Consider the following 144,179-nt stretch of genomic DNA (forward strand, 5'->3'; position numbering starts at 1 on the left):
AGAACAAAAGCAATATGTCCTGCAAGTTGTAAGCAAATGCCGAGCATTATATTCTGACGTTTCAAAAACTACTTTAACAAAAGCTCTAGAATAGATTAGATAACTATGTAAAATTATCAACTCATGTAGGTTAGCGTGCTCTGATGGTTCATCTGTGCTACTGAGCAATTTATTAGCCATTAACAACTTTTCATTGTCTGTAATGGTGGGATCAAAAAACGATAATCCCACCAACTCTGCATTCAAATACCACAAATGGTTCGAAAATTTGGTCAGGGCTATTTCTGCAATGTTGTTGTCACATTCTTTATAGTCTAACAGACTATGCAAAATACCTAAATCTTAAAATACCTCAATTTGGATTTTTTCAAACTTTGAGCGACGAGCGGCACGGGTTAACGTCGTTTGATCGAGCTCAAATTTTGGCTCTCTCAATATCTGGAAAGAGGAATCGTTTTGTGGGGTCCAGACGAACGAGATTCTGACATTTTTTCCCCTCCATATGAGATCCGGTCACCATAGTGCTCACTCTTGGTTTTACTCAAACCTCAACAAAGGACTACCTCAGACCTGAAGTTCTGCTTCAGCACCAGGGACACTGCAAGAAATCCCGGCTGGGAGCGGTGTCCAGCACTTGTAAAAATTATTGTTGTTTTACCGTGGAGTCTTTTATATTGTGCCTTATAAAAATGTTGGTGGCAATGTTTAGGTATCTGATTAGGAGTGAATATCTTGCAGAATCTAGCTTAGGGGCAATGCTTAATAAAAAATAAAAATGTGAAGTTTTATATAAAAATTTGAATTCAGGTGACGAACTAGGAGTTAATGGTTGTCACCAAGGCAGCACTTCTGATTGTAGTAGTAAATATACAGTTATCTTAGGGTTACGTTTAAAGAAATATGCCTCTCTTAAGAGAAGTTTATTTAAAGATATAAGTAATGTTTACTGCTGACAGTATTGTTAAAATAAAATTTTGTATGTTCCTTATGTAACATCCCTTGTTTCACTTGCCGCCCGTGGATGTGCTGTGTTTAACGGGGGGGTATGTGGCGCCCCTGAGGGTTCAGTCACCACAGAGGTACTGCACCTCCTCCTGAGGTGTGGTCTCCCACTATCCAGGTAAGGTGGAGACACCTGACCACACTCCAACACCTGCACCCAGCATTGACACTTCTGAATAGCAGAGCACCCTGTAAGTCAGCTGCTTTGGTTCACGAAGGGTGCTGGGGAAGCGGGTGGAGCTTAGACTGCACAGAGAGCGGAAGAAGATTAGGAAAGAGTCAGTTAGAGGGAGAAGATCCCTGGAGAGGGATGGAGTGGAAGGAAGTGCAGCAGCAGACTGTTGTGAGTCGGAGCTGTTGGCACGGGTAGGAGCAAGAGAATTCCTGATTCTTCAGAATGGAGATAGATTAGTACGGAACGTGGGGAGAAGAGAACTGAGGACAAGGGTGAGAACAGAGCCCTTCCTTAAGTTAAAGCGCATGGTTTGGAGTCCGGTATCCGAAGTTGTAGGGATGCTGATGGTCCTGCAGCAGAAACCGGAGAAATAGAAGTTGTCACCACTTTATTCCCAACTAAGACTCGGGGGCACAATAGCAATATGTGTGAGCCGGGACCTGATAGTAGGTGGTCCCCAAAGCGGGCTACAGCTGTCTGCCATACGAGTGGAGATCCAAGTAACATCTGGAAGGAGGAACTTGAGTTTAGTTCACAACTACAAGTACTTCAGTTTAGGCGCTAGTGAGGAGACGTTCAGGAAAGGCATATGTTAGAGGAGTGCTGGAAAGGTGTACTCTATCTTGCCTGGGAGTTGACTGAGCCCCTGACCTGGAGGACACGACACCGAAGCGGGCATCTGTGTGCACCAGACTGTGAGTAAAGCCTTGGAACTACAAGCCCTTGTGTCCTCCACTTATTCCTGCGCCACTCATTCCAGCACTGCTACGTCTCTGTGCCTAACTCTACACCATCTACCTCAACACCTTTTCCTACTGCCCTGGGACTACAGCTCCACCTGTGGGGAGCTTCAACATCATTGCTGCACCACACCATCTGTCCCAGAGAAGCAACCCTGCAGCGCTGGTCAAACTGACCAGAAACCACAGGTGGCTTCACGAATCATCTCAATAACTTTATCCCCATCACTCTACCCCTTTTACATTGACTGCCTGAGGCCACGGACCGGGTCACTGCCACTGTGACATCTCCCATTGAAATCAACAGGCCCGGCACCGAGAACCCCACGGCCTCTGGGGGCGAGTCACAATGCTTTATACCTGTCAGTGCTGCATGGACAGAAGCTTCTTAGACCATGCTCTGGGAATGGTTTTAGTTACTTCCATAACTTGGTGACCCCAGATCACCATGGCAATGATCAAGGCCCCATGATGATGTTGCAGGGTTCCGATCTCAAAGGATTATCAATCACGGCATTTAGGGGGCTAAGCAGCAAGTGGCGGTGCTGGCACCATCCCTAGCTGTTACTGCAGGAGCTCAGCCAATAGCAGCGCCAAGCTGCTGCAGTGATCAGGCAAGGGGTTCTGATATTTCAGCACCTCCTGCGCAATCATGCTGTGGTCGGTCAGTCAGAATGACTGATGGATCACAGCATTGAGTCTGCAGAGCGTGTTTACACTCAGTGAAAGTTTAAATGAATGATTGAAATAGCACATTATGATGAGGGAACTGACACCAGCCCTTGTCATGCTATGTCCGTCACTGGTTTTTAAAGGCAGCACATCGGTTAATATCAGAGTACATTGTGTGTTCTAGGGAAATGAAAGGTTTCATCGCATCACTGGGGGTCTGGAGCAGTGACGGGGCTAATACTAGCGATCCTGATGGGATGATGAAGTCAACGGGTTAATATCAGCGATCCAGGAGGAACAGGGCAGCAAAGGACTTATTGTCAGCATCGATGATGGTCTAATGAAGTGGAGGAGTTAACAACGTCCCTGGTGGACTAGGGCAGTGAAGGAATATGAACAATCCTATGTCCATGGCAGTCTTTCATAGAAAATTTAGCCCCAAAGTTAGATATGGTATATTACATCAAAGTACGCCTAAAGGGTATGAAAAAGTACCCCCCTATACATGATAAGCACTCCAAGGGGTACACATGACACAGTGTGAGAATCAAGGGGCTGCAATGAGATTAATGTCAGCATTGCTGGTGGTCTAGGGAAGTTAAAGGGTAATGGCTGCATCCTTGGTGGTCAGGTGAGAGCATGACTTTTTGTCAGTATCTCTGTTAGTTTATGGCAGTGAAGAGGTTAATATCAGTGCAATAATAGTAATTAAGGCTGGTTTCACATTTGCGTTTTTTAGCGCTGGAAAAAAACGCTAACCTGCGCATGCGTTTTTTCCCCTATATTTAACATGGGTGCGCATACCTGCGCGCTGCCATGCGCATGTATGCGATTTTCATGCGCTGCGTTTTTTTGGGGTATGCGTTGGTATTTTCCAGACGCAGCATGTTGCATTTTTTGGCCCTGCAAAAAAGCGCATGCGCACATATGCGCACGTTTTGCGCTAAAAATGGCCATTATAGCCTATGGGTGCGCATATGTGCGCATTGGCATGCTTATGTATGCGTTTTTTTGCACAAGCGTTTTTTTTTTTTAACCATGGAATTTAGGGGTTTGGGTTAGAGTTAGGGTTAGTTAAAGGGGTTTAGGGTTAGGGTTAGGGTCAGGGTCAGGGTTAGGGTTGGGGTTAGGGTTAGGGTTAGTTAGGGTTAGGGTTAGTTAGGGTTAGGGTTAGGGTTAGGGTCAGGGTTAGGGTTAAGTATGGTTTGGTTAAGGGTTAGGGTCAGGGTTAGGGTTAGGGTTAGGGTTAGGGTCAGGGTTAGGGTTAAGTATGGTTTGGTTAAGGGTCAGGGTTAGGGTTAGGGTTAGGGTTAGGGTTATGGTTTGGTTAAGGGTTAGGGTCAGGTTTAGGGTTAGGGTTAGTTAGGGTTAGGGTTAGGGTTAGGGTCAGGGTCAGGGTTAGGGTTAGTAAAGTCTTGGTTTGGGTTAGTGTGAGGGGCCACCTAATGTTGGAAAAAAACGCAAACGCGGTAAAAACGCACTAAAAACGCTTACAAACGCATAAAAACGCTGCGTTTTTTTCATGCATGCTCATAAAAATGCTTGAAAAAAACGCAGCAGTTGTATGCTTTTGTATGCGTTTTTTTAATGCGTTTTTTTGCGGGAAAAACGCGCTGCAAAAAAAAGCAAGTGTGAAACTAGCCTAATATCAGTATCCCTGGTGGTCTAGGAGAGAGATGGTTAATATCAGCATCTCTGGAGGGCTAAAGCACAGAAAGGATTTAGGGCAGCATCCCTGGTTTGGGTTTATATAAGCAATATAGGACAAAGAAGAGGATGATATCAGTAATCCTGGTGGCCTAGTGGTAGTTATAAGGCAAAACCAGCTCCCCAACACCCAGTCTGTCACGAACATCAAGGTTTCCATAAAGTCACATATTCAACACTCCATACATCAGCAATGTAATCGATAATGGATAGGAAAGTCGCTGCAGTCCAGTTTTAGGAGGGATCACAACACAATAAATAATAAACCTCAAAAGGGTTAAATCAGTGTGGTTAAATAAATTCTCTTTAAGACATTTCCCCATATACCCGTCATTTCAGACCAACATACATCGCGCTTCAGGAATGCATAAAATCTGTCTGCAGAGACTCTAATAATTGAGTATGCACACATGAACCAAACTGTTTCAGGAGAGAGAAAAACTAGAGACGTCCCATTAATCAAAACATGGATGTCAAAAAATAAAAATAAAGGACCTGGATTGTCAGATATATTAGTATGTGAATAGTGCCACCTAGTGCTGGAGAAGAGCAACACATACACGGCAAAATAATGACAATGACATTTCCCCAGAATCCAGCAAAATAAAGTATCACAAACCCTTTAGATCAAATTTGACCGGAGCAGACAACAGCCTGATATGTACGAGGACCTTACAACTCCCCCAATATATGATGACAGATTGCAGAAGGGTCGAACACCTTGAATTCAAATGCCCCATATTTTGATTTTCAAGGGAAATATGCTGCAGACAGGCCTGGCTTATCAGCATACTCTCCTCTCTCCATTAAAACATATGAACTTGGAAAACTGAGTGTTCATGTGTATGAGGGAGTTAGAAGAGATCGCTGCTCATTCAACATCTATTAAAAGGGAATGTCAGCAGGATTTCACCCAACAAACTGTTTATATGCACATGTAGCTCTTTCAAAGACAAGTCCAGCGATCCCTTTACATGGCTGAACTAGTTCTCTCATACTGAGAAATCAGCTGTTTAATTGATATGCAAATGAGGCTGAAGAGCTATGGTAGATCTGAAGCCTCTGTCACTCCAGCTCGATTCCCTCCCTAGCGTAGCCTCCTCCTGCTTTACTGAATTTTTTTCTCAGTTCGATTTCAGCTGAGAAAAAAAAATTGCAGATAAGCAGGGACTCATAGATTAACATTGGTCAGAGAGCAATGTCCTCTCAGATGAGTATGAGCCCTAACAGAGGAACTCATTGGCCATGTAAATGCATTGCTGGACTTGACTTTGAAAGAGCTACATGTGCATTAAATTAAGATTGGGAGGGGGAGGTGAAATCATGCTGACCCTTTAAGGTTAGCGAACCCTAACACTTTAAGTAAAGAGTTTTGCTACTATCTCTGAGTTTAAATTGAATTTGGGGGTTATGGCTAGATGTAGTTTATTGAAAAAAATTTATAACATTTTTCTTCCTCTGCTTGTTCAGAAATAGAGAAATGATCTTTGCTGAGCAGCAGTTGAAAGCAGCTTCTAAAGGAGCATAAACTAGTCATGTAAAACAGAATGCAGCATAAAGTTTCGGAGAAAAGGAATGAAAATAATATCTGAAGAATAACTAAATAATTAAAAAAGAATAAAGAACACCAGCACTAAAGTAACATGAACCCATATAAATGGCAAATGGCAACTCAAAAACAAATACAACAAAGGAGAAACAAAGAGTCCAAAAATTGACAGAATATATACACAAAAAATATTGTTTATTGAAAAGTAGCCTAACAGCAAATTACAAAAGCTATTATAATACTCATTGCTTATAAACATATACAGGCGCCCCCTGAGGAAGGAGCCTCGTGCTCCGAAACGCGCGTCGGGGAGGGCTGACAGGCCGGTTTCTCTGCAACATCCTTCTGCCACTAGGTAATGTTGACTTTGGTGCATGGCTGCCGATTTATAATTGCATTCTCTCTGGTGCTGTATTGAGCATGTGCTCTAGGTATTGTAGGATACCCCACTTTATTAGTTTTGTGTATACTGTGTGACCACCTGTTGTGTACAATTTTCTCTGCCCCCATCATTGTAATGGATCTATTTTAACCATTTGTACCTAATAAAGTGATTATTCTTAATGGGACTTTATGACTGCTTTCAGTTTTCTTTTAGCATGCTTTCTGCAGTTTTCCCTATATCTGTCCGTTGAGATACACATGATTGAGTGGTAGGTGGCAATCGGCCTTGGTATTTTTGTGATCTTTCCCTATCCACATGTGTTATGTTTACCACTATCTGTTCATATCACCATAAGTGCCATTATACACAGGAGCTCTGTATATAGTGTCAGTGTACAGGTAATACAGTGATCACCGGTGACATTATGCACAGGACTTTTGTATATAGTGCCAGTGTTCAGGTAATACAGTGATCACTGGTGAAATTGTACACAGGAGCTCTGTATATAGTGTATAGTGTCAGTGTACAGGTAATACAGTGATCACTGGTGACATTGTACAAAGGCACTCTGTATATAGTGTATAGTGTCAGTGTACAGGTAACACACTGACTCACCAGTGACATCTTTAGGTGAAGTCCTTCAGCTTCGCTTTTCATCTTTCATCCAGCACAGACCGCCATCACGTCTTCCAGCCAGGGCTCGTCTCTGCAGTAAATAACACCATTATCTAGAGCTCCACTTGCAGAACACATTACTTAATTTTTCCCAACTTCTATAATACACCAGATGAAGAAAAAAAGGCGACATAGTGTCGCTCTGCACAGTAACAGGACCTTCCCCCATTTAAAACAGTATTCTGAAAAAAATAAAATAAATACATCACTGCAGTAATAATATCCCTTAATTAGGCCCTATGCGGAGCCGACGTTAGGGGCAGGCAGACCAGGAAGCTGCCTAGGGCCCCGGCTCCTCTAGGGGCCCCCAGCCAGCGGCACATCACACAGCCGCTATGGGGCCCCTGTGAGGCAGGGGGGCCCGCCTGCCCCTAGCGCCGACTCCCGCCACAGCACTAAAGGAGGCAGTGATGGAGGAGAGAGCGTCAGCTGATGCTCACGCTCCCATCATTCCCCGATCTGCCTCTGACACAGCGGGGGCGCGATGATTTCATCGCGCTCTCACTATGTGCCAGACAGAGCAGGAGGAGTCAGGAGCAGCCAGCAGCGCAGGCACGAGGAGAAGGTGAGGAATGTTTTTTTTTTTAAATCACAGTGAGTACTGGACTGTGGGGCCACTCTGGGGGGACTATATACCATGCTCGGCTGTATCATACCATGCTGGGGGGACTATATACCATGCTGGGCTGTATTACACCACTCTGGGGGCTATATACCATGCTGGGCTGTATTACACCATTCTGGGGGGGCTATATACCATGTTGGGCTGTATTATACCATGCTGGGCTGTATTACACCATTCAGGGGGGGCTATATACCATGCTGGGCTGTATTATACCATGCTGGGCTGTATTATACCATTCTGGGGGGGCTATATACCATGCTGAGCTGTATTATACCGTGCTGGGCTGTATTATACCTTATACCTCTCTGGGGGGCTATATACCATGCTGGGCTGTATAATACCGTGCTGGGCTGTATTATACCATTTTGGGGGGCTATATACCATGCTGGGCTGTATTATACCATGCTGGGCTGTATTATACCATTCTAGGGGGGCTATATACCATGCTGGGCTGTATTGTACCATTCTGGGTTGTATTATACCATTCTGGGGGGCTATATACAATGCTGGGCTGTATTATACCATACTGGGCTGTATTAGACCATTCTGAGGGGGGCTATATACCATGCTGGGCTGTATTATACCATGCTGGGGGGCTATATACCATGCTGGGCTGTATTATAACATACATACTGGGCTGCATTATTCCATTCTGGGGGGCTATATACCATGCTGGGCTGTATTATACCATGCTGGGCTGTATTATACCATTCTGGGGGGCTTTATACCATGCTGGACTGTATTATACCATGCTGTGCTGTATTATACCATGGTGGCTATATACCATGCTGTGCTGTATACCATGGTGGGCTGTGCTGTATACCATGTGGTGCTGGGCTGTATACCATGTGGTGCTGGGGTATATACCATGTGGTGCTGGGCTATATACTATGCGGCTGTGTTATACCATGGGGGGTACATTTTACATTATATTCTATAGGGGGAGGCTGTGTTATATAATATGGGGGGCTACATTATATTCTATGGGGAGGTGGGCTGTATTATATTCTATTTGGGGCTACATTATATTCTATGGGGGGCTGTATAATATTTATTATATTCAATGGGGGCTGCATAATACTATATGATGAGCGATACATTGTATTCTATGGAGGAGCTACATTATACTATATAAGGGGCTGCATTATATCCTATGAGGGGGTTGCCATATATTCTATGGAGGGGCTGCATTATACTATATGGGGGGTGGGGCTGCATTATATTCTATGGGGGGGTTACATTATATTCTATGGAGTGGCTGCATTATACTCTGGGGCAGCTGCATTATTCTCTAAGGGGTGGCTGCATTATACTATAAGAGGGGGGCTGCATTATAATCTATGGAGGTTACATTATATTGTATGGCGGGGCTGCATTATACTCTGTGGGGTGGCTGCATTATGCTCTATGTGGTGGCTGCATTATACTATATGTGGGCTGCATTATACTGTAGCGAGGACTATGGGGAATACATTATATGAAGAACTATGGGGTGCATTATGCTATGGGAAGTAAATTGTATTACATGGGTGACTGGCGGTGCATTATACTATATGTAGAACTATGAGGAGTGTATTATACTATATGGAGGACTGAGGAGTGTATTATACTATATGGAGGACTATGGGGCAGATTATATTATATAGAGGACTATGGGGTGTAAACTGTAGATGTGCTGCTGATAACATGATACTGTATGGTGATCTGTTAGGGTGTGTGCACACGTTGCGGATTAGTCTGCTGCTTTTTCTGCAGAGAATCCATATCTCTTAGCAGAAACCGCAGGGTAAAACACATGCATTTTTCCTGCGGATTCCTAGCATGTGTACAGCGGATTTGATATAGGTTCTAGTGCGGGTTGGCAGTGCAGATGAGAGAGAGAGATTGATTGATTTGTTTGTCCCGGAACGTACACTGCAGCTGCGGTTCCGCAAAAAAGAAGTAACATGCTGCGGAAAATAAACCGCAGCAAATCTGCGTGGAATTTTCCGCAGCATGTGCACGGCGGATTTGGTTTTCCATAGGTTTACATGGTACTGTAAACCGCATAGAAACTGCTGCGGATCCACAGGACCAAATCCGCTGTGGATCCGCAGCAAAAACCGAAACATGTGCACACACCCTTAGTGATCCATTAGTGATTGTTCTGTCCTCATCATTCTTTCTCAGACGGTGGAAAGAGGCCGGGAAACAAGTGTTGAACAACTTCTTCAATTTTGTCGATCACACTCATTTTTTCGGCCTGAACTCAGCGCATGTAAATACAATCGAAATGCTTCTGTGTGATGTGCAATATGTTAGCATTTGGGGCCCCACTTTGCCTAAAACCGGCCCTGCCCCTATGGTAATAACAAACCTCATCCTGGCCCCCGTGTGTCTCATTCCTGGCTCCAGCCATATATTCTCTCATCCTGGCCTCATGAGTATCCATTCTGCCCCCATATGATCTCCCCATCCTGACCCATCTGTCTACATCGTATCCATCCTGCCCCATGATCCTGCACCATGTGTCTCCCATCCTGCCCCCTCCTGTGTCTCACATTCTGCCCCCTCCTGTGTCTGTCACATTCTGCCCCCTCCTGTGTCTGTCACATTCTGCCCTCTCCTGTGTCTTAATGTCACATTCTGCCCCCGTGCCTCACATTCTGCCCCCTCCTGTGTCTCACTGTCACATTCTGGCCTCGTGTCCATTCTGCCCTCTCCTGTGTCTCACTGTCACATTCTGCCCTTCCTGTGTCTTACTGTCACATTCTGCCCCGTGCCTCACATTCTGCCCCCTCCTGTGTCTCACTGTCACATTCTTCCCCCGTGTCCATTCTGCCCCCTCCTGTGTCTCACTGTCACATTCTGCCCCCATGTCTCACATTCTGCCCCTGTGTCTCGCATTCTGCCCTGTCTCTCACATTCTGCCCCATGTCCATTCTGCCCCTTGTCTCACATTCTACCCCCATGTCATGCATTCTGCCCCCATGTCCAGCATTCTGCCCCGATGTCTTGCTTTCTGCCCCCATGTCTCGCATTCTGCCCCCGTGTCTCACATTCTGCCCCCATGTCTCGCATTCTACCCCCGTGTCTCTCATTCTGTCCCCATGTCCATTCTGCCCCCATGTCTCGCATTCTGCCCCATGTCCATTCTGCTCCCGTGTCTCGCATTCTGCCCCCATGTCTCACATTCTGCCCCATGTCCATTCTGCCCCGTGTCTCACATTCTGCCCCGATGTCTTGCATTCTGCCCCCATGTTTTGCATTCTGCCCCATGTCCATTCTGCTCCCGTGTCTCGCATTCTGCCCCTGTGTCTCACATTCTGCCCCATGTCCATTCTGCCCCGTGTAATGTATAATAATTAGATCTGTCTCTTTAAGCAAGCCAGACTTATGGGACTTGGGGGGTGGAGACAAGAGGGATGAGAAGGGAAGTTTCAGTTTCACTTCTGTGTAGCATGGGAATGCAACTGTTATGCTGTGTGCTGGAGGATGAAGAATAAAACATATCTAAAGTTTAATACCTTGAATTCTTCATAACGTGTGGATATTACAATTGGCGACGAGGATGGGATATAATCACCTACTGCTGTGAGTACGGACTCTATTTTACCGCTTCACACGCCAGCACCACTGAGAGACTCTATCATGGCTGACTACTTGCACACATTCCCACAGTTTGATATGACTGATGTCATTAATCTCTCCCATAACTGGAGAAAATGGCTAAACAGATTTGAGAATTTCCTAGAAGCCATGGACATAAAGGAGGAGAAAAGAAAGAGAGCTTTGCTCCTGCATTGTGCAGGCACAGGAGTCTATGACATATACAGTACGTTACCTGCAGCAGAAACAGACACATACAGCAACTGCACTAAAGCTCTCACTGGCTACTTCAACCCCAAACAGAACATCAGATATGAAAGATATAAATTCAGGATTGCCAAGCAGCTTCCAGAAGAGTCCATAGACACTTATATCACACGGCTGAAAGAGTTAGCACATGGATGTGCCTTTACAGATGTAGATGATGAAATCCTAACTCAAATAATTGTCACCTGCTCGTCTAATAACCTAAGGCGTAAGGCTCTGCAACAGGATATCTCTCTACATGATTTGCTCAAAATGGCCCGTGCTATAGAAATAGCAGATCATCAGGCTACCGTAATGGAGAATGGGGATAAATTACATGTGCATAATCTCAAACAGAAAAATTTACCAGACAAACAATCCCAGAAACAGAAGAAATGTTATAGATGTGGACAGGATTTCCCTCACCACCAGAACAAATGTCCAGCTATGGGACAAACCTGCAGTAAATGTGGAAAAGGGAATCATTTTGCAGCTGTTTGCAAATCAGCGCACTACAAGCCTCCGCTGCCTATGACAAAATCTGCAGATGTAAAAGTGATAAATCAGGACACAGAAGAAATGTCTGCGACTGAGAACTATGTGTTCACTACCTCTGTCACTGGTTCAGTACAGTCTCCCTGTGTTACACTCTCAATCTGCAACACTGACATTACCTTTACAATAGATACAGGAGCTTCAGTGGATATCATAGATGGCACTACATATGAACAATTGAAAACAAGGCCAGTCTTACAACAAGTGCAGACTAAAATCTTTCCTTATGGATCTAAAACACCTCTAGCTATAATGGGACAATTTGATGCTGAAATTAGATATAAAGAAAACAGGCAGAAAACCACTTTCCACACATTACAAGGATCGGGAGGCTGTCTTCTCAGCTATCACACTGCCTTGGAGCTAGTGCTCATCCAGATTATTCATACCATAACTGACCCTGCGGATATGGATGTACAAACTATGGTGAACAGCTTTCCCTCCCTATTTAGTGGTTTGGGAAAACTAAAGGACTCTCAAGTACACCTTCATGTGGATGACAATGTTCGTCCAGTAGCCCAGCCTCACAGGCGTATTCCATTTCACCTGAGACAGAAGGTAGGAAAGGAACTCCAATTGCTCATGGATGAGGACGTTATTGAAACTGTTACTGGTCCCACTCTGTGGGTCTCTCCACTTGTGGTAGTTCCAAAACCAAAGACTCCTGATCAAGTGAGACTGTGTGTTGACATGCGCCTGCCCAACACCGCTATCCAGAGGGAAAGACATATCTCACCTACGATTGATGACATTATTCATTTATTAAATGGAGCCACCGTCTTCTCAAAGCTCGACCTCAATAAGGGATATCATCAATTAGAACTTAGTCCAGAGTCCCGATACTTGACCACATTTTCCACCCATGTGGGCCTCAGAAGATACAAAAGATTGACTTTTGGAGTCTGCTCAGCAGCAGAAATTTTTCAGGATGCAATAAGGAGTGTCATTCAACACATCCCAAATGCCTTTAATTACAGTGATGACATATTGGTTTTTGGTAAAACTCAAGCTGAGCATAATCGTGCTCTATATGCTATCTTCGAATGTCTGCTTTCTGCTGGACTCACTTTAAACAAAGAGAAGTGCGAGTTTGACAAGGGTTCATTAGAATTCTATGGTCACATCTTCTCGGCAAAAGAAGTACAACCAGACCCCAAGAAAGTAGAAGCTATCAGAACAGCCTCAATTCCACAGGATGCCAGTGAAGTGCGTTCTTTCCTTGGAATGGCAAGTTACTGTGCTAGATATATTCCGAATTTTTCAACAATCAGCAATCCACTACGGGAACTTACAAAACAAAGTTGTATTTTTCAATGGTCTCAAGACTGTCAGGCCTCTTTTGAAACAATTAAAAATGAACTCTTCTCGACAACCACTATGGCTTATTTTGATCCAGCTCTTCGAACTGAACTGATTGTGGACGCCAGTCCCGTGGGACTGGGTGCTATTCTAGCGCAGTACAAGGATAACAATCAAAATCCTCACATCATTTCTTATGCAAGTAAGAGCTTAACAAACACTGAAAGAAAATATTCTCAACCTGAAAAAGAAAGCTTGGCAGTTGTCTGGGGATGTGAACACTTTCACTTATTTCTCTATGGAGCTCCCTTCACCATTGTCACAGATCATCAAGCACTTCTTACAATTTTTGGAAATCCCAGAGCTAAAATGCCTGCACGAATTGAACGATGGGGCCTACGTCTACAGGACTACAACTATAAAATTGTCCACAAACCTGGAAAATACAGCAATCCGGCTGGTTATCTTTCAAGACATCCTACTAATGATGATATACCTGTGCATTCCTCCATTGAAGAATACCTACGTTTTGTTACAGATCATGCCGTGCCAAAAGCACTTTCTCTTGATCAATTTATAAATGAAACAACAAAAGACAAGACACTCTGTGCCCTAATACAAATCATCCAAAATCGAAGGTGGCATGAAATTCAAAAGGAAAAATTTCCTGATTCTGAGATTGATCTGAAAGAGTTAAAACTATTCTCAAACGTACGTGAGGAATTATCAGTCACTGAAGAACACCTCATTCTTCGAGGTACCAAACTAGTTGTACCTAAGACTTTGCGTAACTTAGTCATACAGATAGCACATGAAGGTCATTTAGGAATTGTTGGCACAAAGAAGTTACTCAGAGAAAAAGTGTGGTTCCCAAATATGGATCACTTGGTGGAAGAAAAGATTAGACGCTGTTCTACTTGTCAATTAATCACTCCATCATCAACCTTAGAGCCATTACAAATGTCTCCGTTACCCACTGCTGTCTGGGAGGAAGTGGCAGTCGATATATATGGACCATTGCCAAATAGCCAATACATTCTCGTAACAATTGATGAATATTCTCGATACCCTGTCATTTCATTTATCTCTTCAACATCTGCTAATAATGTTATACCAGAGCTGGACGACATTTTCTCGGCATATGGTATTCCAAGAGTGGTCAAAACAGACAATGGGCCTCCATTTAATGGACATGTGTTTACACAATTTTCTGAATACTTGGGATTCACTCACAGGAAAATCACACCTTGCTGGCCGCAAGCCAATGGAATTGTGGAACGTTTTATGCGCACTCTGGGGAAACGTATCAAGGCAGCGAGTCTGGAGCACATCCCACTGAAACAGTCATTATACAAATTCATGCGTAATTACCGCAATACGCCACACTCCACTACTAATGCTGCTCCAGCTCATTTAATGTTCAGCAGAACCCTGCGTATACGTCTCCCTGATGTGACCAGCCATCCCCGACCGAGTGACTCCTCAGTGAGATCCACAGATTTCTCCAACAAACAAGCCATGAAACGTTATGCAGACAGAAGGCGAAGGACACAGTCAAGTGCCATCGAAAGAGGGGATGTCGTGGTGGTACGTCAAAGACCAACCAACAAGACCTCACCTGTATATGGTCCTGCAAAATATTATGTTACTAAAAGGAAAGGCAGCATGATCACAGCTGAACGAGATGGACACTCCATAACGCGAAATTCTTCATATTTTAAAGTCATACCGCAGAATGATGACAATGAACTCTCTTTGGTGGAAGATTTGGTATCCGATGGTGGAGAGGACCAACAAGAGGTAGCTGGTCCATCAATAATGAACCCTCTCAATGAGCCCAGACGTTATCCTACACGAGAGAGAAGAGCTCCATCGAGGCTTATTGAAGAAGTGTAATTACAGTTTTGTTTTGTTTGTTTTTTTGTTTGTTTCTCTGATTTTGGAATTGAACAAATAAGACAAAACGGACATATGATTTCTTTGGACGTTTTCATGTTGTTGCATTTATCAGTAATATGGATTATTTATAGGAAAAAAAAAAAAAAGGGGGATGATGTAATGTATAATAATTAGATCTGTCTCTTTAAGCAAGCCAGACTTATGGGACTTGGGGTGTGGAGACAAGAGGGATGAGAAGGGAAGTTTCAGTTTCACTTCTGTGTAGCATGGGAATGCAACTGTTATGCTGTGTGCTGGAGGACAAAGAATAAAACATATCTAAAGTTTAATACCTTGAATTCTTCATAACGTGTGGATATTACACCCCGTGTCTCACATTCTGCCCCGATGTCTTGCATTCTGCCCCCATGTACAGCATTCTGCCCTCATGTTTTGCATTCTGCCCCCATGTGTCGCATTCTGCCCCATGTCCATTCTGCTCCCGTGTCTCGCATTCTGCCCCTGTGTCTCACATTCTGCCCCATGTCCATTCTGCCCCGTGTCTCACATTCTGCCCCGATGTCTTGCATTCTGCCCCCATGTACAGCATTCTGCCCCCATGTACAGCATTCTGCCCTCATGTCTCGCATTCTGCCCCCATGTCTCGCATTCTGCCCCCGTGTCTCACATTCTGCCCCCGTGTCTCGCAATTTGCCCGGGCCCCCGGATTGCCGCTTTCAATAAAAATAAAAAAACAAGTTCTTCTTACCTGGCTGCGCTCCTGTGGCGAAGCTCCCTCCACGAATCTGAAGCGCGCACTCGCCGGCAACTGACAATGATGTCAGACGCCAGCGACGTGCGTGCTGCGGCTGACATCAGCTGCCAGCCTCCGATTGACTGGTGGCTGATAACTATTGACGTGCAGGTCCGTGAGTCAATAGCGTTGAACTGCCACAGCACCGCTAAGGGACCGGCTTAGCCTGCCGGTAGGGGACTGGTGAGCAGATGAGACGGGGCCCAATGCGGGCCCCCTCTGCCCACTGGACCTCATACGCCAGTCAGGGCAGTAATGCCCTGATGGCGGCCCTGGCTATGACATACCACCCTGAGGAAGAAAACGCGAAACGCGCATTAGGGGTGTGTGGCGTGTATCCTGTTACTTCGCAGCATGGGTAAGAACTTATTGGACATGGGGAGGCATAGGTGTTATGGACATTTTGTTTACTGACACATCTGTCTCCCCATACTGGTCATTTCTGCCTCCTGATACCAGTCATGTCTACCACCCCATAGCAGTCATGTCTGCTGATACTGGGCTACCACTGAGCAAAGAGGAACGGGCAAACATGTCACCTCTAGATGTGCAAACCTGGTAGAGACAGAGCCCAAAGGACGGCAGCAGTGATTTCAGTAAAAACTTGTCGTACAGCGAGTCAGGGGTCTGAATACAAAGGCACAACACAACTTCCAGATTTAGATTAGTAAAATACTTATAAACCCAGGCATCATTTCCTTTAACCATCACTAACACCTGCTACATTGTGCTGATATATCAGATAAAATCCCAATAAAAGACATTTGTTTGTGGGAGTAAAGTGAAAAATTTTGGAAACGTTCTCAGGGTATGAACACTCTTTCAAGGCACTGTAACACTCCATGTCTCTATCAATCTCTTTCTCATCTCTATAAAGGTTGTAACTGACAGCCACCACAGGACTTGCTGGGACTTTTGGTACATCGCATAGAATAAACTATTTTTTTTTCTTTTTCTCTCTTTTTTTTCAATCAACTTTATTGGTCGCGTCATGCACAAACACTCTATGAACTTGTAGCATGACGGACATGCGCTGTACGCAGTGACGTCGAACGTAGTACGTCTCAACGGGGGTCGAAGGGGAAGGAAGGACTCTCGGGCCTCTTGTTCAACGTGAAGGAGGGGATGTCAAAGTAGGAAGATTATAGAGGAGCTGGCAGCAGCGGGTGAGTGTCCGGCGGAGGCGGCCATAGATAGTGTGTGAGCGGGTGGTCGTCGGGCGGCTCCAGTACTGTATGTCACGGACGGCACAGAGGTACAGGCAGCTGTTGCCCGTAGATACCAATCAGATCGCCTCTTTCATGTTTCTAAGGCAGGTTTGAAAATGAAAGAAGGGTTCTGATTGGTTGTTGTGCTCCTGTAGTGTTCAGTTCTGCATGGTCACACCTGAGAGATGCTCCTGGCCCTGACAGTCCTCCCTGCATCTGTTGTGGGCTGAATGCAGTCTATTGTTCTATGGTATCTGCCTTTTCAGAAGTGGAAGTAGGCAGTGTATAGTGCTCCTGATGGTCTGATGTGTTCTGCATATTAGCAGCTTGTCATCTGTTCTGTAGTTCTAGAACATGTCACATTTAGGGTCACTACCCCCTTGATGCCCATCCTGTTTGGGCTGTTGATGTGGCTGTATAAGACTTTTTTGTTTTACAAAGGAGGATTTGTAGTATCTATTGTGCTGCTATTTGAGGGAACATTAAAGGGAACCTGCCATCAGAAAAAATGTCATTAACCAGCACATATGAGGTTAATCTGTAGGTTAATAGCATTACTAAACCGGCCCTGCACTTAGCCGAACGCTGTGGGGAGAAAATGAACTTTATTCCCCGTGCAGCATTCTGGTTTTAAGCACTGGCGCTGGTTCAGTCACCGCTCTGACTATAGAGAGCATTGCCATAACCGTGCCCCCGGCCCTGACTGACAGCACACTGTACTGGGACCGGCTGACAGTCGAGGGCTGAATCTGTATTCTCAGAGCGGTGACTGAACCAGCATCGGCACAGCCTCTGTGACTGAAACCAAAATGCTGCTGGGGGAATAAAGTACATTTTCACCCTGCATCGTTCGACTATGTGCAGGCGCCGGGCTGCTTCACAACACTATTCTCCTTCAGATTAACCCCATATCTACAGGTTAATAGCATTTTTTCTGCATTTTTTTATTATAAATAAAGGATCGGCTTTGAGTTGGTGTGATTATTTGCCACATCCATTCATCTTGCCTCCCGGCATCCGCTGCTCTTGTTTCAATTAACTGATTTGGTGCAACATTGCTGCGGCGTGAAGCACATGTGTTGTCACGACAGGCCAGGTAGTCAAAAGAGGAACTCGGGATGCAGTCAGGTAGGAAGTGGTTCTCAAAGCGCTTGCCCAACAGCCACAGATTACTGATGGAATAAGCACTGCAAATCAACTAGAGCCAACTCTGGTGTCTTTCCAATAATGTCTATGGAACTGTTCTCTACTATAGTGTCATAGAAGTAGATGCCAAAGTTCACATTTAAACCTCCCTCTTTTTATCGCAGCTGGGGTCTTAAAAGCTGTGTAGGTAGCCTCCCTCCATCATCCATCATGACCACATTGCTTTCACACAGCGATTATCCCGTCAGGGCTTGCAAGTTGCATCCAAATCCCCCTGCAAAACAGGTTTTGGACGTATGTGCCGACTGGGCAAAAGACCATAATGATGCCGGCAGAGCGAATGTGGAATCTGATGTTCATCGTTTTAGGGTGTGTACACCTAATAGAGACAGACACTCAGATGCAGCCTACTATGTCTGAGTGTCCGCCTGCAGTACCTTCCTACTAAGACCTGCATCTGCCAAGGCAAAAGTGTGAACCTTGTAAAACTTAGAAAATGTATGCACCGATGCCCGAGTAGCTGCTATACAGAGCTGCCGATGCCCGATAACAAACCTCTCACATAGAGTGCGCCCTAATCCTAAATGGGGCCACCATGGCCTCAGCCCTTTATGCCTTGCCTTGATCTAGTGGGCAGTGGTCGCTTTAGAAGCAGCCTGACCAGAGGCGTAGCTAGGGTTTCGGTTCAGGGCGGGCAAAACTTCTGAGTGGGCTCCTGACTAGGTAACTTTGATTACAACTCGGTGATGCTCCCTAATAGTGGATGTAGGAGATGACTGCGCTGTTACTGAGAATAATCCCTATATAAAGACCAACATGAATATTACCGCCATATGGTCAGTGGTAAATACCAGTCCTACAGAACATATAAGTGATTACTGCACAGTTATAGTTGGTGTCTTACCGCTGACGTTCTTTCTGATGGAATCGTTCACTTTTCACGTCTTTTCCTTCTGGCCCAGACCGACATGACATCTCCTCCAGCCAGGACTCGGCTACAGAGAATACAACGACACATTTCACTTCTCATATTCCAGCCCCATCACCATGCATCTCCAACCTGCACAAACCCCTAATCCTGTTGATATCCCAATGCTGAGCCGCTGCTGCCGTATGTGTCCCTATTACTGCACTTGATACCCCAATACTGAGCTGCTGCTGCCGTATGTGTCCTTATTACTGCACCTGATACCCCAATGCTGAGCCGCTGCTGCCGTATGTGTCCCTATTACTGCACTTGATACCCCAATACTGAGCCGCTGCTGCCGTATGTGTCCCTATTACTGCACCTGATACCCTAATACTGAGCCTCTGCTGCCGTATGTGTCCCTATTACTGCACTTGATACACCAATACTGAGCCTCTTCTGCCGTATGGGTCCCTATTACTGCACCTGATGCCCCAATGCTGAGCCGCTACTGCCGTATGTGTCCCTATTACTGCACCTGATACCCCAATGCTGAGCCGCTGCTGCTGCCGTATGTGTCCCTATTACTGCACCTGATACCCCAATGCTGAGCCGCTGCTGCTGCCGTATGTGTCCCTATTACTGCACCTGATACCCCAATACTGAGCCGCTGCTGCCGTATGTGTCCCTATTACTGCACTTGATACCCCAATACTGAGCCGCTGCTGCCGTATGTGTCCCTATTACTGCACTTGATACCCCAATACTGAGCCGCTGCTGCCGTATGTGTCCTTATTACTGCACCTGATACCCCAATGCTGAGCCGCTGCTGCCGTATGTGTCCCTATTACTGCACTTGATACCCCAATACTGAGCCGCTGCTGCCGTATGTGTCCCTATTACTGCACCTGATACCCTAATACTGAGCCTCTGCTGCCGTATGTGTCCCTATTACTGCACTTGATACACCAATACTGAGCCTCTTCTGCCGTATGGGTCCCTATTACTGCACCTGATGCCCCAATGCTGAGCCGCTACTGCCGTATGTGTCCCTATTACTGCACCTGATACCCCAATGCTGAGCCGCTGCTGCTGCCGTATGTGTCCCTATTACTGCACCTGATACCCCAATGCTGAGCCGCTGCTGCTGCCGTATGTGTCCCTATTACTGCACCTGATACCCCAATACTGAGCCGCTGCTGCCGTATGTGTCCCTATTACTGCACTTGATACCCCAATACTGAGCCGCTGCTGCCGTATGTGTCCCTATTACTGCACTTGATACCCCAATACTGAGCCGCTGCTGCCGTATGTGTCCCTATTACTGCACCTGATACCCTAATACTGAGCCTCTGCTGCCGTATGTGTCCCTATTACTGCACTTGATACACCAATACTGAGCCTCTTCTGCCGTATGGGTCCCTATTACTGCACCTGATGCCCCAATGCTGAGCCTCTTCTGCCGTATGGGTCCCTATTACTGCACCTGATGCCCCAATGCTGAGCCGCTACTGCCGTATGTGTCCCTATTACTGCACCTGATACCCCAATGCTGAGCCGCTGCTGCCGTATGTGTCCCTATTACTGCTCCTGATACCCCAATACTGAGCCGCTGCTGCCGTATGTGTCCCTATTACTGCACTTGATACCCCATTATTGAGCCGCTGCTGCCGTATGTGTCCCTATTACTGCACCTGATACCCCAATGCTGAGCTGCTACTGCCGTATGTGTCCCTATTACTGCACCTGATACCCCAATGCTGAGCTGCTGCTGCCGTATGTGGCCCTATTACTGAACCTGATACCCCAATACTGAGCCGCTGCTGCCGTATGTGTCCCTATTACTGCACCTGATACCCCTTATACACACACGGCTCTGCTCCACACCCCCTATACACACACGACTCTGCTCCACACCCCCTATACACACACGACTCTGTTCCGTACACCTTGTACACATGCGGCTCTGTTCCGTGCACCTTGTACACATGCGGCTCTGTTCCGTGCACCTTGTACACATGCGGCTCTGTTCCGTGCACCTTGTACACATGCGGCTCTGTTCCGTGCACCTTGTACACATGCGGCTCTGTTCCGTGCACCTTGTACACATGCGGCTCTGTTCCGTGCACCTTGTACACATGCGGCTCTGTTCCGTGCACCTTGTACACATGCGGCTCTGTTCCGTGCACCTTGTACACATGCGGCTCTGTTCCGTGCACCTTGTACACATGCGGCTCTGTTCCGTGCACCTTGTACACATGCGGCTCTGTTCCGTGCACCTTGTACACATGCGGCTCTGTTCCGTGCACCTTGTACACATGCGGCTCTGTTCCGTGCACCTTGTACACATGCGGCTCTGTTCCGTGCACCTTGTACACATGCGGCTCTGTTCCGTGCACCTTGTACACATGCGGCTCTGTTCCGTGCACCTTGTACACATGCGGCTCTGTTCCGTGCACCTTGTACACATGCGGCTCTGTTCCGTGCACCTTGTACACATGCGGCTCTGTTCCGTGCACCTTGTACACATGCGGCTCTGTTCCGTGCACCTTGTACACATGCGGCTCTGTTCCGTGCACCTTGTACACATGCGGCTCTGTTCCGTGCACCTTGTACACATGCGGCTCTGTTCCGTGCACCTTGTACACATGCGGCTCTGTTCCGTGCACCTTGTACACATGCGGCTCTGTTCCGTGCACCTTGTACACATGCGGCTCTGTTCCGTGCACCTTGTACACATGCGGCTCTGTTCCGTGCACCTTGTACACATGCGGCTCTGTTCCGTGCACCTTGTACACATGCGGCTCTGTTCCGTGCACCTTGTACACATGCGGCTCTGTTCCGTGCACCTTGTACACATGCGGCTCTGTTCCGTGCACCTTGTACACAAGCGGCTCTGTTCCGTGCACCTTGTACACACGCGGCTCTGTTCCGTGCACCTTGTACACACGCGGCTCTGTTCCGTGCACCTTGTACACACGCGGCTCTGTTCCGTGCACCTTGTACACACGCGGCTCTGTTCCGTGCACCTTGTACACACGCGGCTCTGTTCCGTGCACCTTGTACACACGCGGCTCTGTTCCGTGCACCTTGTACACACGCGGCTCTGTTCCGTGCACCTTGTACACACGCGGCTCTGTTCCGTGCACCTTGTACACACGCGGCTCTGTTCCGTGCACCTTGTACACACGCGGCTCTGTTCCGTGCACCTTGTACACACGCGGCTCTGTTCCGTGCACCTTGTACACACGCGGCTCTGTTCCGTGCACCTTGTACACACGCGGCTCTGTTCCGTGCACCTTGTACACACGCGGCTCTGTTCCGTGCACCTTGTACACACGCGGCTCTGTTCCGTGCACCTTGTACACACGCGGCTCTGTTCCGTGCACCTTGTACACACGCGGCTCTGTTCCGTGCACCTTGTACACACGCGGCTCTGTTCCGTGCACCTTGTACACACGCGGCTCTGTTCCGTGCACCTTGTACACACGCGGCTCTGTTCCGTGCACCTTGTACACACGCGGCTCTGTTCCGTGCACCTTGTACACACGCGGCTCTGTTCCGTGCACCTTGTACACACGCGGCTCTGTTCCGTGCACCTTGTACACACGCGGCTCTGTTCCGTGCACCTTGTACACACGCGGCTCTGTTCCGTGCACCTTGTACACACGCGGCTCTGTTACGTTCCCGCTGTACACACGCGGCTCTGCTACGTACAAACGCGGCTCCGCTACTTACACACCTGGCTCCGCTCCGTACACCTTGTACACATGCTGCTCTGCTCCGTGCACCTTGTACACACGCAGCTCTGCTCCCTACACCCCGTACACACGCGGCTCCGCTCCGTACACACGCGGCTCCGCTCCGTACACATGCGGCTCCGCTCCGTACACCTTGTACACACATGGCTCCGCTCTGTACCCCTTGTACACACACGGCTCTGCTCCGCACACCCCGTACACACACTGCTCCGCACCATACACCTCGTACACATACGGCTCCAATCCGTACACCTTGCACACATGGCTCCAATCCGTACTCCTTGCACACACGGCTCCACTCCGTACACCCCGCACACACACGGCTCTGCTCTGTACACCCCGTACACACACGGCTCCGCTCCTCTGTACCCCTCATACATGCACATCTCCGCTCTGTACACCTCATACACACACAGCTCTGCTACATCCACCCTGTAAACCCCTCCTGACCCCATACAGAAACTTACTTCACCTCATCCAGCACCATGACAACCAGCACAGCAGAGCACTGCAGCCGCTGAAGCCCCTGATCATGTGACCCCCTGACTCTGCCCCTCCCGTGACCTCATCACAGGTCCTGTGCACACAGAATAGCCCAGGACAACATTGCTGGCTGTGAGGTGGGGCCCCCCCACCGCTTTCTCAGGGGCCCATAGCGGCTGGGCGGCAGAGTAGGGAGATTGGTTCTCCCTGCTCTGCCGCAGAATGTAACTGTATTGGTGCGCTGTGCACGCCGATACAGTTACAGTAGCGTAGCTGGGTGAGCGCCCTCAGAGCTCGGGGCCCTCTGCCCCCCCTGGTAGCTACACTACTGAGCCTGACCCTTACGAGTGCCTTCTGGTATAATAAACAAGGAATTAGAATGCCTGAATGAGGCAGTGGCCGATAAATAGTAACTTACAGCTCTAACAACGTCCTAGCTATGCAGAGCCTTCTCAATATAATGAGGTGCTGCCAGACAAAAGGGAAGGTATAATAGTGTTTTCATTAAGGTGAAAACTAGAGACCACCTTCGGGAGAAAAGAAGCAACTGGCATCAACACTACCTTAACCGATAAAGAATAAGGTAAGGAGCGCTACTAGACGGAGCTACAAGCTCCGAGACCCTCCTAATAGAAGTGATGGCTATAAGGAAAGCTACTTTATAAGAGAGAGAAAGTGTAGTTACCTGTCTGGTAGGCTTAAAAGGTGGAGACTGAAGAGCCTCCAACACAAGATTCAGATCCCAAGGATCTAGGGGAGTCCGATATGGTGGCCTAATGAGCACCACCACACCTATCTTTGGGTTTAGATACCCAATCCCTCTGAAACGCAATGACCAGGGCAGACACTTGACCCTTGAGGGAGTTAAGCACCAGCCCTGCCTCCAATCCGGACTGTAAGGGCAAAGACAGACTGCCGTATTTCTCGTGCGAGAATCTCATCATAAACCTCGTACTGGCTGTCGACTCTCCTGACCTTAGCTTGACAGCTGCATAGTAATCCATCATGCTGTCTTGCTCAGGTCAGGAGAGGTGCCGGCCAGTCCGTTCAGTGGGATGCGATTCTCGCACTAGTTATACGGCCTTCTGACTCAGCCCTAAGAAGGAGAGCAGCGCTGGAAAACAAAAAGACACTGGCGAAGTACTGGTAGACTCTCACCAACAAAAATAAACCCTCCAAGTTCGATGGTAGACTCACTATGAAAATGGTTTTTGAGCTCTAATCATAGTCTGGATGACTGATTCAGACAGACTTGCCGACTTCAAAATCATGGCTTCAACAGACACGCTATCAAATTGAGCGCCCCTAAATTCAGATGGAAGAACGGTCCCTGGAACACCAAACTGCCCGCCATCTCCCTCAGCTTTCTCACCTAATATGGATACAGAATAGACTCAGGAGAGGAGTCTGCGCTGAGGAGAGAGAATTTCTTGAGGTGGTGACAAGGACCTAGGTGCCTCCTGTGAAGGTGCCTGAATGAGGAGGTAACACGATGCCATCTGGACCAACTTTGTGGCCGGCCATATTGGTTCGGTGTGGCTTGATGATCCGATTCACTGTCAGCAGCGGAGTTCTTGGAGCGCTAGTAGTCACTGGCAATCGTTCCACAACTGTAACCGGCGTTTTGGACATTCGTGTTAATTCAGCCACAGACTGAGCTAAATCACGAGCCCAGTCAGCAGGGGCCATATTTTTCTCAGATGTCGTAGAGGTCTCCTGGATGGCTACCAGCAAAGAAGCAGGATGGGTACAGGTGGCACATTAGGCCACAGACTGACGGGTGGAAAACTTTGTATGATAAGGCACACACTGCGCTAATGGACGTGCACGATCCTCTCTAGATTCAGACATTATAAGTGATAAAGAAAAGACAGAAAATAGAAGACTTCATAAAAATGAGTGTTTATTATCAGCCCCCAGTAGCAACACAAATAAAAGACCAACTGAGAATGGTGAGAAAAACTGGAAGGAGCCGTAAATATGAATAAAAGTAACAGATAAAATTACTTGATAAAATAGCCTTTATTATAAAATTTGGCTCAACAGCAAAAATTGTGAGATTAGTGCATAAAAGAGGCAATTAAACAGCTGTAGTATATTGAGCATATATAAAAAATATATAGAACCATGAATAAAATACAAATAATAGATCAGACAAAGATATATGCTCATGTATCATATATACCCAAACCAACCGCGTCTGTGGCAAATTATGGAACCCAATATAAATATATGTAGCCAAAAGTTTAGCAGAAAATTAGCAGAAAAATATATTAAATATGTACATAAAGTGCAAAAATAGTGCAAAAAATAATTACTCCCTCAGGAGTTGTGTATAATAGTAGAGAATGTGCAAAAAAATGCAAGGGTGCAAAAAAGTATGCAGAATGCAGCAGTGCAATAAATATGCAGAAGTGTAAACAATGGTGCAAAGATAAATGACACTGCACCGAAGGTGCGCTAAACCATGGGTCAGAAGTATAGTCCAAACATGTGGGCCACAGAAGGCAGTGGTATATTAATTAAACTAATAATATCTGCAAATCCAGGGACAATGGGTAACGCGGTGTGCCTGTATAACGCGTCCCGACGTACACACTGTATAACGTGCCCCGGCTGACGAAGGAGTCTTCCAAAACGCGCGTCAGGGCGCGTTAAATGTCACCTGCATAACCCAGCAGGAAGTACGGCGGCGTCTAAAAATCACTAAAATTGACAAATCCCCGGGCCGGATGGGATACACCCGCGAGTACTGTAGGAATTATGTACAGTCATAGACCATTATTTTTAATCTTTAAAGATTCCATAATAACAGCGTCTGTGCCACAGGACTGGCGTATGGCAAATGCGGTGCCAATATTCAAAAAGGGGACAAAAACTGAACTTGGAAATTATAGGCCAATGAGCTTAACCTCTACTGTGGGTAAAATCCTGGAGGGTTTTCTAAGAGATACTATATTGGAGTATCTGAAGAAGAATAACCTCATGACCCAATATCAACATGGGTTTACAAGGGACCGTTCCTGTCAGACTAATCTGATAAGCTTTTATGAAGAGGTAAGTTCCGGACTGGACCAAGGGAATGCAGTGGACGTGGTGTACATGGACTTTTCAAATGCTTTTGATACGGTGCCACACAAAAGGTTGATACATAAAATGAGAACATTGGGGAGAGGGGAAAATATGTGTAAGTGGGTTAAGAGCTGGCTCAGGGATAGGAAACAAAGGGTGGTTATTAATGGAACACACTCGGACTGGGTCACGGTTAGCAGTGGGGTACCACAGGGGTTAGTATTGGGCCCGCTTCTTTTTAACATATTTATTAATGGCCTTGTAGGGGGCATAGACAGTAGAATTTCAATATTTGCAGATGACACTAAACTCTGCAGGGTAATCAATACAGAGGAGGACAATTTTATATTACAGGAGGATTTATGTAAACTCGAAGCTTGGGCTGATAAATGGCAAATGAGCTTTAATGGAGATAAATGTAAGGTCATGCACTTGGGTAGAACAAACAAGATGTATAATTATGTGCTTAATTGTAAAACACTGGGCAAAAGTGTCACTGAAAAAGACCTGGGTGTATGGGTGGACAACAAACTCACATTTAGTGGCCAGTGTCAGGCAGCTGCTGCAAAGGCAAATAAAATAATGGGATGCATTAATTTTACCTCTATATAAGTCACTAGTGCGACCACACATAGAATACTGTGTACAGTTCTGGTCTCCGGTGTATAAGAAAGACATAGCTGAACTGGAGCGGGTGCAGAGGAGAGCGACCAAGGCTATTTGGGAACTGGGGGGTCTGCAATACCAAGACAGGTTATTACACTTGGGGCTATTTTAGCTTGGAAAATCGAAGGCTTAGGGGTGATCTTATTACAATGTATAAATATATGCGGGGACAATAAAAAGACCTTTCTCATGATCTTTTTACTCTTAGACCTGTGACGGGGACAAGGGGGCATTCTCTGCGTCTGGAGGAAAGAAGGTTTAAGCATAATCACAGATGCGGATTCTTTACTGTAAGAGCAGTGAGACTATGGAACTCTCTGCCATATGATGTTGTAATGAGTGATTCCCTACTAAAATTTAAGAAGGGACTCGATGCCTTTCTTGAAAAGTATAATATTACAGGGTATAAACACTAGTTTCCTTAATATTGCATTGATCCAGGTAGCTAGTCTGATTGCTGTATGTGGAGTCGGGAAGGAATTTTTTTCCCCAATATGAATCTTACTGTTTGCTACATGGGTTTTTTTTGCCTTCCTCTGGATCAACATGTTAGGGCAAGTTAAGATAGGATATGGGTTGAACTAGATGGACTTAAAGTCTTCCTTCAACCTTAATAACTATGTTACTATATTACCTGGCCCACAGAGAGAGACAGACGCCCACCAATGCACAGGTAGCCACGAGGCACGGTCCCTCAAGGGGAGCTCACATAGGCAAGTAGAACAGTCAGCAAGCAGCACTTAGCCCCCTGCACAGTGACAGTCCCCTTCTCTACCCTGGATTCGTACAGCCTTTGGTAACTATCACCCCCGAAAACATGAATAGAGGGGGATAGGAGTGGAGATCCAAGGAGGGGGTGAAGAAAGGGCCCATGACAGTTATACTTAGGCCTCTTTCACACTTCAGTTTTTTGCATCAGTTATAATCCGCCAAAAAGGCGGATAAGCGGATCCGTTCTCAACTGATGTGAACGGATGGGGCAGGATCCGTTTTCAGACGGATCCTGAAAATGAACAAATTTAAAGGAATCGCTGGCGAGAGAGAGAGAGAGAATGAATTTTTTTTTTAATTTTGTCCAGCACCCAGAAAGAATTTCGGGTTAAATGAGTGTCTGGAGGATCCGCCAGAGAAAAAAACGTTACAAGCTCTGTTTTGAAATCTTTGAGGATGGTGACGGACAGCAACTTTTGGCGGATCCTCACAAAAAACGGATGCAACGGACAGCAATCCGTCACAATCTGCCATTAATGCAAGTCAATGGGAAAAAAACGGATCCTCAAAAAAAAATTGAGGATCCGTTTTTTTTTTAAAAACCTGGCGGATTGTGACTGATTGTAAAAAACGGAAGTGTGAAAGAGGCCTTGCCCGTCCTGAAGATCTGCATCCCTTTACCTTCTGCTCCATGCATGCATGCTATGTGGGGCGGTGGTGAAGATCTAGTTGTCTTACGGACCTCCTCCATAGCACCTTACTACCGGCAGTGTTGGTCTGGCCACACCGATGCAAGAGTATACAGACTCAAAAATTACAGCCTGTACTCTCCATTTCTATGTGGGTGAAACAGACTGCACAATTACACTCTGTTACCCAGAGACCTCCATCTGAGAAGCAAAAAACTAAAGGATTAGCACTTAACCTAAGACGTATCTGAGACAGACCTTGCTTCCAACTTACACTACTAAACTGAGGAAGCCAGACTCCAGCAGGCGAGGTATAGTCTGCGGAGGAGGAGAAAATTTTATTTCTATGCAATAATAGTGTCAGTCTCCAGGTGGCAGCAGACTATCCCAAAGGTTCTGTGTCCCCCAATGAGACAAATGAGAAATGGGTTGTGTGAATGAGGCCTTATTCATCCTGCTACTTGTGTGTATATATATATATATATATATATATATATATATATATATATATATATATATTTTTTTTTTTTTTTTTTTAAATGCTGCTACAGAAATCTTATACTTTTTTTTCCCTGTTTTATAGGTTCTCCTATCCCGTAATACCTTGGCGCAGGATATTCTTTTACATGATGGAGCTGCCTAACTACAGCAGACAGCTCCTACAGCAGGTTTACACCTTGTGCAAAGAGCAGCAGTTTTGTGATTGTACAATATTTGTCGGCTCCTTGCATTTCCGCGCTCACAAACTTGTTCTTTCCGCTGCGAGTTTGCTCTTTAAATCCCTACTGGAAACTACTGAAACGATCTCTATAGATGCCTCAGTCGTCACCACCGATGAGTTCTCCCTGCTCCTAGAGATGATGTACTCAGGAAAGTTACCACCAGGGAAGCACAACTTGACCAAAATTATCTCCGTGGCCGACAGCCTTCAGATGTTTGACGTGGCTGTAAGCTGTAAAAACCTCCTGACCGAACTGATGAATCACTCTACCCAAAGCCAGAAGAAAGAAGTCCCAGTCCAGCCATTAACCTTGGTTAAGACCGATATTAAACCCGCTGTCCCCAGGAGTGATGTAGTGAGTGAAACCATTGCTATTGAAAAGAAGTTGTCTCCCATGAGTGTGGCAAGTTCCTCCGTCCTGTTAGCTCACGCACAGCAACAAGTGAGCAATACTCCAAGTCCCACTTTGCTTACCAAAAAGTTGGACACCAACAGCAATCTGCAGCCTGCGTACCTGACCTTACCCGATGGCTCCACAGAACAAGATTTGCACGATCACACAGTGGAGGAGAGTTTTACGGAGTCTTCTAGTGCAGAGAGGACTCTATCCCCAACACAGATAAATCCGGCACCTTTATTCATGAAATCCGATGATGTGTCAAGTCCCGAAAAACTTGCAAGCAGAACAAGTGTCCACTCTGTAGATGAAATCTGTCAGCAGCAATCGTCAGAGGAAGAAGCTGCTGATCAAGAGCTGGATGCCGACCCTGGAGCTACAAATGCCGAAGCCACGTCCTGCAGCTCAGCACAAGATGATAAAGCAGCTACTGAGGAGACTACAGAGCCCGCTTCCAAGAAAAGAAGACTTGATGATACCGGTAATCTTATGACCTATTTACACATTCAGGGTGTATTCACATGTGACGGTCATCTAACAGAATGACGGTTTATGTGTGCGTAGGACAGTGTTTATATCTCCAATAGTTGGTTTAATTGTCTTTTAATGGTGCTTCCATCTCATAGAATGCGTCATATCATCTGATCCTGAGAATGACGGGGACACAGATCTGATATAGCACTGTGTTCCGCTATAACATTTCTTTGCACCGCAGTCCTCCCAGACTCCTGATTGTGCAGAGAAACGGTTGCAAATAAATGAGGCCGGACACAGGTCCCTGCACAGCACGCTGCTCGTGAGTGCTTCTGTGCAGTGATATACTGCAAATGGGGTGTAGCGCTCTACCTTCTTCATTTCCAAGATTTTGGAGACCACAGAGATGTAATCCCCAGGGACCATTAACCCCTTCATGACCCCGCCTATTTTGACCTTAATGACCTGGCCATTTTTTTGCAAATCTGACCAGTGTCCCTTTATGAGGTAATAACTCAGGAACGCTTCAACGGATCCTAGCGATTCTGAGATGTTTTTTCGTGACATATTGGGCTTCATGTTAGTGGTAAATTTAGGTCAATAATTTTTGCATTTATTTGTGGAAAAAAGCGGAAATTTGGCGAAAATTTCGCAATTTTCACATTTTGAACTTTTATTCTGTTAAAAGTTATGTGACACAAAATAGTTAATAAATAACATTTCCCACATATCTACTTTACATCAGCACAATTTCGGAAACAAAATTTTTTTGTTATGAAGTTATTAGGGTTAAAAGTTGACCAGCGATTTCTCATTTTTACAACAAAATTTACAAAACCATTTTTTTTTTAGGGACGACCTCACATTTGAAGTCACTTTGAGGGGTCTATATGGCAGAAAATACCCAAAAGTGACACCAGTTCTAAAAGCTGCACCCCTCAAGCTACTCGAAACTACATTCAAGAAGACTATTAACCCTTCAGGTGCTTCACAGCAGCTAAAGCAATGTGGAAGGAAAAAATGGACATTTTAATTTTTCCAACAAAAATTTTCTTTTAGCATCAATTTTTTTTATTTTCACATGGGTAACAGGATAAAATGGATCCTAAAATTTGTTGGGCAATTTCTCCTGAGTACACTGATACCTCATGTGGTTATAAACCACTGTTTGGGCGCACAGCAGGGCCCGGAAGGGAAGGAGCACCATTTGATTTTATGAATGGAAAATATGCTGGAATATTTAGCGGTTGCCATGTCGAGTTTGGAGAGTCCCTGTGTGCCTAAACATTGGCGCTCCCCCACAAGTGACCCCATTTTGGAAACTAGACCCTCCAACAAACGTATCTAGATGCATAATGAGCACTTTGAACCCCCAGGTGCTTCACAAATTGATCCGTAAAAAAAAGGACTTTTTTCTTCACAAAAATTTCTTTTTTAGCCTCAGTTTTTTCATTTTCACATGGGCAACAGGATAAAATGGATCCTAAAATTTGTTGGTCAATTTCTCCTGAGTAGACCGATACCTCATATGTGGTCATAAACCACTGTTTGGGCGCACGGCAGGGCCCGAAAGGGAAGGAGCACCATTTGACTTTTTGAATGGAAAATTAGCTCCAATCGTTAGCGGACACCATGTCGTGCTTGGAAGAGGCCCTGTCTGCCTACACTTTGGAGCTCCCCCACAAATGACCCCATTTTGGAAACTAGACACCCCAAGGAGCTTATCTAGATGTGTAGTGAGCACTTTGAACCCCCAAGTGCTTCACAGAAGTTTAAAACGCAGAGCCATGAAAATAATTTTTTTTCCTCAAAAATGATTTTTTTAGCCCGCTATTTTTTATTTTCACAAGGCCAACAGGAGAAATTGGACCACAAAAGTTGTGCAATTTGTCCTGAGTACACCAATACCCCATATGTGGGGGGAACCACTGTTTGGGCGCATGGGAGAGCTCAGAAGGGAAGGAGCGTGATTTTGGAATGCAGACTGATGGAATGTTCTGCGGGCATCATATTGCGTTTGCAGAGCCCCTGATGTGCCTAAACAGTGGAAATCCCCCACAAGTGACCCCATTTTGGAAACTAGACCCCCCCCAAAGAGCTTATCTAGATGTTTAGTGAGCACTTTGAACCCCCAAGTGCTTCACAGAAGTTTATAACGCTGAACCGTGAAAATAAAAATCTTTTTTTTTCCTCAAAAAATGATTTTTTTTTTTAGCCCGCAATTTTTTATTTTCACAAGGGTAACAGGATAAATTCGACCCCAAAGGTTGTTGTCCAGTTTGTCCTGAGTACGCTGGTACCCCATATGTGGGGGTGGGGCACTGTTTGGGCACACGTCGGGGCTCGGAAGGGAAGTAGTGACGTTTTGAAATACCGACTTGATGGAATGGTCTGCGGGCGTCATGTTAAGTTTGCAGAGCCCCTGATGTGCCTAAACAGTGGAACCCCCCCCCCCACAAGTGACCCCATTTTGGAAACTAAACACGCCAAAGAACTTATCTAGATGTGTGCTGAGCGCTTTGAACCCCCAAGTGCTTCACAGAAGTTTATAACGCATAACCGTGAAAATAAAAATCATTTTTTTAGCCCCAATATTTCATTTTCCCAAGGGTAACAGGAGAAATTAGACCTCCAAAGTTGCTGTGCAATTTTTCCTGAGTACGCTGATACCCCATATATGGGGGTAAACCACTGTTTGGGCACACGTCGGGGCTCGGAATGGAGGGAGCGCTGTTTGACTTTTTGAACGCAAAATTGGCTGGAATAAATCATGGTGCCATATCGTGTTCTGAGACCCCGTGATGTGCCTAAACAGTCAAAACCCCTCAATTCCAACTCTAACCCCAACACACCACTACAACCCTAACCCCCAGCACACCCCTAAACCTAATCCCAACTCTAACCCTAACCACAAGCCTAACCCTAATCCCAACGCACCCCTAACCCTAATCTTAACCCTAATTCCAACCCTAATCCTAATTCTAACCCTAATTCCAACCCTAACCCTATTTCCTACCCTAATTCCAACCCTAACCCTATTTCTTACCCTAATTCCACCCTAACCCTAATTCTAACCCTAAATGGAAAAAATATATATTTTTTTTATTTTATTGTTTGTTCCTGGCTATGGGGGTGATAAACGGGGGGTGCATTTACTTTTTTTTTTTTCATTTTGATCACTGTGAGAGTTTATCACAGTGATCAAAATGAATGGGCGGCCGGCAAATTCATGGGCGCCGCCATCTTGGACAATGGCAGGCGCACGGCGCATGCGCCCGCCATTTTGCAAGATGGCGGCGCCCATGATCCGGACGGCGGGACACCGGGAGCCACAGCAGGAGATCGGAGGTACTGGGGGGGGGGAATCGGAAGGTGGGGGGGAGCGATAGTAAGGGGAGGGGGAGCAGATGATGCAGCATCGGCCATGGCTGTATTGTAATATATCACCAAATTTCAATGGTGAAATATTACAAATCGCTCTGATTGGCTGTTTCACTTTTAACAGCCAATCAGAGCGATCGTAGGCACGTGGGGGCTAAGCCATTCCCCCTGGGATTAACCATAGAGTGTCCTCTGTGTGCGAGTCGGGTGACCTCGGTCACCCGACCCGCAGGAGGGCGATTTATAGCATGACGCCTACGTAGGCTTCATGGGTCATTTGGGCACGACGTTTCATGATGCCTATGTAGGCCTCATGGGTCGTGAAGGGGTTAATTGATTGCACTTTATAAGATGGAAATGCTTTATCATGACATTTGCTGAGCCCACCAGCCTTCAGCAATAAGCTAATACCGCCAGTGTGAAGTTGAGTTGTGGCTGGTCAATAAGAGCAGCATTGCTTGTCAGCCATTCATATGAATGAATATTAATGTAATATTTTCAAGTGGTTCTCTAGGTCCTGAGTTAAGCCTCCCCACCTCTGTGATGGTGATGTCTATATGCAATTTGTGTATCTAGTGTACATATTATAAGAACTTATTAAAGGGAATCTGTCACCTTTTTATGCTCTATCAGCGGCAGGCACCGACATCAGGGGCTTATCTACAGCATTCTGTAATGCTGTAGATAAGCCCCCGATGTAACTTGAAAGATAAGAAAAACACGTTAGATTATGCTCACCGAAGTGGGAGGGCCGGTCCAATGGGTGTCACGATCCGGTCCAGCGCCTCCCATCTTCATACGATGACGTCCTCTTCTTTTCTTCCTGTAGTAGCTCCGGTGCATGCGCACTGCTCTGCCCTGTTGAGGGCAGAGCAGAATACAGCAGTGCGCAGACGCCAGACCTCTCACGGGGCCTGCGCACTGCAGGACTCTGCGCTGCCCTCAACAGGGCAGAGCAGTGCGCATGCGCCGGAGCCACGACAGGCAGCAAAGAAAAGGACGTCATCGTATGAAGATGGGAGGTGCCGGACCGCCCCCTCCGGTGAGTATAATCTAACGTGTTTTTCTTATCTTTCAGATTACATTGGGGGCTTATCTACAGCATTACAAAATGCTGTAGATAAGCCCCTGGTGCCGGCCGCTGATGGGGCATACAAAGTGTGACAGATTCCCTTTAAGTTAGCCTCCTCGCCAACTAAGTGCTTCCTGATCGTAAAAGGGGTTTTCACTGATTTTAACATTGATGGCCTAGTGACAGCGGCAAATGGAACTGCTTAGTTATGGAGCTGCACAGCACAGTGGCCGCAGCCAAGTACTGCATGTCCATCCCCTACTGATTTGAATTTGACGGGTGTGCAGTACCCTTCCGCGGCCACTATACAGTCAACGCTTCTCCATAGCTGAGCAATTCAGACCCACACCAGGAACAGCTGATCAGCAGAGGAGCCGGTTATCGGACCCCAACCGATCAGACATTGGTGACCAATGTTAAGAATAGGCCATCGATTATAAAGTCCCGGAAAACCCCTTTCCTTTTGAGCTTTTCACTGCTAAAGCTTGAGTTCATAAATGAGGAGCAGGGTGGGTGGTGAGCTTTTTCTTAAAAAAAAAAAAATTGAGACCGACTTACACAAGTATTGCTACATTAAAATGTGTCTCGCACTCCAATGCAGCCCGGTCCTTGGACAGTCTTTAATTACAGCAGCAATGTCCTGGCTCAGAGACACTGTATATAGCAGCAATTGACTGCAGCTGTCACACGTCCCTGAGATCAGGACATTACTACTGCAGCCTTAAGTAGAGCGGTCAGATAAACTGTGAAAATATATATTTTAAAAAAAAAAACCCTTTGAGCAAGGGAATTTCTCCTTCGCCTCATTGGGGGACACAGATACTGTGGGTGTATGCTTCTGCCGCTTGGAGGCTGACCCCAAGTGGAAAAAAGAGGTTAGCTCCTCCTCCGCAGTATACACCCTCGCCCCTATTGCGGGCAGAAATCAGTTTTTTGCTTAGTGTCTTTGGAGGCACACGTGTCTGGGTTTCTCCAGACTTCTTTTTTCCATGAAGATAAGACAGGGGCGACGGATCCTATTGAAAGGGTCCGATCTCCACAAACCATCAACGGGCGAGCACGTGTTGAGTATCGTTTCCACGTATCCTTTCCCGCACCGAGGGACATATCTGGGCTTTTTTCCCCAGACTTCTATTTTTGTTTTTTATTTTATGAAGATAAGACAGGGGCAACGGATCCTATTGAAAGGGTCCGATTTCCCCAAACCAACAACAGGCGAGCACATGCGAGTGGCCCTCCACGTATCCTCTCCCGCGACGTGGGACATGATGCGGGACTTAGCCCTGTCCACCCCTAGGTATAGAATCAATGGGCTTGTACAGAGGCACAAGACTAGTCCGTGCGGCCCCCACTGCTCCACCAACGCTAGACGGCGGTGCTGCAAGGCGGCGGACGGTCCCTCTCCTCACCTCCTGAAGGGGTTAGATGGAGCTAGGGTGCCTGCACCGTTCAGAAATTAACCCCATCCCCTCTACCTGGTGTGCTAGATCCGGTGAGCGAAACAGCTCAAACCTCCAGGTATGGAGAGCTGGGGAGGGCCCTGCGGCAGCGTTCCGAGGAATCCACTGAAGCTCCAGGCATCTTAGGGAGTGGTAAGGCAATCCTCCTTCCCTCTCCTCCCGCCAGGCGGGGACGCTGGGTTCCGGCAGTGGGAAAAGGCAAGGCCGCCAGCGTGCAACCACCCCCCCGCGGCGGGCATGCAAAATTTAGCCCGCGGCTTCAGGCCGTGACTGGACCGCGGGCAGAAGTCCCGCCCCCGGTGTGACGTCATTTTTGGCGGCGCCCCCCCGGGCTAGGGCGGACGCGGCACAAATTGAGCCCCCGGCTTCATCGTGGGGTAGGGCGCGACCGGGAGAGGAAAGTCCCGGTCTACCCAGAGGAAAGGAACGCTAGGCAGCGCAGAGGCAGGAACACGTGGGGGGCATAGGGCGGGGTAAGTGTGACTCCCGACCCTAGAGGCGCGCTGCGGGCGATTAAAGGTGTTTGTTTTCCTCCTCCCTTCCTCTCAACCCTCATATAAATTAGGCCTGGCAGCAATATGACCGAGAAAGGGTAAATCGCACACGTTCCTTTATGCATTTCTTGTGGGGTTAGGTTTCCACGAGCACAAAGCCGGCCACCGGCCGTTCTAGGCTGAGCGTGAGTGCATTTGTCATGTGTTGGCCGTGAAGCAGATTGAGCCTGGGCTGTGACCCAAATGGGAGACCAGCCCGCGCCCGCAGGTCCAGGGTCATGCATTAAAAAAAAAAAAAATTATGCGAAGCCTGTGACTCCGAACGCGCCCGGGAGCCCACCTCTGCGTGCGACTGTGGCCAATGTGTCCCCGGAGTGGGCCCTATCTTTGTCACAGTCCATGGTGTCGCTTACGAGAGCAATAAAGTCCCTTCAAGCCCCAGATAGGGGCAGGGACAATGGCTCGCCGGCCTTAGAGGGAACCTCCACCTCACAAAAGCCTCCGGCCTGCAGGGGCCGCTCTCACTCCAGGCAGACCCGGAGGAAACGAATCCACACGGTGTCGCCCAGTCCATCCGGTGCCTTGGCATCCGTAAGCTCTGCTTTTCGCCCCCCATCACCAGTGGTTGAGAGCGAGCAGACCTCAGATTGCGACTCAGATGAGCCCCTTGACCTGGGCACTCCAGGGTCACGTGAAACAGTGGACAGCCTCATAGAAGCAGTCAATCAGACCCTGGGGATTGAGGATGATCCTGCAGCGGCTACGGGGCATAAATTGGCATTTAAGCAAGTGAAGTGCCCGCACAGAATTTTTTCCTCTCATCCGGAGTTTGAGGACATAGTACAGCGGCACAGAGAACGTCCAGACATTCGTTTCTCGGGTCAAGAGGCACTCGAAACAAGGTATCCGTTTGCTCCGGACCTCTGTAAAAAATGGATGGAATCCCCGTTGGGGATCCTCCGGTTTCGCGCCTAGCCACTAAGACCCTGCTATCCATCCCTAGTGTTTCCTCAATTAAGGATCCCACGGATCGCATTATAGGGAGCTTAGCTCGCTCAGTATATGAGGCGTCAGGGTCAGCGCTTGCTCCCTCATTCGCAGCAACTGGGGTAGCCAAGGCTATGATGATAAGGTCAGAAACATTAAACAAGGTCGCGCAGGAGCAGGATCTACCTGCAGAGATTTCGGAGGTCGCAGGTCAGATGGCGATGGCCGGAGACTATGTAATCAATGCGTTTTGGGATGCGGACAATTGCTCGGCACTTACTGCCGCTAATGCAATTTCTATCAGAAAAGCCCTATGGTTAAGGACATGGCGAGCCGATTCTAGAAGTCCTTGACTTCCCTGCCTTATCAGTGCGGCCACCTATTTGGGGAGAAGTTGGTTCAGCTTATCTCCGACTCCACAGGAGGAAAGAACGGGTTACTCCCTCAACAAAAGGGCTAAACGCTTTTTCGTCACCCGTTTTCAGGCATGTTTTCGGGCCTTTCACAACCTCGGGAGGACTACAGCGGCCAATTCCGCCGCCTCAGGCCCCCCCCCAACCAGGATAGGGAGCGGCAGGCTCATATAGAGCCAACCCATTGGGGAGAATGCATACTCAGCAGCCCAGATCAAGGGGATCCAGTTCCCAAAGATCGTCGGCCAAATGACTCGAGGCCTTTACCAGACGACACTGGCAAGGTGGGCGGCCGCCTACTCTGGTTTTTCTGCATCTGGGTCAATGTCGCTCACGACGCATGGGGAAAGGAATTGGTGGCCTCGGGTTACAGAATAGAATTTGTCAGATATCCTCCAAGACTGTTTTTTTCTTCCCGTCTTCCCAGGGTGGATAACCAGGCAAGGGCTCTATTGGGAGCCATCAAAACGCTCCAGCACAACGGAGTCATTGTTCCAGTGCCGGAACACGAAAGAGCTCTCTGGTTCTATTCCAACCTTTTTGCGGTTCCCGAAAAGGACGGGTCTGTCAGGCCTGTTTTGGACCTGAAGCTTCTGAACAAATTCATCAGGATCAGACATTTCCGGATGGAGTCTCTCCATTCAGTCATATCGGCCATGGAGCAGTGAGAATACTCGGCCTCAATAGACATCCAGGATGCATATCTGCATATTCCTATTTTTTTCCTCCTCATCAGAGGGTTCTACGCCTCACCATCGGCGATCAACATTTTCAGTTCATAGTGCTACCCTTCGGGCTAGCCACGGCCCCCAGAGTGTTCATAAAGGTTATGGCAGTTGTCAGGGCCACACCGCATTCTCGAGGCATACTCGTCTTGCCTTATCTGGACGACCTCTTGGTCAAGGGCCCGTCAATACGGGCATGCGAGGAAAAGGTCAACATCACGCTAGATATTTTTACCCGCTTAGGTTGGCAAGGCAAAGAAGTCATCCCTTGTGCCAGCTCAGAGGATCTCCTTCCTAGGAATGATCTTCGACACTTGCCGAGGGTTGATAATTCTCCCTCAGGAAAAGGCGCTAGCTCTCCGGCAGGGAGTCCGGACATTTCGCCAACCAGTCCCTCATACTATCTGATCCGGGATGAGGATTCTTGGGGAAATGGTGGCAGCAATGGAATCGATACCTGTCGCCCAGTTCCACCTTCGCCCCCTGCAGTACGCCGGTGGATGACCAGTTCCTCTCTGGCCCAGGGGAAACCTTTCCCCCCAGATCATTGGCTGGTCACGACAATCGATGCCAGTCTCCTCGGTAGGGGAGCGGTGTTTCGCCACCACACAGCCCAGGAACGGTGGTCGCCACAGGAAGCACGCCTCCCGATCAACTTATTGGAGATACGAGCAATTCAGCTGGCTCTGCAGAAGTTTCTTCGCTTTCCAGCAGGCCGTCCCGTCTGGATTCAATCAGACAACGCCACAGCGGTGGCTTACATGAATCATCAAGGGGCACCCGCAGCAGAGCAACCAGAGGTGGAGCTCGTTCTTCAGTGGGCCGAAGCGAACCACTGGGTGTTTTCGGCTGTCCACATTCCGGGGCGTGGAAAATTGGGCGGCAGACTTTCTCAGCCGGCAGGGCTTTGCATCTGGAGAGTGGTCTCTACATCCCGAAGTTTTTCAGCAGATTTGTCAACTGTGGGAAGCTCCGGATGTGGACCTGGTGGCTTCCAGAGTGAATGCCAAAGTGCCCACATAGGTCGCTCAGGCCAGGGACCCGCAGGCATTCACGGTAGGTCGCATGGGTTCTGCCTTGGAACCAGTTTCGCCTCCCATATCTATTTCCCCCACTGCCACTACTTCCGAGAGTCATCAAAAAGATCAAGACGGAAGGGGTGCCGGCGATCCTGCTGGCCCCGTCGAGCGTGGGTTGTAGCTCTAATGCATCTGCTCGCCGACGTTCCTTGGCGCCTGCCATAGCGCCCAGATCTACTGTCTCAAGGGCCGATTTGCCACCCGAACTCAGGGACCCTGTGTTTGACGGCATGGCCGTTGAATCTTGGATTCTATCCCAGGCAGGGCTCGGGAGCAAGGTGGTCGCTACAATCATTGGCGCCCAGAAGCCTGCTTCAGCATGAATATACCACCACACCTGAAAGGTGTTCTTTGCTTGGTGTTTCCCCGCTGGGATTCTCGATCCCCAACACCTTGGCTTTTCTCCAGTCGGGCTTAGAGAGCCCGGATAGCTCAGTCGGTAGAGCATTAGACTGGGGCTTTGCCCCAGGTTCCCTCAGGAGACAAATATCAGCCTTATCCGTCCTGTTCCAGCGCAGAATTGCTACCAATTTGCAGGTGAAGACTTTTCATTCAGGGAGTCTCCCACTTGGTACCTCCCTATAAGGCACCTATGGTCTCCAGGGACCTTAACATGGTCCTTGGTGTTCTGCAGGAAGCTCCATTTGAATCGCTTCAGAATATCTCTTTGAGGTACCTTACCTGGAAAGTGGTGTTCCTAGTGGCCATCACTTCCATCAGGCAGGTTTCAGAGCTGGCGGCCCTATCCTGCCGAGCTCCGTTCCTCACTTTCCATAGGGATAAGGTGGTGCTCAGACCAGCCCCTCCTTTTCTGCCAAAAGTCGTGTCCTCTTTTCACATTAATGAAGATATTGTTTTGCCTTCATTTTGTCCAGCACCGGTGCGCCATGTGGAGAAGGCTCTTCACACGTTAGACCTGGTAAAAGCCCTCCGGAGGTACGTGTCGCAGACGGCACCCTTTCGTCAGACGGACACGCTGTTCATGCTCCCCGAAGGGCGCAGGAAGGGACTCGCTGCCTCAAAATCGACCATAGCCAGATGGATTCGTTGGACGATTCATAGTCCTACCGCATTAGAGGCATGCCGATTCCAGCAGGGATCGGAGCGCACTCTACCAAGGCAGGGGGCGCCTTTTTGGGCGCTTCGGCACCAGGCTTCGACGGAACAGGTTTTCAAGGCAGCAACCTGGTCCAGCCTGCACACATTTGCCAAACATTATAATATCCATGCTCAGGCCTCGGCGGATGCGAGCCTGGGTAGAAGGATTCTCCAAGCAGCGGTGGCGTACCTGTTAAACAAGAGGTGCATGTAGCTTGATTCGGTGAGTCAATCTCCCACCCAGGGACTGCTTTAGGACATCCCACAGTATGTGTGTCCCCCATTGAGGCGAAGGAGAAACATGGATTTTTGTGAGAACTCACCGTAAAATCCTTTCTCCCTAGACGCTCATTGGGGGACACAGCACCCACCCTATTAGCCAGTTGGCTCTTGTTCTGTTTAAATTTATATGCATTTACTAATTTGATATAAGGGTGGTGTTTTGGACATGTTGTACCTGTATTAAGGCTGATTTTGTTGTCCTCCTACTGCTTTGGCACCAAACTGATTTTCGCCTGCAATAGGGGCGAGGGTGTATACTGCGGAGGAGGAGCTAACCTCTTTTTTTCACTTGGTGTCAGCCTCCAAGCGGCAGAAGCATACACCCACAGTTTGTGTCCCCCAATGAGCGTCTTGGAGAAAAGGATTTTACAGTGAGTTCTCACAAAAATCCATGTTTCTATCTCTGGGACAAGTCCTGTAATACTTGACAAATAGTTCATGTCAACCTGTTGCAAAATTCCCTTTAAAATATAAGCACGTTACATCTCATTGAAACAAAATGTTGATATAGACAAAACTGGTGCTAGGAGGAATCTGAGTGTTACCGTGCTGTTAATTTGCAGGTTAACTCCCACTGCTCCACTTTTTGGACTTTGAGGGGGCAATCAGACGTCCATGCAAATTGGTCCAAGATCGTAGCACAGTGCACGGACTGGCCACGGATCTCCCGACCCAAACGTGACAGCTTGATTTTTTTTTTTTTTTTTTTTTTTAGCTGTCACTCTCTGGTCGAGAGACCCGCAGTCAGTCGGTGCATTGCGGTCTGATATCGGACCGATTTGCGCAAACGTCTGAATGCACCCTTAGTCCATGAGCCGGGCCAGATATCGGTACTACCCGGAGTGACTAATTCTCTTTGGTGTTTTTAGGTAGATGCATGTCTGTAGTTTATGTTTTGATATGATAGCCCTTGCACATCAGTAGCTTAACCCCTTCAGGCCTATTTGTACACAAATGCCTAGGCCATTTTTTGTAAATCTGACCTGTCACTTCATGCGGTAATAACTTTGGGACGCTATCACCTACCCACGCCATTCTGAGATTGTTTTCTCGTGACATATTGTACTTCATGGTAATGCTAATTGTGAGTCAATAGATTTTACCTTTCTGCATAAAAAATTACAAAATACACGAAAATTTGGGAAAAATTCGCTATTTTTGAACTTTGAAATTCTCTACTTTTTACAAAAATGCTGATACCCCCCATAAGTTATTAGTTTACATTCTCCACATGTCTACTTCACATTGGCATCATTTTGGAAATGAAATTTTATATTTTTCGGATGTGATAAGGCTCATAGTTTTATACGCAATTTTTAAAGTTTACGACTAAATTTCCAAAACCCATTTTTCCAAGGACCAAGTCAGTTCGGACGTCACTTTATGGGTCTTGTATAACAGAACCCACCCATACATTACCCCATTTTGCAAACTACACCCCTCAAGGTGTCCAAAACGGATTTTCAAAACTTTGTTAACCCCTTAGGTGTTGCACAGGAATTCAAGCAAAATGACAGTGAAATATCAAAATTTTAATTTTTTGGCAGATATTCCATTGTAATCCAATTTTACCTGCAACCCAGCAAGGGTTAACAGCAAACCCAAAATTGGTTACCCCAATTCCGCAGTTTATAGAAACACCCCACATGTACACGTAAACTAAATTATGGGCGCGCAAGAGGGCTCAGCACAGAAGGAGAGCTAGGCGGTTTTTGGGATAATAGATTACACTGGAAGAAATCCAGTGGGCCATGTCGTATTGGAGAGACCCTGAGGTACCCCCAGAGTGGAAACCCCCAAAAGGTTACCGCATTTTGGAAACTACACCCCCTAAGGAATGTTTTAGGGGGTATAGTAACCACTTTGACCCAACAAGCGCTCCATTGGAGTTTCATGCACTTGGTTGAGGAAATTGAAAAGTACGTTTTTTACCGAAAAATGTCGCTTTAGGCCCACATTTTTCATTTTGAAAAGGGGGACCAGGAAAAAGTACACCCCACTTTTTATTCCCCATTGTCTCCCGAACACGGCAATACCACAAGTGTTGTCTAAAACCACAGTATTTGCGCACGGCAGGCTTCGTAAGCGAATCTGAGGCAAAATTCACTGTCAGAAATCTATGGGGCCATGTCACATTTGGAGACACCCTGAGGTCCCGCACAGTGGAAACCCCAAAAAAGTGACCCCATTTTTGAAACTACACCCCCTAAGGAATGTTTTAGGAGGTACAGTAACCACTTTGCACCGGGAACCGGCTCCCGACCCGCGGCGATCGCCCGGCATATGATCCGGGTACGATTCGCCGTACCGCTACGGCGGCCGGCGCGAAGGGGTTAATGGTATTTTTCACCTTTTTGAATAGATCCTACCTATATTTCCAAAAAATAATGATTAAAGGTCAATTTAGGGGAAATGCCAAAATGTCAATACAATGCATGTAGTATTTGTAACAAAATTTAATCCAAGTTATGTAAATACACACTGAACATGTCATGGGCTTGTCCATACTAATGTGTGTGTGTGTATATATATATATATATATATATATATATATATATATATATATATATATATATATATTTTGTGTGTATGTATAATTATATAACGTTACTCCATAATATCTTCAACATCAGACTCTGAATCTGACTGTTGTTCTACTGGCTCGTCTTCAATACCCTTGTTCTGGCATGTCTGTAACCTGCACATGTCCGTGCACTTCAGGCCATTGCTGAGGCAAGTACACTGAGGAAGTTCGCATGACCGCACACACTTGCAGGACAGTAGCTGGATAATAGCTTCTGGTGCTGGTGCCCCTCGCATCCACTTGACAACAAGCTTTCCGTCATTATCTATCATCCAACCGCAGTCTGTTGGGTTTGCAATAAATGGCTGGCTCTGCAGACTTCTCCTCCAGATCGCAGCCTGGTAGTTTGCACGCAGTGCATGCATGAAAAGGCAGTCTTGGCAAGGAGGGAGTTGACTTGACTCTACCACTCCACGTTTGGCACAGAACAGCTGATACCGGAGCCTGTTTACCTCAGTTGTTTGGGTAGTTGGCAGGTACATGTGGCAGGTGATTTCCTGTAACTTCTCAAAGAGTTCGGGAGACACTTCCCATGAACGACCAACTTCCTGAAAGGCGTCCTGGTATGTCTTGTTCATCTTCAACTGCTTGAGTGTCGTCATCTTCCCACGGCCAGCGAATGCACTGACTGTGTCACAGCCTGTAAATGCATGTATACCAATCAATGAATCACACACGCTGCCTCCCAATGTTCTGCTCAGAGTGGTGATATCCAGGAATCTTGTCCGGTTCTGTGTACCGCATTTCTGGAACAGGTGGGATGGGATTTTGTGGCACATGCCCAGACACCGGACCATGACATCAGTATCCTCTGAAGTGATGATGACAGACTTGTAACCAGATTCTGCTGCATGAAGAGCATGGAGAAGGAGGCGTGTGTCTGCTTCTTCTTGACTTGACTTAAGGTCAGCAGCCTCTTCCCACTGTTCTTTGGTGATCTTAAAGCAGAGCTGCTCACATGTGACATACATCTCCTTCTCCTCAAGCTTCTCCCTGTGGTGTTTCGCCTTCCATTCTTCTACCAGAAACTTTGAGACTTGCCTTGTTGGAGGAATTACTTAGTAGCTTTCTCCACTGCTGGATGTTGTGCCCATGTTGAATGTTCTTGAAATGGATCCCTGTGCCTTCATATCTGTTGACTCTTTCTGTATCTTTGATGGATGTCTCCTTGTAGACGTCAAAGACAATATCAATGCGCTTGCTCTTAGCACCCTCATGGATAGCGCGACTCATTGCTGTGCCTGCTAGCTGGGCAAATGTTGCATCGTTTCCCTTCAGTTTCTGAACCAGGCTCATCCCATCAATGATGTTTGCAGAGGGCTCAGGGATCACCTCTGCAGGAGGAGCATTCCTCTCCAACTCCCTTGCTAGGGCAGCCTTGTTGGTCTTGCGGATAGACCCATCACCGTTGGCAAGTGCCCATGGCAATGGCCCCAGGGGATGAGTCAAGACATCACTCATTTGTAGCTTTCTGTTCTCAGCTACAAGTATCATCTGGCCAAATAGGTTCCTGTCAGCCTTCAAAATTACCTCCTTGCCAAGGCCTTGTCTGTGTGTCTTCATTCTGATGTTAGAGAACGTTTTAAGATTGTTCTTCGTCATCTTGTCATGAAACAGTGTAGTTGGCGTATCGGTACCCAAACGCTCATCCTTGAATGTGTGATATGCATCCTCTCCTATACTGTATGCCCCTAGAAGGTCTTTGGCTACATCTGGTGGTGCTGCAGTCGCTGTTGATGAACTGATAAGTTCACCATTATGCTCTTTGTTGAAGGGGTTCAACCAACCAGTCTCCAGCAGTTCAACAAAAGATCGGACATCGGCTTCATCTCTTCTAATCCTAGACACCTGTAGGTCTGAATGACTGAAGTCAGTATATTGTTGGCCTACTAGGGCCCTCAGCTGCCTCAAGTACATGCTGCGGTACTCCGATGTCAGGTAGAATCTGGCGACAGCTCCAACTTTGAGGATGAAGCCTTTTGTGCCCCCTGGTGTCTGGGTGTCTTTGTTGATTGTTTCTTCGATGGTCTGGTCCACAGGAATCCGTCCAAAAGGATTCTTGCTACCGATCTGGACCGAAAAGCCACCTTTCATGAAGTATTCATGGACCTCTGGGTGGTCTATGGGCAGCCGAGACATCGTAGCATAGTAATAGGTTAGGTATCGGGCATAGTTGACCTTGTCATAGGCAAAACACCATGGTATCATCTGTCGGATTGCTCCTAGGTGAAGCATCCAGTTGCCTTCTCTTGAAGCTCGAACCAGGTCCAGCATGGTCTCGACCATGTCCAAGTATGACATTTAGAATGCTGAGAGTTGTTCATTTCTGAAGGTCTCAAGATAAACTTGAAAGAGCTTCAGGGTAAGTGTGCAAGATTCATTATCCAAGAACTTTTCGAAGGATCCCTGCGACACACTGATGCGAAAGTTTGTGATGTTCTTCAGTGTTTCATCCAGATGGTGAAGGTCCCTTGCATGGTTTTCTTCTAGCCATGGAAGGAAGTTTTTCCATGCAAGCCTCATAAGTGCTTCATAGACCAGCTTGTGTAGTCTCACTGCTCTGTTGTACCTCCGGCCGCCCATCACTCCAGACACTGATCCTTCAGCGATGACACCGGATTCAACACACAGATCTCTAAGGCCTGCATCCTGAAATCTCTTACCTATGATGGAGAGGAGATTAAACATTGTGTGGAAGACACCCATTCTAATTATAATGTTCTTGAACTTCTCCTGTTTCCAGATAACCTCGGCAGCTTTGGCAAAGAGTGCTTGATCAAACACGCACACAATTCTGTTAAGCTTCAAGGTCTGCATGATGGCATGTGTTTGCTCCAAGACTTCATTCACAGTGGACATGGCTGTTGCAGGAGCATTGATAGTGGGCAGGTAGCTTACAGTGTCCTGGGCCACTACAATGTCGCTGCGGATTTGGATGTTGAACCCAGTCCAACTGCTAATGGTCTGATCCTCATGGTGACATTCTAGCCAGAAGCCAGATATGGTTCTTGGTTTTTGAATCCTGGACCTCCTCGGTAGTGTTAACATTCGCAGTCTCAATCCTGGGTGGCCCTCCCCGCCGCCCAACATTGTATATTGGTAGCATTAATTCTGTCGGAATTATGCTTCTTTTCTTCGACTTGGTTACATCTGGCAGGACTTTTGTCACAGAGCATGCAACATTGGACTGAACAGCTATGCCATTGACTCTATGAGATGTACCTGCTCCACTTAGTGTCTCCTCAAGTCTGTCAATGTTATCCCAGGCCAAGGTTGTGAACACACCAGGGTAGATATTTGCTGGCATTGGGATGTCATCCGTTGAACATTCCAACTTCTGGATACAAAGGGCTGTATCGATCTCCTCAGCCGTTGAATATGACACACAGTGGCCAAGACGATTCAGAGTTCGAACCAGTTCTGTATTGCCGGTCAAAGACTTAATTGCAAAGGACAGCAGTACGTGCTTGGGTGGCTTTGTCTTTCCATTGGTAACAGCAAAAACCAAGTCCCTGCCGAAGGATGTGGCAAGACGTTGAGCTCTTTCAGAGGGAGTTTGGCACTCACAATCTCCTGTAAGCAGGGTTTGCAAGAATTGAGTGACTAATGCAGGAACGACATTCTGATCTGTATCGGGAGGCCATGGCTGACTCACATCTTCTTGATCTCATTCCTCAGCTGCATTGCTGCTTTGGTTACGACATCTCCAGAGTTAGTGGCTCTTGCTTCTTGCAGATCTTTTGTCATGCTGTGTGCTTGCCGGGCAAGGTCGTCCATTGATAGGCTATATGGATAGACTAGAAGCTTACCTTTCTCATCGGAGAGAAAGCGGAGTGATTCACCAAACTCTGTTTCCTCTGTTTCAAGTTTTCGGCGAACATGTTTCTTTGTCGATGGTTTCAGTTTGATGATACCACGGGACATCATGCATCTCTGAAGCCTAGATGTGAGGTTTATCATAGGCAGTACTTCTGGGTTTGGGAACAATTCAGTCCTTATATACAAGAAGAGTTCCTCAAGGGCTTCTCTCTCTGCCTCTCCGTAGCGTACTTCCTTGCTTTCTTTCTGATTTTCTGCTGCACCAGACCTACAGGCCACTTGGGAATCCTCTTTTGTGAATAGTTTGTAGCATGACTTGTGGTAGTGCCCCTCTGAAGCAACAAGGTCTCTGCTAAGTAAACCAAGGATTCTCTGTGTGCCTTTCCTTATCGCTGCTCTGCGGATCGTCTCATCTGCTCGTAGCTCGACACACTGGACGATTGGCTCCCTTGTTTTTTCTCCTTTGAGATACTTGCTTGACTTCTCGCAGAACATACATACTTTGGCATACACCCTGCTATCACTGGGGGTACCCCTCGGTAGCCTCCTCCTGGGGATTTCGCTTGCTGTTTCGACATTGACACCCTTGGCAAGGATAGAATCCAGTGACTTCTTCATTGTAAAGAGACTACGACATTTACGGTGATATTGTATGTGGTATTTCTCGTTCTTCAAGGCCCTTAGCTGCTTCCAGGACGGATTCATGCTGTCTGATCTCTGCAGCCCTAAGCAATGTTTTCCAGGAGTCCAAATCCTGTAGGGACGCCAGATCATCACTGTCATCATTAGAGCAGTGTATGATACAGTCGATCCGTGATTTCTTCCTCGCTGGTACTTCCATCATGCCATTAGATATGTCAGTAAGCACCTGCAAACACAAAGAAAAACATTAAAACCCTTGGCGCGCACACACACACCTACACACACACACACACACACACACACACACACACACACACACACACACACACACACACATTAGTATGGACAAACCCACGACATGTTCAGTGTGTATTTACATAACTTGGATTAAATTTTGTTACAAATACTACATGCATTGTATTGACATTTTGGCATTTCCCCTAAATCGACCTTTAATCATTATTTTTTGGAAATATAGGTAGGATCTATTCAAAAGGTGAAAAATACCATTAACCCCTTCACGCCGGCCGCCGTAGCGGTACGGCGAATCGTACCCGGATCATATGCCGGGCGATCGCCGCGGGTCGGGAGCCGGTTCCCGGTGCAAAGTGGTTACTGTACCTCCTAAAACATTCCTTAGGGGGTGTAGTTTCAAAAATGGGGTCACTTTTTGGGGGTTTCCACTGTGCGGGACCTCAGGGTGTCTCCAAATGTGACATGGCCCCATAGATTTCTTACAGTGAATTTTGCCGCAGCTTCGCTTACGAAGCCTGCCGTGCGCCAATACTGTGGTTTTAGACAACACTTGTGGTATTGCCGTGTTCGGGAGACAATGGGGAATAAAAAGTGGGGTGTACTTTTTCCTGGTCCCCCTTTTCAAAATGAAAAATGTGGGCCTAAAGCGAAATTTTTCGGTAAAAAACGTACTTTTCAATTTCCTCAACAAAGTGCATGAAACTCCAATGGAGCGCTTGTTGGGTCAAAGTGGTTACTATACCCCCTAAAACATTCCTTAGGGGGTGTAGTTTCCAAAATGCGGTAACCTTTTGGGGGTTTCCACTCTGGGGGTACCTCAGGGTCTCTCCAATACGACATGGCCCACTGGATTTCTTCCAGTGTAATCTATTATCCCAAAAACCGCCTAGCTCTCCTTCTGTGCTGAGCCCTCTTGCGCGCCCATAATTTAGTTTACGTGTACATGTGGGGTGTTTCTATAAACTGCGGAATTGGGGTAACCAATTTTGGGTTTGCTGTTAACCCTTGCTGGGTTGCAGGTAAAATTGGATTACAATGGAATATCTGCCAAAAAATTGAAATTTTGATATTTCACTGTCATTTTGCTTGAATTCCTGTGCAACACCTAAGGGGTTAACAAAGTTTTGAAAATCCGTTCTGGACACCTTGAGGGGTGTAGTTTGCAAAATGGGGTAATGTATGGGTGGGTTCTGTTATACAAGACCCATAAAGTGACGTCCGAACTGACTTGGTCCTTGGAAAAATGGGTTTTGGAAATTTAGTCGTAAACTTTAAAAATTGCGTATAAAACTATGAGCCTTATCACATCCGAAAAATATAAAATTTCATTTCCAAAATGATGCCAATGTGAAGTAGACATGTGGAGAATGTAAACTAATAACTGTTATGGGGGGTATCAGCATTTTTGTAAAAAGTAGAGAATTTCAAAGTTCAAAAATAGCGAATTTTTCCCAAATTTTCGTGTATTTTGTAATTTTTTATGCAGAAAGGTAAAATCTATTGACTCACAATTAGCACTACCATGAAGTACAATATGTCACGAGAAAACAACCTCAGAATGGCGTGGGTAGGTGATAGCGTCCCAAAGTTGTTACCGCATGAAGTGACAGGTCAGATTTACAAAAAATGGCCTAGGCATTTGGGTACAAATAGGCCTGAAGGGGTTAAGCTACTGATGTGCAAGGGCTATCATATCAAAACATAAACTACAGACATGTATCTACCTAATAACACCAAAGAGAATTAGTCACTCCGGGTGGTATCGATATCGTCAAAATTGGCTCTTGGCTCATGGACTACCTGACCTGGAGTTTAGGGTGCCCCTTGAAGGAGGAAGAGGTCTGTTAGTACCTGCATAACATTTCTTGGGGTTTAAGGCTAAAGAAAGATGTAACAATAACTGCTCATAAATGATTTAACAAGCCGGAAACCACTTTTCTGATTGTTGTTTCTTGTTAATTAATCTGGACAACATGTGCTTTGCATTTAGAAACTGAGAAAACTGCCGGTGAGTTGGATTTTCTTATCCGTTATGAAAGTATCTTCAGCGAGGCGCTGTCGGACCCACAGAGTGTCCTAGAAAATCTAAGCAGGTGTAAAGAAATCAATGAGGCAGAGAAACAGGTAAGAGCCCCTATAGTCCACGTGCCGACACCCCCTAAGAGTTGTGTGCACTTGTACATGATAGTAAAAAAAAAACCACAGCTGAGATAAGTACAATCCTTACAGGTTCTGATTTCTACCTTGTTAATATTTGCAGCATTATTTCTTTGCTGCCAAAGGAAAACCTTGCTGGATGATGTGTGCAAATACCTGTTCATCCCTTCCACACTTACCGTATTTTTCGCTTTATAAGACGCACCTGATTATAAGACGCACCCCCACATGTGGTGAAGGAATAGAGAATTTTTTAATAAATGGGGTCCGTCTTATAATGCCAGTGTCCGTCTAACAAATCATATAGGGTATATGTCCCTCATAGCCCCCCATCCTAAAATTAGCCCCCTTAATCTGGATATGGCCACCTTATATTGAATATAGCCCCCTTGTGCTGGCACACGGGCCCCCTGTGGCTGGCACCCTGGCCCCCTGTGGCTGGCACCCTGGCCCCCTGTGGCTGGCACCCTGGCCCCCTGTGGCTGGCACCCTGGCCCCCTGTGGCTGGCACCCTGGCCCCCTGTGGCTGGCACCCTGGCCCCCTGTGGCTGGCACCCTGGCCCCCTGTGGCTGGCACACTGGCCCCCTGTGGCTGGCACACTGGCCCCCTGTGGCTGGCACACTGGCCCCCTGTGGCTGACACACGGCCCCCTGTGGCTGGCACACAGCCCCCTGTGGCTGGCACACGGCCCCCTGTGGCTGAAACACGGCCCCCTGTGGCTGACACACGGCCCCCTGTGGCTGGCACACTGGCCCCCTGTGGCTGACACACTGGCCCCCTGTGGCTGGCACACTGGCCCCCTGTGGCTGACACACGGCCCCCTGTGGCTGGCACACTGGCCCCCTGTGGCTGGCACACTGGCCCCCTGTGGCTGACACACGGCCCCCTGTGGCTGACACACGGCCCCCTGTGTTAGATATCGCCTCCATGCTGCTGCTTTTAGTAAAATAAACTCTTTCCTTACCTTCTCAGCGCTGTCCCTCCTCGTGTCTCCCTCAGTGTGGTTGAGCTCCTCCTCCACTTCCTGGTTCTCAGTGCCGGTCATGTGATCAGCACAGCAGAGTGATATCATCTCTGCGTGCCTGATGACAGCGGCAGCCGAGACACCGGGAGATCAGCGCAGGAGGAGGTAAGGAAAGAGTTTTTTATTTTACTATGGGCAGCAGCATGGGGGCGATATCTAACACAGGGGATCATGTGCGATCAAAGGAGGGCGCAGGCAGCTATAATATGCGCCGCTCCCCCAGCCAGTCACCGTGGTGCGGTTTCAGCACCATGGTCATGGACAGCGGCAGTGCATATTATATGAGCGGGAGCAGGAGATCAAAGGCTCCCTCCGGCAGCTTTTACCAGCTCACAGCACGGCTCCAAAGCTGCCCCCACCTCCCCTGGACCCTGCAGTGTGTATATATATATATATATATATATATATATATATATATACCCCCCCCCCCTCCCCCGTATATTCGGATTATAAGACACACCCCCTACTTTCCCCCAAAATTTGGGGGAACAAAAGTGCGTCTTATAAAGCGAAAAATATGGTATGCCTCTTTTCTCCCTTGTTGCACAATACAGTCTTGTACACTATATGGGGTCATGTCATTAAGACTGCTGTTTTTTGCATGAACGACTTGATACTTTCCCTCTCTAAACTGTGGTTTACACATGCTGTGATAGAGGTGGTCAGTCTTCAGGGCCTGCACAGCGTAGGTGTATTCTCAGCAGTCCCTGAAGTTTTGCCTTCTGCTCATGTGTTTTGTACTAAAGGCTGTGATGGAGTGCTGTCAAGCTGAAGAAGGAAGCTCGACGTTTGCAAAACTGCTGGAGAAGGTTAAAGACGGCCAGAGCATTGTTGTGGGGACCGTTCTGGCTTTACTGAAGTTGTGCCGAGACACCAATCCGAGCGTAAATGAAGCGTTGCGTGAGAAAGAGCCACAAGAAAAAGATTCAGAGGAAGAACAGTCAGAGGACACTGGTAAGAAAACCATTGCCAAAAAAGAATATAGAAATTCTCATTCCAGTGTCTTTTTAAATTCACTGTCGGTTAGGTATCAGTAGTGTGATGTGTGTTTCGTGAATGTAGTAAAATATGTAACGGTTGCTGTCTTCTGCCGTTTCCAACGCTGCTGCAGTCCCTCTCGGATATCTTGTGACTGCAGCTTTGATTTTCCAGCTCACACTGAAGATTGTTGCTCTCTTAAGGGGGTTTTACACATAGCGATATCGGAGGAGAGAGAGAGAATTTTTTTTCAGACGCCAGAACTGAGTTAGGGTTACATTTCTGACACATGCATTTCTCCCGGGCATGCGCAATAGAAAATGTGAATCAGTTTCATTGTCCGTCCTGTCCGCTCAGCGGACAGCAAAATCTTGGCGGATCCGTAAAAAAACGGATCGAACGGATGACCATCCGTCAAGATCCGCCGTTAATACAAGTCAATGGGGCAAAAAACGGATCCGCCAAGAAAAATGGCGGATCCGTTTTTTTTTTTTGCAAAACGGCGGATTTTGACTGGGGAAAAACAGATGTGTGAAACAGGCCTAAGCAAAATACGTACAGACTAAACAAATCCACATAGCAAATCTCTTGTCATAAGGGCTTGTTATCAGCGGATGTCAGTTGTATCCATATGAACCTCAGCCTGTTTATCTGACAGAGGTTTGCCAAGGTGGGAAACGGCTGTAGCAAAGCCTCAGCTATATTCCAGTGGCTAAATGTAAATTGTGATCTTTCCAGTAGGTGAAAGGAAGCAGAGATCTTGCAATTAAAATCAGTGATATTGAAAATTATTTTAGAAAGTTGCTGAACATTATACAACAATGAAAGTTTACTTTCCTGAAACTGAAACCCCCATCCCAATTTAATAGTTTTGAGTGCCAGAAGACAACTTTTCTTGCTACAGTCTCCATTAGTATCCTGCATATGGGTCTAGTATGATTTGTCTTCATATCTACAGAACTGGTGGAAAGAGAGAAAACCTTGTTTGATCTCCTAATGGAGCGCAGAGAAGAGCTGATACAGTGCATTACTGAGCTCAGCCCCATCATCGAGTGTCTGGATACGGCAGAGGAGGACTTCCTAACCAATATTGAGAAAAAGGTAATTGCTCCCTCACAATGCAACGGCTTTGTCTTTTGTGGTTTTGCCATTCCCAATTATATGCTTCCCTTGTACTGACAGGTGATCACGGACTGTTGTGAAAGCGGATCACACAAGGAGGCCATGGATAAACTCTTGAGAAAAGCGTCAGAGACCAAAACTTTGAGCCCTGATAGTCTGATCAAACTTCTTCAAGCAGTGAGAGAAGCCTTCCCAGATCTACACGCTCTGCTTGATATTCTGGAGCCGCACAGTAAAAAATCAACCTTTAAAGGTATAAAACCTTCTTATTGAGTTTTCCAGCCATAAACACTCAGTGCATCCTTATAACCGCACACTGCAAAGACATGCTGAGAGTCGCTGTTGCAGGTTCCAGACTGCGGCTTTTAAATGACAGACTTTTTATAGTATCCAAACAATTACAACTTCATTAAACCTCCATATAAAATTATCCAAAATGTTAGACATGAGCAGCAGATTGCAAGGCACATTGACTGATTGGAAATATTCAGCTTTGGTATTAACCACTGTGTGCATGTGTCACCTGTCCTTTCTGATCCAGGGTTATAGCTGAGCCCTGTTGCTACAGGGCATGTAGCACGCTACGTTACACAGCTAGGACCAGCCTCTAACAGCAGCAATCGCCGCTAGATCGAAATGCCAGTTAGATTGACAGCAAAATGTAAGTGATGCGGTCACGTGATGCGACTGTCCCGGCTGTCAACATTTATTTGAACACCATAAAAACAACCCCCCTCTCGCCCAACAAAAATAGCAAATATTTTTTTCTCCTTCGTCTCATTGGGGGACACAGACTGTGGGTGTATGCTACTGCCATCTGGAGGCTGACACTAGGCATACAAAAAACAAGTTAGCTCCTGCTCCGCCGCATACACCCTCGCCCCGATAGCGGGCGGAAACCAGTTTTTGCTTAGTGTCTTATGGAGGCACACGCAGTCTGGATCTCTCCAGACTATTTTTCTCTAGTTTACCATGAAGATGAGACAGGGGCGACGGATCCTTTAGAAAGGGTCCGATCTCCCCAAACCAACAACGGGCGAGCACGTGTTGAGTATCGCCTCCGCGTATCCTTTCCCGCACCGAGGGACATATCTGGGACTTTTCCCCAGACATCTATTTTTTTCTTTGTTTTTTGTTTTATGAAGATAAGACAGGGGCAACGCATCCTATTGAAAGGATCCGATTTCCCCAAACCAGCAACGGGCGACCACGTGCGAGTGTCCCTCCACGTTTCCTCTCCCGCGACGTGGGACATTAGGCCAGACTTAGCCCTGTCCACCCCTAGGTATTGAAACCATGGGCTTGCACAGAGGCACAAGACTAGTCTGTGCGGCCCCCATGACTCCACCAACGCATGACGGCGGTGCTGCAGGGCGGCAGACGGTCCCTCTCCTCGCCCCGGCAAGGCGGTCGGAGCTAGGGTGCCTGCACCGTCTTAAACAGAGTGCCTCAGGTATGTGCTGGAGCGAGTGGAGGGCCCTGGGCCCTTTCCCTCCGCTCCTCTAACCTGGTTCGCCTCCCTTTGGGTATTGGCGCGGTCCGGGAGACTGTGGGGAGCTGCAGCCGGATGACGGGCGGACCGGCTCTAATTTAGCCCGCGGCTTCGGCCTGGGCCGCGGGCGGAGGCGCCGCACTGGGCGCATGTCATCTCCGGCGCCGCCCCCCGTTGTCAGCCGGGCGGACCGCTTCTAAATTTAGCCCGTGGCTTCGGCCTGGGCCGCGGGCGGAAGCGCCGCCCTGGGCGCACGTCATTTCCGGCGCCGCCCCCCGTCAGCCGGGCATGGGGAGGCAGGCGGCCGGGGTAGCGGGCGGGCGGACCGCTTCTAAATTTAGCCCGCGGCTTCGGCCTGGGCCGCGGGCGGAAGCGCCGCCCTGGGCGCACGTCATTTCCGGCGCCGCCCCCCGTCGTCAGCCGGGCATGGGGAGGCGGGCGGCCGGGGTAGCGGTCGGGCGGACCGCTTCTAAATTTAGCCCGCGGCTTCGGCCTGGGCCGCGGGCGGAAGCGCCGCCCTGCGTGTGACGTCATTTCCGGCGGGCGCAGGATTAAATTGAGGCCCCGGCGGCAAGGCAGGGTAGGCCGCGATCACAGAGGAATCGCAGCCTACCAGGAGTGAGGCGCGAACTGAAGCACGGGGAGAGACGCGCAGGAGCGGGTAAGTGCGACCCCGTCCCGGAGCCACACTAGGGCACTACACAGTACCCTCCACCTACCCCTTCCCCAAACCTTTAAGGGATTTTTTGTGTGTTGGCCGACGCCAGCAGTATGTCTGGGAAAGGGAAAACGCACACGTTCCTTTATCCTGCATGCGTTTCCTGTGGGGTGATGTTCCCACGAGCGCAAACTATTAAGTTATGTGGAGCCTGCGACTCCGAACGCGCCCAGGAGCCCTCCCCTGCGACAGAGCCCAGGGGTCTGGATCCCCCAGAATGGGCATTATCACTCTCTCGGTCCATGGTTTCGCTCACGAAGGCGATTGAGACCCTTCAGGCCCCGGATAGGGGTAGAGATTACGGCTCGCCTGTTTGGGAGGGGTCATCCACCTCACAAGAGCCTCCGGCCTGCAGGGGCCGCACACTCTCTAGGCAGATGCACAGGAAAAGAGCCCGTACTGCGTCTCCTGGCCCCTCCGGTGTCTCAGCCATCCGTGAGTGCGGCATCTCGCTCACCGTCACCATTTTCTGGGAGCGAGCAGAGTTCAGGTGATGACTGGGAATAGTCCTTGGACCTGGATACCCCGGGGTACCGGGAGACGGTAGACAGTCTTATTGAAGCAGTCAATCAGACTCTGGGTATTGACGATGATGTCTCCCTAACCGCAGGTCATAAGGTATCCTTTAAGAAGACCAGGAGACCACATAGAGTATTTAGCACTCATCCTGAGTTAGAGGATATAGTGCAGCGGCATAGGGAACGTCCAGACAAACGTTTTTCAGGACAAAAAACGCTGGAAACGAGATATCCGTTCGCATCGGAACTTTGTAAAAAATGGGCGGAATCTCCGGTAGTGGATCCCCCAGGGTCACGCCTAGCTTCAAGGTCCTTGTTGTCAGTACCTAGCAGTTCTTCCATTAAGGACCCCACAGATCGACTCATAGAAGGTTTAGCTCGCTCGGTGTATGAAGCATCGGGATCAGCGCTCTTTCCTTCTTTTGCGGCAACATGGGTAGCCAAAGCCATGATGTCATGGTCAGATTCTTTAAACAAGGTCCTACAGGATAAAGATTTGCCGACGGAAGTGGCGGAGATAGCAAGTCAGATCGCGATGGCGGGTGACTAATTAATGCATCCTTGGATGCGGCTAATGGCGCGGCCCCTGGGTGGATGGCAGCGGCCAGTACCTCCATCCCAGCTCGCTATAACCAAGACAAGGAGCGTCAGGTCACGTATAGAACCAACCCGCTTTGTAGGATGCGACGCCGCCCGCCCAGATCAAGGGGGACCAGGTCCCAGAAGCCCTCAGCGAAATGACTCGAGGCATCCAGTACCCGAGGACAGTAGAGTAGGTGGACGTCTGCGCAGGTTCTGCCGCGTCTGGGTCGCGGTGGCGCGCTACGCATGGGTGACAGAATTAGTGTGTTCCGGGTACAAAATAGTTTGTCAAAGATCCGCCAAGACGATTTTTTCTTTCCCGGCTTCCCAAAACGGAATCCCGGGCAGAGGCATTGCTAGGGCGCATCGGGGTCATTGTCCCTGTACCAGAGTGCGAGAAGACCCAAGGATTTTATTCCAATCTGTTCGCAGTCCCCAAGAAGGACGGAACAGTAAGGCCGGTTCTGGGCTTAAAGCTCCTGAACAGGTTCATCAGGGTCAGGCGTTTTTGCATGGAATCTCTCCGGTCGGTCATATCGTCCATGGAGCACGGAGAATATTTGGCCTCGATCGATGTCCAGGATGCCTACCTGCACATCCCTATTTTTTCCCCCGCATTAAAGGTTCCTTCGGTTTGCAATCGAGGGCCGGCATTTTCAGTTTGTGGCCCTACCTTTCGGGTTGGCCACGGCCCCCGGGATATTCACGAAAGTGATGGCGGTCGTCATGGCCCTTCTACATTCTCGGGGCATAGTGGTTTTGCCGTACTTAGACGACCTCTTAGTAAAGGGGCCGTCCTTTCGGGCATGCGAGGAGAATGTGAGCATCACACTGGATACCCTATCTCACCTAGGATGGTTGATCAACGGGAAGAAATCTTCCCTTACCCCAGCTCAGAGGATTTTGTTCCTGGGGATGATTTTCGACACTTCCCGAGGGTTGGTAATTCTCCCTCAGGACAAGGCTCGGGCAGGGAGTCCGAAGCCTTCAACAACCGGGCCCTCACACTTTCCGGTTCGGGATGAGGGTTCTAGGAAGGATGGTGGCGGCGATGGAAGCAATTCCGTTTGCTCAATTTCATCTCCGTCCCCTGCAGCATGCTCTCTTAGCGGCTTGGGACGGGAGTCCGTTCTCCCTCGATCATCAGTGCAGGTTGCCCTCTCAGGTTCGACGGGCGCTTCAATGGTGGACACATGACTCCTCTCTTCGTCAGGGGAAGCCTTTTCCCCCAGATCATTGGTTGGTGATCACGACCGATGCAAGTCTTTTCGGCTGGGGGGCAATCTTCCGGCATCACACGGCCCAGGGGCAATGGTCGCCTCAGGAGGCTCGTCTTCCGATCACCTGTTGGAGATTCGAGCGGTGCGGTTGGCGCTGCAGCGTTTTCAGCACTTGCTAGCAGGACGCCCAGTCCGAGTTCAGTCAGACAACGCCACGGCAGTGGCGTACGTGAATCACCAGGGAGGCACGCGCAGCAAGGCAACCATGCGCGAGATTGAGCATGTGCTCCTTTGGGCCGAGAGGCACCACTCGGTAATCTCAGCAGTTCACATACCAGGTGTGGAAAATTGGGCAGCAGATTTCCTAAGCCGACAGGGCATCGCGGCCGGGGAATGGTCCCTTCACCCCGAGGTCTTCCAGCAAATTTGCCAACGGTGGGGGACTCCAGACGTGGATCTGATGGCGTCCAGGGAGAACACCAAGATGAGCACATTTGTCGCTCGGTCTCAGGACCCGCGAGCGATCGCGGTGGATGCGTTGGTCCTACCGTGGAGCCAGTTTCGGCTCCCATACCTGTTTCCCCCACTGCCGCTTCTCCCAAGGGTCATCAGAAAGATCAAGACAGAGGGGGTCCCGGCAATTCTGCTGGCCCCGTCGAGTATGGTACGCGGATCTAGTGCAGCTCCTCGCAGACGTGCCTTGGCGTCTACCGGAACGGCCAGACTTACTGTCTCAGGGGCCGATCTGCCACCCGAACTTAGGAGCCCTGTGTTTGACGGCATAGCCGTTGAATCTTGGATTCTGACCCAGGCGGGATTTGGGCGTGAAGTGGTTGCGACAATGGTTAGCGCCCGGAAGCCGGCCTCGGCGAAAATTTATCATAACACTTGGAAGGTTTTCTTTCATTGGTGTCGAGAACACGGGGTTGCGCCATTATCCCTTTCGGTCCCCAACATCCTGGCTTTTCTGCAGTCCGGCCTGGACGCAGGGTTGGCGCCAAGTTCGCTTAGGAGGCAGATTTCGGCCTTGTCGGTCCTTTTTCAGCAAAGATCGCTACCAATATGCAGGTCAGGACGTTCTTTCAGGGGGTCTCTCATTTGGTGTCCCCCTATAGAGCACCCATAGACGCCTGGGACCTTAACCTGGTCCTGGGTGTCCTACAGGAAGCCCCGTTTGAACCATTACAGGAAATTTCATTGTCGTATCTCTCCAGGAAGGTTGTATTCTTGGTAGCCATAACTTTCATTAGGCGGGTCTCGCAGTTAGGAGCATTATCTTGCAGAGCTCCTTTTCTGACTTTTTTTTTTAAGGATAAAGTAGTCCTTAGACCACCGCCGCCTTTTCTGCCGAAGGTCGTGTCCTCTTTCCATATTAATGAGGACATTGTTCTGCCTTCGTTTTGTCCAGCGCCAGTTCACAGAGTGGAAAGGGCGCTCCACTCTTTAGATCTGGTAAGAGCTCTCGGGAGGTACATGTCAAGGACAGCACCTTTTCGCCAGACGGACTCGTTGTTTGTGATTCCGGAAGGGTGCAGGAAGGGTCTCGCAACCTCACGATCAACCATAGCCAAATGGATTCGCCTAAATATTCAGGAGGCTTACCGACTCCAACAGGGATAGGGGCGCACTCTACTCGGGCAGTGGGCGCCTCTTGGGTGCCTCGGCACCAGGCTTCGGCGGAGCAGGTATGCAAAGCAGCAACCTGGTCCAGCCTGCACACTTTTTGTAAGCATTACAATGTGCATACTCAGGCCTCGTCGGATGCGAGCCTGGGTAGGAAGATTCTCCAAGCAGCAGTGGCACACCTTTAGACAGGAGGGCATGCGGCTTGGATAGGTGAGTTGTCCTCCCACCCAGGGACTGCTTTAGGACGTCCCACAGTCTCTGTGTCCCCCAATGAGACGAAGGAGAAACATAGATTTTTGTGAGTACTTACCGTAAAATCCTTTTCTCCGAGACGCTCATTGGGGGACACAGCACCCACCCTTATAGCCAGTTGGCTCTTGTTTATTTAATTAATATAATTCCTTATTTAATGTAGGGTGGTCCTTTTTCAGACATATGATTTTCTGCATTAAGGCTAATTTTTGGATGTTCTCCTACTGCTTTTGCACTAAACTGGTTTCCGCCCGCTATCGGGGCGAGGGTGTATGCGGCGGAGGAGGAGCTAACTTGTTTTTTGTATGCCTAGTGTCAGCCTCCAGATGGCAGTAGCACACACCCACAGTCTCTGTGTCCCCCAATGAGCGTCTCGGAGAAAAGGATTTTACGGTGAGTATTCACAAAAATCCATGTTTTTTTTTACCATTTTAAGCCAAAATTTACAACATTTCACACAAAAAATAGTCTTGTACGGCATTGTCGGCAGACAATTAAACATGTTACAGAACCTGGAAGAAGAGGAGGAATAAACTAAACCACAAAGTTGAAAACCTGATTGTGAAGGGTTAACCCCTTTACCCCCAAGGGTGGTTTGCACGTTCATGACCGGGCCAATTTTTACAATTCTGACCACTGTCCCTTTATGAGGTAATAACTCTGAAACGCTTCCATGGATCCCGGTGATTCTGACACTTTTCTCGTGACATATTGTACTTCATGTTAGTGGTAAAATTTCATTCATGTAACTTGCGTTTATTGGTGAAAAAAACGGAAATTTGGCGAAAATGTTTAAAACTTTGCAGTTTTCCAACTTTGAATTTTTATACTCTTAAGTCACAGAGATATGGCACACAAAAAAACTTAATAAGTAACATTTCCCACATGTTTACTTTACATCAGCACAATTTGGGAACCAAAATTTTTTTTTTTGTTAGGAAGTTATAAGGGTTAAAAGTTGACCAGCGATTTCTCATTTTTACAGCACCATTTTATTTTTAGGGACCACATTACATTTGAAGTCACTTTGAGGGGTCTGTATGATAGAAAATACCCAAAAGTGACACCATTCTAAAAACTGCACCCCTCAAGGTACTCAAAACCACATTCAAGAAGTTTATTAACTTTTCAGGTGCTTCACAGGAATTTTTTGAATGTTTAAAGAAAAAAAAAAAAAAAAATGAACATTTAACTTTTTTTCACAAAAAAAATTACTTCAGGTTCCATTTTTCTATTTTACCAAGGGTAACAGGAGAAATTGGACTGCAAAAGTTACTGTGCAATTTGTCCTGGGTACGCTGATACCTGATATGTGGGGGGGGGGGACCACTGTTTCAGCGCATGGCAGAGCTCAGAAGGGAAGGAGCGCCGTTTGACTTTTTCACTGCAAAATAGACTGGAATTCAGATCGGACGCCATGTCACGTTTTGGAGAGCTCCTGATGTGCCTAAACAGTGGAAACCCCCCCACAAGTGACCCCATTTTGGAAACTAGACCCCCCCCAAGGAACTTATCTAGATATGTGGTGAGCACTTTGAAACCCCCAAGGGCTTCACAGAAGTTTATAACGTACAGCCGTACAATTAAAAAATCATATTTTTTCCACAAAAATGATCTTTTCACCCCCAATTTTTATTTTCCCAAGGGTAGCAGGTCCCCAAACGTTATTGTGCAATTTGTCCTGAGTACGCTGATACCCCACATGTGGGGGTAAACCACTATTTGGGCGCGTGGCAGAGCTCAGAAGGGAAGCGGCGCCATTTGACTTTTTTGGCCGGAATTGAGATCGGAAGCCATGTCGCGTTTGAAAAGCCCCTGATGTGCCAAAACAGTGGAAACCCCCCACAAATGACACCATTTTGGAAACGACCCCCCCCCCAAGGAACTTATCTAGATGTGTGGTGAGCACTTTGAACCCCCAAGTGCTTCACAGAAGTTTATAACGCCCGGGCATGAAAATAAAAAAAATCATATTTTTTGCACAATAATGATCTTTCAGTCCCCAATTTTTTTTCTCCTTCACCTCATTGGGGGATACAGGTACTGTGGGTGTATGCTACTGCCTCCTGGAGGCTGACACTAAGTGAAAAAAGAGGTTAGCTCCTCCTCCGCCATATACACCCTTGCCCCGATTGCGGGCGGAAACCAGTATTTTGCTTAGTGTCTGTTGGAGGCACACGTCTGTCTGTTTCCAGACTGATTTTTTTCTTTCCCTATGAAGATGAGACAGGGGCGACGGACCCTATTCAAAGGGTCCGATCTCCCCAAACCAACAACGGGTGAGCACGTGTGAGTGTCGCCTCCACGTATTCTCTCCCGCACCATGGGACATCATGCCGGACTTAGCCCTGACCACCCTAAGGTATTGAAACCCTAGGCTGTACAGAGGCACAAGTGTAGTCCGTGCGGTCCCCACTGCTCCACCAATGCTAAGACTGCGGTGCTGCAAGGCGGCGGACCGTCCCTCTCCTCACCCCTTGAAGGGCTTAGATAGAGCTAGGGTGCCTGCACCGTCCTTTTCCATACGGCCCCCCCCTCCCCTCTACCTGAGCTGGAGCCGAAGCACGGAGGAGGGTGGCCTGGGAGGGATCCTGCAGCGGCGCAAAGCTGGAGCCCTTAGTTTCTTCCGGGCGAAGATAGCGCCACGACGAGCTAGCATCTGGCAGCGGTGGCTCTGAGGAAGGCCCCAACCCCCCCCCGCTGCATGCATCTCCTGTCGGTCCGCTTTTCCGCAGCACAGGCCAAGCGAGTATGCGAAGCCTGCGAGTCCAAACACGCCCAGGAGCCCTCCCCTGCGACCGAGCCCAGTGTACAAATTCCCCCGAAATGGGCATTATCACTGTCGCAATCTGTGGCGTCACTGACTAGAGCAATAGAGTCCCTTCGGGCCCCAGATAGGGGCAGGAACAGTGGCTCACCTGTCTTAGAGGGGTCCTCTACCTCACAGGAGCCTCCGGCCTGCAGGGGCCGCTCTCACTCCAGGCAGACGCGGGGGAAACGAACCCACACGGCGTCCCCTGGTCCATCTGGTGCCTCGGCATCTGTGAGCTCTGCTTCTCGCTCTCGGACTACGGCTCGGACGAACCCCTTGACCTAGATACGCCTGGTTGTCAGGAAACGGTTGATAGTCTCATACAAGCCGTCAACCAGACTTGAGGATGATTCCACCCTGGCTTCAGGCCATGAGGTGTCATTTAAGCGAGTCAAGTGCCCCAATAGAGTATTTTGCACTCACCCTGAGTTTGAGGACATGGTGCAACGACACAGAGAACGGCCAGAAAGGCGTTTCTCGGGCCAGAAGGCGCTGGAAGCGAGGTATCCTTTTGCCCCGGATCTCTGTAAAAACTGGACGGAATCCCCAATGGTGGATCCACCTGTGTCACGCTTGGCTACGAGAACCCTACTTATCCGTACCTAGTGGTTCTTCTATTAAGGATCCCACTGATCGTCTCATAGAGAACTTGGCTCGCTCAGTGTTTGAGGCATCAGGATCAGCACGCTCTCCTTCATTCGTGGCAACGTGGGTAGCCAAGGCCATGATTTCTTGGTCAGAATCATTGAACAGAGCCTTGCAAGACATAGACCTACCAGCTGAAGTATCAGAGATCACAAATCAGATAGCTATGGCAGGGGACTACTTGATCAATGCATCTTTAGATGCGGCCGCAAATGCAATCTCCATTAGCGCTCTATGGTTGAGGACATGGCGGGCCGATTCAGCTTCAAAAAAGTCCTTGACATCGCTACCATACCAGTGCGGCCGCCTATTCGTAAAGACGTTAGATCAGCTCATCTCCGACTCCACAGGAGGGAAGAGCGATTTTCTCCCTCAACAAAAGATTAAACCGCCGTTTCGTCACCAGTTTCAGGCACGGTTTCGGGCCTTTCGCAACCCCGGTTGGCCACAGTGGCCAATTCTTCCGCATCAGGTCGCCCCAACCAGGATAGGGATCGACAGGTCTCATATAGAGCCAACCAATTGGGGAGGATGCGTACTAACCGGCCCAGGTCGAGGGGATCCAGGTCCCAAAGATCTTCAGCCAAATGACTTGGGGCATTTGCCAGGCGACGCCAGCAAGGTAGGCGGCCACCTACTCTGGTTTCGCCAAGTCTGGCTCAACGTCGCAAACGACACATGGGTGAGAGAGCTGATAGAATTTGTCAGGTACCCCCCAAGACGATTTTTTTCTTTCCGGTCTTCCCAAGGTGGATACCCGGGCAAGGGCTCTACTAGGATCCATCGATTTACTCCGGCCCAACGGAGTCATTATTCCTCTACCAGAAAATGAGAAGGCTCAGAGCTTCTATTCCAACCTGTTTGCAGTCCCCAAAAAAGACGGGACTTTCAGGCCCGTTTTGGACCTAAAGCTCCTGAACAAATTCATCCGGATCAGACATTTCCGGATGGAGTCTCTCCGTTCAGTCATATCGGCAATGGGGCAAGGAGAATACTTGGCTTCTATCGATATCCAGGACGCTTATCTACATATCCCCATTTTCCCTCCGCATCAAAGATTCCTACGCTTTGCCATCAACGGTCTACATTTTAAGTTCGCAGCGCTGCCCTTTGGGCTAGCCACCGCCCCCAGAGTGTTCACAAAAGTCATGGCAGACCCCATGGCCATCCTGCACTCCCGGGGCATAGTCGTATTGCCCTACTTAGACGACCTCCTGGTCAAGGGCCCTTGAAGGCGGGCATGCAAGCAAAGTATCCGCATCACGCTAGATACTCTTGCCCGCTTAGGGTGGTTGGTCAACGTAAAAAAGTCATCCCTTGTCCCAGCCCAGAGAATTTCCTTTTTAGGGATGATCTTAGACACTTTCCGAGGGTTGGTAATTCTCCCTCGAGACAAGGCCCTAGCTCTCCGGCAGGGAGTTCGGATACTTCGCCAACCACTCCCTCACACCATCCGTTTCTGCATGAAGATTCTAGGAAAAATGGTGTCGGCAATGGAAGCGATCCCGTTCGCCAGTTCCATCTTCGGCCCCTGCAGCACACCCTCTTGTCATCCTGGGACAAGAACCCGTTCACGCCCGATCACCGATGTCGGTTGTCCTCTCAGGTCAGACAGTCACTCGAGTGGTGGACAATCAGTTCCTCTCTTTCCCCCAGACTAGTGGCTGGTGGTCACAACCGACGCCAGCCTCCTCGGCTGGGGAGCGGTTTTTCGCCACCACACGACCTAGGGACGGTGGTCGCCGCAGGAGGCGCGCCTCCCGATCAACTTGTTGGAGATACGGGCGATCCGGCTGACTCTGCAACATTTTCATCACCTTATAGCAGGCTGCCCGTCCGGATTCAGTCGGACAATGCCACGGCGGTGGCTTACATAAATCACCAAGGGGGAACCTGCAGTAGGGCACGTGCTTCACTGGGCCGAGAGGAACCGCACGGTGATATCGGCGGTCCACATCCCAGGTGTAGAGAACTGGGCGGCAGACTTCCTCAGCCGGCAGGGGCTTGCGTCCGGGGAATGGTCACTACACCCCGAGGTCTTTCGGCAGATTTGCCAACGGTGGAGAACACCGGATGTGGATCTGATGGCCTCCAGGGTGAACGCCAAGGTGTCCGTATTTGTCGCTCGGTCCCGGGACCCGCAGGCAATCGCCGTGGATGCGCTGGTTCTGCCATGGAACCAGTTTTGCCTCCCATACCTATTTGCTCATTGGGGGACACAGTACCCACCGTGATAGCCAAATTGGCTTCTGTTTGTTTAATTAATATGCTTTTTGTTTGATATTAGGTGGGGTTTTTTCTAGACATGTTGTTACCTGCATTAATGTTGATGTCTGATTTTTGTTTGATCTCCTACTGCTTTTGCACCAATCTGGTTTCCGCCCGCAATCGGGGCAAGGGTGTATATGGCGGAGGAGCTAACCTTTTTTTTTTTTTCACTTAGTGTCAGCCTCCAGGCGGCAGTAACATACACCCAGAGTATCTGTGTCCCCCAATGAGCATCTCGGAGAAAAGGATTTTACGGTGACTTATCACAAAAATCCATGTTTTTCCCAAGGGTAAGAAGAGAAATTGGACCACAAAAGTTGTTGTCCAATTTGTCCTGAGTACGCTGATATCCCATATGTGGGAGAAAACTACTGTATGGGCACACGTCGGGGCTCGGAAGGGAAGTAGTGACGTTTTGGAATGCAGACTTTGATGGAATGGTCTGCGGCTGTCATGTTGCCTATTGAGAGCCCCTGATGAGCCAAAACTGTGTGGTGAGCACTTTGAACCCCCAAGTGCTTCACAGAAGTTTATAACGCCCGGGCGTGAAAATAAAAAAAATCATATTTTTTCCACAAACATTATCACTTAGTCCCCAATTTTTTTATTTTCCCAAGGGCAACATGAGAAATTGGATCCCAAACGTTGTTGTCCAATTTGTCCTGAGTACGCTGATATCCCATATGTGGGAGAAAACTACTGTATGGGTCCACGTCCGTGCTCGGAAGAGAAGTAGTGACGTTTTGGAATGCAGACTTTGGAATGGTCTGCGGGTGTCATGTTGCGTTTGGAGAGCCTCTGATGTTGACTGGGGGCGCCACAACGTTCCCCCCCCCCCCCCTTTATGGTGCCAACCTCCGCAGCAAGGAAGGCGTGAGTATTAGTTTGCATCAGGGACTCAGTAGACCCCCATTTTTATGTTTCTCTTGGGCATTTTTTGTTTTGTTCACTTTGTGATGTGAACCCTCTTTTTTTGGGTTCGTTTTATATAGTTTTTATAGGGTGTATATATGATATTCAGTTTGAGACCCTGGTTATATCTTATTTACAGATTACAAGAGCCTCTGATGTGCCTAATCTGTTGAAATCCCCACAAGTGACACCCATTTTGGAAACTAGACCCCCCAAGGAACTTATTTAGATGTGTGTCACAGAAGTTTATAACATAGAGCCATAAAAATAAAAAATAAGAAGAGAAATTGGACCCCAAAAGTTGTCCAATTTGTCCTGAGTAGGCTGATACCCCATATGTGGGGGTAAACCACGGTTTGTGCGCATGGCAGAGCTTGGAAGGGAAGGAGCACCGTTTGACTTTTTCAACGCAGAATTGCCTGGAATTGAGATCAGACGCCATGTTGCGTTTGGAGAGCACCTGATGTGCCCAAACAGTGGAAACCCCCCAATTCTAACTCCAACCCTAACCCCAACACACCCCTAACCCTAATCTCAGCCCTAGCCCTAATGGGAAAATGGAAATAAATACATTTTTTTTTTATTTTATTATTTTTCCCTAACTAAGGGGGTGATAAAGGGGGGTTTGATTTACTATTTATGGCGGCTTTTTATGTTTGGCAGCTGTCGCACGCTAAAAGACTCTTTTTATTGTAAAAATAGTTTTTGCATCACCACATTTTGAGAGCTATAATTTTTCCATATTTTGACCCACCGAGTCATGTGAGGTCTTATTTTTTGTGGGACGAGTTGACGTTTTTATTGGTACCATATTCGGGCACGTGACATATTTTGATCGCTTTTTATTCCGATTTTTGGGACGCAGAATGAACAAAAACCAGCATTTCATGAATTTCTTTTGGGGGATACGTTTACACCATTCCGCTTCCGGTAAAATTGATAAAGCAGTTTTATTCTTTAGGTCAGTACGATTACAGCGATACCTCATTTATGTCGTTTTTTTGTGTTTTGGTGCTTTTATGCAATGAAAACAATTTTATATAAAAAATAATTATTTTTGCATCGCTTTATTCTGCGAGCTATAACTTTTATTTCTCCTATGCCTCATTGGGGGACACAAAGACAGTGGGTGTTATACTGCAGGCCACTAGGAGGACACTAAGTAAACCAGAAAAAAAGCTCCTCCCCTGCAGTATACACCCTCTCGCTGGCTGAGATTTCCTCAGTTCTTGCTTAGTGTCTATAGGAGACACTTGGGTCTGGTTTCAGACCCCACCGTTTTTATTTTTGATTTTTTTCTGTAAATTTTTATTTTTTAATTAACGGAGTGAAGGGGGCGACGGTTCGTTTCTACGGCCCGTTCTCCCACGAACCAACAACAGGCAAGCACGCGGAGTATACCTCCCCATACACTTTCCTGCGACGACTGGGGCTGATTCCTCTGGCGATGAACTTTACCGTCCCGATAATCCACGGATACGAGGGCAAGCGCATGGAGTGCAATGGAGAAGACTGGAATAGCGCTTCCGAATGCCCTGAATCAGCCCCATAGCTCTCCATCCCCCTGCCATAGGGAGGATCGATTGCGCATACCCCTTTAAGAACTCCAGCTCTGCTACATCAGCCAGGAGGATGAGAAGACCTGCATGGATGGCCCCGGACAGCGCGGCCTGCCGAGCACTGGAGTGGAGGTATTGGGTCGGGTTCTGACCCCCAAGAGAAGAGCTGACTTGGTGTCAGCGGCGGTGCACCGTCGCCCCATCGCGGCCCCAACCACCACCCCCCACCCCCGCTCTCGGCGCTCGGGTAGGCCAAAAATTTAGTCCCCGGCTTTTCCGGCCTACTAGGCCACAATTTGAATAACGCCACCTACGCTAACGTTGGCGCCTCTCACTCCTTACGAGATGTGCAATTCTAATCTCGGGGGCCATGTCTTTTACCTCAGCTGCCGTTAACCCTTTCAGGAGCGCTATGCCTGCTCTGGACAGCCAGATACCGGGTGACACCACAGGGCCACCGCTTTTCTCCCGGGGGACACAGCACAGGACCGTGGGTAAGCTGCATCTGCCCTCAGATTAAAGCTTAACCCCTTCCCGACACATTCCCTGCAGCTGCAGGCAGACTCTGCCGTTAAACCTTTCAGGAGCGCTATGTCTCAATCTAAGGAGGCTAAACGGGCTGCTAAGAAGCACACTGCGTTTTTTACCGTGTGTACCACTTGCAAGTCTGCCTTACACAGTGCACAGACTATTCCGTTATGCACGTCCTGCGCCCCGGCCTGCGCTCCAACGCCCCTCGCCGCCGCTGCTGACGGGCCTCCTGCGTGGGCTGCGTCCCTGTCACGGTCGGTGGAGTCTCTGACCCAGGCTGTATTCTCCCTCCGGGAGGACTCTTTAAGTCAGAAAGCGTCCTTACCTCCCGAGGAGGGTTCTGGCGTTGGCCGGGAACCGTCCACCAGCAGGGGCCATACTCGTTCAAGGGATGGTCAGGTCTCTAGAAAGCGGACCCATGACGCGTCCCCTAGTCACGTTCGCGCCTCAGCATCGGCGACTCCTGTCTCTCGTTCCATCTCCTGAGGTTCACAGCGAGCACAACTCTGAATTCGAATCTGACACCTCAGCCCCTCAGAATCCCCCATCTGATCGGGAGTCGCTTGATTCTCTTATAGAATCAGTCAGCAGGATTCTGAAGTTGGATGAGGAAAGTATTCCCGCTCTAGCACACCCTATCTCATTTAAGAAAACCAAGCGTGTGCGCAGGTTATTTACCAGCCATCCGGTGTTTAAGGAAATTGTCCAGAGACATAGGGATCGGCCACATAAGCGGTTCACAGGGCAAAAGTCTACTTGGGCTAAATACCCTTTTGTTCCAGACCTAATGAAGGATTGGTTACAGTCCCCTTCGGTGGACCCTCCTGTATCGCGTCTTGCTTCTAAAACGCTCCTATCTGTTTCTGAGGGTTCCTCAGTCAGAAACTCCTCAATTCAGTTTTTTGAAGCTTCAGGAGCAGTGCTTATTCCATCTTTCACAGCAATTTGGGTCACTAAGGCAATGGCCGCTTGGGCAGAAGTCTTGATTGCTTCCTTCCAGGGCACCAATCTTCCTCCGGAGGCAACCACTGTCGCCAGGCAGATAATTCTCGCAGCGGACTTTGTCGTAGACGCTTCTTTTGATGCCGCCAATTGCGCGGCTCGAATTGCCGCTAATGCGATCTCCATTAGAAGACCCCTATGGCTCCGCGGCTGGCAGGCGGATGCCACATCTAAAAGATCGTTGACTTCTCTCCCCTTTCAAACGGGTCGTCTTTTTGGAGAGAAACTGGACCAGCTCATTTCTGATACTACCGGGGGAAAAAGTAAATTCCTTCCTCAACAAAAGGCTGTTCGGCCGTTTCGCAACCAACAGCCAACGCGTTTTCGATCTTTTCACAACAATTCCGGTTGGTCCTCCTCTACCTTTGCTTCCGGTTCAGGTCTGTCCACGTGCGGAGACAGAGGCTTCCAGGTCTCATACAGACCTAACCGCTCTTGGAAACCCAGGCCTAGGCCTTCTAGATCTAGGGGAGCCAGATCTCATAGATCTACCCAATGACTTGTTGCGGTATCCGGTGATCGCCTACTTTCCTTCAGCCACACCTGGCTCGCGGTCGTCCACGACAAGTGGGTCAGGGAGCTGGGGTCCTCCGGATACAAGATAGAATTTTCTTCTCCCCCTCCAACTCGGTTTTTTCCTTTCCTGTCCCCCCAAGAAAAGGACAAGAGCCTTCCTTCGGGCTGTTCAGGCTCTGCTAAGGGACGGAGTTATCATTCCGGTCCCTCATCACGAGAGGTTCAGGGGATTTTATTCAAACCTTTTTGTGGTTCCAAAAAAGAACGGGACGATGCGACCCATTCTGGATCTCAGACTGTTAAATCAGTTTGTCAAGGTACGGCGATTCCGAATAAAATCTCTCCGCTCAGTTGTCGCTTCCACCAGCAGTTCCTGCATTTTGCAATTCACGAGGAACACTTCCAGTTCGTTGCCTTGCCCTTCAGACTCGCCATCGCCCCCAGGGTCTTTACCACGGTCATGGCGGCTGTCATGGCCATTCTCCACTCTCGGGGAGTGGTGGTGTTACCGAATCTGGACGACCTGCTCATCAAGGGTTCGTCCCTTCCAGCCTGCGAGGAATCCGTGGATATAACAGTAAATACATTTTGTCGCCTGGGGTGGAAGATAAACTTCGAAAAGTCTTTTCCAAAACCGGCTCAGCAGATTTCCTTTATAGGAATGATCTTGGACTCTTCCCGCGGGTTGGTCATTCTCCCTCCAGAAAAGACCCAAGCCTTACATCAGTCTGCGCGCACTCTTTCCCGACCAGTTTCTCACTCCATTCGTTTCAGCATGAAAGTTCTCAGAAAGATGGTGGCAGCGATTGAAGCAGTTCCATTTGCACAGTTCCACCTCCGTCCCTTACAACAAGCGTTGCTGTTAGCTTGGGACTAGAATCCTGTTCTCCCTGGACCATCGGATCCTTCTGACCCTGCAGGTCAGGCAAGCCCTCAGGTGGTGGACACTGAGGTCCTCCCTGAATCAAGGGAGGTTTTTTCTCCCAGTAAGATGGTTGGTAGTAACCACGGACGCAAGTCTTCTCGGCTGGGGTGCGGTTTTTCGTCACCACACGGCACAGGGTCGTTGGTCAACCCGAGAGTCACGTCTCCCCATCAACATTTTGGACATACGAGCGATCAGATTAGCTCTATGGAGTTTCCACCATCTCCTCGCAGGTCACCCCATCAGGATCCAATCCGACAGCGCCACGGCTGTAGCATATATCAACCGCCAGGGAGGTACCCGGAGCAGGATGGCCATGCACGAAGTGAGTCACATCCTCCATTGGGCCGAGACCAACCATTCGCCCATCTCAGCAATCCACATCCCAGGCGTAGAAAATTGGGCCGCAGATTTTCTCAGTTGCCAAGGCATTGCCTCGGGACAGTGGTCTCTTCATCCGGAAGTCTTTCAGCAGATTTGTCATCGTTGGGGGACTCTGGATGTGGATCTCATGGCCTCAAGACTAAACAACAAGGTTCCTCGGTTCATTGCCCGATCGCGCGATCCATGCCCATCGGAGCGGACGCCCTAGTTCTGCCATGGCACCGGTTCCGGCTCCCGTGCATCTTCCCCCCCCCTCTTCCCTTGCTTCCGAGGGTCATCAAGAAGATCAGAGCGGAGGGAGTACCAGTGATCCTAGTCGCGCCAGATTGGCCGCGCTGAGCATGGTATGCAGAACTAATACAACTAGTCGCCGACGTCTCCTGGCGACTTCCAGATCGCATGGAGCTACTCTCGCAGGGCCCGATTTACCACCAGAACTCCGGGGCCCTGTCTTTAACGGTGTGGCCGTTGAATCCTGGATTTTAGCACAGGCTGAGTTCTCTTACAACGTGTTTTCCACCATGATTAGTGCTAGGAAGCCTGTGTCCATGCGCATCTATCACCGCACCTGGAAAAACCTTTTTTCCTGGTGCAAGGGTCATGGTCGATCACCTCTGGTGTTTTGCATTCCGGCCATATTGGAATTCCTTCAATCCGAATTAAAATCAGGCCTCGCACTTAGCTCGCTCAAGGGCCAAATTTCGGCCCTTTCAGTGCTTTTCCAATGCAAAATTGCCACCAAACTTCAGGTCAGGTCAAGACGTTCATTCAGGGAGTTTCCCATGTGGCTCCTCCTTATAGAAGGCCATTGGAATCATGGGCCCTTAACCTGGTTCTCGGGGCCTTATAGGAGGCTCCTTTCGAACTGCTGCAGGACGTGTCACTCACCGTCCTCTCTTGGAAGGTGGTCTTTCTAGTGGCAATTACGTCAATCAGACGAGTTTCGGAATTGGCAGCCCTGTCCTCACGTTCTCCGTTCCTGAATTTTCATCAGGACAAGGTAGTTCTCAGGATGTCCTTCCTGCCTAAGGTCGTCTCCTCTTTCCATCTCAGCGAGGAAATTGTTTTGCCTTCCTTTTGTCCGGCGCCAGTCCATCGCATTGAGAAGGCCCTCCACACCCTGGATGTGGTTAGGGCGCTCAGACGGTACATCTCGCGGACGGCTCCCTTCCACAATTCAGATAACCTGTTCATGCTTCAAGAGGGGCATAGGAAGGGTCTAGCCGCGTCAAAAGCAACGCTAGCCAGGTGGATTCGCTTGGCAATTCAGGAATCCTACCGTGTCAGGAATGCGCCTGTCCCAGCGGTGATTAAGGCGCAATCTACCCGGTCACTGGGGCGCCTCTTGGGCCATTCGGCACCAGGCCTCGGCAGAACAGGTCTGCAAGGCTGCAACTTGGTCCAGTCTGCATACTTCTACAAAACATTACCAAATTCATTCTCAGGCCTGTCCGCAAGGCTGCGACTTGGTCCAGCCTTCATACTTTTACAAACGTTGCCTAATTCATTCTGAGGCCTCTGCGGATGCAGCTCTCGGCAGATGCAACCTGCAATCGGCAGTACCTCAGTGTTGACACAGTGGTACCAGGGGTATTAGCAGATGCAGATTAGCATTTTCGCTGATGACACTGTGTTGGCTCGTTTTTTGCGGGACAAGATGACGTTTTCATCGGTACCATGGTTATTTATATCCATCTGTTTGATCGCGCGTCATTGCACTTTTTGTTCTGCGGTATGATAAAGCATTTTTTGCTTTGTTTTTTATTTTTTAAGGGGTTCAATAAAGGGGTTAACTAGTGGGACACTTTTAGGCTGTGTGCACACGCTGCGGATTTTGCTGCGGTTCCTCAGCGGTTTTGGCTGCTGCGGACCCGCAGCAGTTTTTGCTGCGGTGTACAGTACCATGATTCCCTATGGGAATCAAAAACCGCAATGCAGATGGTGCGGAATTTTCCGCGCGGATTATCTGCGGTTTTCAATTCGCAGAAAGAATTGACATGCCAATTTTTTTCTGTGGATTCCCCTGCGGTTTGCCATCTCCTCCATTGAGGAGATGAAAAACCGCAGAGCAATCCGCAGGTAAAACCGCACGTCTTTTGACCTGCGGTTTCACCTGCGGATTTTACAAAATCCGCGCGGATGAATCCGCACCTAATCCGCAGCGTGTGCACACAGCCTTATAGGGCAGGTCGTTACGTACGGACGCGGCAATACCAAATATGTGTACTTTTATTATTTTGTTTTTTTGTTTCCAAAAAATGAATGTATTAGGGAATATTTCTTTTCATTTATTTAGCGATATTTTTATATATATATACATATATATATATATATATATATATATATATATATATATATTACACTTTTTTTTTTTAACTTTATTACATTGTCCCGGGGGGGACATCACTGTCATACGTCAGATCGCTGATCTGACACGTCACACAGCGCTGTGTCAGATCAATGATGTGACAGGCGCTGCACAAGGCTTCCTCATGCCTGCGCTCTGCAGGCACTGAGGAAGCCATCTCCCTGCAGACCCCGAAGGCCCCCGCGGCCATATTGGATCCGGAGACCTTCAGTGAAGGAAGCCCCCAGCGCAAGGCAGTCCGTGACCGCCCCTGACACATAGTGTCGGGTGTCAGCTGTGATAATCAGCTGACACCCGGCTCCTCCCGTGAGCGCCGCTGATCGCTATGACGTACTATCCTGTCCTTGGGAATTAAGTCCCAGGGTACATGGACGGGATAGTACGTCATATGTCAGAAAGGGGTTAAATATAATTCAACGTCTTTTGATTTTTCATGGTACCAAATTTGTAGCTAAAAACTTAAGTTGTCTGAATTATAAGTTTTAGGATTTGTTTTTTTCTTTGTAAACTGGTTTTACTCTACTTGTTTTAGGCAAGATGAGCATGGCCGACTACGGGGCAGAGCTGCTGAAGCAATATCAGGAAAATTTATCCGAAGTCGTCAATGAAGCCGACTTGGTTCTCGGCGGACTGTCATTAGCGAGTAACCTAACAGATCTTGAAAAAGAGGTGCGTCCCCACCTGTGCAACCTCTTCCAAAATAATTCGTCATCTGTGTATTTGTCCCATCAAAGGCTGCAAAACTCCAGTGCAGTTTATGGCACCTGTATTCTGTATGGAAAGGGCAGAGGGGCTGTGCTGGTGTGATAGCTCTCCATCCACTAGTATTCTGTACAGTATTCAGGACAGAAAGCACAGCGTATTTCTCTTATAGTGGAGGGGAACCTGCAGTGAACACTGTCATTACCCATTGGAATTCTCACTTGTAATCCTGACGGCACTACAGTCTACTGTAGGTTTCTAATTAATAAAATCTCGGCAGATTGTGCCCAGGCTATTGAATTGCAGCGGTGTAAAAATACACTGGTTTAGGCTCTGTGCACACAGTGTCAGCCTCTTCTGCCAGAGGTAAACCCTCCCAGCAGGGAAGGCTCTGAGATAAGCCATGGTATTGGCACACATTGTATAAAAGGTTTACCACATGGTATAAGATACAGTTAGGTCCAGATATATTTGGACAGAGACAACATTTTTCTAATTTTGGTTCTAGACATTACCACAATGAATTTTAAACAAAACAATTCAGATGCAGTTGAAGTTCAGACTTTCAGCTTTCATTTGAGGGTATCCACATTAAAATTGGATGAAGGGTTTCGGAGTTTCAGCTCCTTAACATGTGCCACCCTGTTTTTAAAGGGACCAAAAGTAATTGGACAATTGACTCCAATGCTATTTCATGGACAGGTGTGGGCAATCCCTTCGTTACGTCATTCTCAATTAAGCAGATAAAAGGCCTGGAGTTGATTTGAGGTGTGGTGCTTGCATTTGGAAGGTTTTGCTGTGAATGAAACATGCGGTCAAAGGAGCTCTCCATACAGGTGAAACAAGCCATCCTTAAGCTGCAAAAGCAGAAAAAAACCATCCGAGAAATTGCTACAACATTAGGAGTGGCAAAATCTACAGTTTGGTACATCCTGAGAAAGAAAGAAAAGCACTGGTGAACTCATTAATGCAAAAAGACTTGGGCGCCCACGGAAGACAAGAGTGGTGGATGATCGCAGAATAGTCTCCATGGTTAAGAAAAACCCCTTCTCAACAGCCAACCAAGTGAACAACACTCTCCAGGAGGTAGGCGTATCAATATCCAAATCTTCCATAAAGAGAAGACTGCATGAAAGTAAATACAGAGGGTTCACTGCATGGTGCAAGCCACTCATAAGCATCAAGAATCAAAAGGCTAGACTGGACTTTGCTAAAAAACATCTAAAAAAGCCAGCACAGTTCTGGAAGAACATTCTTTGGACAGATGAAACCAAGATCAACCTCTACCAGAATGATGGAAAGAGAAATGTATGGCGAAGGCGTGGTACAGCTCATGATCCAAAGCATACCACATCATCTGTAAAACACAGCGGAGGCAGTGTGATGGCTTGGGCATGCATGGCTGCCAGTGGCACTGGGTCACTAGTGTTTATTGATGACGTGACACAGGATAGAAGCAGCCAAATAAATTCTGAGGTATTCAGAGTCATACTGTGTGCTCAGATCCAGCCAAATGCAGCCAAACTGATTTGTCGTCGTTTCATACTACAGATGGACAATGACCCAAAGCATAAAGCCAAAGCAACCCAGGAGTTTATTAAAGCAAAGAAGTGGAATATTCTTGAATAGCCAAGTGAGTCACCTGATCTCAACCCAATTGCGCATGCATTTCACTTGTTAAAGACTAAACTTCAGACAGAAAGGCCCACAAACAAACAGCTACTGAAAACCACCGCAGTGAAGGCCTGGCAGAGCATCAAAAAGGAGGAAACACAGCGTCTGGTGATGTCCATGAGTTCAAGACTTCAGGCAGTCATTGCCAACCAAGGGTTTTCAACCAAGTACTAGAAATGAACATTTTATTTACAATTATTTAATCTGTCCAATTACTTTTGGTCCCTTTAAAAACAGGGTGGCACATGTTAAGGAGCTGAAACTCTTAAACCCTTCATCCAGTTTTAATGTGGATACCCTCAAATGAAAGCTGAGAGTCTAAACTTCAACTGCATCTGAATTGTTTGGTTTAAAATTCATTGTGGTAATGTCTAGAACCAAAATTAGAAAAATGTTGTGTCTGTCCAAATATATATGGACCTAACTGTAGCTGTGCATTTGTGTGTATAGATGATACAACGCTATGCCACACTGACAGAGGCCTATAAAGAAACTTCATTTTGACTTGACCGCATTTTATCAATCTGAAAGTAAAGAAAAAGCATATTCATCATCTCTGCATTCATAAATGTCCGATCTATCAAAATCTTATGTTAATTAAAGGCAGGGCTGTCGAGTCGGAGCCCATTTTGGTGGAGTCGGTGTCATGGAATTTGAGGAGTCAAAGTCAGAGGTTTGGCTTACCGACTCCACAGCCCGGATTAAAGTGGTTTTTCACTACTAGGACAAACCCTTCTCAATCTAAATGTTTGGCCCCAATAAAATAAAACCGCCTATACTCGCCTCCCGTGCCGGCACCATTCCAGCAGTGTTGGCACTCGCGGTCTCGGGCCTCTTGTGCGGCGTTGACACGTGACGCCAGTGCCTAATCATCGCTGGCGTCACTGTCCCCGCCTTCTGTCCTATTGAACAGAGAGCAAGTCTGGGCTGCAGCTGATCTGACATCTTCATGTTCGATTCGTATGAAGGTGGAAACAGTGACGCCAGTGCTGATTGGGCACCGGGGTCACATGTCATACAACTGCAAGAGAGCCCCAGGACCGCGAGTGCTGAAGGCGACAGCAGAGGAGGTGAGTATAGGCTTTATTTTAACGTGGCCAAACATTTAGATCTAGAAGGGGTTGTCCTATTAGTGGACAACCCCTTTAACCCGTGCCATAAACACTGTAACATATTGCTGTTTTTCAGTCAACTCACTTCCAAATAAAAATGCAATAAAAAGCATTTAAAACATCGTAGGTACATAGAACTAATACAGAATTTTTGGAAAACAAGGCTGTACAAATTGAACATTTCTGTAATCGTACTGACTTGTAGAGCCAAAACTGACTGCTTTAAGGGGTTAAAAGTGAAGCTTTAGAGTATTTGAGCACATCTTCTGTTTCAGGTGGTGGACAATATTGTGAGAAAGAACTGCAGCACTCGTATCTTCGGCATACTGGTGTCTTGTGTGTGTGAAGAGCAGACGTTATCCATTGGGGCCATCTGGCAGCTGCTGTTGGCGATGCAAGAGTTAAGCCCAGCAGTGAGGTCTCTGATGAGCGAGATCCGTAAAGAACCGGGAGCTGATGTCTTCTTCCAGAGTGGTAGGAAGCGTCCAATACAATGCATGGCAGTAAATGCTCAGAGTAGAGCACCTGTCCATGGTCACCACATGTCCATTAGTTTTTTTCAGTATAAACTGTTTGTTTTCTCCTGATGAAGTCAAATAGGATAATTGTATTTTTGTCCTCCACAGTGATGAACAGAGAGAATGAGTTGGCTGAGGTTTTGGTGCGCCACAGCGAATTAATAGCCCAAACTTTCAGACACTGCGATGTCCTCAGCTGTGTGTCACCCGACAATGAAGTTCTGAATGACTTGGTAAAACAGGTAAACACTTGTCTGGTAATCGCTGTTATATTGTGTTTCTGTAGCTTTCCCTATTCACTTCACCTGAATTATCATTGTGATCCCATCGCCGCAGTGAGGAGAGAAGCAAAGGGAAACAATCTGATTTCATACTGGTGTATTTCTTGCTGATAATAAACCATTCAGACTAGGGAGACTTTCATCTCTGATCACATTTGCGTTGTTTCTCTCATTCAAAGCTTCCAGTATAATGAAAGAATCACATAGAGTGCAGTGATCTAACCTCGCTTTCTTACGCCATCTTCCCATGTGTAAAAATGCTGTGTTTTTTCTGCATAACAAACCGCGCTGTACTCTTTCTCTGGATCCACCATTAAGTCTCCTCCAGTGCTCCTGGTGTCTGGCGTTGGCTGTGTGTCATCAATCAGTGAGCTGAGCTGCTCGGCGGTGTAGACAACACCGTCTTCAGAGCCGCGGAGCTCACTGATTGGCTGAGGATGAGACTTCAGCACCGTTGACGATGCGACAGTGGCGGAAACTCACAGTTGGACCCCAGTGATGGTTAGTACAGCACAGTTTGTTATTTTATAACCAATTCAGCCATGGTAGAAGCTTAATTGAAAGGATACAACACCTATTACTCAGCTGTCTCATTCAGCGTTGTTCTCTATCTGCTTTGGCCCAGCCTAGAAAGGAAAATAAGTAGCTAACATGAAGAAGTAAACTAGGTAGAAATTAAATCCAGACCTGTATCTGCCTCCTGCATGACACTAAGCCAACCTGGTGTTAGCGCGGTGGCTGTAGTTGTGCAGCCTGCGGAGGAGATGCTGACACTTGTGTTATCCTAGTTTCAGCCTCCTGGTTGACATGTCCCCCAATGAATGCCAAGCAGGACTTTTTGTGGCTACACCAATGTCATGTATCTGAACAGAACTATTTTCTTTATCGCTTCATTGGGGGACACGGGTAACCATGGGGTGTATGCTGCTGTCGCTAGGAGGCTGACACTAGGCAAAAAAGGAAAATGGCTCCTCCTCAACAATATACACCCACTGACAGGTACAAAGCACCTCAGTTTAAGCTTAGTGTCTGTAGGAGGTGGACCTGGATCTGATCCCAGATCCGCAGTTTTCCTTTTCAGGTATATTGTTTTGTTTTATTAATCTTTTTCCTTTGTTTTACAGGTTCTTCATCCTCAGGGTAACGGGGTTTAATTTTTCACCGTTTTCCCATACGTATGCGTCTGAGAGAGCTGTGTGGTGTCGCCCACATCGCCTACTCTCGGACCCGCAGGCAGGACTTTATTCCCGGTCACCCTTACGGGTGTTTCAGGGTGATTCCCGGTGGCCAGTCCTTGCCTTTTCCGCACCTCACCCCTCTCCTCGGATAGGGCTGAGAGAAAGACTGTGGTCACCAGTGGTGGACTCCCCATTTCTTGTAAGGGGTTGATGCCGTCTTCTTCACTGTTTGAAGACGTGCGGGAAGGAGGAACCTTGTTTCCAGCAACCCGCTCCCACCCGAGGGCTCCTGATGTGATCCTCATCTGCGAAGAGGAACTGTGGACCCACCTTGCAAGTAATGTATGTTTCCTTCCCCCGCAGTGGCGCAGTCAAGACCTGGGACATTTCCGTCCCTTAACAAGGAAAGGGCATCTCTAAGCATTATTCTTTGCATCCGCTGCCATTTTCCCGTGTCCGGTCTCAGGCATCCCCTTTCATCCCTGGCCACTCCCTAGCGAGCGCTTGAATTTTGAACTTTTTGGGCCAATAGGAGGCCTCCCTGGGTCAGAGAGTTTTCTTCTCTGGCCAGGCCATGCCCCCCCCCCCGCTTTGCGCGCGTCCTTTGGGCGCCTTTTTCATTCTATCGGAGCGCCCTCTCTTGAATAGGACATGCCCCCTGCGACTCTCAATTCAGAGGGGCACTTTCTGTTTCTGCCGGCTGGCAGATCCTCCGGGTTGGCCACGCCCCCGGGCGCACCATCCAATCGGATGCAGTCTTTCCTTTTCACTGGCCGGCACCTTAGCCACGCCCACTGATCCTCAGCGTTCTTGCTGTTTCATTGTTGCCGATGTCATCTTGGATCTTGTGCCTCAGCAGATCGCGCATCCTGTCTGAGTCATTGCCTTTCCCTGCCTCCTTCTCTTCCATCATGTCTGCCCCACGGGAGCACTCTTTAACGCCCTGGATGAGAGCACACTCCTCCCTCCGGAGTGGGCTGTTGCCATGTTACGTTCGGTATCTGACCTGACTAAGGTGTCACAGTCCCTGTTCCAGGTCCTGGAACATCTTCCACATCTATCTGCTGCCACCAGTGCTCCGAACGCCTCTCCTGGTGATGCACACACACCTGACTAAGAAGCGGGCTTTCTCTAGCTCCTAATCCAGTTCCCCGGGTCCTTTTGCATCATCTAGGATGCCCTCCTCTCCCCATGCCCCCTCCTCGGAGGCTGCTTTAGGGTCCGATGTGGATTCCCAGTTTGAGTCTGATTCGGACCAGGCCTCAAAATTCCAAGATATGCTAAGTAGCCTTATATTGGCTATTACCCAAACTCTTAACCTAAAGGAGGACAAGGTTCCCGCTCAGGAGCACTCCGGTCCCTTCAAACGGGTAAAATATCCTTCCCGGACCTTTCCCAATCACATCATTTGAAGCAACTGTGGCTAAACATTTGGAACATCCCAAAAAGCGCTTTCCAGGAAGGAAGCAGTTAGACATCCTTTAGCCCAAGACCATAAGATCATCTTGGTAAATGGGCAGAGTCCCCTAAGGTGGACCCATTGATTTCTCACCTGTCATCCAAGACAGTTCTGTCTCTACCGGATGGTGCGTCTCAAGGACGCTACGGACACGCAGATCGAGTCTTTAGCTAAATCAGCCTTTGAAGCGGCTGGCACCTTTGCTCCTGCTTTGCTACCGCCTGGGTGGCAAAGTCGTTCTCTGCCTGGGCAAAAATGCTTCGCCAGGGCATCCTAGCGGCAGCTCCTCTGGACAAAATTGCAGATTTGGCAGACCAGATTGCACACGCTGGCAAATATCTTCTGACTGCCTCTTTGCTTGCAGCCAGTTGTTCTGCCAGGACAAACAGCAACATCATTGCTATACGCTGCATCCTCTGGTTGAAGGCGTGGAATGAAGATCCATCCTCAAAAAAAGTCACTAACCTGGCCTTTCAGGGTTCTAGGCTTTTTGGCTCCAAACTGGATCAGATAATTTCGAACGCTACTTGGGGAAAAAGTACCTCTCTTCCTCAGTCCAGGTCTAAACATCCTTTCAATAGGAAAGGGCCCCTGCCTTTTCGTTCCTTTCGACCCTTCTCTTCAGGAACTTCCTCCCAGCAGGACCGCTCTTTCGACCCAGGGGAAAGGAAGAAACCGTTCTTCAAATCTGCACCCCACTGGAGGCCAAAGGGTCACTTCTCCAAACCCTCTGGGTCCCTCTCTCACAGGTTCTCTGTTCTACGCACAGGATTAATCGTACCTGTTCCCTGCAACTAACGATTTTCAGGGTTCTACTCCAATCTTTTCATAGTCCCGAAGAAAGACTGATCGCTCCGTCTGATTTTGGACCTCAAACAGTTGAATAGCCACATTCGGATCCGCCATTTCAGGATGGAGTCCCTACACTCGGTGATCGCCTCCATGGAACTAGGAGAATGTCTTTGTTCTGTAGACATTCAGGATGCTTATCTTCACATTCCTGTTTGTGTTAAGCATCAGAGATTCCTTCTGTTCGCGATCCAGGAGGATCATTATCAGTTTACGGCACTTCCTTTCGGCCTGGCCTCTGCCCCCAGAGTGTTCATGAAGGTCATGGAGGCCTTCATGGCCATCTTTCACTCCAAGGGGATTCTCATAATTTCCTACTTGGACGATCTTTTGATGAAGGTGCCATCCCGTCGAGACTGCGACCAGTCTTCAGATTACTCTGGAAACTGGTCTGCCTTGGTTGGATAGTCAACAGGGAGAAGTCCTCCCTGACCCCAGCTCAGCACCTTGTGTTTCTGGGTATGAGGTTAGACACGGTCCAAGCCCATGTTTTCCTTCCAAAGGAAAAGTTTTGATCTCTCTGCCAGGGAATCCCCTCTCTCAAGCGACCAGCCCCTCTCCCCTTGTGGTCTTACATGAGAGTTCTGGGGCAGATGATTGCCTGCATGGAAGCCGTACCTTTTGCCCAGTTCCACACCCGTCCTCTTCAGCTGGCACTCTTGTCTGCTTGGGACAAGAGAACCGTCTCCCTGGACCAACCCGTGCTGCCTCTCATGGTGAGGCAATCCCTGACCTGGTGGACGCTATCCATCTCAGCCCTGCGCGGGAAGTCCTTCCTCTCTCTCCGGTGGCAGGTCATCACCACCAACTCCAGTCTCCTCGGTTGGGGAGCGGTCTTCCATCATCACACGGCACAGGATTGCTGGAACGCTTAGGGAGGAGCTCTCCCCATCAATCTTCTGGAGAGCAGGGCGATATTTCTCGCCCTTCTCCACTGGCAGGTCCTCCTCGCAGGCAAGCCAGTCCACATTCAATGGGACAACGCCACGGCTATGGCTTGCATAAACCATCAAGACAGCACTTGCAGCAAGCAGGTGATGACAGAGGTGACATGGATTCTGCGATGGGCAGAACGTCACATCCCTGCCATATCAGCAGTTCACATTCCAGGGGGTGGAAAATTGGGCGGCTGATTTTCTGAGCCGTCAGGGTCTCGCTTCGAGTGAGTGGTGTCTCTGCCCCGCCGTCTTCAACCAGATTAGTCAACGGGGAGGCACACCGGACGTCGACCTAATGGCGTCTCACATGAACCACAAGGTTCCTCAGTTCGTAGCCAGGTCCCGGGATCCATTAGCCATCGGTTGTGATGCCCTGGTAATCCCTTGGTCTCGGTTCCAACTGCCTTATCTCGTTCCACCTCTCCCCTTGATTTTGAGAGTCAAAAAAAAAGATAAAAGCAGAAGGGGTACCCGCAATCCTGATAGCTCCGGACTGGCCAAGACGGGCCTGGTACATGGAGCTGGTGAACATGCTAATGGATGCTTCCTGGAGGCTTCCAGACCTTCCAGATCTTCTCTCACAAGGCCCCTTCTTCCACCAGAGTTCTCATTCTCTGAGTTCAACAGCATGACCGTTGAGGCCGCAGTCCTGAGGGAGGCTGTTTTTTCCCACCATGTCATTCAGAGACCATGATTAGGGCAAGAAAACCAGCATCTTCGCTTGTCTACCAAAGATATTGGAAGGCCTTCTTCCGATGGTGTGAGAAGAACAAGTTGTTTCCTATGTCCTTTTCCCTTTCTTCCATCCTTGGTTTTCTTCAAGTGGGTCTTGACTCGGGTGTATCACTCAGTACACTTAAGGGACAGGTTTCAGCTATGTCAATTCTTTTCCAGAGAAATCTGGCTTCCCTTCCCCAGGTGAAGACCTTTCTTCAAGGTGTCGCCCACCTGGCACCTCCTTATCGTTCTCCGATAAACCCATGGGATCTTAGCCTGGTCTTTAGCGCCCTCCAACGCGCTCCCTTTGAGCCCATGTAAGATATTTCGTTTTCTCTCCTGTCATAGAAGGTTGCCTTTACGTCCATCAGGAGGGTTTCTGAGTTAGCGGCATTATCCTGTCGCTCTCTGTTCCTGATTTTTCATCAGGATAAGGTGGCCCTCAGACCCGTTCCTTACTTCTTACCTAATTCATTTCACATCAATGAAGACATTGTCCTTCCTTCTCTATGTCCCTCTCCGGTCCCTCCCCATTCGAGTCTACCTTTAAAGGACTGTTTCCTTTCATCAATCCGATTCCCTATTTGTCATCCTTGACGGTCGTTTAAAGGGGCTCCCAGCTTCTAAGTCAACTATTGCCCGTTGGATTCGTACGGCAATTTTCGAGGCATACCGCGTTCATGACAAACGGCCTCCTCTGGGAGTGAGGGCTCACTCCACCCAGGCCGTGGGGGCCTCCTGGACTGTTCGTCACCAGGCACGCCCTCTTACAGATTTGCAAAGCCACGACCTGGTCGTCATTGCACACCTTCGCAAGGTTTTATAAGGTTCATACCCATGCTTCGTCTGATGCAGGCCTGGGTAGGAAGATGCTGCAGGCGGTGGTTACGCACTGGCCGACCTAAGCCTGTTTTTCTTTACATTCTTTTTTTCTTTTCCCACCTTTGGGACTGCTTTGGGGCGTCCCATGGTTACCTGTGTCCCCCCAATGAAGCGATAGAGGGATTTTTGGTACTCATCAAAAAATAACTTTCTTGGAGCCTTCATTGGGGGACACAGCACCCTCCCTGACTGTTTGTTGTTGCGTTGGTACATATTTTCATATTTTGAGTTTTTGGTTACTTCTACAGCTTTAACACTAGCTGAGGTGCTTTGTGCCTGTCAGTGGGTGTATACTGCTGAGAAGGAGTTATTTTCCTTTTTTGCCTAGTGTCAGCCTCCTAGCGACAACAGCATACACCCCATAGTTACCTGTGTCCCCCAATGAAGGCTCCAAGAAAGAGATTTTAGGGTGAGTACAAAAATCTTTTTTTATTTGCCTCTTTTACACTGAGTTCAGAATTTACACAAAAGGTGTAAATACAAATCTGTAATTGTGACATTAACCACTTGTAAAACCCTAAAGTAAGCTTTGGCCTGCACAGTTCTGTAGTTCAGCTCCTATTTAAGTGAATAGCCAAAATATCCAGTAATGGCCACTATACAGCGAACAGAGCTGTGCGGCTCCCACCCCATTCATTGTTCACATCCGGCCTCTGCCATAGCTGAATATAGCAGCTTGGTAAAGGATCCCTGCTGCTCTGATAGAAAACCTGTCTCAAGGTAAGTTATCAATACCTTAAGGCTAGAAAAAACATTTATTTGACATATTTTGTAACCATCTTGTGTGACCACTATAGGAAGGATTAGAACGTTTGTCCTGTGCACACTCGGTTCTAACGTCCCGTCTACACATACCTGATCGGCAGGTGACTTGTAATGTTCTCAGGGCTGAACACGTGCACAATACCTTCTGATTGTGCCGTGTAATGTTTAACCTCTTTCTGTTCTTCTAGATGTTAAACATTCCTCAGCAGAATGATATTGAGGGTCTGCCTGCAAAGCTGCTCCTGAGTTCTGCTCTGCAACAAACGGTGCCTGTCGTGAAGTTCTGGCAGCTGCTGTGCAGCCTCCAGGACTCTGCCCCTGACTTACAGCCATTAATGAAAGAGTTGGAAGAACTTGGTGAGTGCTTTATATCGCTATGTGTTGTCCTTCCGATTACCTGCAATCAAAAGAAAAAAATTGCAAAATATTCACATTTTAATTACTCAACTGTTAAGTAAAATTTTTTTAGTTTTTTTTTTTTCTCCAAATATTTTTTTTTTTCATTTTGAGCCTTAATAAAAGGGAAGCAGACAGCTGATTATTGCTCCACGGACAGCATGAATCCGAGTCTGGCTCCGTCATTTCAGCCATATTTGAGTCACACAAGTGCCACCAAGTTTCAGAGAAAACACTATTTAAAAAAGTCCTTCAGGGACCATGTCACTCAGGCGACTATTGCAAGAGTTCCATCTCCAGCAACTTCTCCCTATCCCCTTCCTTATGGCTGACAAGTCTTTCCCTTTGTATGTGTATATAAGGAGAGATCTGTCAGTCCAGGGGATTGGGGTTAGGATAAGCCACCGGGGATCTACTTCATTGACTTGGCACTCAACACATAGTCCACAGACAGCTTTTCAAAGGATGTTTTCTCTGAAATGCTGCAGTTTGTGTAAAACATACGTCGCTGAAATGACAGGGCCAAACTTTGTTATATACTGTCCTCGGCAGTCGGTTCAAGGGCTTAATCCGGATGTTGTCATCTCCCCTGGAGATGAGTGATAGTGCCTTGACACACGGAGTACCCCTGCAAATGTAAAGTTTGGTGTGGGAAAAAAAGGTAGTCTACTCTTGTCTGAGTGTCCACCTCCAGTAGGCATACACTCCAGAAAATGATGCCGGCACCATTATAAGTCTATGGTCCCGTCGGCGCATACGTCCGAATCCTGTTTTGCGGGCGGTTGGGACGTAGACCCCCGGGGCCATTGATAGGGTGCCTAAACGCGATGTGAAGGCATATTTAGCCAGAGAAATCTATGTAAATTCTTTTATGCTTAGTAGTAGTGACACCTTTATTGGCTAATCAGAAAAATATCACTCCTAGTATCCTTTTGTACAAAAGTTTTTCCATAGACTGTTTGTAGAAGAAAGCCACCTTGATTTCTCCTAAGATCCCATTAATTTCCTTCCATCTATTATTGCTTATCATTTTAGATGAATTTCTTTCTTTTAAGGTTTTCAGGTTGACGGCAAATGCAGTTTCCTGAGCACTATGAAGTGGGGAGTAAACGAGGAATGTCAGCTAGAACCTATAGAAGACATCGGCGACAGAAACGAAGAGGAAGATGAAGCGAAAGATGATGAGAATGACGATATGGATTGTGAAAAAGAGAGAGCAGAGTTCGCTCAAGAAAGGGGCTCAAAAAAGAGTTTTATTTGCAAATCCTGCGACAAAATCTTCCTGTTCCGCTGCCGCCTGGAGGTGCACATGAAGCGCTGCCGAATGGCAAAAAGAAATCCCCTGCAGTGCAAAGACTGCAATGTGGTACAGGCCTCCAAGAGGGAGCTGGACCAGCACCGAGAGGAAGCTCACGGCTGTCTGATATCCCGGAATAGCAAAGGGAAAAAGAAAATGCTGGTGACGTGTGACATCTGCGGGAAAGAATTTGCTCATCCGTCAGGTAGTGTATAATAGTATATGAATCCACATACATAGAGGGGCAACTTTACAAATACTATAGTTTATCTATTTACAGAAAGTTTATCATCACTTTTCTGTCCTGAGTTGTAATTATATGAAGTAGAATGTCAGATAATTTTTTAAAGAAATGTTGTCTTTATTGTTGCTGGACCTCATTCAGATGTCCATTTTTTCATTCCTATGTTTTTCATGGATTGTACATGGACCCATTATAGTCCATGGGTTTTTTTTGTAGTCCTAGGGTCCGCAAAGAGAAAAACAGGAGATGTATCTGTTTTTGATCCAAGTCACCGATTACACTCTCTAATGCCAGTCAGTGGGTTTTGAAAAAAAAGTATACAGATGCCATTCCTGTATTTAATGTCTAGGGGAAGCTTTTTTTTCATACGTTAAAAAAACAAATGGTGAAAATGGATGAAAATCTTATCAGCACACTATTCATACTCTATTAGTTTGTTTCACATACGACTGGAAAACGGGCATTCGAATGAGGCTTTTGCTGTGTGATGAGATGACTCCCGTCATGTTTTTCAAATGACAGCCCATCCTTGTCATGTGTCACAACAGGCTGCAGTCTGAAGAATCACTGATCCCCAAGACCTGTGCATCAAATGAGGAGCTGTTTCGTAATCACTCATACCAGTGAGCTGCTGGAGCAGGGCTTTGCTATGAACAGAAATAAATCTTCTCGCTGCAGGACTTCTCTTTAGTCCTCCATGTGCAGTCAGTCAGCAAGGAGATTTATTTCCTCTCGTGTCGCAGCCCTTGTCCTCAGCTCACTAACAAACGTGTGTTTATGACTCTGCTCATCTGACAGTCCAGACAAAGGTCTCAGACCGCAGCCTGTCCTGACACATCACTTGGAGAGGCTGCAGTTTTTATTACATGACTAGAGACATTTTATTACCTTTTTGGAGAATCCTCTTTAATGTAAAAGCAGCAGAATTTAGCTTTAGAGAGAACAGCCTCTGTAACTTGAATGTTTCCAAAAATATTCAACTTTGGGCTCCGTTCAGTTAAGTGAGGTAAATCACGGACCAGTCGTGTCCTAATGAAGTGCTGCAATTCCCGTGCAATCTAATTGAAAATAGTGCTGTCTTACCCACTAAAAAGTGATGTTCAGTAAATATTAACCTGCTATTTCTCAGGGCTTCAGTACCATAAACGGACAGAACATTTTGACGAGAAGCCATTCTCCTGTGAGGACTGTGGCGCCAAGTTTGCTGCAAACTCCACTCTGAAGAATCACCAGCGGCTGCACACAGGAGAGCGCCCCTTTGTGTGCAAGCATTGTCACATGACGTTCACCCAGGCCGCCGCACTTTCCTACCACACTAAGAAGAAGCATTCTGAAGGTATGATACTGGCCGGCCTGTTTTCAGCTACATACAGCGTCTTCTGTGGCTGTCCAGGTATGCTGGGTGATGTAGTGTAACCGCTCTGTGATTGAACGCATTACTGCAATTTTTCTGATTTACCACAAATGGTGTGCTGCTGCCGAAGAATGAAGGAGTGCACGTCTGTCTTCTAACATGTCTGTGTCCTTCCATCCTAGGTAAAATGTACGTCTGCCAGTATTGCGATGCTGTCTTTGCGCAATCTATCGAGCTGACTAGACACGTGAGAACTCACACAGGAGACAAGCCGTACGTCTGTCGTGAATGTGGGAAAGGATTCAGCCAAGCCAATGGGCTCAGTATACACCTACGGACCTTCCATAGTAAGCTTCATTCATTCATTACATGAATTAGGGAGCGCTTCTCAATATATTAGCTGTATTATTGCTTGGCTTAAACCCTTAGTCACCGGGCCAAATTTTTAAAATCTAAGCAGTGTCACTTTATGTAGTAATAACTCTGGAATGCTTGAACAAATCCCAGTGATTCCGAGATTGTTTTTTTCATGGCACATTATACTTTATAATAATGGTAAATTTAGGTTGATATGTTTTGTTTATTTATAATAAAAAAATCAGAAATTTGATAAAGTAAAAAAAAATAGCAATTTTCAATCTTTAAAATGATTATCCCTTTAATCCAGATAGTCATGCCACAGAAAAACATTAATACCGTAAATTAAATTTCCCACATGTCTGCTTTATATCAGCACCATTTGTAAAATGTTATTTTATTTTGTTAGCATTTTAGGAGGTTTAAAAATGTAGCAGTAATTTTTCATTTTTTCATGGAACTTTACAAAATTTAGGGTTTTTTTAGGGACCTATCCAGGTTTGAAGTGACTTTTGGGATCCTATATATTGGAAAACCCCAAAAGTGATACCATTTTAAAAACAACACCCCCTGACATACTGAAAATTGCTGTCATGTATATTAACCCTTCAGGTGCTTCTCCGGAATTAATACAAAGTGGCATGACAGGAATGAAAAAATGTATTTTTACCACCTAAATGTCACTAATTTTGAAACGGGTAAATATAGCCTGCAGACTCTCAGGTCGCTATATGGCTATGAACTGCCATGGCAAACATCAGGACCACACAATCATGATCTTAGGGTGCCGATGGGGTGAAGAGGGAGCCCCCCCCACTCGGTTAACCATTTATATGGTGTAGTCAATATTGACAGCAGCATCTAAGGGGATAAACAGATATGGATGGTGACAACACTGATCATGGCTGATGCAGCAAGTTGTCACCTATAGTGTACAGCCGACAGCTGCTGGATTGTCACCTCTATGGGGATGATATTCTCTTATATCTCAGGTCAGTAAAAAATAGAATTATTGGCTGTCATTCAGAGGTTAAGATGAAGGTACTTTGCAACTTTTGTTCATCTTGCTCACTACAATCTTTTTAAGATGGGTTTTAATCTGCTGTTTCTTTGAACGATTGTTGGAGCATTATAATTTCTAGACTTCTCATGCTATTATTTTACAACCTGCCTTGTATTTTGACATTTGTTGTATATATGGATCTTTTCAGACATTGAAGATCCCTACGACTGTCAGAAATGCAGAATGAGTTTTCCTACTTTAGAAGAGAACAGACAGCACATTCAGATAGTACATTCCAAGGAATACCACCCCTGCCCGTCCTGTGAAAAGATATTCAGCGCCCCTTCTCTACTAGAGCGCCACATAGTCACCCATGTGGGAGGAAAACCATACAACTGTGAGATCTGTGACAAAGCATACCAGGTGAGTGATCCAAGGCTCTCATCGGCGCCTGCCACTGTAACCAGGTTTTCTCATGTAATGCTGTCACCTTCACTTTCACAGCAACTGTCTGGCCTGTGGTACCACAACCGCACCCATCATCCAGATCTGTTTGCTGCGCAGAATCATCGTTCTTCCAAGTTCTCGTCCGCTCAGTGCAGCTCCTGCGACAAGGTCTTTCCTAACTCGTCTACTCTGCAGAAGCTCACGAAGATCGAACATCCCAGCGAGTGCATGAATGGTAAGGAACATATAATTCTAGATTATAACCTGTGCTGGGGGTGCCTCAGTCCTTTGTGTGAATGATGTAGTTGTGAACATATGCAATCACTGCTCCAAACCCTGTGAGAATTGTGAAGGGAGAGCTTCATCACCTGGATCCCCAGCAATCACGTATTTACAATCTATGCCGTGCATAGGTGTTTGATGTCCATGGGCAGCATTTAAATGTATTAAATAGGAGCTAACATGTCTGTTTTCCCTGAAAATACCATTGCTGCAGCATCTTTTCTTACAACGCTGCGCTGTACTGTTCCTCTGTTATTGTTCCTGTAAATGCAAAAATTGACTGACAACCTTGATCTATCATTCTCCATGTGAGTGGCACGTCCTTGTACTCTGACCGTCCTATCAGTGCTGACCGTGTCCATTCGGGGGTGCGGTAATAGTAATGGTGGGTTTATGCATTTCCTGGCAGACTAACAGAGGAACAGAACAATGTTGATTTGTGAGAAAACATGCACCACTCTTCTTCTTGTATGCCCAATACAAGTGTTTACTAGTGCAGACATATGATAACAGGTCCATTATTATTAAGAGCTCTAGAGACGTGGTACGTAGAATTAGGGTAACCTGAAGTCTTTGGTATCCTGTCCCTTTTCAGATGATAAGGCTTATGAATGTGAGAAATGTCTGCAGATTTACCCGTCATCGGCTGCATTGCAAGTGCATATCAAGTGCAAACACTCAGGTAAGTGGTTATGTGAGCGCTTCATGTATACAAGAACCATGAATAGGAAGAAAACTCTTCAAAATCCATTACTTGTCCATGTAATACTGCAGCATTGAGAAGGGATAATCTGTCGTCACGTCATCATTATGGGTCACTCAAACCTTCTGGTAATGATGATGTTGCCCCCAGGGCTGTGGAGTCAGGAAAATTGAGAAGTCTGAGTCGGAGGTTTGGCTTACCGAAGCCACAGCCTTGGATACCTCTATCACTTTTAATCTCTGTATACTAGTAATAATATTAGATTGCAGACATGATCAAACAGATTAGAAGGACCGTAGCTGACCCATAGAACAAACTTTCCAGGTAATTTTTAGGCTATGTGCACACAGAGTTTTTTGGCTCTGCTGATTTTGAAGTGAAAACCGCAGATAAATCCACAGGACTAAAGTCCTGCAGTTTATCTGCAGTTTTGCCCTGCGGTTTTACACCTCACAATGGATGATGTGTGAAACTGCAGCGTTTCTGCACTAAAGAATTGACATGCTGCGGATTGTAAACCGCAGCAAAACCACGTGGAAAAGTCCGCAGCATGTGCACAGCGTTTTCCAGTTTACCATTGAAAACAATGGTACTGTACAACGCACCTAAATCTGCTGCAGATCCGCTGCAGAATCCGCACCGTGTGCACATACCCTTACCGTAAAATGAGCATCATAAAAACAAAAAACCCCAAAAAAGCAACAACAGAATCGCTATTTAATCTTTTTTTGGGGAGAGGGGGTATGGTTCCACCTCGATTGCAAAGAATGGTATCATTCAAATAACAGGAATTAAAAAGCACCCACGTATGGCTGTATTAATGGAAGAATAAAAAAAATATGGCTCTTGGAAGAAGAGGAGTTTAAAAAAAAAAGTGTAAGGGGAAAAGGGTTTAAATCAGGGCAGAGAGATTATAAATCCATCAGATTTTCTATCCATCTGTAATAATCCTTCTCGTTATCAGGGACCCAGCCATTCCAGTGTCTTTACTGCAGCGAGTGTTTCCAGTTCCCGGGCGCCCTGCAACACCACGTAGCCACCGACCATTTCAACGAGACCGAGAACACATTTGGTTGCGACCTCTGCGGAGAGCTCTTCACGTCGCAGACTCAGCTAGAGAAACACTATGAAACGGACCATCCTGACATTGTACTGGCGGAAGCTCAGGCAGCAAATACGCAAGTTGTGCAGGTACTTCTTATATATTTTTTTTCCCTCTGCATACAGTATGAGTAATGGGATCCATTACACGGGAGTGTTTGCACTATAAGTAACCGCTTGCTGTCTGCCTTCTGCAGGTTATCCAGACGGAGGATCAAGTAACAGCAGGAGAGCAAGTAATAACCTTAGACGAGTCACAACTAGCAGGTTCTCAGGTGATCGTGGCTCTACCAGACTCGCAGAGCAGCCAAGCCACTGGCACAGAACTCGTGGCCGTCAGCATGGAGGATTTGTTTGATGGAACCGTCACGCTCATATGTGGCGATGCCGTCCCCGGAGTGACGCAGAGAACTTCAAGCTAATCCTGACTTGCCTTCACCACGGATCATTAGTTATCTATAGATTTTTTTTTTTTTTTTTTTAACCACTTCTAACTTTCATGTGTTCATTTCATGTTTTTATTTCAGTTCTTACACACCTGGCTCGCTCGGTTCTTACACACCCGCTTCCGCTTTTTCTTATTTATTTTCTTCCGTTGTGCATTTTTTTCTGATTTATTAATTCCCGTTTGCTGACTAGAGTCTGGGCACATTGGCCGAAAGTACAACTAATGTTCATTGCAGGAGTTGTATGCGGTGTCTGATGATAATACGGCGATAGCTGAGGGAACCCTGATCCAGACGTCCGCTCTTTTTACCTAATTGCAAGCAATGCTTAAAGGATGGAGAATTCCTTGTAAATGCAGAGCTACTTTAACTACAATCTTACATGCTTATGAAACTGATGTTAAAGGTGGTTTTCCTATCTTCTGATGAAAGTCTGCAGTAACGCTTGCTCAATCCTTGCAGTGAGCGCTCCACATGCTGTCAGTATTGTCTGACACCGGCAAGTGACCGCAAGTATATGACATGCATATTTCCATCCACATTCCAACTAGACATGCTCGGCCGCGCTCAGTTGTTTTGTATTGAGCTAGGCTGCACACGTCTAGTCAGCATGTGACCACATGTATGGAAATTGAATACTTGCGAACACGTGACCGCCTGCAGTCACTGGCAACTGGAGAATTCATACTGCGTGCGACCCGCATACTGCAAGTACTTGGTAGTCTGCATACACACAAAGTGACTGCAGACTTTCACAAGAAGACCGGAATACCCCTTTAGAGTTGATAGGTAAAGCTCTCCTGGATCAGTTCCAGCTATAGATTACTTGTTATGGTCATGTATTTATTTCATGCATCTTATTTGTTTGCAAGGACACTATATAACGGCGCACAACGTGTAGACACCTAAAGCTTCCTGCGGTGCATCTGATAAGAGTAATTGTCCAGATTGGATATCCGACGGGTGACATCTATATGTAGTTACAGCACTAGTTCACAGCACTAGCTCACAGCACAAACAATGTACAGCACAGGAACTGCACCTTTCCCAGCGAGTGTCAGCTGTATAGTACTGACTGCTACAGCCGCCAGTACTGGAGATATCTCTGTCCTGACATTTTAACCCCTCAGATACTGTGGTTAATAGTTACAAAGGCATCTAAGGAGTTGTACACAGAGGGTTTTCTCTGCCCCTCCTCAGACTCCCCTTCAATGTGATTGTGGGATGGCAATAGATTTCCATGATGAGTTGAAGTTATGATGCACCCCATATCTACCATTTTTGCCTTCCTATTAAACCTTGGCAGTGTCAGGTTTACATCAATAGGCGTGATCACTTCAGTATAGAAGCCGTGAGTTAAACAAGCAACCCTTAATTGGGGTGTTAAAGGGAACATGTCAGGGTGATAAAGGTATCTGATCTGCAGGCAGGATGTTATAGATGTCATTAAAATTCCTTGTGCTTGTATACATAGGAGTCGAGTAGGCGGTCCTACTAGTGATTGACAGTCTTCCCTTTGTAGACACAAAATGGGAGAGAGGAGGGGGCGCTCCTGGTGTGATACCCGGTGGTCAAATAGAGTAGGTTAGGAACAAAGTACACTAACCTGCCGTGGTTATTTTGCCGGCATAACCACGTTTGCAGAGCCTGCAGTGCTTATCGTGCACCATTCATCATCTTGGCTTCCAGGTTCCAAGATAGCTGGTCACAAGGGGCGTCACGTGATGCTGATGTCACCACAGGTCCTCTGTCTTTCAGGTCTTGCAGGATGGTTGGAAGCCTGCTGGGTCTGTGCTGCACCAAGCCGCTCACCCAGAAGGGTGTAAAATATAAGGAAAGAGAAATACGGCTGATTAGGGCACTCAGACCAAGACAGAAATTTGTTTTGGGTCCAAAACAAGTGTCTGTGTTGGCCTGAGCGCCCGAATCAGCTGTACTTCTCTTTCCTAGTCTTCCCTTTGTGACTGCATGGATAGATAGCTGTCAATCACTAAGTAGGACCACTCAACTCGTATTGAGTAGGACAACCCATTCAACTCATATGCGTACAAACACCCGGTATTAGAGTTAATAAAATACAAGTTATACTGAATCTTTGACTGCAATCCTTTACATCATTCTCAGCTTCTCCTCTATACCATGGTGTCCACAGATCGGATGCATATACAATGTGGCCGGATCCCTTTAATTTAAAAAAAAAAAAAAAAAACCTCCTTTTTCCCATTACTAATTAATGCTGCATCCATAAAAACCTGTGCTTCAGAAATAATGTGCTGTTTGTTTGCACTGCTAATGGTTTGAAAAAAAATCCTGAATTTTTGTTTTTTTTTTCTGGTCATCCTGAATAAAAAGTAATCATTAATACTTATTTACCCCAAATTGGGGCGGCTCTGGACCCCAACAACTGGTAATGTGGGGAAATCTTAAAGGTAAGTATAAGGGTTTTTTTGTTTTTTTACATCGTGAGTCCGTGCAAAAAATATTCTTAATGCTACATTCACATATCCATTTCACACAGTCTGTGATTCACTGACCGGCTGTGGGTCTCCTTACCCATAGACTGTATAGTTCAGGTCAGGACCTCCGCAGCCAGTCCATACTCAGACCGTGACAAACAGACGTGGGAATGAATGTAAAGGTTACTTATCCCTTTAATGCATTTGGGACGAGGATTTGGAGCTCTGTAAAAGCTAATCACTTCTGATCCCGTCCCATTAATTGACACAGAATTGATTAAAGAATAACCGGTGGTTTTATTTTTATTCCCTAAATCAATAGTGCACATGAAAATAAGCAACTTGTAATATATCTTATCATAGTAATCTCTTTTTTTTTTTTTTTTTTTTTTTTCCCTCTTACACTCTCAATTTATGGGTAAAATCTGTAGTTAATGAAAACAGATTTTTTTCCTTTACTGAGATGGAAGACAGTTGGTGCTCATAAGGTTTTATGGAGGAGACAGGAGCTAGAGGCAGAGACAGTCATTCTGCTGAAATTTCTTCTGAAATAACAGTTCTCCATTGAACTTTATAAGCACTAACTCCACTATCTCAGTAAAGGGTAAATCTGTCTTCACTGAACACAGATTTTACCCATGAATTGAGAATGAATCATCAATCCAGGAGGAGAAACAAGTAGTTTCCTGGAGGATAAACAAGCAGATCTCTCTGATAAGATGTTACCAAGTTGCTTATTTCCACGTGTACTATTGATTTATACAATAAAAGAAGGTTACTCTTTAAAGTAAAATCTGTTTTGCGCAGGAGTTGCTCCTTGCCTACGTCAATCAGATTTTTTTTTTTTAAAAAATTCTAAAGTGCAATGAGAAAAACAAATAAAAGCTAGGTACAGGTGTCATTCTGTGCATATACTCAGATGTAGCTGTACTATGGACTGACATTAAGAACTGCCCCCTCCCCATACACCTAAGGGTACCGTTACACATAGCGATGCACCAGCGATCCCGACAACGATATGGATCGCTGGTGCATCGGTCGGGATCGCTGGTGCATCGCTAAGTGGTCGCTAGTGAGCTGCCACACAGGCAGATCTCACCAGTGACATCGCATGGGTCGGGGGTCGCTACTTACCTGTCAGACGAGGCGATCCTGACGTCCTCCCGCCCGCGTCCACACGTCGCTCATCGGTGCCACAGGAAGCCGACGACGAGAAATGATTCAGGACGGTCGCTGCTACGTCACAAAATTGGTGACTTTACAACGATATTGCTAGCGATATCGCTATGTGTAACGTGGGCTTAAATCTACCTACTCTGCAGACATCAGCGGGATCAGCCTCATGTCTAACCTTTATGTAGGGGGGGGGGGGGCGTGCCTCCTGACTTTTCCCAGCAGTTTATATCAGAGAGAGAAGCTTCCACCCTGTTGAATTTTAGATATAAGCCGCTGCCAAGGATTATTTCATCTGCGCCTCTTGCAGAGAGCATTGGGGCGCTCAGCCAGGCATTCCTGTATCTGGGGTAGAAGGCTGATTTTTCAGCCGTATAATGTGTTTGGTTGGGGACCTTAAGTCTGTACAGGAATGAGCGTGATACTAAAAGTGTGAAAATGTAGATAACCAAGTTAATGTAGCAGAATCCAGGCAATGGCGAATGTTTCTACACTTCTAAATCTCTTGTTTCTTCCTGTGGAAGAACTTTGCAAAAATTTTAAAAAAAAAAACAACTTTCTAGCTACAAATTCAGGTTTTTAAATGTTCAGAAGCCGTTATTGTATTGAGCGCAATATCGGAGAGATTTTATCAATCACTCAGAAAATGTGTCCATATAAAGTGTATATCCTTGTGTATCACTCACGTCGCTGCCGGAGAAAAATTATTTAAGTTGCTTACGAAAAGAGACTGCTGTTAATCTAACAACACAGATTCCACGCACAGATTGTGTTTTCCCCTTTAGAAGTTATTGCTATTTTCTGTGTTGTTTGTATATTAGAATATGAGATTATACAGAGTCATCTTTATAAATAATAAACTTTTTAACGTAAAGGTGTTTGTTTTGTTTGGTAGAGGATTTGGAAGCTTTTCCTTTTGTATGAGGTGCCTTTACTATGGTTTTAGCTTCCCTACAATTACCACACTTAGTGGGGACCATGGGTGTATCTGGAGTCCAGTGGACCTCTATACAAAATTTGGACCTGGGCCCAATCTGCATGTTAGTCAATGTATGGACCCTTGTAGCTTTGTAGATCATATAAAAATGTGTTGCCCCTCCCCAACCCACCTAATGTAAGAATATCCTCATTCTTGTACTAATGTCCCCCATCCTGGGCCCTTTCCTAATATATTGACCCTGATCCTTGGTTCCTTCCAGGTACAAGTTCCCCATCCTGGGCCCCTTCCTGTTGTAATGTCCTCTCTTCTGGACCCATCCTATAGTAATGTTCCCTGTTTTGCCACTGTTTTGTAACACATTTTGTAACACATTTAAACAAAAAAAAACTTTCTTCTCACCTTCCTCCACTCCCAAGACACGGTGCCCTCTTCTCTATGCTCTCACATGCTCGAGGCCCCGCCCCAAATGTTTCATGCCTGTTTTTCAGCCATTAAATGTGGGGATTGCCTAACAGTCATTGTAACGTCGTAGCACTCTAAAAACAGGGATTTTTGTGTACTCACTGTAAAATCCTAATGTCCACACTCAAACCTCAGTAAATGCGGGCCTGGGTAGACAGATTCTGCAGACAGCAGTAGCACATCTTTAGACAGTTGGTATGTGGGGTTTAACCTGTTGTCGGTTTTCCCACCCAGGAAATTCTTTAGGACGTCCCATGGTCCTGTGTCCCCCAACGATGCGGAGAAGCAGGGATTTGTGTGTATACACCGTAAAATCCTTTTCTTCGAGACACTCATTGGGGGACACAGGACCATGGATGTATGCTGCTGACACTAAGTGAATACAAAAACGTTAGCTCCTCCTCTGCAGTATACACCTAACACTGGCTCCAGCCCAAACCAGTTCAGGGACAAAGCAGTAGGAGATAATAACCATCAAATACAGGTACAATATGTCAAACCAAAGAAACAACCATCAGGCCAACAGGGTTGGTGCTGTGTCCCCCAATGAGTGGCTCAGAGAAAAGGATTTTACGGTATATACACATAAATCCCTGTTTCTCCGCATCGTTGGGGGACACAGGACCATGGGACGTCCTAAAGCATTTCCTGGGTGGGAAAACCAACAACAGGTTAAACCCCACATACCAACTGTCTAAAGATGTGCTACTGCTGTCTGCAGAATCTGTCTACGCAGGCCCGCATTTGCTGAGGTTTGAGTGTGGACATTGTGTTTCGAAAATGTGCAAGCTGGACAAGGTTACAGCTTTGCAAATCTGTTCTGACGCCTGAGGCCGAATAGCCCAAGAAGCGCCCACTGACGGAGTGCAGTGTGCCTTGATCTCCGCTGGAATAGGCTTGCCTCTGATGCGGTAAGATTCCTGAATAGCCAAGCAAGTCCTCCTGGCTATTGTTGACTTTGAAGCGGCAAGTCCCTTCCTGTGACCCTCGGGGATCATGAACAGCGCGTTTGACAAAAAGACTCCGTCCGTGAGACATACCTGCTGAGAGTTCTCACGAAATCCAAAGTGTGAAGAGCCTTCACACGGTGTACTGGTGTCGGGCAAAATGAGGGTAGGACAATATCCTTGTTAAGGTGAAAGGAGGAAACAACTTTTGGTAAGAAGGGTGGGGATGGCCTGAAAACCACCTTGTCTGTGAAATCAAAAAGGGTGCCTTGCAGGACAGAGCAGCCAACTCTGAAACCCGCCCGATTGATGTTACTGCGACAAAGAAGTCGACTTTTCATGAAAGATGCGTTAGCGAGATGTCCTGTAGCGGTTCGAAGGGAGACTCCTGTAGAACACCTAGGACCAGATTAAGGTCCCAGGAGTCCAAAGATGCTTTATAGGGGGGTACCACATGGGAGACCCCCTGAATGAAAGCTCTCACCTGCGGCTTGGAAGCGATCCTGCGCTGAAACCAGATGGATAAAGCAGAGAACTGTTATGAATGGGTCACCGAGGAGGAAAACAAGACCAATCTAAGTCACAGAAAACCAGAGAGGTTGGTAACTATGCGGATTGCAGACCCCTGATCCTATCCACACAACTAACAGCAGCTGTGGAGTGTACCTACGACGACTCTAGACACCTCGTCACAGCCGGAGGGCTAAAGCCTAAAGCAAGAAAAGGGGAAATCTAAAACTGCCCCAGAGCAGACCCCAAAGGAAAAGACAGCCCCCACACATGTATTGACGGTGGGACAAGATGAAAACACGAACATGGGTAGGAAAATAGGCTGAGCAAACGATGGGGCCCACACTAATTAGAAAGGACAGGAAAGGAATGATACTGTCTGCAATCACGCCAAGAAAACCCTGCAAAAATGTCCAACACTTCTGATAGCAAAACAAAACCCCTGAAGTCACTAGATTTCTCCCACTATCTCAGCACTCTGGCCTTTTTGCTCTGTTCTCAGAATATGCCAATCTAATAAGGGACAAAAAGCAAACTGGCAAATACAGTGACATAAGAGAGGAAATTGAGCACAGCCCCAGCTGGGGCTGGCTGACCACACAAAAAACTGAAAAGACCAAACCAAATCAAATGTGACCATTAGCAAAGACAGCTTAGCTTGAGAAGGTAGGAACTGAGCTGGAAACTAAGACCTCAGGAGGCAGAAAAAAATCACCAGTATGGGAATAGGGAGTCGGCTGTCTTAAATCCAGTCTGAGACTCCAGATGTCCAGTCCTCTTCCTCATTATCAGGTGGCAGGTCTCTGTTAATTAGATCAGCTTCATTACCTCCTGCCACCACCAGAGGGATCCCGGAAAGAGAACTCACAACTCCTCTGTCAGCACAACCAGCTCCCTCACCAGAAACCAGAGGCAGACCAGAAAATGAGTTCACAACAGAGAACTGTCATTTGAGGGAACTCAGCGCTACGCCCGAGTCCAGGCCGGTCTGAAAGAATTCCAAAATGGTAGGAATGGAAAAGACGAGAGGAGGACAACCGCGGTCTGCACCATGCAAAAATGACTATCCAGGTACGGTGATAGATGCACACTGATACAGGCTTGATCACTGTCGTAATCACCTCTTGAGAGAACCCATCTTGGGTTAGGACCCAGGATTCAATGACCAGGCTGTTAAGCACAAGGCCCCTGAGTTCTGGTGGCAAATTGGACCCTGTGAGAGCAAGTCCGATCGATCAGGTAGTCGCCAGGGGACGGCAACGAGTTTGACTAACTTTTCTACACCTGGCGTGGCCAGTATGGAGCGACCATATCACTGGAACCCCCTCCATTTTGATCTTCCTGATGAGCCTCGGAAGCAATGGGGGAAACACGTACGGAAGATGAAACAATCCACCAAAGAAAAACCAGTTTGTCCACCCCAATGGCTTCTGGGTCCCAGGACCGAGCTACAGACTCGGGCACCTTGGGGTTTCTGTGAAGCCATCAGATCCACATCCAGGGTCCCCCAGCAATTAGGGATCTGCTGGAAGACCTCTGGATGGAGAGACCACTCTCCCGAGTCGAGGCCTTGATGACTGAGGAAGTCTGCAGCCCAGTTCTCCACACCCAGGATGTGAACAGCCGAGATGACCGAGTGGTTTCTCTCGGCCCAGTGGAGGATATGTTCCACCTCGTGCATTGCTGCCCTGATTGATATAAGCCACGGCTGTGGCGTCCGATTGAATTCGGATGGGTCGACCCGCCAGGAGATGATGGAACCGCCGCAGAGACAACCGAATTACCCCAATCTCCAGGACATTGATTGGAAGGCGAGACTCCCGAGGGGAGCAACGCCTCTGAGCAGTATGGTGACAGAAGGCAGCTCCCCAGCCGAGAAGGCTGGCATCGGTAGTGACCACTAGCCAATGTAGCAGGAGAAAGGATTTCCCCTGGAGGAGGGAAGACTAATGTCCACCACCTGACTGCCTGCTTGACCCGTGGGGACAAATGGCACGGTTGGTCGATAGAGAACATGCTCCTGTCCCAGGCTGCCAAAAGCTCCTGCTGCAGAGGTCGGAGGTGTAGCTGGGCACAGGGAACAGCTTCCATCGCTGCCACCATTTTCCCACGACTCCCATTCCGATTTGTATGGAATGAGGGAATGGGCGAGAGTACCCAGACTCCCAGTTGGTGAGCTAAGATCTTGTCTCGATGGAGAATCACCAACCCTCGGGAGGTGTCCAGGGTCATCCCCAAGAAGGAAAATTGCTGAGATGGGGGAAGACTTGTTCAAGTTTATTAGCCAGTCCAAGTGAGAAAGTGTATCCAATGTGATGCAGATGCACTCCGCGCAGGTCTGGAAGGACGGCCAATTGCTCAGCAGGTCGTCTAGGTATGGCAAAACGACCATGCCCCTGGAGTGTAGAATGGACATGATGGCCGCCATGACCTTTGTGAACACCTTGGGGGTGGTGGCAAGGCTGTTAATTGGAAGTGTTCGGACGGCGAAGCACAGGAACCTCTGGTGAGGGGGAAAAATTGGGATATGAAGGTAAGCATCCCGGATATCGACAGATGCCAAGAACTCCCCCTTTTCCATCGAGAAGATGACGGAATGGAGGGACTCCATCCTGAAATGCCGGACCTTGACAAATTTGTTTAGGAACTTTAGGTCCAGGAATGGCCTCACTGTTCCATCCTTCTTCGGAACCACGAATAGATTCGAGTAGAACCCCTGGAACCACTCATTTTCTGGAACCGGAGAATTAACCCCATCTTGGCTGAGTGAGTCGATGGCTTGGTAAAAAGATTGAGCCCGTGCCTCCGCTTTGGGGGCATGAGAGGGGAAAAACCATGTCGGGGGGGGGGGGGCGATTAGCAAATTATATTTTGTATCCAGAGGACACCAGGTCCCTGACCCATTCGCCATGAACGACGGAGATCCAGACAAGGCAAAACCAAGAGTAGGCAAACGCCTACTGTGCTGATGTCGACCGGACAATGCCGCAAATCATTTGGCCGAAAATCTCTGGGACCTGGATCCCTTAGATCTTGACTGCTTGGGATGGTTCTTCCACGAATGGTTGGTCTTGTACAAGACGTGAGGACCCCTGTCTCCCTGAGTGGAGCATCCCAAACCGGAGGAGTTGGCCATGGAGGACCAACCGGGATTGCTGCGAAAAAAACAGAAACATGTCAGCAGCGGGCTGCGAAAGAGATGCCTAGCCTTTTGTTGGGGGAGGAACTTACTCTTCCCACCTGTGGCCTCCGAGATAAGCTGATCCAGCTTCTCTCCGAACAAACGACCGCTCTGGTAAGGCCTGTTTCACACTTCCGTTTTTTCAAATCCGTCAAAATCCGTTGTTTTCCGTAAAAAAACGGATCCGCCATTTTTTGCAGGATCCGTTTTTTTGTCCCATAGACTTCCATAACGGTTACCGCGGATCCGTCAAAAAAACGGATCCGTTTTTAAAAAAACGGATCCGTTTGCATCAGTTTCCGTCAAAAAAACGGAAACGGATCCGTTTGGCGGACACAAAAACGGAAGTGTGAAACAGGCCTAAGGCAGTGAGGTTAAGGACTTCTCGGATGCCGAGTATGCTCGCCATTCCCTGAGCTAAAGCGCCTGTCTGATAGCCACAGCATTTGATGCCACAAGTGTAGCGCAGTTATCCGCGTCCAGGGATGCGTTTACCAAATAGTCCCCATCCAAAGATTTCTGATTGGCTAGGTCCGCTACCTCCGGGGAAATATCACTACTCTGTATGACCCTTTTCAGAGAATCCGCCCAGAATACAATGGCTTTAGCTACCCATATTGCGGCGAAGGAAGGAGAGAGTGCCGAGCCTGAAGCTTCAAAGACCAAATGGGCAAGACTGTCTATCAGTCGGTCCGTGGGATCTTTAATGAAGGATCTGTCTGGCAATGATAGAAGGGTTTTGGAAGCCAAGCGAGACACTAGGGGAATCCGCCCATTGTTTACAGAGATCGGATGCGAAAGGGTATTTTGCCTCAAGAGGTTTCTGACCTGTGATGTGTTTGTCTGGCCGCTCTCTATGCCGCCGCACTATGACCTGGAACTCGGGGTGGCTGTGATGTAGAGGAACTCTCTAAAACAAGCAGACTGATGTCCCTACCCCTGGAGGGACTCAATCGCTTTAGCTAGAGATGCCATGGCCTGCGACAGTGATGAAACCCACTCAGGTGGACTAAGTACACTGGGATCGGTCTCGTTGGGGGGCTCCTGGGCATGTTCGGGGTCACAGGCTTGACATAGTAGAGTATTCTGTACCCCCGACAATGCAGCCTGACAGGTGGTACACGAGGTGAACAACACCGTATGTGTTTTGTTGGCCGCCTTGGATGCTTTAGGGAGAGACGTGCTGTACCCCTGCCCAATATGGGACAAAAAATTGCTAGTGTCCAAATGAATACTGCAGGGCAAGGGCTATGAATATAGAAGCGCGGCTATATAAGGCAGCGCAGCTCTGCATTAAAAAGGGGGCCTGTGGGTATGTGGCTGCAGCTCTTACCCCAGGTCCTGTGCCCTGTGAGCGGTCCTCTTGGGTTGGCCCTTGTCAGCTTGCTTGACTTAGGCAACCTGCCAGGAGATGCAGGCTTGCGGTGGGGTCCGGAGTCCGTTGCGGTTAGGGAGAGATGTAGCAGTTCTGCCCCCCTAAAGATGGCCGCCGTGATTCAGTAAGGTACTTCTCGCACTGAGCGAGAAGCACCTATCGGGTGGGTGGAGCCGTCGGTGCGCGCTCTTGGAGGCGGAGCTACCGCCTTCCGGCCTAGAACAGGCCGAAGTCGGGGACAAGCACCGGATTCACGACTCACACTACAGGAGCCCTCCCAGCCCCCCATCCGACCCATATACTCACCAGTCTAGAGTTGAGCGACTTTGGTCGGATCGGGTTTCGTGAAACCCGAATGAAACAAAATAAGTTTCAGATGAAACTCGTCCGACTAGAGCAAAAAAAGTCTGAGTTTCGTCCGACTTTTATTTCCCATTGACTCGCATTGGGGTCGGGTTTCGGACGAAACTCCGACTTTGTTTTGCTCTAGTCGGACGAGTTTCATCTGAAACTTATTTTGTTTCATTCGGGTTTCACGAAACCCGATCCGACCAAAGTCGCTCAACTCTACTCACCACCAAGATGAAGCACAGCGGAAAGGAAGAAAAAATGAAGAGCTGCAGCTCTGTCTGCAGGTCTGGGGGCTGTAGAATGGACGGTGCAGGCACCCTCAATCTATCCTCCCTTTATCAGGAAGGTGGAGAGTGACCATCCGCCTCCTTCCAGCACCACTGTTCTATCAGTGATGATGCAGTGGGGGCCACCCGGACGCCATTGGAGCCTTTGTACATCCCAGGGGTTCACTCCCCTTGGATGGGACAGGGCTGTTGTCCGGCTGTAGCCTGGCTTCAGAAGGGAGTACATGGAGGTGACACTCCATGTTCCCATCTGTTGCTGGTACGGGGAGATCAGTGCCCTGAAGTTACCTGTCGCCCCTAAAATCAAACTCAGGCATGGCTATCCACGGTGCAGGAGGGGGTATGTGGAGGCGACACTCCACGTTCCCACCTGTTGTTGGTTTGGGGAGATCAAACTCTTATAAGGATCTGTCGCCCCTATATTCCTTGTAAAAAAGTAAAATAAAAAATTATGGTCTGAAGACCAGACCCATGTGCCTTCTGTGAGGTTCAGCCAGGACTGTAGTCAAGACTGAGGACACCTGTGCTTCTGTGTCCTGACACATGAAAATTACGCCCGCTAGTCAACATACCTGTGCCTACAGGTTCGGTTCCTTCAGGGCTCTCCCCTTGCATTGAGAGATCTTCAGCACGCAGGCTTGAATTAATTGAGACACAGTCCAAAGTAACTTGAACGAAAACATCTTTACTAGATACTGTAGTTAGCATATCAGAGGTCTTTACAGCATTTACAAAAGGCTGCAAAGTGCATTGCTCCTTGTCTTTCCCTGCACCTCACTCACGGTTACATAACACGGGCCCGGGTCAGACTGTCCCTGATGGTTCATTTGGATACTCTCTGTACAGCTCTGCTACGGTTAGGCATCCCTCGGTCTGTTTTGCCCAAGACTCAAGTCCATTAATTACTGGAGTCAGTTGCCACTGGGAGAGTAAACTGCCCTTCTGTGCTGCGCTATGTGTAGGTGCCAAGTTCCCTCTGTCTGTACTCACTGCTTCTGTGGGGTCCCCAACCATTTTGCCCCGGTCCTCAGAGTGTCCGCCCACACAGAGAGCTGCCACATCTTGACGCTTCCTAGGGTTCTTTGCTGTGTTCTCTTCCTACTGCTGTGGATGGCTAGATTTCACTTTCAACGCTCTGGAGCTGCTGCTGTGTCCTGGGCCTATAGCTCGTGTGGACCCTTTGGGCACTCCCACCCTATTCACCTACTCTAGAAACTATTCCCTGGCTCCTACGTAACTAACCCTGTGCTAACTCTATCCACTAACTGTGTAAATTGAACTGAAATTGTCACAGAAAAGGATCCATGAAGTCTGGGAGGGTCTAAAGTCTATATCTGGGCATAGACAGACTGTCTCCAGGATGGTTGTAGATAAAGAGGGGCTTAATGAACTTAATCTATTCTTTAACAGATTTAATCACACACTGGCTGCTCCTGCCCCTGCATACCATTCACACCTCTCTGCTATAATAACCTCACCACCTGCTGCAACTTGTCAACTGAGCCAGGGTCTGTTCTTCACAAGTACCCAGGTTGCAAAAGAACTGAATAAGATCAAAGGTTTGAAGGCTGCCGGTCCTGACTGCATCAGTGCAAGTCTAATCAAAACCTGTGGGCACCAGCTGAGTGAGATCATTACATATCTGTTCAATATGAGCCTGTGGAAATTATCGTGTGTGGTACCAGTTCCGAAGAAACCTTATCCGAAAGACCTTAATGACTATAGACCTGTATCATTGACATCACACCTGATGAAGGTATTAGAGAGATTGGTTCTCACACGTCTCCGTCCTCTAGTGAGCTCGGATATGGACCCTCTCCAGTTTGCCTACAGGCCGGGCATTGGTGTGGATGATGCCATTATCCACCTTCTAGATAGGACGCTCTCTCACCTGTAGAAACCTGGGAACACTGTGAGAATAATGTTCTTTGATTTCTCTAGTGCTTTTAACACCATACAGCCAGGTCTACTGAGAGACAAGCTGGGCCTTGTTGGTGTGGACCTCCAACTCTCCACCTGGATCCTTAACTACCTCACGAACCGACATCAGTTTGTAAAGGTTCGGGACAGTGTGTCAGACAGAGTGATCTGCAATACAGGGGCACCTCAAGGTACAGTTCTTGCCCCTTTTCTCTTCACACTGTACACTGCGGATTTTAGGTGCAACTTATCTAGCTGCTACATGCAGAAGTATTCTGATGACTCTGCAATAGTAGGCCTCATCACAGGAGGAGATGAAAGAGAGTACAGAGATACTAACCAAGCTTTTGTGGAGTGGTGTCAGAGGAACCACCTTAGGATTAATTCCAGGAAGACCAAGGAATTGGTGGTGGACTTTCGCAAGGGCAAAAATCCACCAGTAGTGGTGAAGATTCAGGGAAATGACATTGAGATAGTCGACACCTATAAGTATCTTGGTGTGATCCTCAATAATAAGCTTGACTGGGCCCATCACTTGGATGCAGTGTACAGGAAGGGCCAAAGCAGGCTTTATCTGCTCAGAAGGCTGAGAGCCTTCGGAGTTAGAGGGGCACTCCTTGCATCCTTCTTCAACTCTGTTGTGGCATCAGTCATCTTCTTTGGTGTGGCGTGCTGGGGTAGTGGCATATCAACCAGGGACAGGAATAGGCTGGACAAACTGATTATAAGGGCCAGCTCTGTCCTGGGATGCCCCCTTGACCCAGTTCAGGAAGTAGGCGACAGGAGGATACTGGCCAAGGTGAGCTACATGGTGCAGAATGATTCCCATCCCATGCATGAGACCGTGACAAAGATGTGCAGTACTGTCAGTGACCGGCTACTTCATCCTAAATGTGAGAGGGAGCGCTATCGAAAGTCCTTCCTTCCTGCTGCAGTTAGGCTGTATAACCAGCACTGTCCAAAACGGAGAACGATCCAAACAGAGAACTGATAGATCCAAAGTTGTGACAGTCCGGTTACATTTTTTTTTTTTTTCTTCGTATATGTACCTACCTACTGTCAATGTAATGCCTTTTATGCATCTGTATCTGTACTTGTTCCTGCCTTGCTGCTGTAATGCTCTGAATTTCCCCATGGTGGGACGATAAAAGGATTATCTTAAATTGCGTGTACTAGGATGCCCCCATCTAGTGGTCAATCCTACACACTACACTTACCCTATACTTGTACAATGTAAAACAATATACATTTAACAATAATGGTAATACACCAAGTGATGTAGCAGTACCAATTGAATAGACAGAGGTAATACACTATAAGTGTAGCAGTACCATAATATAACATATATACATTATAGTAATACATTCAATGTCAGGACCTGTTAAGAAGGAAAAGTAAAAGGGGACATCATCCTTCACCCCCTTACGCTCTTCTTTCCCTTTAATTTGGTCGTCCTTGACCACACCTTGAACAAATCTTTAATATGTACAATAATTACTTCTCAGGGAGACAACATGAGGTAGACTATATATATATATATATATATATATATATATATACACACACACACACACACACACATTTAAATATAACTTGGCTCAATGTGAGCCGGGTCCATAAACAGTGCAACACAGTCCGTGTTGCGCAAAGAGGAATCCTGGTTCACAGTCATCCAGGTGTCACGATAGAAATATTCAAAGGTTGACCAGGCTTTAGGTCTACAGTACTTGGAGATGTGCTCCCCCTTCCCTTGAAGGGAGCACTGTCCGCTCCACAGGACCCAAGAATATTTAAAGGCATAGACAGTCATCAGTTCCTTAAAGAAATGGAAGTCCCTGCTTTCCCAGCAAAAGAGGCACAACGGGTGCAACAAAACAAAAAAAAAAAAACCATATTTCGCCCTACGCCTGGGGTGTTATTTCTTTAAGGGCTTTCTTGCTTGTAGGGATGCAGAACAGTCTCATTCACATTGTCTTCTACCAGACAGCGCAATGTGTGCTACACATTAATTTTAAACAGTCAAATTCAAACACATAAGCGGCATGTATCTCATGCCGATTCAAAAGTAGTGAAGTCACATGCCCGCTTTTGGGCCGTAGACGACTCTGCAGCCGCAGAAGTCGATGGCTGCTACAATGCCATGGCAGTGGTTGGGGTGGCAGAAGATGAACAAACCCTCTCCGGGCCTGGGCCGAGTCCATGGTCATCCTCTTCACAGAGGGTGACTACCACTGCAAAATAGCCTTGGGGACAGACCTCTTTAAAAAAGGACACGTGTTTAGCATCATTTTGATTAAAAAAAAGTAAAAGCCATCCCACCATGTCACGGCGACCCTATTTGGGACGGTCATAACTTCTAGTAGTAAAACCCTACCATTTGTCAAATGACGTAGATATGAATAAGGGCTGAGAAAGATTGAGACCCAGCTACTGGACATGCAGTTATGGGGAACTGGATGAATGTAATGTCCATTTTGTGATTTTTGCAATCTGTTCAAATAAAGGAGTGGCCTCCCTTTCTTTATCGCTTCATTGGGGGACACAGGTAACCATGGGTGCATGCTGCTGTCGCTAGGATGCTGATACTAGGAAAGCAAAAAAGGAAAATAGCTCCTCCTCAGCAGTATACACTCACTGACAGGCACAAAGTACCTCAGTTTAAGCTTAGTGTCTGTAGAAGGCGGACCTGGATCTGATCGCAGATCCACATTTTCCTTTACAGGTTCCCTGTTTGTGTTTATTAATCTTTTTCCCTTTGTTTTTCAGGTTAATCTTTCTTAGGGTAACAAGGTGTAATTTCTCACCCTGTTTTCCCGCACGTATGTGACCGAGAGAGCAGTGTAGTGTCACCCACTTCACCCACTCTCGGACCCGCAGGCAGGACTTTATACCCTGTCACCATTACTGGAGTTTCAGGGTGATTCCCGGTGGCCAGTCCTTGCCTTTCCCCCCCCTCACCCCTCTCCTCATAGAAGACTAAGAGGAAGATGGTGGTCACCAGCAGTGGCCTCCCCCCTTTTTGTAAGGGGACGATGCCGTCTTCTGCACCACCTGGGGTCAGTGCGGGAAGGAGGATCCATGATGCCAGTGACCCTCTCCCACCCGAGGGTTCCTGATGTGATCCTCATCAGTGAAGGGAAATCGTGGACCCACCTTGCAGGTATCTATTTTTCCCCCCCTGCAGCGGCGCATGCCAGCATTTCCGTCATCATCTGTCACTTAACAGGGGACAGGGCAGCTTTAAGCATTATTTTCTGTACAGCCGCGGCCATTTTCCCCTTGACCAGTCCCAGACCCTGGGACATCCTCTCCTCCCTGGCCGTGCCCCCTCTCTGGCTTCCCCGGTTATTCTCCTACTGAGCACTTGAATTTCGTACTGTTTTGGGCCAATAGGAGTCCTCGCTGGGTCAGAGGTTCACTGTGCTGATTGGGCCATGCCCCCCCCGAATTGCGCGCATCTTCTCTGCGCCTTTTCCCTGCTCCTATCGGAGCTCTTTCCCTGCCGGGTCATGTCCCCCGACGATGCTCCAACCAGTGAGGCATTTTCTGTTTCTTGCCGGCCAGCAGAACCTCTTGACTGCTCACGCCCCCTGGCTTGTCAACCAATCAGAATCATACTTTCGGACTCACCAGCCGACAGCACAGTCATGTCCACCGCTCTGCATCGCACCTGTGGTGTTCAGCATTGCTGATGCCATTTTGGATCTTGTGCCTCAACAGATCGTGCGTCCTGTCTGAGACACTGCCTTTATCTCCTCTTCTGCACATTCAGCATCAGACTTCGCAGCATCTACCTGCGGTCATCTGCTGTCCATCGCTGGCGTCGGGTAGACTCTGCCCTGTTTCCCTCCTTCCCTCTGTTTCCCTATATAGCCCTTTTCAGCAGTATCACCAAGGCTCGAATAATCCGCCCCATCACACAGCGACGCACCAGCGATCCCGACAACTATATGACCTGGTCAGGATCGCTGGTTGTCACAGACCCGCCGCTGACACCGGTATGTCACGGACGGAGGGATGCGATGCACTGCCGACACACAGCTATCACAGGCACAGGGGGGCTTATCTTAGTTATCCCACCGCTGGCACCATGTGATAAAAAAAACAGCAAGCTAGTCTTGCCCTAACAATTTATCACAGGGGGGTTATTTTGGTTGTCCCACCACTGCCCACAATACTTCATGAAACGTTTCAGTTCCATTTTGGAACTCACAGCTCTCTGGCACCCCCCTTACCCTCAGGTCAGTCAGGGAACTACACCTGGGATAATTGATCACCGGCCGGCTGCTTCAATGAGGTCTGGCCACCCGGCACGCTGCAGTGAGGGAATTATAAAATCCTCTGGTCGCAGCTACTCAATTAGCTTATAAAATCCCTTTCATCACTCTCAGCAGGACTCAGGGCCCAAATCACACTTTGCCGCCACCAGCTCCAGAGTTTCTCTGATTAAGTTATGAAGTTAATAGAGGGGTTCGAAGCCAAACCAATTCAGTAGCAATTATCTTAAAGGCACGTGTTCGTTTTTAGAGCATGAAGACAGACTAATAAAGTTATAATTTATTCCCCAAAAGGGGGGCAGTGATTACACAGATAAAAGATGTTACAAAGTTGAGACATTAGGTGTTAGGAACGGCGGAACGCGCTAAATAAAAATAAATAAAAAAGTGCGCTCGCCGCTCGGGGTCCAGCTCTTCCAAACTTGCAGGAACCTCTCTGGTAGACAGAGCATCCTTAACATCCTCCGCCAAACCTCTCCAAAACACAGGGATGAGGGCTTTATCAGACCACTCCAGCACGGAAGCCAGTGTCCGAAAACGAACGGCATACTGACTAACCGAGAGGGATCCCTGAGTCAAAGCGATTAGCTGAAGAGAGGTGTCGTGCGTGACCCGTGGTCCCAGGAAGACCTGCTTAATAGCTGTTATAGTCTGAGCAGCGGTCCGAACCTCTGGGTCACCACGCTCCCATAGTGGCGTAGCCCACTCCAACTCCTTGCCCGACAGAAGGGAAACAAACCCCACATTGGCCCGTTCTGTAGGGAATCGCGCAGCTAGTAACTCCATCTAGATAGAGCACTGGCTGACGAAACCCCTACAGGAGGCGCCATCGCCAGAAAATTTATCGGGCAATGGGAGGTAGGTAACTGCCGGCGTGTGGGAGAACGTGGACATACGTGAAACCGCCTCTGTGATCGCCTGTACAACAGCCTCCGAAGTCTTCGACGCTGCGATAACACTCAAGAGTAGTCAACCGGCCCTCTAGCTGTCGAATGCACTGAAGGAGTTGCTGCTGATCTGCCATTACTAGCCAGACCCTGGCGCTAGTATAATGTTAGGAACAGCGGAACGCACTAAATAAAAATAAATCGTAGAGCCACACTCTACATAGAGAATAATGGGGCCTCCAGCACCGACCTCCACCCGCAGAGCCACACTCCACATAGAGAATAATGGGGCCTCCAGTACTGACCTCCACCTGCAGAGCCCCACTCCACATAGAGAATAATGGAGCCTCCAGCACTGACCTCCACCTGCAGAGCCCCACTCCACATAAAGAATAATGGAGCCTCCAGCACCGACCTCCACCCACAGAGCCCCACTCCACATAGAGAATAATGGAGCCTCCAGCACCGACCTCCACCTGCAGAGCCCCACTCCACATAGAGAATAATGGGGCCTCCAGCACTGACCTCCACCCGCAGAGCCGCACTCCACATAGAGAATAATGGAGCCTCCAGCACCGACCTCCACCCGCAGAGCCGCACTCCACATAGAGAATAATGGGGCCTCCAGCACCTACCTCCACCAGCAGAGCCGCACTCCACATAGAGAATAATGGGGCCTCCAGCACCGACCTCCACCCGCAGAGCCGCACTCCACATATAGAATAATGGAGCCTCCAGCACCGACCTCCACCCGCAGAGCCGCACTCCACATAGAGAATAATGGAGCCTCCGGCACCTACCTCCACCCGCAGAGCGGCACTCCACATAGAGAATAATGGGGCCTCCAGCACCTACCTCCACCAGCAGAGCCGCACTCCACATAGAGAATAATGGGGCCTCCAGCACCGACCTCCACCCGCAGAGCCGCACTCCACATATAGAATAATGGAGCCTCCAGCACCGACCTCCACCCGCAGAGCCGCACTACACAGAGAATAATGGAGCCTCCGGCACCGACCTCCACCCGCAGAGCCGCACTCCACATAGAGAATAATGGAGCCTCCAGCACCGACCTCCACCCGCACTCCACATAGAGAATAATGGGGCCTCCAGCACCGACCTCCACCCGCAGAGCCGCACTCCACATAGAGAATAATGGAGCCTCCAGCACCGACCTCCACCCGCACTCCACATAGAGAATAATGGAGCCTCCAGCACCGACCTCCACCCGCAGAGCCCCACTCCACATAGAGAATAATGGGGCCTCCAGTACCGACCTCCACCCGCAGAGCCACACTCTACATAGAGAATAATGGGGCCTCCAGCACCGACCTCCACCCGCAGAGCCACACTCTACATAGAGAATAATGGGGCCTCCAGCACCGACCTCCACCCGCAGAGCTGCACTACACAGAGAATAATGGAGCCTCCGGCACCGACCTCCACCCGCAGAGCCGCACTCCACATATAGAATAATGGGGCCTCCGACACCGACCTCCACCCGCAGAGCCGCACTCCACATAGAGAATAATGGAGCCTCCAGCACCGACCTCCACCCGCAGAGCCGCACTCCACATAGAGAATAATGGGGCCTCCAGCACCGACCTCCACCCGCAGAGCCACACTCCACATAGAGAATAATGGAGCCTCCAGCACCTACCTCCACCCGCACTCCACATAGAGAATAATGGGGCCTCCAGCACCTACCTCCACCCGCAGAGCCGCACTCCACATAGAGAATGGGGCCTCCAGCACCGACCTCCACCCGCAGAGCCGCACTCCACATAGAGAATAATGGAGCCTCCGGCACCTACCTCCAACCGCAGAGCCGCACTCCACATAGAGAATAATGGGGCCTCCAGCACCGACCTCCACCCGCAGAGCCGCACTCCACATAGAGAATAATTGGGCCTCCAGCACCGACCTCCACCCGCAGAGCCGCACTCCACATAGAGAATAATGGAGCCTCCAGCACCGACCTCCACCCGCAGAGCCGCACTACACAGAGAATAATAGAGCCTCCGGCACCGACCTCCACCCGCAGAGCCGCACTCCACATATAGAATAATGGAGCCTCCGACACCGACCTCCACCCGCAGAGCCGCACTCCACATAGAGAATAATGGGGCCTCCAGCACCGACCTCCACCCGCAGAGCCGCACTCCACATAGAGAATAATGGAGCCTCCAGCACCTACCTCCACCCGCACTCCACATAGAGAATGGAGCCTCCAGCACCGACCTCCACCCGCACTCCACATAGAGAATAATGGGGCCTCCAGCACCTACCTCCACCCGCAGAGCCGCACTCCACATAGAGAATAATGGAGCCTCCAGCACCGACCTCCACCCGCACTCCACATAGAGAATAATGGGGCCTCCAGCACCTACCTCCACCCGCAGAGCCACACTCCACATAGAGAATAATGGGGCCTCCAGCACCGACCTCCACCCGCAGAGCCGCACTCCACATAGAGAATAATGGGGCCTCCAGCACCGACCTCCACCCGCAGAGCCCCACTCCACATAGAGAATAATGGAGCCTCCAGCACCGACCTCCACCCGCAGAGCCGCACTACACATAGAGAATAATGGAGCCTCCAGCACCGACCTCCACCCGCAGAGCCGCACTCCACATAGAGAATAATGGAGCCTCCGGCACCGACCTCCACCCGCAGAGCCGCACTCCACATAGAGAATAATGGAGCCTCCAGCACCGACCTCCACCCGCAGAGCCGCACTCCACATAGAGAATAATGGAGCTTCCGGCACCGACCTCCACCCGCAGAGCCACACTCCACATAGAGAATAATGGAGCCTCCAGCACCGACCTCCACCCGCAGAGCCGCACTCCACATAGAGAATAATGGAGCCTCCGGCACCGACCTCCACCCGCAGAGCCGCACTCCACATAGAGAATAATGGAGCCTCCAGCACCGACCTCCACCCGCAGAGCCGCACTCCACATAGAGAATAATGGGGCCTCCAGCACCGACCTCCACCCGCACTCCACATAGAGAATAATGGGGCCTCCAGCACCGACCTCCACCCGCACTCCACATAGAGAATAATGGGGCCTCCAGCACCGACCTCCACCCGCAGAGCCGCACTCCACATAGAGAATAATGGAGCCTCCAGCACCGACCTCCACCCGCAGAGCCGCACTCCACATACATGGCTGCTCTCAGTGCTCAGTGCTGTGCGCACAGGACCTGTGATGAGGTCACAGGAGGGGAGGAGACAGGGGTCACATGATCGGGGGCCCTGACACCTTACCTCCTGTGATCTCATCACAAGCCTTTGCACGCTACCAGCAGCATCAGCGTTCAGGCTATTTGTAGATGCTGCTGGTAGCAGAGCACATAATGCCGCCCCCACGGTCACTCACTTTTAGGTGGGGAGAAGATGGAGTGCCATTGCAGCAGCCAGCAGGAATGTGGTGGGGGCCCCCTTAGAAGCTCTTGTGGTGGGGGCCCCGGGGCTGAAGCCCCGCCTGCCCTGCCTATAATCCGGCCCTGCGCGGTGGCGGATTATAATGGGGCAATTTACTGGCCTGGGCTGTGGGCCCCTTAACCCCACTGGGCCTGGGGCAACTGCCCAAATTGACCTCATTATAATCCGCCACTGCCCAGAGCATAAGTTGAAATGGAACGCCGCAGTGTGACGGCAGACGTCTCCACTCTCTGCTTAAGGAGGCTAACCCGAGCACATGTGGCGCATGCCTGAATATATTTTTTAATGTCCCGAGCCCTGTGCGGCCACCAATACGACCCCGCCAGGAGTTTCGTGGTCTGCATGTAGCCACAGTGACCACCCGCCCTGGACGCATGTGCCCACGCAAGGACCTTCAGCCGAAGGTGGGGAGGGACAAAGGACTTGCCCGGCGGCACAGAGTTTGGCCATTGAGGGACACTGTTGTCCTGAGAAACAGCGCGCTGACAATGGTAACCGCAAATGGAGTTTTGTGCTTGACACGCCTCGAGAACGGCGTGAGACACCTCCATGGGCTCTGGGAGTGGAGTCTCTGGCTCGGGTGGTTCCAGAGGCTCAAAAAAGTTGGGAACCGAGGTAACCTTCCGTTTGGATTGAGCACGCTCCAGACCGCGCTCCGAAAAACGGAGATCAATGCGGGTGGAAATGGCAATTAGCTCTTCCAAACTTGCAGGAACCTCTCTGGTAGAGAGAGCATCCTTAAAATGCTCCGCCAAACCTCTCCAAAACACAGGGATGAGGGCTTTATCAAACCACTCCAGCTCGGAAGCCAGTGTCCGAAAACGAACGGCGTACTGACTAACCGAGAGGGATCCCTGAGTCAAAGCGAGTAGCTGAAGAGAGGTGTCGTGCGTGACCCGTGGTCCCAGGAAGACCTCGTCCCGGATGCTAGCGTAGCGGTGCGATGTGCAGAGTGGCTTAAGGCTTGCCACTGGCTGGCGCTGACTGCTAAACTAATTCCCTATCCACATGCGTAATATCAGAGGGAAGGGGTTTTATAATGAGTCAGTCACCAGAACCATACATCCATCACCATTCACAAATAGCAAGTATAGTCTATACTAGTGCATGGCCGAACGGTCATGCGCGCTTTTTATAGCCGTGCGGGACCTTCCAGATCTCCAAGATGGACCAATGAGATCTGGAGCAGGACCTGGGCACATGACTCCCGATCTCCAATGGGAGATCGTCTCGTGAACATGCCCAGTAGGAGCACAGAGGAACTTTGTCTCTGTAGCGGTCTGCTGCAAAGTAATCTTCTCAACAGTAGATAGCAGGAGACCGCGGAATGTGGGGCTCTGGATTCCTGCAGAGCAGACGCAGAAACCTGACACCTAACATTAGGTATGTGCAATACAAATGTAAAATAAATGGAAATAACATAGAGATGAACACTTACAGTTGCTTAATGGTCTTTAGGCTAACCATGTGGGGAGGCGGGGCCTCACATCACCCTGCATCTGGGGTACTTTTGGCATCAAACCTCCAGCTCGAATGACCAATTTTAGGGAGGGAATGCCTTATAGCTTTGGGTTTGTGACATCACGAAAGGGGTGGTCTAGGGATGTTCCTCCCCCTGCTCTAGGAGTTAAAATTCTGACTACAAAACTTATAATGACTATATCTCGCAGAGGGTACCTCGTATAAACATGCACATGGTATCATTCTCTTTGGCCTGTCGAAGTAGTTAAAGACCAAACATAAAGTAATTATGTCACACCGTTTAGGAGAAATCCAGTTCTCGGTTTCTGTGGGTGCTGGTACCGTGAAAATTATGGGCCAGAATGTGGATTTCGTGCCCTACGCAGATATGTAATTTTCGTGTTTTTATCATAAACGCGCTGCGTTTTATGACCGAATTATTAGATCTCCATTATTTTCTATGAGAGTAGCTGAGCACATGGTTCAGAGACAAAGAGACCCCCCGCCATGAGGCAGGAAGGAGCTCACACTGGGGATTCAGGTTAGACTGGTTTTGTGTGTGAGCCGAGGGGACGGAAGGGAGTTTGCAGCTGCGTAACAGGCAGGGTCTCATCTGTAGTGTAATGCTCAGGGAACCTTATGTCATATCGTACAGTATCATTACACCTCCCCCTTTTAGAGGGCGCTAAGGAGGCCGGGCCTGTCGGCCCGCATTTGTGCGCACATCAGCGGGTTCGTCCTCGAAGGACATCACCTGTTTCTTGGCCCTGGGGGTGGGCCAGGACAAGATTGCATCCACCTTCTCTGGTTCCGGACTCATGGTACCTCCGCCTACCACGTGCCCCAGGTAGTGGACTTCGCTCATGCCCATCTGGCACTTTCCCGGCTTGATGGTCAGTCCTGCCTGGTGAAGAAGCTTGAGCACCTCCTGGAGATGCTGAAGGTGTTCCTCCCAGGTGGAAATGAAGACGGCAATGTCATCCAGGTACGCCACTGCATACTCCTCCAGTCCCCGGAGCAGGTGGTTGACCATCCGCTGGAAAGTGGCAGGGGCATTTTTCATGCCGAAGTGCATGACTGTGGACTCGTACAGTCCAAAGGGGGTGATAAAGACGGATCTCTCCTGTGCCTCAGGGCTCAGGGGAATCTGCCAATATCCCCAACTCAGATCCATGATGGATATGTATTTTGCTTTCGCCAACCGCTCAAGCAGATCCTCGAAGCGCGGCATCGAGTGTGCATCAGAGGTTGTGATGGCGTTGAGCCCCATGTAGTCCATGCAGAATCAGGTGGTCCGATCCTTTTTAGGCACAAGAACTACAGGAGAGGCCCACACGCTTTTTGCCCATCGAATCACCCCCAGCTGTAACATCTCATTGTTCTCTTGGCGCATGACCTGTTGCACCTCCTCAGAGATCCGATAAGGTGTTCGCCGTAGTGGGGCGTGATTCCTGGTGTCCACCTCATGAACCACTAACTCCGTCCTCCCAGGTCGGTTGGTGAACACGGCCCGGAAGGGTTCCAGGGTGTCCACCAACTGCGACCGCTGGGATACTGTTAAGGAGGCACTTACCTCCATGTCATCAATGGACCCATTGGCCTTGGTTTGGGCCAGCATGTCCAGGAGGGGATCTTCCTCCCCATCCTCAGGCAGGTTTCAGACCGGTAGGATGCAGGCTTCACATTAGTGGTGAGCCTTCAGCATGTTGATGTGAAAGGCCTTGCGCCTACCCCGAGCATGGTCAAGTGTCACCACGTAGGTGACCGGGTTGAGCTGTTGGTGGACAACGTATGGGCCTTCCCAGGCTGCCTGAAGCTTATCCGTTGGTACGGGGACCAGCACCCACACTTTTTGACACATCTGGTACGCTCCCGGGCATTCTGGTCGTACCAGTGCTTCTGGTCAGCCTGAGCCTGCGTCAAGTTGTCATGCACCAACTGCGTCAAGGTCTGCATCTTGTCACGGAAGCGCATGACATAATCCACGCTAGACACTTCAGAGGGGTTTGGCTCATCTTCCCAAGATTCTCTTATCAACCTAAGGGGTCCCCGGACTCGCCTGCCATACAGGAGCTCAAAGGGGAGAACCCGGTCGAGGCCTGCGGAACTTCTCGGTAAGTGAATAGGAGGTGTGGGAGGTACCGCTACAAGTCGCGCCCTTGGGTCTCAAACAGCATGTGGAGCATCTGTTTGAGGGTACCGTTGAAGCGTTCACACAAACCATTGGTCTGTGGGTGATACACACTCAATACCAGGTGCTTCACCTGCATTTTCTCACAGACAGCCTCCATTAGGCAAGACATGAATTGGGTCCCTTGATCGGTAAGCATCTCCCTGGGAAATCCTACCCTTGAAAAGATAGTCACCAGTGTATCAGCCACCTTATCAGCCCTGGTTGAAGACAGAGCTACTGCCTCTGGGTACTGGGTAGCGTAGTCTACCATGGTGAGAATGTATTGCTTTCCAGAGCTGCTGGGGACCGGTAGATATAGGTAGATGGTTGACCCAGCTTAGTGGAATGAATTTTTTTCCCTATGGAGAAAATTGGCTTCTACTCTGTGGGTTTTTTGCCTTCCCCAGGATCAACAATGCAGAACAGCTGCACTAAAAATAGGCTGAACTAGATGGTCATAAGGTCTTCCTTCAGCCTTCAAAACTATGTTACTATGTTACAATGCACCACCGCGATTCTCTGGAAAGGCTCCTCTATCACTTGCAAAGGGATAAGGGGAGCCTTAAGAGCAGGCCCCGCCTTACCCACTCTTTGACAGGTGGTACAGGTGCAGCAGTAGTTTGTTACATCTGTCCCTATCTTGGGCCAATAGAAGTGTTGAGACAGCCGTGCCCTAGTTTTGCTGACCCCCAAGTGTCCAGCAAGTGGAATCTCATAGGCAATCCGCAACAACTCAGTTCTGAACTGATAGGGGACGACCAGCTGTCTTTCCCTCAACCACTCCTTTTGGGATTCTCCGGGTACTGTCTCCCTGTACATCCTTCCTCGTTCCCAGAACACCCTCTCCTTATCAGACTCGGAGGTGGGCATCTTGGCGAGGTCTCTCAATTTCTCCAGGCTCGCATCTGAGTGCAGAGCGGCCTGGAACTCCTGGCTGTCCCATCTTCGCTTCCACCTGGGTGGCAAAGTCCATGTCTGCCTGGGCAAAAATGCTTCGCCAAAGTATTATAGCAGTAGCTCCTCCTGATGAGATAGTATATTTAGCAAACCAGATTGCCCGCACTGGCAAATATCTCCTGACTGCCTCTTTGGATGCGGCCAGTTGTTCCACCAGGGCAAATAGCAACATCATTGCTATACGCCGCATCCTCTGGTTGAAGGTGTGGAATGCAGATCCACCCTCAAAAGTCTTCCACTAACCTGGCTTTTCAGGATTCTAGGCTTTTCGGGTCCAAACTGGATCAGATCATTTCGGACGCTACTCGGGGGAAAAGCACCTCTCTTCCTCAGTCCAGACCCAGACGTCCTTTCAATAGGAAATGGTCCCTGCCTTTTCATTCCTTTAGGCCCTTTTCTTCAGGGACCTCCTCCCAGCAGGACCACTCTTCTGCCCCAGGGGACAGGAAGAAACCATGCTTCAAACCTTCTCCTCACTGGAGGACATATGGCCCCTCCTCCAAGCCCTCTTGGTCCTGCTCTAACAGGTTCTCTTGTTCTCTTCTAAGTGGCGGGTCAGCCCCACCTGAGAATGGCTCCTGGGTGGGAGGCCGACTTCTCTTCCGGGACGCATGGTTGTCGGTGGTCGACTGCCTGAGTCAGAGAGATAGTCACATCCGGTTACAAAATCAACTTTTCTTCCCCTCCAGGAAGACATTTCTTTCTGTCTCGCCCACCAAAACTCCCATCTCAGGCCCTAGAGGTTCTTCAGGTCGTCTCTTCCCTACTATGCACAGGTGTAATCATGCAAGTTCCCTGGAACAAACGTTTTTCAGGGTTCTAGTCCAACCTTTTCGTAGTCCTAAAGAAAGACAGATCACTCTGTCCGATTGAGCCATCACGTTCGGATCTGCCATTTCAGGATGGAGTTCATACGATCGATGATCGTTTCCATGGAACCGAGGGAATTTCTTTGTTCTGTAGACATTCAGGATGCTTATCTTCACTTTCATGTTTGTGTTCGGCATCAGAGATTACTTCGGTTTACGATCCAGGAGGATCATTATCAGTTCATGGCCCTTCCTTTTCGGTCTGGCCTCTGCCCCCAGAGTGTTTTCACGAAGGTCATGGCAGCATTCATGGCCATCTTTCGCTCCATCATCACCACCTACGCCAGTCATCTCCGTTGGGGTGTGGTCTTCCTTCATTATACAGTGCGGGGTCGCTGGAACATTCAGGAAGCTGCTCTCCCCATCAATCTTCTGGAAATCAGGGCGATTTTCCTCACCTTTCTTCACTGGCAGTCCATCCTCGCAAGTCGGCCGGTCCGCGTTCAGTTGCAGAAAGCAGGTGATTGCAGAGTTATCAAGGATTCTGCGATGGGAGGAACGTCATATCCCTGCCATATCAGCTGTTCCCATTCCGGGGGTGGAAAATTGGGCTGCCGATTTTCTGAGCCCCCAGGGTCTCGCATCAGGCAAGTGTTCTCTCAGCCCCGCTGTCTTCAATCAGATTTGCCAGCGATGGAGCACCCCGGAAGTCGACCTGATGGTGTCTCGCATGAACCACAAGACTCCTCAGTTCGTAGGTGTAGCCAGGTCCCAGGATTCACTAGCCATCACTTGCGATGCTCTAGAACTCCCATTGTCTCAATTACGACTGCCTTATCTTTTTCCACCTCTCCTCTTGATTCCGAGAGTCGTGAAAAAGAAAAGGCAGAAGAGATCCCAGTAATCCTGATAGCTCTGGACTGGCCAAGAAGGGCCTTATACACGGAGCTGGTGAACATGCTCATGGACGCTCCCTGGAGGCTTCCAGACTGTCCAGATCTCCTGTCGCAAGGCCCCCTCTTCCACCTGAGTTCTCAGTCTCTGAGTTTAAAGGCATGGCCGTTGAGGCCACAGTCCTGAGGGAGGCCGGTTTTTCCCATCAGATCATACAGAAACCAGCATCTTCGTGTATCTACCACAGATATTGGAAGACTTTCTTCTAGTGGTGTGAGGAAAATAATTTGGTTCCTATGTCATTTTCCCTTCCTTCCATCCTTGGTTTTCTACAAGCGGGCCTTGACTCGGGTCTCTCACTCAGTACTCTTAAGAGGAAGGTTTCCGCTCTGTCAATTCTTTTCCAGTGAAATCTGGCTTCCCGTTCCCAGGTAAAGACCTTTCTTCAAGGTGTCGCCCACCTGGCACCTCCTTATCATCCTCCGATAGGCCCATGGGATCTTAACCTCGCCCTTGGCCACATGGCATGACTTCCTCAGGCGACTCCAGAAGGCCTTCAACACCTGCCTCATTGGTAATTTACCTAATTATCCTGACTATACAAAGTTGACAAGGTTCCCTCTCTCTCTCATTCTCCCCTGAGGAAGCCATGCCGTGTGGCGATACCCGTGGGGTTTTCCCCCTCCCCTATGATGGGACTAGGCATTTCTACCTTTCAGGATCCAACAGGTCTTATACGGCCGTATTTTGCTCTTCCTCCTCTTCCTTCCCCTTAGGCTGGTTTCACATTTGCGTTAAAACAACGCTGCGCCCTGCGTCGTTAAGCCCCGCCCCGAGCCGGCTCCCTGCCCGCCCCATCCGGGATCACCGCCTACGTTCGCATTTGCACGCATGCGATCGGCGCACCCTATCTTTAGCATAGGGTGCGCAGATCATGCGCTGCCAGTGTGAAAGTAGCGTGCTGCGCACTTTTGACGGTGCGCCGTGCGCGCCGAAATGCAGCATGTTGCGTTGTTTTAACGCAAATGTGAAACCAGCCTTAGACTTTTTTTTCATCATATCCCTATCTAGAGGGTTAGTTCCTCATTCCTTTCACCATCTTGAGGATTTATTACATTATATTGTTTCTAAAAGGGTTCAGGAATTAGTTATAATTTAATTATTTATTAATTATTTTGGTATCGTTTAGTAACTTTGGAAGTCTCTCTTTTTTGAACTTCTGATATTCTGTCCTGTCTATAATGTGCTTTCTCATAGCACACTCCCGGTGCACATAGTGGAGGAGATTGGGGGGCACTTATATGGCCCTCAATGTTGTTGTTTATCTGTAAACCTTTTGTTTTTTAATTGTTTTTAACATGTTTGTTGCTTGTCTAGCTTTAATTGTTTGAATAATGATACATTGTTCAGTGTTGCATATTTAATGGCGATCCTTGCCTTTACATGCTACTCCTTCTTTTAGAAGAAACTTTTAGAAGAAACGAGCCTCCTGTCTTCCTTCTGCCGCACCTGAGTGAGTACAACCCCTACAGCCCTATTCAAGACATTACTTTTTCTCTCCTGTCATGGAAAGTTGCCTTTTTAGTTGCTATTACGTCCATCAGGAGAGTCTCTGAGTTGGCGGTATTATCCTGCCGTTCCCCGTTCCTGATTCTGCATCAGGACAAGGTAGTTCTTAGACTGGTTCCTTCCTTCCCAAGGTGGTCTCTTGTTTTCACATCAATGAAGACATTGTTCTTCCTTCTCTATGTCCCTCTCCGGTCCATCCCCTGGAGAATTCCCATCAAAAGCTGGATCTGGTCAGAGCTATTCGAGTCTACCTTTCAAGGACTGCTCCCTTTCGTCAGTCCGATTCCCTATTTGTCATCTCTGAAGGTCGTCGTAAGGGGCTCCCAGTTTCTAGGTCCACTATTGCCCATTGGATTGATTCGGCAATATTGGAGGCATACCGCGTTCAGGACAAACAGTCTCCTCCGAGTGTGAGGGCTCACTCCACCCAGGCCGTGGGGGCTTCCTGGGCTGTTTGTCACCAGGCTTTGGCCTTACAGATTTGCAAGGCTGAGACCTGGTCATCCCTGCACACCTTTGTGAGGTTTTACAGGGTTCATACTCATGCCTTGTCTGATGCAGGACTGGGAAGGAAGGTGCTGCAGGCAGCGGTTACGCACCGGCTGACCTAAGTCCGTTTTTCTTTGCTTTCTTTCTGTTCCCACCCTTGGGACTGCTTTAGGACGTCCCATGGTTACCTGTGTCCCCCAATGAAGTTATAAAGAAAGAGGGATTTTTGGTACTCGCCGTAAAATTTCTTTCTTGGAGTTTTCATTGGGGGCACAGCACCCTCCTTAATTGTTTGTACCGTTTTTGGGCCTATATGCCTTTGTTGGGTTGGTACATATGTTGAGATTTTGGTTGCTTCTCCTACTGCTTTAACACCAACTGAGGTACTTTGTGCCTGTCAGTGGGTGTATACTGCTGAGGAGGAGCTATTTTCCTTTTTTTGCCTAGTGTCAGCCTCCTAGCGACAGCAGCATACACCTATGGTTACCTGTGTTCCCCAATAAAGGCTCCAAGAAAGAGATTTTATGGTGAGTACTAAAAATCCCTCTTTTCTTTGACCAGGACATTACGTTCATTTAGTTCCTCGTGACAGGGTGTCTATTAGCTTAGCTGGGCCTCAGTCCTTTTCAGCTGCAACACCGCCTGACCGGCGGCAGCTGTGGCTGACTTTTTGAAATGAGCGTACATGTGGCGTAACTTCACAAGTAGCTCAGGCAAATCTGGGCAGGTTTTCAGAAATCGCTGAACCACTAAGCTGAGCACGTGGGCCAGGCAAGGTGCACGTGCAAGTTTGGCAAGAGTTTGCCAAGCTTCAGAGCAGCCTCCAGGTTACAGCCATTATCACACAAGACCATGCCTGGTTGTAGGTTCAGCGTTGAGAGCCACAACTCTGTCTGGTCTGTTATACCTTTCCACATCTCTGTGACGGAATGCTGTTTGTCACCTAAACAAATTAGTTTAATCACCACCTTTTGCCACTTCACAGAGGCAGTGCTGCAGTGCTTCCAGCTTGTGATTGATATGAACGACATGTTCCAAGATGAGAATTCGAAGATGGAGGAGGAGGGAGTGCAGGAACTGGTGAAGGGCCCGCAATCCTCAGTTTCGGTAGCACTTATGCCGTTCCAGGGTGTGACTCGGTCCCGGCCTCCACAAGGTTCACTGATCAGACTACCAGGGAAATATAACGTCCCTTGTTACAAGCACTTGTCCACATGTTGGTCGTTAAGTTGACCCGTAACTGCGTTGATCAGGGCACCTGTGATATTATGGGACGCATGCTGGTGTAAGGCGGACACAGCACATCGGTATAAAAGTGGTACCAGGGGACCGAGTACCAAGGGACAGACACCGCCATGAGGTTGTGTAAAGCCTCAGCATCCATAAGCCTAAACTGCAACATTTCCTGGTGAGCCACCAGACTGAGGAACATCTGACAGGCAGCCCTCACTCAAAATCTTAAGAGGGTAAACAGGCGACCCTTGCTCAAATAGTGAGAGTTTAAAAAGGCAACCCTTGCTCCAAATCTTTACAATATAAACAGGCGGGCCTCGCTCATAATCTTGAGGGGGTAAACAAACGACCCTTGTTCAAAATATTGAGAAGGTAAACAGGAGGCCCTTGCGCCAAATCTTTAGGGGGTAAACAGGCAGCCTTAGCTCAAAATATTGAGAGAAAAAAGAGGCAGCTAACACTCGAAATATTGAGACTGTAAACAGGCGGCCCTTGCTCCAAATCTTCACAGCGTAAACAGGCCGACCTCACTCAAAATCTTGATAGGATAAACATGCGACCCATGCTCATAAAGTGAGAGGTTACCTTTCCTCCAAATCAGGGCCGGACTGGGACTAAAATTCAGCCCTGGCATTTGAAGTTACACAGGCCCACTAGTCACATGGTGACTATATAATATCTTTGTACACTTGTAGTTTACAAGAAGTGAGAGGAGATTAACACGACTATATAACATGTAGTCAGAGCTGTGCCCAGTATTTCAGCTCAGTCCTATTTATTGCTTTTAGGTACAGTACTCCTCCCAAATCTCTGTCCCCTTTTGTATGCATGATTACAGAATTCCTGGCAGAACTGCTCTCTATTGGGCAACCAGACCCCCTGGTCATAGCCGCCCCTATCATACCTCCCAACTTTTGAAGAAGGGAAAGACGGACAAAGACTGTGGCGCGCGCAGCGCGCCTCTGCAAATTTTGGCCGCGCCCAGCCACACCCATGTCAAAAATAGTCACACCCATGACCACACCTAATCGCACCCATTTAGCACTGCTGATCACACTGACTGGTACTGAGGGCACAGTGGCTGGCACTAAGGAAGAGAGAAAACAGAGAGAGAGAGAAAAAAGAAAACAGAGAGAGCGAGAAAGAAAGGGGAAAGAAAGAAAGAACAGTGAGAGACAAAGAAAGAACAGTGAGAGACAGAGAAAGAGGGGAAAGAAAGAAAGAACAGAGAGACAGAGAAAGAACAGGGAGAGAAAGAAAGAAGTAAAGAAAAGAAAGAAAGAACAGAGAGAAAGAGAGGAAAGAAAAAGAAAGAAAGAAAGAAAGAAAGAAAGAGGGGAAGAAAGAACAGAGAGAGAAAGAAAGAACAGAGAGAGAAAGAAAAAGAGAGAAAGAAAGATTCTACAAAGATACTATAGCAGCCCGGCTCCCATTGTAGTGCCCACCTGAGCCTCCCGGTGCAGGACCTATCATGATCCGCTCACATGGCCGGCATCCCCGATTCCAAGGCGATCCTGCTGTCTGCGCTGTCGGAGGAGGACACGGTGATGGATCTGAAGCATTCCTGGTTCCGTCACAATCTCCTCAAGAAATTATCTCATTTCCGGTCAGCTTCCAGCACATCACTTCAGGTGGAACATCATGTGTGTGTTTTAAAATGCTCCTCGGGGCTCCGCCGTATACTCCTGTGTCTGTGGGAAAAGCATGCTTTGTATGCTTTGTACACACTTGGCTCCGCTCCGTATATCCCGTACACATATGGCTCCACTCCATACACACACGGCTCCACTCTGTCCACCTCGTACACGCGTGGCTCCTCTCCGTACATCTCGTACACACGGCTCCTCTCCGTACACCTCGTACACACGCGGCTCCTCTCCGTACACCTCGTACACGCGCGGCTCCTCTCCGTACACCTCGTACACGCGCGGCTCCTCTCCGTACACCTCGTACACGCGCGGCTCCTCTCCGTACACCTGCGGCTCCTCTCCGTACACCTCGTACACGCGCGGCTCCGCTCCGTACACCTCGTACACGCGCGGCTCCGCTCTGTACACCTCGTACACACACGGCTCCGCTCCGTACACCTCGTACACACACGGCTCCGCTCCGTACACCTCGTACACACACGGCTCCGCTCCGTACACCTCGTACACACACGGCTCCGCTCCGTACACCTCGTGTACACACGGCTCCGCTCCGTACACCTCGTACACACACGGCTCCGCTCCGTACACCTCGTACACACACGGCTCCGCTCCGTACACCTCGTACACACACGGCTCCGCTCCGTACACCTCGTACACACACGGCTCCGCTCCGTACACCTCGTACACACACGGCTCCGCTCCGTACACCTCGTACACACACGGCTCCGCTCCGTACACCTCGTACACACACGGCTCCGCTCCGTACACCTCATACACACACGGCTCCGCTCCGTACACCTCGTACACACACGGCTCCGCTCCGTACACCTTGTACACACACGGCTCCGCTCCGTACACCTCTTACACACACGGCTCCACTCCGTACACCTCGTACACACACAGCTCCGCTCCGTACACCTTGTACACACGGCTCCGCTCCGTACACCTCGTACACACGGCTCCGCTCCGCACACCTCGTACACACGGCTCCGCTCCGTACACCTTGTACACACACGGCACCGCTCCATACACCTCATACACACACGGCTCTGCTCCGTACACCTCGCACACACGCGGCTCCGCTCCGTACACCTCATACACACACAGCTCTGCTACATCCACACTGTAAATCCTGACCCCACACATACTTACCTCAACCAGCACCATGACAACAGCAAAGCAGAGTCTTGCAGTCGCAGACGGTAGAGGCAAGGCTGAGCGCACAGGACCTGTGATGAGGTCACAGGAGGGGCGGAGTCAGGGGTGACATGATCGGGGGTCTGGACAAAGGCTCCTGATCATGTGACCCCCTGACTCCTCCCCTCCTGTGACCTCATCACAGGTCCTGCGAACAGAGCGAGCAGGCAAGCGAGTGCGACGCTGTGAGTGGCTGCGGGGGGGAGGGGGTCTCATGCTAAGGCGTGGCGGCTTATCTCCCTGCAGTGCGGGAGGAACTTGTAAACTATCACCCCCGTGCCCGCAGAGGGCCGGCGGCAGGAGCCACAGTGGCCGCAGCAGCTGGCAAGCGGCCAGATGATCGGGCGCTGCCGCCCGCGGCCCAGGTGACAGCGGCCCAGCGGGAAAATGCCCGGTTGGTTATATTGCCAATCCGGGCCTGCTCCAAATCTTTACAGTGCAAACAGGCGGGCCTCGATCATAATCTAAAGGGGGTAAACAAGCGGCCCTTGTTCAAAATATTGAGAGGGTAAACAGAAGGCCGTTGCCCCAAATCTTTAGGGGATAAACAAAATATTGAGAGAGTAAACAGGTGGGCTTTGCTTAATATCTTTAGAGGGTCATCATGCGACCCTCATCCTAATTTTTACAGGATGTGTATGATGCCCTCCTTCATAATTTTTACAGGATGTGTATGAGGCCTACCTATACCATTCTCTTATATACAGTAAATGTATACCACTCCAAGGGTAAATGTTTTTCAGCCCTTGCACTTAATGCATAGGCTTTACCAGTCTAGGAGTCCCACTCCTTAAAAATGGGAAATAATGTTTTTCGAGGCCCTCCTCTATATTTCTTTCATGGTGTATTGCAGTCCCTCCTTCTACTTTTTTTTTTGCAGCCCTTGCAGTTAGTACATGGGCAATGTGACTCATCTAATATATAAAGCTCAATGTGGGTGTGTATGTATGTATGTCCAGGATTGGCATCCGCACCGTCGCAGCTACAGCCACAAAATTTGGCACAGTCACACGTCTGGACCCCGAGAGCATCATAGGCTATGTTGTGAGGCAAAATTTTAACCCCTCGTGTTCCAATTCACCAAACAATTTTGCCCCTATCTACATAATGGGGAAAAAGTGTATGTATTGGCATCTGCACCGTCGTAGCTACAGCCACAAAATTTTGTACAGTCACACATCTGGACCCCGAGAGCGTCATAGGCTATGTTGTGAGGCGAAATTTTAACCCCGTGCGTTCCAATTCATCAAACAATTTTGCCCCTATCTACATAATGGGGAAAAAGTGTATGTATGTATTGGCATCTGCACCGTAGTAGCTACAGCCACAAAATTTTGCACAGTTACACGTCTGGACCCCGAGAGCGTCATAGGCTATGTTGTGAGGCAAAATTTTAACCCCGCGCATTCCAATTCACCAAACAATTTTGCTCCTATCTACATAATGGGGAAAAAGTGAAAGGAAAAGTGTTGGAGGCAAACTGACAGCTGCCAGATGTGAACAAGAGGGACTTAAAGAATGAGAGCGATGGCGCCAAAGAGTATATACCGTACAGTTGCTAAGGTGGGGCCCTGACATGGGATACTCACCACACACGGGGATATGAACACATACACAAAGTGCGCCAAACACTACCACGTGCTCCATCACATATACCACCCTCAGCACACATTTCACCACACATACACCAACCTCGCCACATGGAGGTCGAAACACAAAAGTCGCCACTCAAAACTCGCCACGCTGTCCCAGAGCTGTTTAAAAGATGAAAAGTGAGCTGTGATTGGTTGCTATCAGCAACAGTTTTCTTTGTAGACAGTTGTGGTTACTGAGGCCTATTATTCTTATCATTTCTATGGTGTTATCATTTCTATGGTGTTATCGCCTTCTGTAAAGCTGGAAATAACACAATTTATTACCATGCCAACACAGACCACCCTCTGACACAGACTGCAGGGGGAACCCAGTATCACACAGGATAGGATTAGATACACAGCTCAGCAGTCAGTATCACACAGGATAGGATTAGATACACAGCTCAGCAGTCAATATCACACAGGAGAGGATTAAACACATGGCTCACCAGGCAGTATCACACAGGATAGGATTAGATACACAGCTCAACAGTCAGTATCACACAGGATAGGATTAGAGACACAGCTCAGCAGTCAGTATCACACAGGATAGGAATAGATACACGGCTCAGCAGGCAGTATCACACAGGATAGGATTAGAAACGCAGCTCAGCACACAGTATCACACAGAATAGTATTAGATACACGGCTCAGCAGTCAGTATCACACAGGATAGGATTAGATACACAGCTCAACAGACAGAATTACACAGGACAGAATTAGATACACAGGCCAGCAGTCAGTATCACACAGAATAGGATTAGATACACAGCTCAGCAGTCAGTATCACACAAGATAGGATTAGATGCACGGTTTTTATGTGCAATATAATCATTATAATTTGTTATAACTAACCACAGTTGGTTACTATGCCCAGGCAATGCCGGGCTCTTCAGCTAGTAGACTCATAAAGCCTAACAATTTTAACCAAATGTGTATTAGGCCCTCCTTTATGTCTAATACAGGGTGTACAGTTGTGGCCAAAAGTATTGACACTCCTGCAATTCTGTCAGATAATACTCAGTTTCTACCTGAAAATGATTGAAAACACAAATTCTTTGGTATTATTATCTTCATTTAATTTGTCTTAAATGAAAAAACACAAAAGAAAATGAAGCAAAAAGTAAAACATTGATCATTTCACACAAAACTCCAAAAATGGGCCAGACAAAAGTATTGGCACCCTCAGCCTAATACTTGGTTGCACAACCTTTAGCCAAAGTAACTGCGACCAACCGCTTCCAGTAACCATCAATGAGTTTCTTACAATGCTCTGCTGGAATTTTAGACCATTCTTCTTTGGCAAACTGCTCCAGGTCCCTGATATTTGAAGGGTGCCTTCTCCAAACTGCCATTTTTAGATCTCTCCACATGTGTTCTATGGGATTCAGGTCTGGATTCATTGCTGGCCTCCTTAGAAGTCTCCAGTTCTTTCTCTCAAGCCATTTTCTAGTGCTTTTTGAAGTGTGTTTTGGGTCATTGTCCTGCTGGAAGACCCATGACCTCTGAGGGAGACCCAGCTTTCTCACACTGGGCCTTACATTATGCTGTGTTCTTTTCTTTGCCTCTTTTTTCTCCTGTAAACTCTATGTTGATGCCTTTGCCCAAAAAGCTCTACTTTTGTCTCATCTGACCAGAGAACATTCTTCCAAAACGTTTTAGGCTTTTTCAGGTAAGTTTTGGCAAACTCCAGTCTGGCTTTTTTATGTCTCGGGGTAAGAAGTGGGGTCTTCCTGGGTCTCCTACCATACAGTCCCTTTTCATTCAGACGCCGACGGATAGTACGGGTTGACACTGTTGTACCCTTGGACTGCAGGGCAGCTTGAACTTGTTTGGATGTTAGTCGAGGTTCTTTATCCAACATCCGCACAATCTTGTGTTGAAATCTCTTGTCAATTTTTCTTTTCCGTCCACATCTAGGGAGGTTAGCCACAGTGCCATGGGCTTTAAACTTCTTGATGACACTGCGCACGGTAGACACAGGAACATTCAGGTCTTTGGAGATGGACTTGTAGCCTTGAGATTGCTCATGCTTCCTCACAATTTGGTTTCTCAAGTCCTCAGACAGTTCTTTGGTTTTCATTCTTTTCTCCATGCTCAATGTGGTACACACAAGGTCACAGGACAGAGATTGAGTCCATTTTAATCCATGTCAACTGGCTGCAAGTGTGATTTAGTTATTGCCAACACCTGTTAGGTGCCACAGGTAAGTTACAGGTGCTGTTAATTACACAAATTAGAGAAGCATCATATGACTTTTCGCACAGTGCCAATACTTTTGTTCATCCTCTTTTTTATGTTTGGTGTGGAATTATATCCAATTTGGCTTTAGGACAATTCTTTTTGTGTTTTTTCATTTCAGACAAATTAAATGAAGATAATAATACCAAAGAATTTGTGTTTGCAATCATTTTCAGGAAGAAACTGAGTATTATCTGACAGAATTGCAGGGGTGTCAATACTTTTGACCACAACTGTATCATAGTCACTCTTCCTTCTAATTTTTGGCAGTTCTTCCATTATTCGCATAGGCTCTTATTCATTAAATATGACAAAAATTAATTGGAAATTATGGGTATCTGAATATTAATTAGTAGGACACGGGCAATGTGATCAGATTATTTCATTAAATTGTTTGCGAATATTGACTTACTAACAATTTATCTCAGATATAAAGAGGAGTTATGACTGAATAAAGAGTCATTGAAGTAGAGGAAATTTCAAAGTTGATTACTGAATAATTCATGGAGCTGCAAATAATACCCTCAAAAGATCATAGTACCATTCAAATTGATTGCTTATATATAGTGTTGAGCGATACCGTTCGATACCCAAAAATATCGTATCGGATGGTATCGCCCGATACGAAAAAAATATCGGGTATCGCCGATTCCGATACCGGAAGTCCCATTCAAGTCAATGGGACTTCCGGTATCGGAATTAAAAAATCATGTAGAATGTATTGTGGGAGGTGGAGGAGACATTAAAAGCATAGTGGTTTATTCAAATCACATGGCATAGCATTAATTCCAATTTTTTTTTTCAGTACGTTCGGAGTTAAAAAGATATTGACTATGTTAACCTTTTTTTATATTTTGTCAGATATGTATGTTTCACAACTTCCATGCTCTTCACGTTCTTTTGTACTTCTCCCACACTTTCTCCTTCATGATCCGCAGCAGTAGCATTTTTTTCATCAACTTTTTCTTCACCTTATTCATCTTCTTCTTCTTCATCTTCTTCCCATTAATTTTTTTTTCCATTCTTCATATTCTTCTTATTCAGCTATTATCAATTTTAATATGCTATTTCTTCATCTTCTTCCTATTCTTCTTTGTCTTCATTTTCTTATGGTGACAGGCATTCCTGTAGTACTTATCTATAAAAGTTATAAGATTACACCTTACGTTCTGCCTGTCACTAAAGATTTACAACAGGATTTGTCCGCGTTCAGTTTGGCCTGCAGCAGCAGGCATTTTCCAGGGGCACCACGAGGAGGAACGGACTCACCCCCATTTACTGCTTAGTCTTCTTCTGCTTATAATTTTGATTTCTTCTATGCTGATTTTTAGTCTTATGCTTAATGTTCTTCTGCTTTCTGTTCTTCTGCTTTTGCTTCTTCTGCTTCTTGTTCTTCTGTCTTTTGTTCTGTATCTTGGTGGTTGTCTTCATGTTCTTTGTCCTCTTGGTCTTATTATTTAGGGTCATATTTCTGGTCTTCTTTGGTGTGGTCTTCAGGGTCGTCGTCATCAGGGTCGTCGTCATGGAGATCAATAAGGATTACCAAAGACAATTTCAAAAAGCTTGATCTTGGAAATGTAGCAGAAGGTACAAGAAGGCTGAGAAACTGGCGAGAACCAGCAGACAGTGCTGGCACCCGGATGGGTAGCAGAAGGAACAAGAGCCAATGGCACTACCGAGGACCAACTGACGGTGCTGGACCACGGTTACTAAGCAGAAGGTACCTGTGCTAAAAAGCACTACCAAGGACCAGCTGACGGTGCTGGACCTCGGATACCGAGATGGAGGCACCTAGGCCAAAGGCTGTGGCGAGAACCAGCAGACAGTGCTGGCACCCGGATGGGTAGCAGAAGGAACAAGAGCCAATGTCACTACCGAGGACCAACTGACGGTGCTGGACCACGGTTACTAAGCAGAAGGTACCTGTGCTAAAAAGCACTACCAAGGACCAGCTGACGGTGCTGGACCTCGGATACCGAGATGGAGGCACCTAGGCCAAAGGCTGTGGCGAGAACCAGCAGACAGTGCTGGCACCCGGATGGGTAGCAGAAGGAACAAGAGCCAATGGCACTACCGAGGACCAACTGACGGTGCTGGACCACGGTTACTAAGCAGAAGGTACCTGTGCTAAAAAGCACTACCAAGGACCAGCTGACGGTGCTGGACCTCGGATACCGAGATGGAGGCACCTAGGCCAAAGGCTGTGGCGAGAACCAGCAGACAGTGCTGGCACCCGGATGGGTAGCAGAAGGAACAAGAGCCAATGTCACTACCGAGGACCAACTGACGGTGCTGGACCACGGTTACTAAGCAGAAGGTACCTGTGCTAAAAAGCACTACCAAGGACCAGCTGACGGTGCTGGACCTCGGATACCGAGATGGAGGCACCTAGGCCAAAGGCTGTGGCGAGAACCAGCAGACAGTGCTGGAACCCGGGTGGGTAGCAGAAGGTACCCATTGAAAGCAAAGTAGCCAGGCCGCAAGCCGGCCGCAGTTACCGAAACTCACAGTCCTACAGGGGGTCCATGTCCCATTGACACTACGGATCCAGCCTTCAGTGCCAGTTCCCGCAGCCCACATAGGAGTCACCTAAACTGCAGGCACCGTAGAGTCGGCTAACCCGGCCGCAAGACGACAGGACAACGGATTGGTGGCATAGTGACCTTGACACTACTCGGAAACAGCAGGCGTGCTGGAATCAGGCTGGGCAACAGGGAGTCCCCGTGCCAAAGACACTGCCGAGAACCAGCTGACGGTGCTGGAACCCAGATGGGTAGCAAAAGCTACAAGAGCCAATGGCACTACCGAGGAACAGCTGACGGTGCTGGACCACGGTTACTAGGCAGGAGGTACCTGTGCTAGAAAGCACTACCAAGGACCAGCTGACGGTGCTGGACCTCGGATACCGAGATGGAGGCACCTAGGCCAAAGGCTCTGGCGAGAACCAGCAGACAGTGCTGGCACCCGGATGGGTAGCAGAAGGAACAAGAGCCAATGGCACTACCGAGGACCAACTGACGGTGCTGGACCACGGTTACTAAGCAGAAGGTACCTGTGCTAGAAAGCACTACCAAGGACCAGCTGACGGTGCTGGACCTCGGATACCGAGATGGAGGCACCTAGGCCAAAGGCTCTGGCGAGAACCAGCAGACAGTGCTGGAACCCGGGTGGGTAGCAGAAGATAGCCATTGAAAGCAAAGTAGCCAGGCCACAAGCCGGCCGCAGTTACCGAAACCCACAGTCCTACAGGGGGTCCATGTCCCATTGGCACTACAGATCCAGCCTTCAGTGCCAGTTCCCGCAGCCCACATAGGAGTCACCTAAACTGCAGGCACCGTAGAGTCGGCTAACCCGGCCGCAAGACGACAGGACAACGGATTGGTGGCATAGTGACCTTGACACTACCCGGAAACAGCAGGCGTGCTGGAACCAGGCTGGGCAACAGGGAGTCCCCGTGCCAAAGACACTGCCGAGAACCAGCTGACGGTGCTGGAACCCAGATGGGTAGCAAAAGCTACAAGAGCCAATGGCACTACCGAGGAACAGCTGACGGTGCTGGACCACGGTTACTAGGCAGGAGGTACCTGTGCTAGAAAGCACTACCAAGGACCAGCTGACGGTGCTGGACCTCGGATACCGAGATGGAGGCACCTAGGCCAAAGGCTCTGGCGAGAACCAGCAGACAGTGCTGGAACCCGGGTGGGTAGCAGAAGGTACCCATTGAAAGCACCGTAGAGTCGGCTAACCCGGCCGCAAGACGACAGGACAACGGATTGGTGGCATAGTGACCTTGACACTACCCGGAAACATCAGGCGTGCTGGAACCAGGCTGGGCAACAGGGAGTCCCCGTGCTAAAGACACTGCCGAGCACCAACTGGCGTTGTTGGAGCCCAGGGACAATCATGGTGTAGGCCGAGGCCTACTTGGTGGTAGTTTTAGATTTTTTGTAGGCTACAACAGACTGTCAACGTGCTCCAATTAGGCATCTGTCTCCACTCTGTTTCCAGGATTTCACGTGACCACCAACACCGCCAGTTTATGCGTACAGTAGCCGTCTGCCCAATCCACACGTGTTCCTGTGTTACTGGGATTCTGTAATGTCAGCAGATCCCCTGATGTGTGTCTGCCACTGTCTCCTGCTCTGTCCACATTCCCACTGCTTGCAGTGGGAAGGTGGACAGCGCAGGAGACAGTGGCGGACACACATTGGGGGATCTGCTGACGTAACAGAACCCAAGTAACACAGGAACACGTGTGGAATGCGTGGACGGCAACTGTGAGCAGGAACTGGCGGTGTTGGAGGTCAGGGGAAATACTAGAGACAGAGTGGAGATAGAGGCCAAATCAGAGAATGTTTAAATCTGAAGTAGCTAAAATTTAGAGGCAGCAGCAGTTTGCCCTCCACACAGCAGGGGATCAGCTGACGTTACCGAACCCCACTTTCACATGAACGAGTGTGTTTTTCTGTGTGGACAGCACTTCCGAGCACCAACTGGCGTTGTCGGAGCCCAGGGAAAATGAGGTAGTAGGCCGAGGCCTACTTGGAGCCAGGTGTAAATCTGAGGTTGTTTGACTGTGGAGGGAGCAGGACACTTTGCCATGCACACAGCAGGGGATCAGCTGACGTTACCGAACCCCACTTACACATGAGCGAGTGTTTTGTCTGTGCGGACAGCACTTCTGAGCACCAACTGGCGGTGTCGGAGCCCAGGGAAAATCAGGTAGTAGACCGAGGCCTACTTGGTGGCAGTTTGCGATTGTTTCTAGACTACTACTAACTGTCAACGTACTCCAATTAGGCCTCTGTCTTCACTCTGTTTCGAGTATTTCCTCTGGCTTCCAACCACGCCAGTTGCTGCTCTGAAATGCCGTCTGCACAACCCACACTTGTTCCTGTGTTACTGGGGTTCTGTAACAGCAGCTTTTCCCTAGAGGTGAGTCAGGCAATGTCTCCTGCTCTGTCCACATTTCCACTACAAGTAGTGGGAATGTAGACAAAGCAGGAGACATTGCTGTGCTGAACTCTGGAGATGAGCAGATGTTACAGGACCCAGGTACCACAGGAACAAGTGTGGATTGTGCAGACGGCACTTGAGAGCAGAAACAGGCGGTGTTGTAGGCCGGAGGAAATACTCAAAACAGAGTGGAGACAGAGGGCAAATCAGAGAACATATTAAATCAGAGGTAGTCAGAAGTTGTAGGCAGCAGGAGAGTTTGCCGTACACACAGCAGGGGATCAGCTGACGTTACCGAACCCCACTTACACATGAGCGAGTGTTTTGTCTGTGCGGACAGCACTTCTGAGCACCAACTGGCGTTGTCGGAGCCCAGGGAAAATCAGGTAGTAGGCCGAGGCCTACTTGGAGCCAGGTGTAAATCTGAGGTTGTTTGACTGTGGAGGGAGCAGGACACTTTGCCATACACACAGCAGGGGATCAGCTGACGTTACCGAACCCCACTTACACATGAGCGAGTGTTTTGTCTGTGCGGACAGCACTTCTGAGCACCAACTGGCGGTGTCGGAGCCCAGGGAAAATCAGGTAGTAGGCCGAGGCCTACTTGGTGGCAGTTTGCGATTGTTTCTAGACTACTACTAACTGTCAACTTACTCCAATTAGGCCTCTGTCTTCACTCTGTTTCGAGTATTTCCTCTGGCTTCCAACCACGCCAGTTGCTGCTCTGAAATGCCGTCTGCACAACCCACACTTGTTCCTGTGTTACTGGGGTTCTGTAACAGCAGCTTCTCCCTAGAGATGAGTCAGGCAATGTCTCCTGCTCTGTCCACTTTTCCACTACAAGTAGTGGGAATGTAGACAAAGCAGGTGACATTGCCGTGCTCAACTCTGGAGATGAGCAGATGTTAGAGGACCCAGGTACCACAGGAACAAGTGTGGATTGTGCAGACGGCACTTGAGAGCAGAAACAGGCGGTGTTGTAGGCCGGAGGAAATACTCAAAACAGAGTGGAGACAGAGGGCAAATCAGAGAACATATTAAATCAGAGGTAGTCAGAAGTTGTAGGCAACAGGAGAGTTTGCCGTACACACAGCAGGGGATCAGCTGACGTTACCGAACCCCACTTACACATGAGCGAGTGTTTTGTCTGTGTGGACAGCACGTCTGAGCAACAACGGGCGTTGCTGTAGCCCAGGAAATAAAGTTCAGGTCATAGAAACATGAACACAACAGGAGACCTGGATCCTGTTGCCAGCCAATTATTTATTCTGGAAGAGGACTGGCAAATTCAGGTGAGATCCAGGCCTTGCTCATTTTCACAAAAGTAAGCCGGTCAACATTATCGGCGGATAGTCGCGTGCGACGGTCTGTTACCACACCACCTGCAGCACTAAAGACACGTTCCGATAATACACTGGCAGCAGGGCAAGCCAGCACCTCCAATGCATACTGGCTAAGCTCTGGCCATGTATCCAGCTTAGAGACCCAATACTTGAACGGGGAAGAGCCGTCTGGGAGAACACTAACAGGGCACGACAAGTAGTCTGTCACCATCTGACGGAAACGTTGCCTCCTGCTGACTGGAGCCGTCTGTGATGGTGTAGCCGTTTGTGGCGGTCCCACAAAACTTTTCCACATTTGGGCCATACTGGCCTTGCCTTGTCCTGCGGCACTGCCTCTGCTACCTCTTTGTGCAGAGCTTCCTCCACTGCCTCTACCCACATGGCTGCTTTGAAAAGCACTACCAGCAACACTTGTGGGGGGAATGGAGAACATGATGGCCTGCACAAGTGTTTCTTGGTACTCCCGCATTTTTCGCTCCCGGTTCAACTGTGGTATGAGGCTTTGTAAGTTGTCCCAGTAGCGAGGATCTAGGAGGGTGTACACCCAATAATCAGCCGTGTGGAGAATGTTGGCGATGCGGCGGTCATTTAACAAGCACTGCAGCATGAAATCAACCATGTGCTGCAGACTGCCAACTGGACCGGAAACGCTGTCCCCAGCTTGAGGCAGCATCTCTGCCTGCTCAGCATCACCCCACCCTCGCTGTACACACTGACTACTAGAGCCTTGTGTACCTCCCTCCTCTGGAGAGATGTGTTCCTCCTCCTCCATTGACTCCTCGTCATCCTCCTCACTAAGTGTCCCCTGCCTGGGCCTTTGTGTGGAAGCACGTTGCGCAGACTTGCCAGAAGCAGATGGCATTTCTGACTGCTCATCCTCGACCTCTTCAAACACCTCCTCACTTAGTGCTTGTAAGGTTTTTTGAAGCAGACAGATGAGGGGGACAGTCATGCTGATTAGTGCATCATCTGCACTGGCCATCCGCGTGGAGTCATCGAAGGCACGCAAAACTTGGCAGATGTCCCTCATAGTGGCCCACTCAGTGGTGGTGAAGTGTGTCCGGCGCACAGTGCGACTTGTTTGCGCCTGATGCAGCTGGTACTCCATTACTGCTGCCTGCTGCTCACACAACCGCTCCAACATATGTAACGTTGAATTCCACCTGGTGGGGAGGTCACATATGATGCGATGTTCTGGCAGGCGGAATCGGCGTTGCAGAGATGCAATGCGCGATCTTGCCCTGCTGGAACGCCGCAAGTGAGCACACTCTAGGCGAACCTTGTGCAGCAGTGCATCAAGATCCGGATAGTCCCTCAGAAAGCTCTGCACGACCAAATTGAGCACGTGTGCCAGACATGGTATGTGAGTGAGGTTGCCTAGGCCCAGAGCTGCCACTAGATTTCGGCCATTGTCACTCACTACCAAACCTGGCTGGAGATTCGCTGGCACAAACCACACATCGCTCTCCTGCTTGATGGCATTCCAGAGCTCCTGTGCTGTGTGGCTCCGATTCCCCAAAGAAATTAATTTAAGGACGACCTGTTGACGTTTGGCCACACCTGTGCTCATATCTGGCCTAATAGGCTCACGCAGTGCTGATTCCGAGGAACTAGAGTAGGAGGAGGACTCAATATGTACAGACTGCATTCCTGCAATCCTTGGAGTTGGCAGAATACGTACAGAGCCACTCTCCAGATCTGTACCCGGCTCCACAACATTGACCCAATGGGCAGTGAGGGAAAGGTATCGTCCCTGTCCATAGCTACTGGTCCACGCATCGGTGGTCAGGTGGACCTTGCTACTGACGGCATTTAGTAGCGCATTTTTAATTTTTCCCTCCACATGCTTTTGCAGGGCAGGGACAGCTTGCCTGCTGAAATAAAAGCGGCTGGGCACATTGTATTGTGGAACTGCCAATGACATAAAGTTCCGGAAGGTGTCAGTCTCCACCAGCCTGAATGACAGCATCTCAAGGGCCAGTAGTTTGGCAATGCCGGCATTCAGAGCCAGTGCTCGGGGATGGTTTGCCAAGTATGGCCGCTTTTTCTCCCATGCCTGTGCTACCGATTGCTGGTGAGTGGCCTGGGAGTGTGCTGATGACTGCGAACGTGGTTCAGTGGGTGGAATTTCACTGGGTCTCTGGACAACAGTGGCAGTGGTTCTTCCATGGCGTTCCAGTGAGGAAGCCGAACCAGCTGTGTGTGAGCTGGAGGAAGAGGCCCCAACACGAGCTGAAGAGGTGGTAGGTGCTGCTGAAGGTTGGCCTACATCTTCAGTGTGTCTGTGTAACTCCACCTCGTGCTTGGTACGCACATGTTTCCACATATTTGTGGTATTGAGGTTGGTCACATTTTTCCCTCGTTTCACTTTCTGATGACACAGCTTGCATTTGACAAAGCAAATGTCATCTGCAACTGTGTCAAAAAAAGACCACGCACTGCAAGTCCTGGGAGCGCCCGTTTTGTGTTTTGGAAGAGGATTGCTCCTCACGGGTGCCAAAGTGGAGGCTACAGGCAACCAAGTCTGCCCCCGCCCTCTCCCTCCTCTTTTGGCCGTTCGGGGAATCTCTTCCTCAGAGCTGCTCCCACCACCTTCCTGTGGCTGACGCCATGATGGGTCAAGGACCTCATCATCTCCACTCCCCTCTTCAAGCACCGGCTGGTCCTGGGTTGTCTCGCCTGCACCGTACGCACCAGAAATTGGCAACTGAGTCTCATCATCATCTGATGCATACTGAGGTGTGCTGACCATAGGCACTGGCCCACCCGCCTCTTTAGATTCAGAGGGACAAAGCAGTTGCGCATCACTGCATACTCCCTCTTCTTCACGCTCTAGAATGCTGCTTGGCTGGCCACCTCTTTCCAAGCCAACAGATTCTGAGAACAGAAGTAAAGATTGAGATGGCTCCTGTCCAGGGCTCTCAGACTGCCTGGGCAATTTGGCAGGTGGTGAAGAGACAGATGGTTGCTCTTCAGTGCTCTGGCCTTGGGAGGATGCGGAAGTCATTGAAGTGGATGCATTAGCTGCCATCCATCCAACAACGGCTTCAATTTGTTCGTCACGCAGCAGTGGGGTACGGCGAGGTCCTACAAAGCTGCGCATGAAGGACTGTTGCCTGGTAAAAGTGGGGGATGCCGGGTCACTGGTGGCCGCAGCAGACACCGAATCCCCACGTCCTCTCCCTGCTGAATCCTCCCATCCTCTCCCTGCTGAAACTCCACGACCACATGCCTTACTCCCTGCCTTCTTCATCTTGGTAGACCGATGAAGGCAGAAAAGTAAAAAAGGGGTGGCTTAGTGTTCTTATTCCTGAACACCTGCTAACCAGTATAAGAAACACTAATTTGGCTAAGAGTGTGTGTACTACACTTTAATATGATCTAATGTGGCCTAGACAACTGTAAAGTGGAGTGTTTGGTGAACTTTATTTCCTTTTTTTTGGGTGGGGGGAAAGGAAAGGATGTGACCAAAGTTTGAAAGCTATAGTATCACAAACTTTTTGGAGCGATTACAATGCAGGAAGCTAACCTACAATGCAATTGATGAGGCTCCAAAAAATAGGGTGATACTAGCCTGGCTGGCCCTGAAGGGCACAAGCCAGCAAAAAGGCTCCTCTATCTAATCCTATATAGTGTTTGCAACCAACCAATTACAATGGATGCGGTTGGAAGCACACTAATATAGGAGCAAAAATCTGGCTAAATTAGCTGCAAAAAAAGGACTATGTATGAGGCAGTGACGCACGCTGAGCGGACTACAGCTAGCGGTGGCTGTAGAACACACTGCAACGTGAGCTGCACTCACACACAGAGAGACCTATCAGACAGCCAAAAACAGTGCAGAGAAATGGGCTATAGCACTGAAAGGCTGCTGAAAGGCTCCGCTGTCCACTCCTTTAGTGTTTGCAACCAACGTATATGGATACGTATGGAAGCACACTATACAGGAGAAAAAAAAAGCAGCAATAAAAGAAAAATGTGTATGAGGCAGAGACACACGCTGGCTGGCCTACAAGCAGACGTGCCTGCAGGACACACTACACAGCGTGGGTCTGCACTCACACAGCCCTTGCAGACAGCTGTGAAAACAGCGCTGCTAGGGAAAAGCAAGCTACAGTGGTGGTTTATGTAGCCTGGGTTAAGCACTATATGTTTTGTGGAATCGCTATTTCTAACTGTCCCTCACAGTCTTCAACAGCAGCCTGTCCCTAACTGAATTCACAGCAGAGTGACCAGAAATGGCGGCTGCAGCGCTTTTTATAGTGCATCATGACATCATTTCAGCAGACAATCACAGCCATGCCAGTAGTTAACATGCCTACATGCCTAACAGGATATGCCCACACTTCTGAGGATCCCCATTGGCTGAATCAAATCGAGCGGGCTCCTAGCATTATGGGAACTTCCGATTCCGGTATTCGATATGAATAAAGTATCGGAACTAAGTATCGGAATTCCGATACAGCTAATATCGGCCGATTCCCGATACTTGCGGTATCGGAATGCTCAACACTACTTATATATCATCAAAATTCACATAATTCATACAGCTACATCCATATATCGAAATTCATTATTCTATTATTAATACAACTAAGCATAAAATTATCACTATTACCAGTTAAACAAATTATACGATTCAATCAAGATCACTACCCTTATCCTGATACAACAATTCCATCCTCTTTAAATACAAGGAAAATACCATGAAAGGGTTAACAGCCAAAGCTACACTGTACTGGACAAACAGGCCAGCCAGGCAACAAGATTATGGAAAATAAAGATATTACCTGTGGATACAAGCAAGGCTGGTGAAAAAGAAATTACTCCATGCTGTCTCTCCGACGTGCGTTTCGCCATGATTCTTCCTGGCAAAAATTTAAGGGCTGAACAACCTCTTTAAATAACGTTATATACAAAATATACCCTGAAAAATTTCAAACTAAATCCAAAAATGTAGTCTTCACCCTTTCATTATCCCGCAATTTTCCGTTTTTTCATTTTCATTTTTTCCTCCCCTTCTTCCAAGAGCCATAGCTTTATTTTTCTGGCCATATTCTGGCAGACTTTTTTACTGATACCATTTTGAGGTACATATGATGTCCCGCGAACATGTCATGGGCATGCCAATAGGTGGAAAGAATGACCCCCGCAGGCACGTATTAAAGGCCGCTGTCAGTGACGTTCTTTCTGGGATTTTGGTTCAGTGGGCAGTCCTATCATTGACAGCTTTCTATGTATAAGTTTGCATGCAGGGATAGCTGTCAGTCACTGACAGGACCGCCTACTGGACCGAAAATCCCAGAAAGAGCGGAGGATTAAATCACAGGTTATACTGAGTCTTTTCTCACAAAACCATGTATCGATCTGCTCAGCTCCATCTCCTCTATAACATGATACCTGCAGATTGGATGCCATTTTCATGGACACTGATTCACTTTTAAAGAGGCATGAATGATCAAAAAAACATAGTTTTGCTTTCCTTGATAAATATGACATTACAGGATATAGACATTAAATTCTGTAATAGGATGTTGATCCAAGGAACTAGTCTGATTGCTGTTTGAGGAGCTTGGAAGGAATTATAAAAGGTATTTTTTGGGCTATGCAGAGGGAGTTGGGGCTTTTATGCAGGTTGCTGGATTGCTGTAAAAGAGGCGATAAAGGTGGTGGCCATGGTTTATATTGGGAAAAGCTGGTGACCGGTTCCCTTTAGCTGCTGCTCTGCTCACTGATGGCTATATGTGGCAGTCAATGGTGCACCCCTCATCCCAACCCTCTTCACTTGTTGCCACTGTGTGGAGCCTGGTAGGAGGTCCCTATGGGGGTAAGATTTCCCTGTTTTTCACCCCCTAATGCCTGCTCTTTTTAAAGGGCATTACCATACGAATATTAACATATAGGTCACACAGTGACAGTGTTAAAGAATTAACGAAACACACGTTCATTAATTCCGCCTATTATCTCCCAGTATTTCCCATGTTAGATCATTGCCTTGTGTACGGTATCCTCGGCTTTTAGTTAATTCCCCAGTGCCTGAGATATTTTCTATAAAAACACGAGGAAACAACCTGTCCCAGAGTCACCGATGATCCAAGCAAGTAAGTCATGTAGAATCAAATATTATGTGTATATATATATATATATATATATATATATAAATCAAGAAAAAAGGGCAGCACTACCAAAATAATACAGCAGGTGCAAAACATATTCAGCAGTGTCCAAACAGCCAAAATGACAAAAGAAAAAAAAAAAAAAAAAATAGGCAGCACTCAAATTAAATGTGAAAAAAGTGGATACTTTACTGATCCTCAGATGGCAACGGGTCACCGTTGAAGCGTTGCGATCTGAGGATCAGTAAAGTATCCACTTTTTTCACATTTAATTTGAGTGCTACCTATTTTTTTTTCTTTTTTTTTTATATATATATATATATATATATATATATATATATATATATATAGTTCCCCCTCTACATCTCGAGTGTTGATCTCACCAGAAGAGCTATTTTATTTTTTTTCAAGCCTTATCTAACTCAAGGGCTTTTTTTCTATAAACCGGTCTCCAGAAATGAGGCTGCACTAACACTATGTAAAGTGC

The 144,179-nt window shown here is 48.2% G+C and overlaps 1 protein-coding gene across 1 annotated transcript; it reads left to right on the plus strand.

Moving 5' to 3' along the window:
* Positions 1–16,934: 16,934 nt before the first annotated feature.
* Positions 16,935–97,256, plus strand: ZBTB40 (zinc finger and BTB domain containing 40). The gene is made up of 18 exons (XM_073585505.1): positions 16,935–17,076; positions 29,137–30,152; positions 50,427–50,560; positions 52,365–52,572; positions 53,555–53,697; positions 53,779–53,971; positions 74,581–74,717; positions 77,812–78,010; positions 78,163–78,296; positions 85,312–85,480; positions 86,575–87,021; positions 88,190–88,396; positions 88,597–88,761; positions 89,983–90,197; positions 90,279–90,456; positions 91,099–91,185; positions 92,171–92,397; positions 92,505–97,256. Exons 2-18 carry the CDS (start codon positions 29,180–29,182, stop codon positions 92,727–92,729), a joined length of 4,041 nt encoding a protein of 1,346 aa, XP_073441606.1. The 5' UTR covers positions 16,935–17,076; positions 29,137–29,179; the 3' UTR covers positions 92,730–97,256.
* Positions 97,257–144,179: the final 46,923 nt, after the last annotated feature.

This window comes from Dendrobates tinctorius, unplaced genomic scaffold, assembly GCF_039654945.1.
Source record: "Dendrobates tinctorius isolate UK_male_01 unplaced genomic scaffold, ASM3965494v1 ptg000086l, whole genome shotgun sequence".
NCBI lineage: Eukaryota > Metazoa > Chordata > Amphibia > Anura > Dendrobatidae > Dendrobates > Dendrobates tinctorius.

Excerpts from the sequence above, each read along its gene's own strand:
- ZBTB40 (XM_073585505.1), top strand. The coding sequence starts at position 29,180 with ATGATGGAGCTGCCTAACTACAGCAGACAGCTCCTACAGCAGGTTTAC. Across the intron at positions 85,481-86,574 it reads GAAAGAGTTGGAAGAACTTG|GTTTTCAGGTTGACGGCAAA; the intron begins GTGAGTGCTTTA and ends CTTTCTTTTAAG. Across the intron at positions 91,186-92,170 it reads TATCAAGTGCAAACACTCAG|GGACCCAGCCATTCCAGTGT; the intron begins GTAAGTGGTTAT and ends TCTCGTTATCAG.